Source organism: Anomaloglossus baeobatrachus, chromosome 9 (genome assembly GCF_048569485.1).
Source record: "Anomaloglossus baeobatrachus isolate aAnoBae1 chromosome 9, aAnoBae1.hap1, whole genome shotgun sequence".
Classification (NCBI taxonomy): Eukaryota; Metazoa; Chordata; class Amphibia; order Anura; family Aromobatidae; genus Anomaloglossus; species Anomaloglossus baeobatrachus.
Window position 1 is genome coordinate 94,119,428 of NC_134361.1, and position 144,179 is coordinate 94,263,606.

Consider the following 144,179-nt stretch of genomic DNA (forward strand, 5'->3'; position numbering starts at 1 on the left):
TAGATAATGGCAAGCTGGTTAAGCATTTTTTGGAACCAGCATCTGCTTTCCAGTCCTTTAACCACAAGGCTCTGCGCAAAACCACCGAATTGGCGGACGCCATAGCGGTACGGCTCGTAGATTCTAGGACAGCATTGATAGCATAGGTCGCAAACGCAGACATTTGCGAAGTTAGGGACGCCACTTGCGGCACTGCTGGATGCATGATAGCATCCACCTGTGCTAAACCAGCTGAAATAGCTTGGAGTGCCCACACGGCCGCGAATGCTGGAGCAAACGACGCGCCGATAGCTTCATAGACAGATTTCAACCAAAGGTCCATCTGTCTGTCGTTGGCATCTTTAAGTGAAGCGCCATCCTCTACTGCGACTATAGATCTAGCCGCAAGCTTGGAAATTGGGGGATCCACCTTTGGACACTGGGTCCAGCGTTTGGCCACCTCAGAGGGAAAAGGATAACGGGTATCCTTAGAACGTTTAGAGAAACGCTTGTCTGGATGAGCGTCGTGTTTCTGGATCGATTCTCTGAAGTCAGAGTGGTCCAAAAAAGCACTTAATTTACGCTTGGGATACAGGAAATGGAACTTCTCCTGCTGTGCAGCTGCCTCCTCTGCAGAAGGGGCTGGGGGAGAAATATCCAACAGTCTATTAATTGCCGATATAAGGTCATTAACCATGGCGTCACCATCAGGGGCATCCAGATTGAGAGGGGCCCCAGGATTAGAATCCTGATCACCGTCCTCAGTCTCATCACAGAGAGACTCTTCTCGCTGAGACCCTGAGCAGTGTGATGACGTGGAGGGTCTTTCCCAGCGAGCTCGCTTAGGCTGCCTGGGACTGTCATCTGAGTCAGAGACTTCAGCCTGTGATGCTTGAGACCCCCTTGAAGTACGGATTAGTTCCAACTGAGGGGGACCGGAGAGCATAGACACAGCAGTGTCCATGGTCTGAGTAACTGGCCTGGACTGCAAGGTCTCCAGGATTTTAGTCATAGTCACAGACATTTTATCAGCAAAAACTGCAAAGTCTGTCCCCGTCACCGGGGCAGGGTTCACAGGCGTCTCTGCCTGGGCCACTACCACCATAGGCTCTGGCTGACGAAGTGCCACTGGGACTGAACATTGCACACAATGTGAGTCATTGGAGCCTGCCGGTAGATTAGCCCCACATGCAGTACAAACCGTGTACACAGCCTGTGCCTTGGCACCCTTGCGTTTTGCGGATGACATGTTGCTGCCTCCTCAGAGCAGTACAGGGTGTCCAGCCAAGAAGCGACCTTACAGTGCAACTATATATATATATGGTACCAAGAAAAAAATACACTAATATAACACTGAGGCACTAGTGGGGCCAGCACTAAAGTGCAGCTTACCGCCCGCTTAGGAGCGGGTGTGTGGTCGCCGAAATCCCTTTAGTCTGGGTCTCCCAGAGCCTGCTGCCTTTCCCCAGCCAGACCGCATGTGTAATGGCTGCCGGCGTCCTTGTGGAGAGGGGGGGCGGGCCCTGGGCGTATACAGACGAAGAGCGGGAAGCCTGCTTCCCACTGTGCCTAGTGAGAGGGCTGGAGCATGTAAATAAAGCTCCAGCCCTCGGCGCTGCCCATTGAGCAGCGTCTCTCCCCTACCCTGATTGACAGGGTGGGGGCGGGAACGAAGCGGCGCTAGGCCGCAGAAGCCGGGGGCTAAAGTTAGAAGCGCCGCCGCCGTAAAAGCGCGGTCGGCGCAAAGTCCCCGGCGCACCACAAGTCGCAGCTGCGCCGCCGCTCCAGTAGCGGTCGGCGCAGTAGTTCCCAACATGTAACGTCACTCAGCAAAGCTGCAGTGACCTAACCCCAGCGCACAGCGCTACTGTCCCCGGCGCACTATAACGCTCAGCAAGCCTTGAGAGTGTCCGTGCCTGCCGGGGACACAGAGTACCTGAAAGTTGCAGGGCCTTGTCCCTGAACGGCACTCCCGCTCCAAATCCAGCAGGTTCTCTGGGTCTGTGGATGGAGCCCGGCCTCAGGGCTTGGGGGCCGGCAAGATCCCACTTCCACAGAGCCCTCCAGGGGATGTGGAAGGAAAACAGCATGTGGGCTCCAGCCTCTGTACCAGCAATAGGTACCTCAACCTTACAAGCACCACCGCGGGTGAGAAGGGAGCATGCTGGGGGCCCCATATGGGCCCTCTTTTCTTCCATCCGATATAGCCAGCAGCTACTGCTGACTACAAACAGTGGAGCTATGCGTGGATGTCTGACCTCCTTCGCACAAAGCAGAAAACTGGTGAGCCAGTGATCCCACTGGGGGTGTATAGCCAGAAGGGGAGGGGCCTTACACTTTTTAGTGTAATTGCTTTGTGTGGCCTCCGGAGGCAGTGCTATACACCCAATCGTCTGGGTCTCCCAATAGAGCGCTGAAGAAACGTTCAGTAAGTGACACATCGCTGGATTTAGGGTCTGTCTCTACATTATGCTGCTCTCAGATGTAGTAGGAAGAACCTGGTGATCCTTTAATATCGACTTAAGATTGCTACCAGTAGGTTCTAGTCCTCTTCTTGTCTGAATAGACAATTTGCATGTCTTTAGAGGGACATAAGAACGCAGTAGATAAGATTTTAGTGCCCATTTGGAAGAAAAAAAAAAAATACACTACTGCAAAGGAGCACAAAAGAAGTCCATTAAGGCTATGTGCACACGCTGCGTTTTTTTGACGCTGCTTTTTTGACCACTAAAAACGCATAAAAAACGCACCCGCGGCAAAAAAAAACGCATGCGTTTTACCGCGATTTGGTGCGTTTTTGATCTCTGCATTTTTCTGCGTTTTTCCAATGCATGGCATGACGGGAAAACGCAGAAAAACGCAGGAAATAATTGACATGTCCATTTTTTTTTTTAAGCTCAAAAACACACCTTAAAAAAAAAGTTGTGTGCAAACAGCAAAAATGAAAACTCAAACTTTGCTGGGGAAGCAAAGTCATGCAGTTTTGAGGCCAAAACCGCACCCGAAAAACGCGCAAAAATGCCACGAAAAACGCACTGTGTGCACATAGCCTAAAACTCACATTTCAATACATGGCTTCATCAGGGAGTAAGCAGGAATCAGACAAAAGCCATCAAAGCACTACTGAACTATGTGTACTAGCTTTAAAGGGGGTTTTTGTAACTCCTTAAATGGTTACAATTAAAAAGTGCTTGTAAAAACAAGCAACTTTCCAATTTAGCTCCTAATAATCCTTTGTTTTCAAGAACACAGGGATTTTTAACTTTATAATTTACCTGCCACCTCTGCAGTCTATCAGAGGTGGACAGTTTCCTAAGCAAGGAGAGTACACTTACAAGCTGTTCACTATACAGCCTGGAAGTGCTGCCTGCAGGTGACCAGATTGCTGTACCCTGCCAGATTCAGTGTCCTTGTGTTCCGCCGACCCTGCAGAGGTAAAGCGGCCTCTGCAGCATGGAACTATGCACAGCTTGGGTCAACGGCTCAGCAATTTCACTGGCCTGAACTGTCATTCAACAGGTGTAGACCCCCGCTCGGCAAGCAACAAGTTGGGAGGCAGAGGAGTGGTGCGCTCCAGAAGAGAGAACCCTTACACAACAATCAAGCTATCTGCAATTAATTTCTAAATACAGCAGAAAGCCACTAACGACATGTGTGCCGGGCATGGTGTGTGACCTGAACTTCAGGACACACAGGCGTTTATGAAGACAGTTACTTGGTCACCTGCAGGGGATTGTTGTAAAAAGGTAAGATAATTTAGACTGAGATTTAGCAAGAAATGTCCTCCATTGAGAAGATAGACTAGGTATATATTCACTATACTCAAGATTATATTGCTGGTCAGCCATGATCTGAAGGTTTATATATCCTACAAGAATCCTTACCAACAGCACTCAATAACAGATTTTTTTTTACATCCAGTTATCATACAAAAGATGAGTTTTTGAAATTAGAATTAACAAATTAATGTATCTAATAATACCAGAAATATTAACAATATAGTCATAATAGACAGGCACATCAGATAGTTGACATCTGACCAAAATTCGACTTTCAGCAATCATTTACGACCTCTCATTGCACATTTGGTTTAGCCGAGCACTCCAGTGTCCGGAATGGGGAGATGAAGGGAAGCTGTCAGCAGTCGGCTATGGTGGTGGCTTCTCCCCAGAGAGGAACCTAAATTCTAACCAGACGATCCTTCTCTCCCCGACATCGATGGAGGCCCCTATGGATGTTCGTCAGGTCGCTTGTCTGTGAAGTAATGTTTAATACTTGGATGTATCACATGAGCCAATGGTTCGGGAATACAGCTTAGACCGTGGACACCATTTTTTACTGTCAACAGCAATTAATAATGTTGCCAAACTAACAATGAGGAAAGAAAAGAAAAAAAAAAACAGGAGTAGTAATGTTCTTCTTTATTAAGCAGCAAAGCCTGCAAATATCACATTTACCACACAAATAAAAGTTACTTTCAAGTCCAAGTTACATCTTAGTGCCGATTGGTAGCGATACAGTGCTTCACTTGTAGGTTTTCATGTGCCACAGTCCGTCATTCAAATAGTGAATATTCTCTATGCCGATTCCTTTATTGACTTTCTCGCTGGAAGAACAAAAGAAATATTTATTTTGCATCATGCACGCTAGTCCTGTTCCTGGAAAGATAACAGCATGCAGAAAATCCTGTTACTTTGTGCGTAATAGGCACACACCCACTAAACACAGTGAGGGGATGACCTATTCCAATAAAATATATAGTGAAAAGTAATGCTGTGCAAGAGTTAGTCTGGTGTCACACGTCCTACATACACAGCCTGACTACAGGCAGCCTGCAAGTCTATAGACATGGATTCAGCAGCCTCGTAGGCAGGGGCATACAATGAAATTACAAATTCATAGATGTCTTCATCTATATGTGGCGCTCCTGAGGCTGCCATCGCCGCAGAGGTACTGCACCTCAGCCAGAGGTGTGGTGCCACATCCTGGGTAAGAAACAGGCCATTTGCCAGTTCACGTACCAAAAACCTGCAGACACCTAATTATTAGCTGACACATTAGATCAGGGCCAGGGCAGGTCCTATTAATGCTTAGCGACCAGTAGTCTGGTCATGGCACTTAAGCCCTGTGCACTGGTCTGATACCAGCTAGGGAGAGGAGCTTAGTGGCTGAGGTGTCTGAGGTAAGATGGGCAGAGTTGAGTTTGAAAATTGAGTTAGGAGAGTCAGTCAGGAGGAGGGAGGAGACCGACTGGGGGTGAAGACCCCAGGGGTCCTGTTCAACTCTGAGGAGATGGAGGAAAGAATCCCAGTGACTTAGGGGAAGTGTGTCAGACACCCCTATAGTCACGTTTCACAGACAGTAGCTCAAAGTGGAGGGATTTGGTCGCAAAGGGGGTTCCAGACCCTAGGCTAGGAAGATACTTCAGGACTTCCTAGTAACACCGGAGGCCAGGGTGGCTGTACGCACCTTTGGGCCACAAGCAGCACATGAATCCACTGGAAAAGGGCCACAGAGGACCAGGGAGCCAGGCAGGCAAAAATCCCTTTACAGGTCCACGGCCCCTGGTGAAAGTCAGCGCAGAGAGACGGCCAGGAAAGCCAAACAAAGGGTGTACCGGTACTGGCCTCGGACTTACTCGGGATCGGTGGTTTCCCATCACTGGGGATCCCAGCACACTCTGGATGGGCTAAAATGTCTGTCAAGCTTGAACCAATACAGTGAGTAAAAGACTGTCGCAAAGCCCTGGTGTCATCTCCATTCCTCCTGCGTCACAACCTGCCACCATAGACTTTTCATATTATCAAGTTATCTCAGGACCTCACTCCACCTGAGGGGAGTAAAACACCTCAGCTGTGCCCTCATCACCTGCCCTGGGAAACCCACAGCGCAGCGGCGGCCCACATAGCCGCAAAACCACAGGTGGCGTCACAAACTTTGTTCCACTGTAATATAATCATCATACCCCTTCCTTTATTCATAAGACACCGCCAGGGTCTCTGACCCATACCCTGCCACTGCTGACATCCCTGGATTAGTCCGGCCCGGTCCGAGTACCCCCAGCCCTAGGGCAGGCATGTCATATACGCCAGAGCAGAAAGCAGCTACAAATCGTGTGTCAGTCTGGAGGACATGATACATCCATGCCCTACGGTAACAGCTCACTAATTTCAATGACTAATACCAGATTTTTCCTGTGGAGGCACTGCAGGGAGAATGAGCACTGCTTGCTATTAGGTTCTCCCTTAGCTTCCAGCTGATTGCTAATAGTGCCAGCAGGACACCCAGTGATCCTAACTAAAAGGAATTATGCAAAGCGCATAACCAGAGACATAATCACTAGTGTCAAAGATCTACACTACCAGCCACAGACTGCCAGCGTGGTACAGATCTCCAGCAAACACCCCTTAAAAGGGAATCTGTCAGGTGACTTTCTGGTACAATACTAATGTTAACTAGACCTTTCAGGATCAGTTAGTTTTATTGCTCTAGTTATAATGTTACCTTGTTGTAAGCTCTAGAATTCAGTGTGAAGTAGTAACTAGTCAAGCATATGTAAATACAAACTACATATTCACTGCTCCCCCCTCCCACCTCTCAGTGCTGGAATCAATAAAATTAATTTTTTACTAAATGTGCACTGCTATCCTCACCCGTACTCCCTCCCACCTCTCAGAAGTGATGATAAATGTACTGGGGAATAGGTGGTGGTGGGGGGAGCAGTGAATATACAAATTGTATTTACATAAACTTGTCTAGTGTGCAGGAGACTGATTTCTACAGAGCTTACAGCAAGATAACAGGGTAGGGTAAAGCAATAAAACTTACTGATCCTGAAAGATCTCCTTAAACCATATTTAAAAGATAGGATTGGTATTGTACTACAAAATCACCTGACAGATTCTCTTTAATGGCATCAACATGACACCAAAATCCTGTGCTAAAGCCAGGAGCCAGCCATAGTCTCCCTACCCTACGACTAGCCTGCGGCCTACAAGACATCAACTTCCCACAGCAGGTGGCACAATGACGTCACTTCATGGCACTACCTGTGCCAACCAGTTCTAGCATGAAGAGGGCTCAGTAGCTGGGAATGTCTAGGATTTAGATTAGGTGCATGCCAACTATTTTTTTTGCATGGTCAGTAATGGGACATTATTTCAGGAGGGGATACTAATAAGGCATTATTACAAGAGATGACACTAATGGAGGATTTTTACTGTAGGGGGCACATACAGGGCATTATTACTGGGGAAAATACACTAATGAAAACATTAATGAGACATTATTACTGGGGGTGGAGATAAAGTAATGGGACATAATTTTTGGAGGTGACATCAATGGGGCATCATTACTGAAGGTGGCATCAACCGGCCATTATAACTGAAGGTGGAATCAATGGGCCATTATTACTGGAGATGGCAACAATGGGGCATCATTTCTGGAGGGGACAGTTAGGAGCATTATTATTTTAAGGGGGAAGTAAGAGAGCATTATTACTGGAGGGGGCACTAATTGGCATTATTACTTGATCTACAGAAATGGGAGTAGTGGCAGGCTGGAGTTTAAGTAGGTTGAGAACAGGTGGAGATGGTGCTTGAAATGTGAGAGGTACACAAGTGTGTTACAAACGCTGCAGAGAAAAGTCATCAAGAAGCTGTCATGTCAGTCTGTGCCACATGGCAAAGACAGGAAAGTGTATATTACTCAAATTAAAAAGATCATCACTTGGTAGACACCTTAAATATGTGGTCTGTAATTACTTACAGTTGCAGAACTGATATTTACCGCTATAAGGCAACACTGTAAGGCAGTTATATTGGCCTTTTTTACGGCAGTAATATTAATTTATTAAAAGGAACCTGTCAACAGATATGGCCCCCATAAGCTGTGGCCACCACCACTGAGCTCTTATATACAGCATTCCAAAATACTGTATATAAGAGCCCAGACCGTGCTGTAGAACGTAAAAAAACCCTGTTATACTCCGCTAGGTGGCGGTCCGGTTCGATGGGTGATGCTGCTCTTGGTCCAGTGCCTCCTCTCTGCAGCGATAGTTATCCTCCTACTTCTGAGGCCTGTGTGTATGACGTGTCTCATGTCATCCACAATGTCTGGCATTGAGGTCCTGCGCAGGCGCACTGATAGGCCCTATACAGGACACATCAAAGTATTGTAGTGGACTTTGACCTTTATTCGCGCCTGTGTAGTACAATACTTTTATCTACCCTCAGCCGGACAGATCAAAGTGCGCCTGAGCAGGAGCGCAATGCCGGTCAGTGTGGATGATGAAGGATAAGTCCTCCACAGTGGGCTGAGTAGAAGGACGACAGCGACCACCGCAGAGAGGAGGCGCCGGAAAGCCTAGCAGCGACACTCATCGAACCGCCCTAAAGGTGAGTGCTATAAAAGTGTTCTTCACGTTCTACACAGCGGCCTGGGCTCTTATATACAGTATTTTAGAATGCTGTATATAAGAGCTCACTGGTGGTGGCCAAATCTGGTGACAGGTTCCCTTTAAGTTTGGTTGTGCAATTAAGTCGCTTAAAGGCCCAGTTACACGCATCTTATCTAACAATATATCGCCGGGGTCACGGATTCCGTGACGCACATCCGGCATCGTTAGCGATGTCGTTGCGTGTGACACCAACGAACGAGCGTTAATGATGGAAAATACTCACCTTATCGTCCATTGTTGACACGTCGTTCATTTTGAAAACATCGTTGATTGTGGAGGACGCAGGTTGTTCATCGTTCCCGAGGCAGCACACATCGCTACGTGTGACACCTCGGGATTGACGAACTACAGCTTACCTGTGACCGCCGGCAATGAGGAAGGAAGGAGGTGGGCGGGATGTTACGTCCCGCTCATCTCCACCCCTCTGCTTCTAATGGGTGGCCGCTGAGTGATGTCGCTGTTACGCCGAACATCCCTCCCCCTTCAGGAAGAGGATGTTCGCCGCCCACAGCGAGGTCATTTGGAAGGTAAGTATGTGTGATGGCGAATACCGCCTTTGTGCGACACGGCCAACAAATTGCCCGTAACGCACAAACGATGGGGGCGGGTGCGATCGCACGATAAATCGACGCGTGTAACGGAGCCTTAAGGATGAAAATAAAAGGTGTCTAATAGTATTATTGATAATATTGGTCTTTGTACCGTGCACCTGTTGATGCATTATTTATTCACTATTTAGTGGTAATGGTATGGTGTGAGAGTATTATTTCAGCCTAATATACTGGTAATATTCATAACCATGGGCATTAAATAGTGAGTTTTGTTCAGAACGGTATGTAAGAATTATCTAGTCCTGGCATTGCATTATCAGTATGAACACACAGTATATGTAACGAGTCTTAAGGTCCAGTCACACTAAGCAACTTACCAGCGATCCCAACAACGATAGGGATCGCTGGTAAGTTGCTAGGAGGTTGCTGGTGAGATGTCACACTGCGACGCTCCAGCGATCCCACCTGCAACCTGACCTGGCAGGGATCGCTGGAGCGTGGCTACACGAGTTGCTGGTGAGCTCACCAGCAACCAGTGACCAGCCACATGTGCAGAGAGCAGGGAGCAGCGCACACTGTGCACTGCTCCCTGCTCTCCTAGTACAGCACACATCGGGTTAATTACCTGATGTGTGCTGCAGCTACATGTGCACAGAGCAGGGAGCAGCGCACAATGCTTAGCGCTGGCTCCCTGCTCTCCTGGCTACAGCACACATCGGGTTAATTAACCCGATGTGTCCTGCAGCTACACGTGCACAGAGCAGGAGCCGGCACTGACAGTGAGAGCGGCTGAGGCTGGTATCAAAGGTAAATATCGGGTAACCAAGGACAGGGCTTCTTGGTTACCCGATGTTTACATTGGTTACCAGCCTCCGCAGAAGCCGGCTCCTGCTGCCTGCACATTAGTTGTTGCTGTCTCGCTGTCACACACAGCGATCTGTGCTTCACAGCAGGACAGCAACAACTAAAAAATGGCCCAGGACATTCAGCAACAACCAACGACCTCACAGCAGGGGCCAGGTTGTTGCTGGATGTCACACACAGCAACATCGCTAGCAACGTCACAAAAGTTGTTCGTTACCAGCGATGTTGCTAGCGATGTTGCTTAGTGTGACGGGGCCTTTAGTTTACTAGTGGGGCGATTAGCACTACTGCTCCTGTAGTGTTATGGGACAAATTGATCCTGTGGTTGAGGTTGTCCTGATCGACCCAAGAACCTTGATAGGAGCAATGAGCGAAAAGTGACCCAATATGGGGGTAGACTGAAGATTTGTATGTAATTAAATGTTACATAAACCTGCCTAAATCTTTACTGAAAAACTGAGTCCTTTGAAAAGTTATAAAAATACAAACATATCACACACAAAAAAAGTTTTAAGCTCTTAGTAAAACTTACATATCATCCGCAGACATCTTCATAACACCTACACACAGGGCGTGCCGTTTTCCCTCTGCCATTATTGCCTGATGGCAAAAGTTAAGGACTCCAAAACAAAAGTTTGTAAAGATTGACACAATAAGTTTTCTAGGTGGCGCCCACTGTGAATGTACACATGTGCTGGCTCAAATACAGGTTCAAAATGTATATAAATATAGCAGAGGTCAAGTTGGTCTCTAGGGGCGGTACGGTGGCTCAGTGGTTAGCACTGCAGTCTTGCAGCGCTGGGGTTCTGGGTTCAAATCCCACCAAGGACACCATCTGCAAGGAGTTTGTATGTTCTCCCCGTGTTTGTGTGGGTTTCCTCCATGTTCTCAGATTTCCTCCCACACTCCAAAGACATACAGATAGGGACTCTAGATTGTGAGCCCCAATGGGGACAGTGTTGCCATTGTATGTAAAGCGCTGTGGAACAGTGCTATATAAATGAATAAATATAGTTATATTAATTGTATAGTAAACTAAAGGAAATAGTAAGAAATCTATGTGGGCAATACTAATGCACCTGAGGATTCATTCAGAAGTCTGTTTTATGTACAAGTTCTAGTTGTGATTTTCACACATAGAACTCGTACCTAGTGTAGTCTATGGGGCTGTTTAACAGTCCGATTTTTTATTTTTTGGCAGACCAAGTGGACAGATGAGAAACTTGATAGATCATAATCAGCGTGTGGGATCAAAATCAGCAATGCAAGTCTATAGATCCATGAAAAAAAATTTGACAGCACTCAGACCTCATCTAAGTGATGCCTAATTTTCATAGACAAAGTTAGGAGGAGGTAGATAAACGCTCCCTGCATGTGTGTATAGGGAGAGATCTATCACTCAAGGGCAGAGGGTCGGCAGAAAACCACCGGAGACACGCCTGTCCGACTAGTCTGCCGTGCAGCCCGATCCTTGGTAGCGATAGTTACAGACACAGGCGGTGAAATTGTGCAGCCAGCGTCTTATACATGCTTTCCGTAGATTAGGCAGCGTACATCAGCTGCCAAGATTCCCTTTAGTTGGGTTCTGCCGTGGCATTGGGAAAAAAAAAAAATTGCAAAAAAACCCACAAAAACACAACACCCCCCTCTAAATTTACTTAAATAATTTATCACTTCTGTACCGTTCTTTTCGACACTTCCTTTTCTGGTGCTAGAATACAAACTTCCACATTTATTGTGGCAGATATCTTGTGATGCACTTGACTAAGAGCAGAGACAATCCTACTTAATCCATCAAAGGGGTTGTATGCCCTAAGAAGAAAAGTGTGTAGAAACGATACAACTGACAAACCATGACAGTGGGCCAATTGTTTGTTCCCTGCTGCTGAGAAACCAGTGATGTGAAACTGCAGATGCCACTCTATTAATGCTTATGACAGAGGATTATCTTCTGAAGCATGCATCAACACAGCAGCAGGTGCAGTATAAAATCACTGATCTGTTGGCTGCAGGCAATAAACAGCTCTTCACTACCATTGTGGAGAAAGCAGGACAGCCGAGTTCTGCTAGAACCAGCTAATGATGTAAACCCGCACAGGCAGCTAAACTGATGTATATGGCAGAAGATTAAATCAGCAGAAGACAGTGCACAGAAGCATAAGGTGAAGTCTGAAATTAGAATATTTTGATAACTCAAAGTGGAGCTAGTCAGGAGATAAGAAGGGAGCGGTCTGTACCACTGAGGAGCAGCAAGTGCTGCTGACAAATGTTATTTTAGTAGTTAAGAATAAAACCAACCCCCTCTGTCTTTACACAGGTGAGTGGGGACCAAAAGCTCATGAATAGTCTGAAGTGTGAGTTGCTTAAATCTCCATAAGGCCATGTGCGCACTATAAACTGACTTAGGAAAAACCGGACTCTCAAAGAATCCCGCACCTGCGTAAAAAAAAACGCACCAAAAGTGGTTTTGGTGCAGATTTGCCGCGGTTTTTCCACAGGTTGGACCCTGCGGATTTTTACCAATAATAAATGGCAAAACCGCAGGTACCTGCAGAAAAGAAGTGACATGCACATTAGTTCCGCAGCGGAAATTCCGTGGGTAAATCCGCAGGTATATAAAAACACAGTGTGCGCACAACATTTTTTTATACCCATAGGTTTTGCTAGGGAATGACTGCACAAATGTTAGTAACATTTTCTGCGGTAAATCCGCAGCGTGCGCACATTGCTTAAGGATATGTGCACACTGAACTTTTTAAGAAGTTTTTGGAAATGAAGATGTCAAAATTCTTAAAAACGATGGATTTCAGCCCTGTTTCCGCTCCAAAAACATCACAAAACCTCTGTGCAGATACATCAACATTAGCACATAAGTGACGCTGCCACCAGCATGCCGGTCACTTCTTCACACTGGGTGATGACAGGGTCCCCACTGATTACACTGATCACTGTCCATGCACCTCATCCTGCCTACGTATTCTTCTTGACCAGGTAAAGGATACAACTACTGTGTCCGAGGCTGCTGGGTAAAGCTTCGCTCCAGGAGACGTTAAACCAGGGCACATGATATTTGCTCCACTCAGGACAAATTTTATTGCTCCTTTATCAACTTGCTGATGTGGAAGGATGAAAGGATCTAGAGAGAGAAAAAAAAAGGAATAATGAGGTTCTCTTAGTTAAGTGAAATGCAAATACACTGGCAAATTGGAACATCTCTGCAGCCTCAGGAGTACAGACGCCCATTATTCTTCCCACAGAAGGAACAATCTGCCCTGTATCAGCTGACATTTTTCACATCCAAGATGCTACAAGGAGGGCGGACTTGCATTTTAAATATACATTTCTAAGCTATGCGAGCTTGCACATGCATTTTTCTAGCCCACTTACAGAATAACTTTGTATCAGTGGCATTTGATCAGTAAAAACTAAGTAAAAAAGTGAAAAAAGTTCCACACGACATATAAATACAGTTATAACCAGAAGTTTACATACACTATCTAAAAGACACATTCATGTGTTTCTCACTATCTGACATGGAATCAGAATAAACCTTTCCTGTATTAGGACAATTAGGAGCCAAAATTTGTTTTAAGGTATTTTTATTACTTTTTTCAAAGTCAAAAGTTTATATACACTTAGAATACTATGCCTTTAAACAATATGGAACAGCCCACATGATGATGTCATGTCTTTGGAAGCTTCTGATAGGTTTATTGGCAACATCTGAGTTAATTAGAGACATACATGTGGATGTATTTTAATGCACACCTGAAACACACTGATTCTTTGTGTAGCATCATGGGAAAGTCTAAAGAAATCAGCCAAGATCTAAGGAAGAGAATTATGGACTTGCACAAGTCTGGTTCATCCTTGGGTGCAATTTCCTGATACTTGAAGGTGCCTTGTTCACTTGCAGAAACAATTATACGCAAGTACAAACAATATGGGAATGTCTAGCCATTATACTGCTCAGGAAGGAGACGGGTTCTGTGTACCAGAGATGAACATGCTTTGGTCAGACATGTGCATATCAACCCAAGAACAAAAAGCAAAAGACCTTGTGCAGATGCTGGCGCATGTTGGTAAGATTGTGTAATTATCAACAGTGAAACGAGTACTGTATCAACATAGGCTGAAAGGCCACTCTGCCAGGAAGAAGCCATTACTCCAAAAGAAACATAAAAAAGCCAGATTAATGTTTGCAAATGCACACAGGAACAAAGACCTTCATTTTTAGAGACATGTCCTGTGGATGAAACTAAAATAGAACTGTTTGGCCATAATGACCATCATTACTTTTAGAGGAAAAAAGGAGAAGCATTGAAGCCTAAGAACACCATCCCTACTGTGAAACATGAGGGTGGCAGCATTATGCTTTGGGTTGTTTTGCTGCAGGAGAAACTGATGCACATCACAAAATAGATGGCATCATGAAGAAAAAAAGATTATATGGCAATACTGAAGCAAGAGCTCTAGACATAGACTAGGAACTTGAAGCTTGGGCGGAGATGGGTCTTCCCAATGGACAATGACCTGAAGCAAACTGCCAAATGGATTACAAAGTGGCTTAAGGATAAAGTCAATGTTTTGGGGTGGCCATCGCAAAGCCCTGATCTCAATCCCATTGAAAATGTATGGGCTAAGCTGAAAAGGCAGGCACGAGCAAGATGACCTACAAACATGGCTCAGTTACACCAGTTCGGTCAGGAGGAATGGGCCCAAATTTCTACCAACTATTGTGAGAAGCTTGTGGAAGGATATCCAAAACATTTCCCCCAAGTCATACAGTGTAAGGGCAATGGTACCAAATACTTAGAAATGTATGAACTTTTGACTTTGCAGAACGTAATAAAAATGACTTAAAAACATTCTCTCTCATTATTCTGGCATTTGGCAAATATGAATAATTTTGGATCCTAATTAACTGAAAATGGTAAAGGTTTATTCTGATTTCATGTCAGATGGTGAGAAAAACCTGCAGATGTGTCTCTTTAGATAGTGTATGTAAAATTCTGGTTTTAACTGTACATTACTGGAACACAATATTTACCAATAATTTTAAACTTTTTGGAATGCAAAAATTATATTTGCATATGGCCAACTTCACATACAATATGAACTGAGAAAGTATTAGGTTTACATGTTCCCAATCAAACCAATGCCTATTCAAGTCTACACCTGCCTATTCCAGTCTACACCCTGAAAATACTTTATGATTCAGACACCCACAGAATGCCAATAACAATTTAACCATATAACCTAATATCTAAAACTTACATGAAGAACTCTGGCACCAATCCATGCTGTTCCAAATTAGGCGTCACCAGTGAAGTACAAATATATGGGGCATACACCCTTAAGGTGGAGCGCACACTAACCAGTGAAATCACATAGCCACTGGTTGGCAAGCAAGAGACCAAAGCACTTTTGATCTCCTAATTATGGCTGTTCCCTCATTGTTTGCTAGTTCAATTGTTCTCCAAATGCTGTGGACTAATCTGTAATCAGCATGCATTCCAAAAATTAGCATCCAAGGAGGAGCACTGGACAGTCTTACATGAAACAATGGTTCATGTCCCTAGACTTATTAAAGTAATATTATGTATGGCATAATTAAGGATAATCCACTGCTGCACAAGTGGCCAAACATTCCTCAATGATGCCGAGGCATCACAAACCCCACTAGTGTTTTTTTCGAGAAGAAAAATACTTTGATAGTGACATACAAGGTCTTTTACTTGAGATGGCTTGGGTTCTATTCAATAAAGATGGTTTACATCCCCTTGTGGTGAGGCGTTCTCTAATTACACCACTTTCATAATTAAAATCCATCTCTGTAGAACACACACGCAGCGCTTTTATGAATTCCCGTACAGCAGTGTTTATCAACTCCAGTCCTCAAGACCCACCAACAGATCATTTTTTCAGGTTTTCCTCAATTAGGTTTTCAGGATTTCCTCAATGTTGCATGATCTGTTGTTGGGTCTTGAGGACTGGAGTTGAGAAACACTGCTGTACAGGAAGATTGCGGATCACATGATGGGGATGACAACTATCCGCATGTAGTATAGAGTTTACACTGGTGGGATTTTTATTTAAAGATTTTTGTCTAACACCAAGTTCACAACTGCCTTTGAGAAAAATATCAAGTAACATTCGTAGGACTTTCTTATTTTTTACTTTAAATTGTAGAGTCATTTTATGAGTAAGGTATCTACCGAATGATATAATTTCACCAGCAAGAGAGTTATCCGAATTACTTTTCCAAACTAGCAGGAGGTCGTCTATGAACCTCGCATACCAACAAATGCATATAACGAAAGTGTTATTACTGGTGTGAATATAACTTTCCTCCTACCGTTACATGTGTAAATTAGTTAGCGAGGGTGAATAATGCAATACACTCATGTAATACACTACTATACTATAAGAATTTGTTGCGGTTAGCAGAAAGGGTGACAGAAGGAGCGCTCTCCCTGTCAAACTCTTTACTTAATGTGGTTGCTGTTGAGTTTGTGGTGTAAGGAGTTAACCTGAGTCGCTCTGATCTGTCCACACTGCTTATCTTCACGTCTTTGTCCCTGCTTGTAGCAAGGAGTGTAAAGGGTGAAAGTGGAGCCCAAAAATATCAAAGTCCTAAAGGGAAAGAAGGGAATTTTGTATACTTACCGTAAATTCCTTTTCTTCTAGCTCCAATTGGGAGACCCAGACAATTGGGGTGTATAGCTACTGCCTCCGGAGGCCACACAAAGTATTACACTCAAAAGTGTAAGGCCCCTCCCCTTCTGGCTATACACCCCCAGTGGGATCACTGGCTCACCAGTTTAGTGCAAAAGCAAGAAGGAGGAAAGCCAATAACTGGTTTAAAGACCAATTCAATCCGAAGAAACATCGGAGAACTGCAACCATTCACATGAACAACATGTGTACCGAAAAAAACCCTAAGAAAACAGGGCGGGCGCTGGGTCTCCCAATTGGAGCTAGAAGAAAAGGAATTTACGGTAAGTATACAAAATTCCCTTCTTCTTTGTCGCTCCATTGGGAGACCCAGACAATTGGGACGTCCAAAAGCAATCCCTGGGTGGGTAAAATAATACCTCGTAATAGAGCCGTAAAACGGCCCCTTTCTACAGGTGGGCAACCGCCGCCTGAAGGACTTTTCTACCTAGGCTGGCGTCTGCCGAAGCGTAGGTCTGCACCTGATGATGCTTGGTAAAAGTGTGCAGACTCGACCAGGTAGGTGCCTGGCACACCTGCTGAGCCGTAGCCTGGTGCCGTAATGCCCAGGACTCACCCACGGCTCTGGTAGAATGGGCATTCAGCCCTGAGGGAACCGGGAGCCTAGCAGAACGGTAGGTTTCAAGAATTGGTTCCTTGAGCCACCGAGTCAGGGTGGATCTGGAAGCTTGCGACCCCTTACGCTGACCAGCGACAAGGACAAAAAGTGCATCCGGGCGGCACAGGAGCGCCGTGCGGGAATGTAGATCCTGAGTGCTCTCACCAGATCCAACAGATGCAAATCCTTTTCAAATTGATGGACTGGATGAGGACACAAAGAAGGTAAGGTGATATCTTGATTGAGATGAAAGTGGGATACCACCTTAGGGAGAAAGTCCGGAATCGGATGCCGAACCCCCTTGTCCTGGTGAAGACCAGGAATGGAGATTTGCATGACAGCGCTGCTAGCTCGGACGCTCTCTGAAGAGACGTGACCGCTACTAGAAAGGCCACTTTCTGTGAAATACGGAAAGGGAAACAACTTTCAAAAGCTCGAAAGGCGGCTTCAAGAGAGTCATTAGAACCTTGTTCAGACTCCAGAGCTCAAATGGCCGCTTGTTCGGAGTGATGAGAAGACAAACTCCCTGCAGGAACGTGCATACTTGCGGAAGTCGGCTAGGCGTTTCTGAAAAAATACAGATAGCGCTGAGACTTGTCCTTTAAGGGAGCTGAGCGACCAACTATTTTCCAACCAAGATGGTAGGAAGGAAGGAAAAATAGGCGATGCAAATGGCCAGGGAGAAACTCCTTGAGCAGAGCACCAAGATAAGAATATCTTCCACGATCTGTGGTAGATCTTGGCGGACGTTGGCTTCTTGGCCTGCATCATGGTGACAACCACTCCTGAGATAATCCTGAAGACGCTAGGATCCAGGACTCAATGGCTACACCGTCATGTTCAGGGCCGCAGAGTTCAGATGGAAAAAAGGGCCCTTGAAACAGCAAGTCTGGTCGGTCTGGTAGTGGCCACGGTTGGCCTACCGTGAGGTACCACAGATCTGGGAACCCCGACCTCCTCGGCCAATCTGCGACCAATGTTGAACTGAGGCGTCTGCCGCCAGAGCTCGATGATCGTGAGACTGTGCTATGAAGCCGGAACAAAGTTGTTGTGCCGTGACGCCATTATGTCGACGTCCGGCATCCCGCAGCGGCGACAGATCTCCTGAAACCCGTCCGGGTGAAGAAACCAGTCCCCTGCGTCCATACCCTGGCGACTGAGGAAGTCTGCTTCCTAGTTTACCACGCCTGGGATGTGAACTGCGGATATGGTGGATGCCGTGTCTTCTACCCACGTTAGAATCCGCCGGACTTCCTGGAAGGCTTGCCGGCTGCGTGTTCTTCCGTGGTGGTTGATGTATGCCACCGCTGTGGAGATATCCGACTGAATTCGGATGTGCTTGCTTTTCAGCCACTGCTGGAAGGCTTGTAGGACAAGATACACTGCTCTGATTTCCAGAACATTGAGCTGAAGGGTGGACTCTTGCTGAATCCACGTACCTTGAGCCCTGTGGCGGAGAAAAAACTGCTCCCCACTCTGATAGACTCGTGCCTGTCGTAACTACCGCCCAGGATGGGGGTAGGAAGGACCTTTTTTCTGACCATGAGGTGGGAAGAAGCCACCACCGTAGAGATTCTTTGGCCGCCTGAGAAGGGGAGACGTCTCTGTCGATGGCCGTCGACTTCCCGTCTCATCGGCGGGGAATGTCCCATTGTAGTGGACGCAGATGAAACTGCGCGAAAGGGACTGCCGCCAATGCTACCATCTTACGTGAGAAGTGCATGAGGCGTCTCAATGTGTGCGACTGAGTCTAAGGAGAGATTGCAGCCTTGTCTGTAGTGAACGCTGTTTGTCTAGCGGAAGCTTCACTATCGCTGAGAGAGTAAGAAACTCCATGCCTAGATATGTTAGTGATTGGCCCGGGGTCGGATCTGACTTTGAAAAGTTGATGATCCACCCGAAACTCTGGAGAGTCTCCAGCGCAACGTTCGGCTGTGTTGGCAAGTTCCTTAAGAGGGTGCCTTGACAAGTAGATCTCCCAAACACGGGATCACAGAGTGACCTTGAGATTGCAGGACTGGTACTACTGCTGGCATGACCGTAGCGAAGACCCGTGGGGCTATCGCCAGCCAGAAGGCAGGGTTACGAACTGAAGGTGTTCGCGTCTTATAACAAAGCGTAGAAACGCTGGAGCTCTGGATCAATCGGCACGTGGGGATAAGCATCCTTGACGTCTATCGATGTTAGGAAATTTCCTAGAAACATTGAGGCGATGACGGAGCGGGGGATTACATCCGGAACCGCCTGGTGTTCACGAGCTGGTTGAGCCGTGTTAGATCCAGAACGGGACGGAAATACTCGTCCTTTCTTGGCATCGCAAATAATTCGGAGTAAAAACCGTGACCTTGTTCCTGAAAAGGAACGGGGGTCACCACTCGTTGTGCCTTTAGAGTGCCCACCGCCTGCAGAAGAGCGTCGGCTCGGTCGGAAGGTGGAGAAGTTCTGAAGAATTGAGTTGGAGGGCGAGAACTGAACTCTATCCTGTACCCGTGAGACAGAATGTCTCTCACCCAACGGTCTTTGACCTGAGACAGCTAAATATCGCCAAGGCGGGAGAGCCTGCTACCGACCGAGGATGCGGAGAGAGGAGGCCGCAAGTCATGAGGAAGCCTCTTGGAGAAGGGAATTTTGTTTACTTACCGTAAATTCCTTTTCTTCTAGCTCCAATTGGGAGACCCAGACAGTGGGTGTATAGCTACTGCCTCTGGAGGCCGCACAAAGAACTACACTTAAAAGTGTAAGGCCCCTCCCCTTCTGGCTATACACCCTCCCGTAGGAGTACGGATTCCTCAGTTTTAGTACCAAAGCAAGAAGGAGGAAAGCCAATAACAGTTTCAAAAACAAATTCAATCCGATAACTAGATCGGAGAACTTAAGAAACAACGTGAACAACATGTGCACCCGAAAAAAACGAAACCCTAAAAACAAATAGGGCGGGTGCTGGGTCTCCCAATTGGAGCTAGAAGAAAAGGAATTTACGGTAAGTAAACAAAATTCCCTTCTTCTTTTTCGCTCCTAATTGGGAGACCCAGACAGTGGGACGTCCAAAAGCAGTCCCTGGGTGGGTAAAAAGATACCACATGAACGGGCTGTCATACAGCCTCTTCCTACAGGTGGGCCACCGCCGCCTGAAGGACCCGTCTACCTAGGCTGGCGTCTGCCGAAGCGTAGGTATGCACTTGATAGTGTTTGGTAAACGTGTGCAGACTCGACCAGGTAGCCGCCTGGCACACTTGCTGAGCCGTAGCCTGATGCCTCAACGCCCAGGACGCACCAACGGCTCTGGTAGAATGGGCCTTCAGTCCAGATGGAATCTGAAGCCCAGCAGAACGGTATGTGTGAAGAATTGGTTCCTTGATCCACCGCGCCAGGGTGGATTTGGAAGCTTGCGATCCCTTATGCTGACCAGCGACTAGGACAAAGAGCGCATCCGAACGGCGTAGAGGCGCCGTGCGAGAAATGTAAATCCTGAGTGCTCTCACCAGGTCCAACAGATGTAAACCCTTTTCAAATTGGTGAACTGGATGCGGACACAAAGATGGCAAAGTGATATCCTGATTGAGATGAAAGGAAGAAACCACCTTGGGAGAAAACTCTGGAATTGGACGCAGTACTACCTTGTCTTGGTGAAACACCAGGAAGGGAGATTTGCAAGATAACGCCGCCAGCTCGGACACTCTTCGAAGAGATGTGACCGCTACAAGAAAAACTACCTTTTGTGAAAGCCGAGAAAGGGGAACCTCTTTCAAGGGCTCGAAAGGCGGCTTTTGAAGAGCAAGGAGAACCTTGTTCAGATCCCAGGGTTCCAATGGCCGTCTGTAAGGAGGAACGATATGACAAACTCCTTGGAGAAACGTGCGTACTTTAGAAAGCTGTGCCAAGCGCTTCTGAAAAAATACGGATAACGCGGAGACTTGACCCTTAAGCGAGCTAAGGGACAAACCTTTTTCCAACCCAGACTGCAGGAAGGAAAGAAAAATTGGCAATGCAAATGGCCAGGGAGAAAACCCTTGAGCCAAGCACCACGCTAAGAATATCTTCCACGTTCTGTGATAGATCTTAGCTGAGGATGGTTTTCTAGCCTGTCTCATTGTGGCAACAACTCCCTGAGATAAACCTGAGGCCGCTAGGATCCAGGACTCAATGGCCACACAGTCAGGTTCAGGGCCGCAGAATTCTGATGGAAAAACGGCCCTTGAGACAGCAGATCTGGACGGTCTGGTAGTGCCCACGGCTGGCCTACCGTGAGATGCCACAGATCCGGGTACCACGACCTTCTTGGCCAATTTGGAGCGACGAGTATGGCTCGCTGGCAGTCGGACTTGATTTTCCGGAGAACTCTGGGTAACAATGCTAGAGGTGGGAACACATAGGGGAGTCGGAATTGCGACCAATCCTGAACCAATGCGTCTGCCGCCAGCGCTCGGTGATCGTGAGACCGTGCCATGAAAACTGGGACCTTGTTGTTGTGCCGTGACGCCATCAGATCGACGTCCGGCGACCCCCAGCGGCAACAGATCTGTTGAAACACGTCCGGGTGAAGGGACCATTCTCCTGCGTCCATGCCCTGGCGACTGAGAAAGTCCGCTTCCCAGTTTTCCACGCCTGGGATGTGAACTGCAGATATGGTGGACGCTCTGCTTTCCACCCACGTCAAAATCCGCTGGACTTCTTGAAAAGCTTGGCGACTGCGTGTTCCCCCTTGGTGGTTGATGTACGCCACCGCTGTGGAGTTGTCCGACTGAATCCGAATCTGCTTGCCTTCCAGCCATTGTTGGAAGGCTCGCAGAGCAAGATAGATTGCTCTGATTTCCAGAACATTGATCTGCAAGGTGGACTCTTCCTGAGTCCACGTCCCCTGAGCCCTGTGGTGGAGAAACACCGCTCCCCACCCTGATAGGCTCGCATCTGTCGTGACCACTGCCCAGGACGGGGGAAGGAACGACTTTCCCTGTGACAATGAGTTGGGGAGAAGCCACCAACGTAGAGAGTCCTTGGCAGTCTGAGAGAGGGAGACCGTCCTGTCGAGGGACGTCGATCTCCCATCCCATTGGCGCAGAATGTCCCATTGGAGAGGGCGCAGATGAAACTGCGCGAACGGGACTGCCTCCATTGCTGCTACCATCTTTCCTAGGAAACGCATGAGGCGCCTCAGTGAGTGCGACTGGCTCTGAAGGAGAGATTGCACTCCAGTCCGTAGCGAGCACTGCTTGTCCAGTGGAAGCCTCACTATCGCTGATAGAGTATGAAACTCCATGCCAAGATAAGTCAGAGATTGGGTCGGGGTTAGATGAGACTTTGGAAAGTTGATAATCCACCCGAAAGTCTGGAGAGTGTCTAGCGCCACCTCCAGACTGTGTTGGCATGCTTCTTGAGAGGATGCCTTTATAAGCAGGTCGTCTAGATACGGGATGACCGAGTGACCCTGCGAGTGCAGAACAGCTACTACTGCTGCCATGACTTTGTTGAAGACCCGGGGGGCTGTTGCCAGACCGAAGGGTAACGCTACGAACTGTAGGTGCTCGTCGTGTATGACGAAACGTAGGAAACGCTGATGCTCTGGTGCAATCGGCACGTGGAGATACGCATCTTTGATGTCTATTGATGCTAGAAAATCTCCCTGAGACATTGAGGCTATGACGGAGCGTAGGGATTCCATCCGGAACCTCCTGACTTTTACGTGTCTGTTGAGCAACTTCAGATCCAGGACGGGACGATACGATCCGTCCTTTTTTGGGACCACAAACAGATTGGAGTAAAAACCGTGACCCTGTTCCTGAAGAGGGACGGAGGTCACCACTCCTTCCGCCTTTAGAGCGGCCACCGCCTGCCACAGAACATCGGCTCGGTCTGGTGGTGGAGAAGTTCGGAAGAAACGAGTTGGCGGACGAGAACTGAACTCTATCCTGTACCCGTGAGATAGAATATCTCTCACCCAACGGTCTTTGACGCTTGCTAGCCAAATGTCGCCAAAGTGGGACAGCCTCCCACCGACCGCGGGCGTGGGTATCGGAGACCGCAAGTCAGGAGGACGTCGTTTTGGCAACGGTTCCTCCGGCTGGTCTTTTTGGGCGTGACTGAGACCTCCAAGGATTTGAACGTCTCTGGTCCTTTTGAGTCTTTTTTGACGAGGCGAATTGGGACCTGCCCTGTCCTCGAAAGGACCGATAACCAGACTGACCCCTCCTCTGTTGGGGCTTGTTTTGTCTGTGTTGCGGTAAGGAAGAGTCCTTACCCTTGGAGTGTTTGATGATTTCATCCAAACGCTCTCCAAACAATCGGTCACGAGAAAAAGGCAAATTGGTTAAGCACTTCTTGGAATGAGAATCTGCTTTCCAATGTCTCAACCACAGAGCCCTACGCAAAACAACTGAGTTGGCTGACGCCACTGCCGTGCGGCTTGTAGCGTCCAGAACAGCATTAATCGCGTACGACGCGAATGCCGCCATTTGCGAGGTCAATGGTGCTACCTGCGGGGCAAATGCACGTGTGACTGAGTCGACTCGCGCAAGCCCGGCCGTGATAGCTTGGAGTGCCCATACGGCCGCAAAAGAAGGCGCTAATGACGCTCCAATCGCTTCATAGATGGATTTCAGCCAGAGCTCCATCTGCCTGTCAGTGGCATCTTTAAGTGCCGCTCCATCTTCAACAGCAACCAAGGATCTAGCTGCAAGCCTGGAAATTGGAGGATCCACTTTTGGACACTGGGTCCAACCCTTGACCACTTCAGAGGGAAAAGGGTAGCGTGTATCTTTAAGTCGTTTAGGAAAACGCCTTTCAGGATAAGCGTGGGGTTTCTGGATTGCGTCTCTGAAGTCAGCGTGGTCCAGAAAAGTGCTTAATGTACGCTTAGGGTATCTGAAATGGATTCTCTCGTGCTGCGAAGCTGACTCCTCTACAGGAGGAGCTGGTGGGGAAATATTCAACATCTTATTGATGTTAAATATAAGATCATTAACTATGGCGTCACCATCTGGTGTATCTATATTGAGAGCGGTCCCAGGATTAGAATCCTGATCAGTTACGTCCGCCTCATCACCCATAGATTCATCCCGCTGGGATCCAGACCATTGAGATGAATGTGAAGGCCCGTCATAACGAGCCCGCTTAGGCTGCCCGGGGCCATCGTCCGAGTCAGAGTCTTCACCCTGAGGTGTAGATGCCCGTCCCGGAGCTAGGAGCTGAGGGGGACCAGGGGGCAATGATTGCACAGTGTCCGTGGTCTGAAGTACAGGCCTAGCTCGCAATGTGTCAAGAATTTGTGACATAGTGAGAGACATTCTGTCAGCAAAAGCTGCAAACTCAGTTCCTGTCACCTGGACAGCATTCACAGGTGGTACACCCTGGGACACGTCCAGCAGAGGTCCCGACTGTGCAAGCGCCGCAGGGGCCGAGCACTGCACACAATGGGGGTCCGTGGAGCCTGCCGGCAGAAAAGTCCCACATGCGGTGCAGGAAGCATATAATGTCTGTGCTTTGGCACCCTTGCGTTTTACGGGCGACATGCTGCTGGCTCTCTGCATGTGAGAGAGTCTATAGCCAAAAGGGCGACCAGCGCTATGCAGTACAAAGTATTTGTAGCAACAAAATACTAAGAATACTACGAGCACAAGAGGGGGTGAGCCCTGAGGGCTGCTTACCGCCCGCTGAACAGCGGGTAAGAGGCTGCAGAATGCCTTGTCTGGGTCTCCCCGGCTCCCCTCTGCAGCGCAGCGTGTCTGGCAAGAATGGCTGCCGGCTTGTGTGAAGAGGGGCGGTCCGTGGGAGTTCCCAAACAAAAGTGCGGGAACAGTGTCCCCTCTGTGCTGACTGTGAGGGCTGGAGTATGTAAAAACGACTCCAGCCCTCAGCGCTGATGCACTGGCCAGCGTCCCGCCCCTCTCCTGACTGGCAGGTCTGGGGGCGGGAACGAACGAAAGCAGGCCGCAAAAGCCGGGGACTCGAGTTATCAGCGCGGCCGCCGTAAAAGCGCGGGCCGCGCTGAAGTCCCCGGCGCACTACAAGTGCCAGCCGTGCCGCTATTCCAGCGGCCGGCGCGACCGAGTCCTAGACGTGGGCAGCGTCCCGCCCCTCTCCTGACTGGCAGGTCCGGGGGCGGGAACGAACGGAAACAGGCCGCAAAAAGCCGGGGACTGTAGTTATCAGCGCGGCCGCCGTAAAAGCGCAGGCCGCGCTGAAGTCCCCGGCGCACTACAAGTGCCAGCCGTGCCGCAGCCCCAGCGGCCGGCGCGGCCGATCCCATAAGTGTGCCTGCTTCAGCTAAGCTGAATGAGGCCATGGCACAGGCGCCGCAGCGCTGACGTCCCCCGGCGCACTACAACACCCAGCATGCTGCGGTGTGAGCGCCAAATGCACGGGGACACAGAGTACCTTAAGGAAGCAGGGCCATGTCCCTGACGTACTCCGCTCCATCCAGCATCTTCTCCAGGGGCTGTAGATGGAGCCCGGTCTCAGTGCCTGGAGACCGGTAAATCCCACTTCACCCAGAGCCCTGTAAAAAGGGATGGGGAAGGAATCAGCATGTGGGCTCCTGCCGCCGTACCCGCAATGGGTACCTCAACCTTACAAACACCTCCGACATAAGTGGGGTGAGAAGGGAGCATGCTGGGGACACTGTATGTGTCCTCTTTTCTTCCATCCGACATAGTCAGCAGCTGCTGCTGACTAAAAACAATGGAGCTATGCGTGCGTGTCTGACCTCCTTGCGCACAAAGCTAAAACTGAGGAATCCGTACTCCTACGGGAGGGTGTATAGCCAGAAGGGGAGGGGCCTTACACTTTTAAGTGTAGTTCTTTGTGCGGCCTCCAGAGGCAGTAGCTATACACCCACTGTCTGGGTCTCCCAATTAGGAGCGAAAAAGAAAGAAGGTTTTCAGGCTGTCTTTTTTGGGCGTGACTGAGCCCGCCAAGAAACTGAGCTCCTCTGATCCTTTTGAGTCCTCTTTGGACGAGGAGAAATGGGACCTGCCCGAGCCTTGAAAAAAACGAAAACCCCGACTGTCCCTTGGTATGTTGGGGTTTGTTTTGTCTGGGCTGAGGTAAGGAAGAATCCTTACTCTTGAACTGTTTAATGATTACATCTCACGCACACTAAACAGTCGGTCAGCAGAACAAGGCAAACTGGTTAAGCCCTTTTTTGGAAGCAGAATCTGCCTTCCATTCAGTTAACACCCAGGCCCTGCGTAAAACCACGGAGTGAGCGGACGCCACTGCCGTACGGGTCGTAGAGTCCAGGACAGCATTAATCGCCTAAGACGCAAATGCAGACATTTGAGCGGTTAAGGATGACACTTGCGGAACAGATGTACGTGTGACCGTGTCCATCTGTGTAAGACAAGCTGAAGTAGCTTGGGGTGCCTCTACGGCTGCTGGAGCTAACAGCGCGCCGATAGCCTCATAGATGGATTTCGACCAGAGATCCCTCTGTCAGTCAGTGGCATCTTTAAGTGCAGCCCCATCTTCCACTGCAACTATGGATCTAGCTGCAAGCTGGAGATTGGAGGATGCCCCTTGGGACACTGGGTCCAGCCATTGCCCACGTCAGGGGGTAGGGATAACGTGTATCCTCAGCCGTTTGGGGAAGCGCTTAACTGGATAAGCGTGGTGTTCCTGGACTGCCTGTGTAAAGTCAGGGTGGTCAAGGAAAGTATTTAATTTACGCTTGGGATACGTGAATGGAATTTCTCCTGCTATGAAGCTGACTCTTCCACTGGAGGAGCTGGGGGAGAAATAACTAACATTCTATTGATGGACGCTATGAGATTATTGACTATGGCGTCACCATCAGGTGTATCCAGATTGAGAGCGGTCTCAGGATTAGATCTTGAGCAGCTATCTCCGCCACATCACACAGAGAGTCCGCTTGCTGGGACCCTGACTAGTGTGATGAAGTCGAGGGCCGCTCATAGTGAGCCTCTCAGACTATCTGGGACTGTCGTCCGTGTCAGAGCCGTCACTCTGGGAAGCACATGACCCCTCGGAGCTCAAAGTTGTTCCCACTGAGGGGGACCATGGATAATGTGAACAGTGGCCATGGATTTGAGAGACTTGTCTGGACTGCAAGGCTTCTAGTATCATAGCCATAGTCTCAGAAAATCTGTCAGTAAATACTGCAGGCACCGTCCCCATGTCCTGGACGGTTAGTAGAGACTCCGTAGTATACAATGGGGGTCTATGTACACTGCCGGCCATATAGCCATACATGCTGTACCGGCTGCATAGAAAACATGTGCTTCTGCACCTCTGTTTTACACAGACAATATGCTGTTATGTCCTCCGCACAATCAAGGAGGGTATATACAAAAATGCAGCTAAACAGTGCAATGCATAGTGAATAAGCATATATGTATATGTGCACTTCGGCACTAGTGGAGTCAGCCCCACAGGTGCTGCTTAACGCCTGGTCACAGCGGTTGTGTGACTATCCGAATCCCTGCCAGGGATTCCTAAACTTGTCTCTTCTGTCGCTACAGAAAACACTGACAATAATGGCTGCCGGCGTCCTGTGTAGAGGAAGAAGCCGTGGGCGTGCCTGAGAAAGTGCGGGAATCCGGCTTCACAGCGTACACAGTGAGAGGGGTGGAGTATGCAAAGCATACTCCAGCTCTCAGCGCTGCCGGTTTCACAGTGCACACAGTGAGAGGGGTGGAGTATGCAAAGCATACTCCAGCTCTCAGCGCTGCTGTGCTGTGCAGCGTTACGCCCCTACCCTGACTGGCAGGTCTGTGGGCGGAAACGAAGTGAGACTAGGCCGCGCAAGCCGGGGACTCGAGCGATAAGCGCGGCCGGCATATAAGCCTTGGTCGGCGCGGAAGTCCCCGGCGCACCACAAGTCCCAGCCGCGCCCGAAATAAAAATGGCAACGGCGGTTAGCGCGGTAGTCCCCTAATACACTAACACACCCAGCAAGCTGTAGTGTGCGATGGCACTAGTGCGGGCAGCGCCGCCGTCCCTGGCGCACTAACACACCCAGCAATGCTGCCGTGTGTCCGTGCGCGGTCCCCACAGGGACACAGAGTACCTTAACGTAGCAGGGCCATGTCCCTGAGGATACTCCGCTCCATGTCCAGCAGATTCCCAGGAGCTGTGGATGGAGCACGGCCTCAGTGCCTGGAGACCGATAAGATCCCACTTCACCCAGAGCCCTGAGGGGATGGGGAAGGAAAGCAGCATGTGGGCTCCAGCCTCCGTACCCGCAATGGGTACCTCAACCTTAACAAACACCCGACAAGAGTGGGGTGAGAAGGGAGCATGCTGGGGGCCCTTTAGTATGGGCCCTCTTTTCTTCCATCCGATATAGTCAGCAGCTACTGCTGACTAAACAGTGGAGCTATGCGTGGATGTCTGACCTCCTTCGCACAAAGCACAAAACTGGTGAGCCAGTGATCCCACTGGGGGTGTATAGCCAGAAGGGGAGGGGCCTTACACTTTTGAGTGTAATACTTTGTGTGGCCTCCGGAGGCAGTAGCTATACACCCCAATTGTCTGGGTCTCCCAATGGAGCGACAAAGAAATGGACATTTGTTGCAGGGGGCTAATTGAGTGAAATAGGGAGATCACCCTCTCTGTCAACCCCTGACAAGATATGGTCACTGTTGACCATGGCTTGCGAGGAGTACTTTGAGCTGCTCTTGACCTCACACGATCCCATGTGTAATTGAAAGTGCCACATTCCTTTACGACGTGGGTAGTTATTCCGCAGAAAGGAAGCAGTTAAAATAAAAGGACATCCTTTATTCACCACAGTATTCACATGCAGCCCCAAGAAACACGGTCCTGTGTCAAGCACAGAAGTGGACCTGCTTAAGATCCAAAAAGAGGGAGGACAATGGGGACACCACGGCTAATAAAACCACATTTGTAACGTTATCTACTTCACTATGAACAGATTAATTCATTTTCAGTTTGTTTTTTTTTTTAGAAGTTCATATAAATTTCTATGTAATTTTTGAAACATTTTTACACCTGCAGATGAGGATAAAAGGAAAAAAAAATGTTTTGCTTTTCAGGCTCTTATGGACATGTTGAATACCTAATAAGTGTTTTTGATGTGTACTACAGTTTTTTTATTTTAGGTTTACGAATATTTGTAATTCAATTTTTTTTTTATTGATTTTGCAAGTTAAAATGGGGAGACATGAGTTGGGATAGCATGGGGTAACAGTGGGGGGGGGGGGGCGAAAAAAGGGTCATGGTTACATAGGATTAACCGGGGGGGGGGAGGGGGGGGCGGGGGAACAAGGCAATTTACATACAGAGACCAGAGCTCTTTTCACACTTAACAGTTCTGACATTCTGGTGAGTTTTTTGCAATTCCAACACATACATTAAGCGAGCTTGGATATATAATGGCATACGGTCAGTTTTTAGTCCTAGTCAATGGTTTCTTCTATGTGTAGTTGTGGAATGTTTTGATCCAGAGGAGTCAATTTCGGTTGTATTTTTTGTAGTTCTCTTCCCTTAGGGCGAAGCTGTGGTCAAATGCATTGTATAGGGAAATTCTATTAGGTCTTCTATCTTGGGTGGATCCTCATTGTTCCACCTTGATGTGATCAGATGCTTTATAGTGAACAGAATATGACTTATGATGGGTTTGAAGTCATTTGGGATGTTTCCAGACCGACGGACAGTAGTATTAGCTGGGGGGTTAGAGGGATGTTTAGATTAGTGGATTTTGAGATGAAGTCTTCTGTGTCCGCCCAGAGGCTGTCAAAGGAAGGACAGCTCCAGAATGTGAGCCAAGTTTCCAATTTTCCGGTAATTTTTCCAGCAGAGATGATTTTTCTGGGTAGATCTTATTTAATTTATGTGGTGTGTAATACCACCTGGAGAATACTTTAGAATATGTTCCTACAAGGTCACGCATGGGGAGTTTGTGTAAATAATGTCCACGGTTTTTAGCGATTGCTCTTCTATTTTTATTGCTAATTCTTTCTCCCATGCTGCTATGTTTGGCCCAATGCATACGCTTGAGTCCTCATTAAATACCTTGTAGATGTTGTTGGTTTTCGATGTTAGGGTGTTTAGGGGGTTAGATAATTCTCTATAATGGACGGTTGTTTAAGTTTAACTTCTTTTGTTAAGACGTGTTGGTTTATACGGAACCAGTTACTGTATCCTTTGTCTGGGAGGTTGAATTTGATTTTGATCTCACCAAAGGTTATTGAGATGTAGACTATTATGATATCCAACAAGTTCACAATACCCCGCTTTTTCCACATTGATAGATTTATCTTGGGAATGATAAGTTCAAAGGCTTCTAAGGGGATACGTTTGGGGGTGAGGTTTATCTTGCACTTCTGAGAGTTAAGGTACTGTCACACATAAGGAGATCGCTAGCGAGATCGCAGCTGAGTCACCGTTTTGGTGACGCAGTAGCGATCCCGTTAGCGATCTCGTTATGTGTGACACTTACCAGTGATCAGGCCCCTGCTGTGAGGTCACCGGTCGTTGCAGAATGGTCCAGGTCATTTTCTTCAAAGGCGACGTCCTGCTTGGCAGGACACATCGCTGTGTTTGACACTGTGTGACAGGGTCACAGTGACTGCTGAGATCGTTATACAGGTCGCTACTGCGACCTGTATTGTTCCTGCATCGCTGGTAAGATCTAACTGTGTCATCTCACCAGCGATCTCCCAGCGACTTACCTGCGATCCCTATCAGGTCGCATCGTTTTCGGGATCGCTGGTAAGTCGTTGTGTGGGACTGGGCCTTAAAGGAGAAGGCATTTCCATAAGCTTACTATGGACTTGTGTAGCAGATTTTTGTTACGAATATTTGTTGCATAGTACAGCTTAGGCTACTTTCACACTTATGTTGTTTGCCATCAGTCACAATGCGTTGTGTGACGCATGTGACTGATGCGTTGTACATATTGTGATAATAAAGTCAACGGATTCCTGTGAAATAACGTTTTGCGTTTTTTTTTTTTTGTTTCCTTTAGTGAGAGAAGCACGCGCGAGAGAGAGAGAGAAGCGCGCGCGAGAGAGAGAAGCGCGAGAGAGAGAGAGAAGCGCGAGAGAGAGAGAAGCGCGCGCGAGAGAGAGAAGCGCGCGCGAGAGAGAGAGAAGCGCGCGCGAGAGAGAGAGAAGCGCGCGCGCGAGAGAGAGAAGCGCGCGCGCGAGAGAGAGAAGCGCGCGCGCGAGAGAGAGGAGCGCGCGCGCGAGAGAGAAGCGCGCGCGCGAGAGAGAAGCGCGCGCGAGAGAGAGAAGCGCGCGAGAGAGAGAGAAGCGCGCGCGCGAGAGAGAAGCGCGCGCGCGAGAGAGAGAAGCGCGCGCGCGAGAGAGAGAAGCGCGCGCGCGAGAGAGAAGCGCGCGCGAGAGAGAGAGAAGCGCGCGCGAGAGAGAGAGAAGCGCGCGAGAGAGAGAAGCACGCGCGAGAGAGAGAAGCGCGCGCGAGAGAGAGAGAAGCGCGCGAGAGAGAAGCGCGCGAGAGAGAGAAGCGCGCGAGAGAGAGAGACGCGCGCGAGAGAGAGAAGCGCGCGCGAGAGAGAAGCGCGCGCGAGAGAGAAGCGCGCGCGAGAGAGAGAAGCGCGCGCGAGAGAGAGAAGCGCGCGCGAGAGAGAGAGAAGCGCGCGCGCGAGAGAGAAGCGCGCGAGAGAGAGAGAGAAGCGCGCGAGAGAGAGAGAGAAGCGCGCGAGAGAGAGAGAGAAGCGCGAGAGAGAGCATTTACAACGTTCTGCTGGACATGCTCAGAACAACGTCATGGAATCCCGGACTGGAATCCGGCGCCAGTCGCATGAAGACGGAAATCAGCACCATACACATTCATTAAGCCTCTTAAGCCTCTTTTACACCATCAAAAAACACTACATTGCGCGTACCTCCCGCCCGACGGTCAGTCACTAAACGACTGATGCGCCGCGGATGCAATGCAAGACCATCAGTTGCAATCCGCCCTTAATAGACGTCTATGAGGAATAAATGGATTCCAGCAACGGTTACCGTAATTCCTCAAGGCGGCGGATTGCAACGTATGGAAAACAACGCAAGTGTGAAAGCAGCCTTAAAGGGGTTGTCCACTATTTTGACATTGATGACCTATCCTAAAGGATAGGCCATCCATGTCTGATCGGCCAGGGTCCGACACCCCACACCCCCGCCAATCAGCTAACCTCAGTCCTGGTGGCAACAGCAGGCAGCCGGAAATGCCCAGTTCCGTAGCTGCTTCGTCTTCTGATAGTGGTCAGGTACTGCACATCTGCCTCCTATTTATTAGAATGGGAGGTGAGTGGGCAGTACCCGGCTGCTAACATGAGATGGAGCAGTGCCGCTCCGGAATTGAGCATTTCCAGCTGCCGCCAGCGGGACTGTTAACAGCTGATCGGCGGGGCTGCCGGGTGTTGGACCAGGGCTGATCAAACATTAATGACCTATCCTAAGGATAGGCCGTCAATGTCAAACTAGTGCACAAACTCTTTAAAAGAAAAAGAAACAAACAAAAAACTTTGTGGTGCCTAGCATTTTAATTTATTGAGCAGTTTTTACTGGAGATACATCCCCTCGCATTGTGCCTTAGGTCACTGGCAGTGCTGATCTGGGTTTGCTAGGTTTCAGCAGGTCCGCTATGCTGGGTGTACACCTGGAAATATGTAATCGGTTCTAATTTAACAATGATTCCATTCACTATTTGTAATTCATCGAGTAACCTGAAAGGGAGACACCAGGCACCGCCAGTGATAAATCTGTGTTTTCGCCTGGGTCATCTGCTGTCTCCGTTGGTGGTGGAATAACTTAGTTCAGAGGAACAATGTGAAGAAATGTCGTTTGATGACCATTTTGTAAAATAATTCCCTAATGGTCATTTTCTGAAATGTAATGTTACAGTGTAAAGGCTGAGCACAGAGAGGTGGGGAATAAAACCTTACATTTGTGAAGCAGCCTCAGCGTTGGATAGAATGGACCTTCCCTTTGTCTGAAGAACAGCAGCTCGCCGTTTACAGTTAATATTTCAATGTGTTCATGGCTGGGAAGAAAAAAATAAATTGTCATGTGAATGAGAATGTCATACTAAAACAAAGGAGCTAACACCAGGTTCACACAGGAGTGCACCCTGTTTTTTTTTATTTTTATATATACTAAAACAAAGAACCACAATGGTATTTACTGGCAGCCACAGTGGTGATCTACAGGTAAATAATATGCAACTCTAACTGGCAGTGAGGCTGCAAGGAGACAATCAAATTATATCCTCCCTGCAGCTGCACGCTTACAGTCCGGCTGTGAGGATGTGATCAGTCAGAGCTCAAGTAATCACACTCATTGACTGACATCCTGCTCATCAAAGGCAGAGACACGACTTAACGTACATATGTCAAAAGTCGTGAAGGGGTTAAAAAAGCACTCCCACCAAGTTTTTATCCTCTTAAACTATTGCAATTATATCTCACTCATTTCTCCTATCTACCCAGTTAATGCTTCTCTCTTCTAGATGTAGAAACAGGAAGTATCTTTTCCCTACACGAGTCATCCCAGCCTTCAACTCCAGCTGCTCCACTTGCCAGGAACTTTTACAGAGATGACTCATGCAGTGTAAACAGACCTCCTGATTCTCCTTAGCGCTAGAAGGATTGAGCTAGTCAGTTTTTAATCACGTGATCTCATAGCTATAATGGAAAACAGAAGAATTAACTGGTTAGAAAGGCAAAATGAGCAATTGTAAGTACACAGTGCTGTATAATATGACAGCAATATATTAAGAGGATAAAAATTCTGATGAGTGGTTCTTTAAAGGGAAGGTGCCTGGATTGTAATTTTAATAAGTAATGATAATCAATTATTTTTAATACAAAATTAAATTTAGTTTTTATTTAACTCTCTTTTAATCTATTTTATTCTATTTCCCGTACTGAAAATTTAAAATTTGGACCTAAAACAACATTTTAGTGATAAACGTAATTAGTTTTTCTTCATGACCCAATGGTATAACATTTGTGAAACATGTGGTGTAAATATTCTCACTGCACAGCTAGACGATTTCATTAAGAGGTGTAGTTTGTAAAATTGGGTCACTTAGGACCAGCTGTGTTGACACCTCAGGGGCTCTGCCAATGTGACATGTCACCCGCCAACCATTCCAATCATATTTACACACAGATATGACGCTCCTTCATTTCTGAGCCTTGCACTGTGCCTGAAAATTAGTTTCCAATCACATATGGGGTATTGCCGTACCCAGGAGAAATGGAAGAATAAATTCTGTGGTCCATTTTTTGTTACTCTTGTAATAATTAATATTTTTTTCCTTCAGCATCATTTTTTCTGTAAAAAACACCAAGACTTAAAAATTCATTTTCATGGCCCAATATTATAAAATTATGCAAAGTACCAATGGGTTCAAGATGCTCACCACACCCCTAGATAAATTCCTTCAGAGGTGTAGTTATTAAAATGGTGTCACATTTGGGGGGAGGGGGGTGTTTCTACTGTTTTGGAACCTCGGCGGCTCTGCAAATGCGCCATTGCGTCAGCTATCGATTCCAGACAATTTTTCACTCCAAAAATCAAATAGCACTCCGCCCCTTCCAAGCCCTGCCGTGCACCCAAACAATAGTTTCTGATCACATATGGGGTATACCTGTACTTATGAGAAATTGCACAACAAATTATGTGGTCAATTTTCTCGTTACCCTTGTAAATCTGAAAAAGTTTGGTCTAAATTAATATTTTTGGTGAAGAAAATTAATTTTACATTTTTTTTGGGCCAATGTTTTAAAATTTTATGAAGCACCAGCGGGTTGAAAGTGCTTACCACACCCCTACAAAAATTCCTTGAGGGGTCTAGTTTTCAACAATGGGTCACTTCTGGGGAATTTCCACTGTTTAGGCACTTCAGGGACTCTATAAACGCGACATGATGTACACTAGCCAATATTGCCTTCCAAAAGTTAAATGGCGCTCCTTCCCTACCGGGACCTACTGTGCGTACAAACAGTAGTTCACCACATATTTGTGCTCTCAAGGGAAATTGCACAAGAAATTTTGGGGTACATTTTCTCCTGTTACCCTTGTGAAAATGAAAAATTTGGGGTTAATGCAAACATTTTTTTATGGGAAAAATTAGAATGTTCCTTTTTTCCTTCCACATTTTTTAATTCTTGTGAAGCACTTGAAGGGGTTATTATACTTCTTGGATGTGGTTTTGAGCAGCTTGCGGGGTGCAGTTTTTAAAATGGTGTCGCTTTTGGGTATTTTCTGGCACATAGTCCCTAAACAACTTGATGGCATTATATGCACATTATTATTATTATTATTATTATTTATTATTATTTGCACATGCCCACATTAAATAAAAATGCTAGTGGGAAGCCTCTTTAAAGCTGTCAGGATGGAACTGCTATAATACCTGCCTATTTGTTATCATTAAAGGGGTAGTCTGAAGGTCAAAATAATTTTAATTCTAAATCTTTATCCATTTAGTGCCATAATCTAAACTATTTTCTGATATACTTGCATTAAAAATTCCCTGGCGTTTTCTAACTGCTATTCTATTTTTTTTCCCTACTTCTGTTTTGATGACGTTTTGTATGAAACTCCCAGAGTGCATGCTGGGACACTCAAGAATCATCAGGGTGCAGAGGCTGCAGTCATTCTTAAAGCACCCTGACCCCTCCCTGAAACAAAGCATCATCAGGGGCACTCCTTTCAGGGGCTGGAATAGTCCCTGCTCTATCCCTGTGCACTGAGCTATGTGTGATGTGCACAATGACACTGCACTCAGTTATCGGCTCAGATCAGCAAAAACAAGCCAGCATTAGAACAGTGTCAGTATACCTGATGTACAGAGATTAGCGTCGCCCCCACCACAACACACAGTGCGCTTTGCTATGGTGACGGCTCGTTCCTGCTCATCTGAGCCAAACAGAGCGCACTGTCATTGTGCACATCACACAGTGCCCAGCCCCTGAAACTATCTTCACTGACAACAGTGACCGCAGCCCCTGTCCACTGATGACACTTCATTTGAGTATCCCATCATGCACCGGAATTCTCAAACAAAGCGTCATCAAAAAGGAAGTAGGGAAAAAAATACAATAGCAGTTACTGTAGTTAGGGAGTGGTAGGAATTTTTATTGCAAGTATTTTAGGAAATACGGTAGTTAAAATTATGGCATTAAATAGAGATTTAGAATGAAAATTACTTCGCCTTTGGACCACCCCTTTAATTATCAATTACTGGAGAAAAAGGGGAATAGGAAATTCAGCACGCAGCATATATTACTCACCAGCGGACTATTTTCACAGGGTCTTTTTTTGGCATTATCTGATTAAGCCATTGATCAATCCCAGGGAACTGGTCATTCAGCTGATTTTTGATGCCTTTTATTACCGATGTCTTTAATTGAATACAATTGGATACATTTTCTTTTTCATCAAATCTGCAAGAAAAATAGAAATATTACTAGTGAAGTGGAGTTGCTGAGCAGGTCTAAACCGATCAGAAAACGCAGTGTGACACTATGGATCCTAGTCATTGTTTCCACGTATTTCTAGAAATATTCTGAGCAACTGTAAAAACTCAGTTCTGTGGATACTGTGCACGCTCCCTGCTCTGCTGTAGACCCCCCAGTTGTCTGAATGCTGACCTGTGTAGTCCTGCACACACCACTGACTGGCAGCTTTCTATGTAGGCTGCGCATAGGCAGAAAACTGCCAATCAGTGGTAGTGAGGGGGGGGGTGTTATGAAGCGGTCATGAATATGGAAGACTACTTTGCAGCAGGTTTACTAGTTCTCTAGTCAATCTACTGCTGATAAGTGATTTTATCAAAACAAGAGCGAGCAGCCCAGTAAGTGACACACCGCTGGAATCAGGGCCTTGGCACATACATCATAAATTCTGTAAGAGGAAGTGGAAAAACCTGGAGACAGATTCCCTTTAATCTAAACAGAAATTCCTACCACATACAGGGTAGAACATGAATGGATTTGGTAGGAAAACTCATCATGGTAAAATCTGTCATTTCCTAAACAGGTTTCTGGGCAGTCATACGAGCAGTCCGCCAAAAGACCTCCTCTAAACTCCGGATCAGTGGGATCACTAAGTTGCAGCATCAGGACAACATCCAGTTCCTGGCAGCCTACAACAAGCCAGGTGGTGGCCGCAGCTTATAGTCGCTAAATCTAGTGACAGGTTCCCTTTAACAGCTTCTGTCCCGGCGGTCTCTTGCTGGACAGACTTAACCTTTCACTTAAACATTCTAATGACTTTGCCATACATTACATATCATCTTATTCTTACTATGCATCATACCTTATTGCATATCACTATACATGTAAACAGTACACATCCTCACAATAACACAATACACTACACATTAACGCATGATTTAATTCACATTACCACGAGTGGTGTCTTTAGGGGAGGGGGGGGGCGCGATGATTAATCTACCTTCATTAAACAGAAGCAGAGGCCGGGTACTGCAAATCTCCACTATGTAAACCAATAGGGGATGAATGTACAGTACCCGGCCACTTTTCTGCCAATGCAGCTGCGCTGTGAAGATCCACAACTGAGTATTTTCAGTGCCGGCAGCAGTACTGAGAACAGCTGATATCAGCGGGGTTGTCGGGTATCGCACCCCCACCGATCAGACATTGATGATCTATCATAAGGCCATTGATGCTTAAGTCCCGGGCAACTCCTCTAATCAGTAGGAAATCTGGGTGTAAAGACCCCACTGATCATTAAAACGGAGGGGCAGAAAGGTTTGGCTCAGCCCCTTTATACAGTGTCAGGTATATGGGTATATGCTCTAGTAGCTGTCAGTGAATGGAAATATTCTTTTCACAGCTAAAGGCTACAAAACCACAAGACCCAATACTTCCACTGCCACCTGCTGGGAGGTCGCTACAATCATATTCAATTCTGGAAATCCTGCATGCAGCACAATCTTCAACCTGCCCCGATCAGATCGCCGGCCACAGCGTGCAGGTTAAGTCACATCCAGCGGGCACCCCCCATGCACGGCTGGGCGAGGAGCCCCTGCAGAAGGAGGAGCCGGACCGCCAGGGAAGACGAGCCCCCGCGGAGGGAGGAGCCGGACCGCCGCGAGATGAGCCACTGTGGAGGGAGGAGCCGGACCGCCACGAGAGGAGCCCCCGCGGAAGGAGGACACTAACTTCCGCAAGAGGAGCCCGAGCGGACCTCTGCAAGAGGAGCCCCAGCGGAAAGAGGAAACGGACTGCCGTGAGATGAACCCCTGCGGAAGGAAGAGAGAAGCCCCAGCGGGAGGAGGAGTGGACGGCCGCAAGAGGAGCCCCGGTGTATAGAGAAGCAGACGGCCGGGAGAAGAGCACCCGTGTATAGAGGAGCAGACGGCCGGGATTGGAGCCCCCGTGTATAGAGGAGCGGACGGCCGGGAGAGGAGCCCCCTTGTATAGAGGAGCGGACGGCCGGGAGAGGAGCCCCCTTGTATAGAGGAGCGGATGGCCGGGAGAGGAGCCCCCTTGTATAGAGGAGCGGATGGCCGGGAGAGGAGCCCCCTTGTATAGAGGAGCGGATGGCCGGGAGAGGAGCCCCCATGTATAGAGAAGCGGATGGCCGGGAGAGGAGCCCCCATGTATAGAGGAGCGGACGGCCGGGAGAGGAGCCCCCTTGTATAGAGGAGCGGACGGCCGGGAGAGGAGCCCCCATGTATAGAGGAGCGGACGGCCGGGAGAGGAGCCCCCTTGTATAGAGGAGCGGACGGCCGGGAGAGGAGCCCCCATGTATAGAGAAGCGGATGGCCGGGAGAGGAGCCCCCATGTATAGAGGAGCGGACGGCCGGGAGAGGAGCCCCCTTGTATAGAGGAGCGGACGGCCGGGAGAGGAGCCCCCATGTATAGAGGAGCGGACGGCCGGGAGAGGAGCCCCCTGGTATAGAGGAGCGGACGGCCGGGAGAGGAGCCCCCATGTATAGAGGAGCGGACGGCCGGGAGAGGAGCCCCCATGTATAGAGGAGCGGACGGCCGGGAGAGGAGCCCCCTTGTATAGAGGAGCGGACGGCCGGGAGAGGAGCCCCCATGTATAGAGAAGCGGATGGCCGGGAGAGGAGCCCCCATGTATAGAGGAGCGGACGGCCGGGAGAGGAGCCCCCTTGTATAGAGGAGCGGACGGCCGGGAGAGGAGCCCCCATGTATAGAGAAGCGGATGGCCGGGAGAGGAGCCCCCATGTATAGAGGAGCGGACGGCCAGGAGAGGAGCCCCCTTGTATAGAGGAGCGGACGGCCGGGAGAGGAGCCCCCATGTATAGAGGAGCGGACGGCCGGGAGAGGAGCCCCCATGTATAGAGGAGCGGACGGCCGGGAGAGGAGCCCCCTTGTATAGAGGAGCGGACGGCCGGGAGAGGAGCCCCCATGTATAGAGAAGCGGATGGCCGGGAGAGGAGCCCACTTGTATAGAGAAGCGGACGGCCGGGAGAGGAGCCCTCGTGTATAGAGGAGCGGACGGCCGGGAGAGGAGCCCACTTGTATAGAGGAGCCCAGTTGTATAGAGGAGCGGACGGCCGGGAGAGGAGCCCCCATGTATAGAGGAGCGGACGGCCGGGAGAGGAGCCCCCTTGTATAGAGGAGCGGACGGCCGGGAGAGGAGCCCCCTTGTATAGAGGAGCGGATGGCCGGGAGAGGAGCCCCCATGTATAGAGGAGCGGACGGCCGGGAGAGGAGCCCCCTTGTATAGAGGAGCGGACGGCCGGGAGAGGAGCCCCCTTGTATAGAGGAGCGGACGGCCGGGAGAGGAGCCCCCATGTATAGAGAAGCGGATGGCCGGGAGAGGAGCCCACTTGTATAGAGAAGCGGATGGCCGGGAGAGGAGCCCACTTGTATAGAGAAGCGGATGGCCGGGAGAGGAGCCCCCATGTATAGAGGAGCGGACGGCCGGGAGAGGAGCCCCCATGTATAGAGGAGCGGACGGCCGGGAGAGGAGCCCCCTTGTATAGAGGAGCGGACGGCCGGGAGAGGAGCCCCCATGTATAGAGAAGCGGATGGCCGGGAGAGGAGCCCACTTGTATAGAGAAGCGGATGGCCGAGAGAGGAGCCCTCGTGTATAGAGGAGCGGACGGCCGGGAGAGGAGCCCACTTGTATAGAGGAGCGGACGGCCGGGAGAGGAGCCCACTTGTATAGAGGAGCGGATGGCCGGGAGAGGAGCCCCCATGTATAGAGGAGCGGACGGCCGGGAGAGGAGCCCCCTTTTATAGAGGAGCGGACGGCCGGGAGAGGAGCCCCCATGTATAGCGAAGCGGATGGCCGGGAGAGGAGCCCACTTGTATAGAGGAGCGGACGGCCGGGAGAGGAGCCCCCTTGTATAGAGGAGCGGACGGCCGGGAGAGGAGCCCCCATGTATAGAGGAGCGGACGGCCGGGAGAGGAGCCCCCTTGTATAGAGAAGCGGATGGCCGGGAGAGGAGCCCCCATGTATAGCGAAGCGGATGGCCGGGAGAGGAGCCCACTTGTATAGAGGAGCGGACGGCCGGGAGAGGAGCCCCCTTGTATAGAGGAGCGGACGGCCGGGAGAGGAGCCCCCATGTATAGAGGAGCGGACGGCCGGGAGAGGAGCCCCCTTGTATAGAGGAGCGGACGGCCGGGAGAGGAGCCCCCGTGTATAGAGAAGCGGATGGCCGGGAGAGGAGCCCACTTGTATAGAGAAGCGGACGGCCGGGAGAGGAGCCCCCATGTATAGAGGAGCGGATGGCCGGGAGAGGAGCCCCTTGTATAGAGAAGCGGATGGCCGGGAGAGGAGCCCACTTGTATAGAGAAGCGGATGGCCGGGAGAGGAGCCCACTTGTATAGAGGAGCGGACGGCCGGGAGAGGAGCCCCCGTGTATAGAGAAGCCTCTGTATACGGAGGAGCGGACGGCAGAGCACTCACTTCTTAAACATGCTGAAGCCTTGAAGGGCCCGACGGCTGATGGGTATGTTGGGGTCACGGGGTGAAAGGTGAGATGATTACATCCGGGTGCAGAGCACAGAAGCCCGCAGACCACGCCGGCTCCGGAGCACTGTCACCCGCAACTACAAAGGCTGGGGAAGTGACGAAACCGGGCGGAAGCTGAGAACTGCGGGCGGAAGTGACGAGAACAGGGCGGAAACAGAGCATTTTACGGGAGGAAGTGACGAGCACAGAGCGGAAGCTGAGAGATACGGGCGGAAGGGATGTTTCCGGGGAGTACTAGACTAGAGTCATCGAGAGCAGAACACACTGTTGCTATGGAGACGTTATGCCTGCATGACAGCGAGTTCTGCTGTTACACAAAACATGCACTATTCTGGAAGACCGGCAGAGGGCAGTATCTCTAATGAAAGTCATACAATGGGCTGTGGTGTGCGACCCTGAGCTCTGCAGGGTATATACACCCGTATTTTCAGATACAGCTAGATTCGGTGACATCTGTTGATAACCTGCAGCCTGTGGTGGCCATGCACTGACCTGCTCCTGGACAGTTGATAACCTGCAGCCTGTGGTGGCCATGCACTGACCTGCTCCTGGACAGTTGATAACCTGCAGCCTGTGGTGGCCATGCACTGACCTGCTCCTGCACAGTTGATAACCTGCAGCCTGTGGTGGCCATGCACTGACCTGCTCCTGCACAGTTGATAACCTGCAGCTTGTGGTGGCCATGCACTGACCTGCTGAGCTGACCCTGCACAGTTGATAACCTGCAGCTTGTGGTAGCCATGCACTGACCTGACCCTGCACAGTTGATAACCTGCAGCCTGTGGTAGCCATGCACTGACCTGCTCCTGCACAGTTGATAACCTGCAGCCTGTGGTGGCCATGCACTGACCTGCTGAGCTGACCCTGCACAGTTGATAACCTGCAGCCTGTGGTGGCCATGCACTGACCTGCTGAGCTGACCCTGCACAGTTGATAACCTGCAGCTTGTGGTGGCCATGCACTGACCTGACCCTGCACAGTTGATAACCTGCAGCCTGTGGTAGCCATGCACTGACCTGCTCCTGCACAGTTGATAACCTGCAGCTTGTGGTGGCCATGCACTGACCTGCTGAGCTGACCCTGCACAGTTGATAACCTGCAGCCTGTGGTGGCCATGCACTGACCTGCTGAGCTGACCCTGCACAGTTGATAACCTGCAGCCTGTGGTGGCCATGCACTGACCTGCTGAGCTGACCCTGCACAGTTGATAACCTGCAGCCTGTGGTGGCCATGCACTGACCTGCTGAGCTGACCCTGCACAGTTGATAACCTGCAGCCTGTGGTGGCCATGCACTGACCTGCTGAGCTGACCCTACACAGTTGATAACCTGCAGCCTGTGGTGACCATGCACTGACCTGCTGAGCTGACCCTGCACAGTTGATAACCTGCAGCCTGTGGTGGCCATGCACTGACCTGCTGAGCTGACCCTGCACAGTTGATAACCTGCAGCCTGTGGTGACCATGCACTGACCTGCTGAGCTGACCCTGCACAGTTGATAACCTGCAGCCTGTGGTGGCCATGCACTGACCTGCTGAGCTGACCCTGCACAGTTGATAACCTGCAGCCTGTGGTGGCCATGCACTGACCTGCTGAGCTGACCCTGCACAGTTGATAACCTGCAGCCTGTGGTGGCCATGCACTGACCTGCTGAGCTGACCCTGCACAGTTGATAACCTGCAGCCTGTGGTGGCCATGCACTGATCTGCTGAGCTGACCCTGCACAGTTGATAACCTGCAGCCTGTGGTGGCCATGCACTGACCTGCTGAGCTGACCCTGCACAGTTGATAACCTGCAGCCTGTGGTGACCATGCACTGACCTGCTGAGCTGACCCTGCACAGTTGATAACCTGCAGCCTGTGGTGGCCATGCACTGACCTGCTGAGCTGACCCTGCACAGTTGATAACCTGCAGCCTGTGGTGGCCATGCACTGACCTGCTGAGCTGACCCTGCACAGCTCTGAGTGTCCCCAAATAAGACAGAAGCAGTTATTGACGCTTTCTGTCTTCTCTGCTGTAGGCACATAGAGCTCAATGACCTGAGGAGAACCTTGGGTTCATCTGGATGCTTGGACGCAGCAGTCACAGAATGGCAGGGTCTCAGCCTGACACAGAGCTGGGGTCTTAGCTCTCTCAGAGACGTCACTGGATGTTTCCCTGCAGCCTGGACTTATAGAGATGCCTCAGATACAGAGGGAAATATGTACAGTAAAGTATTCGCCCAGAGATCTGCTATCAGCTCTAGGGGGGCAGGTTCTGTAACATATCTGTCAGTGTACAGTGCCTTGAAAAAGTATTCATACCCGTGAACTTTTACACATTTTATTCATGTTACAGATATCACTGCAGTTACTGCTGCTGGTCTTATGGGGTCTGTCTCTAGCAGCTTGGCACATCTAGAGGATGACACTTTTGCTCATTCTTCTGTGCAGACTCGCTCTACCTCAGGCCTAAAACACACTTCCGCAAAAAAAACGTCCGTGTCTTACGGTCTGTTTTTCGGGTCCGTGTTCCTTTTTTTTGGGGCGTTTCTGCGGTACGTATGGCATCCGTGTGATAGCGTATGCGAGCCGTGTGTACGTGTAAAATGCCCGTGTATGTGTACGTGGAATGTCCGTGTGGAATGTCCGTGTGTGTGTTGCACAATGTCGTTGATACATGTCGGCTGACAGCAGACAGAGTTGCGAGATGAGAATGAACTCGGGTGAACTTCACCCGACTTCATTGTCATGCCGCGGCTCTGTCTGTGTGCCGCGTTACTGATTAGCGATCACCTGTGAAGGATTCACCAGTGACCGCTAATCCCCCGAGTGACTGAAGTGAGCATCCCTCTCTCATACTTACCGCTCCCCGATCACCAGCGCGGCAAGGAACAGCTGTGCAGAGAATACGCGGCAATAATTACTTTGAATATGTATTCAGCGTTGGCCGCGAGTAACCTTAGTGACAGCACAGCTGATCGCGCTATTGCCTTCAATAGCTGCGTGGAGCTGACAGGAGCGGCGGTGTCTTCTGCAGCTCTGGTCACCTTCATGCAGCAGAGCTGGATGCGACGCTGGAGGTCCGTGGATTACGCCGGACATGCAGGGCTTTTCGGGCTTATTAAAGTGGTGAACCAGGCAATTTGTTAGTGTTTTTTTTCTAATAAAGGATTGTTCGGGTGTGTGTGTTTATTTACTGTAATTTACTGATTAATCATGGAAGGTGTCTCATAGACGCCTGACATGATTAATCTAGGACTTATTGGCAGCTATGGGCTGCCATTAACTCCTTATTACCCCGATTTGCCAACGCACCAGGGCAAATCGGGAAGAGCCGGGTACAGTCTCAGAACTGTCGCATATAATGTATGCGGCAATTCTGGGCGGCTGCTGACTGATATTGTTAGGCTGGGGGGCTCCCCATAACGTGGGGCTCCCCATCCTGAGAATACCAGCCTTCAGCCGTATGGCTTTATCTGGCTGATATTAAAATGGGGGGGGACCGCATGCCAGTTTTTTTTAATTAATTATTTATTTATTTATTTTACTGCACAGTATAGACACGCCCACCGGCTGCTGTGATTGGGTGCAGTGAGACAGCTGTCACTCAGCGTGGGGGGCATGTCTGACTGCAACCAATCATAGGCGTCTGTGGGTGGGGAAAGCAGGGAATACGAGATTGATTAATGAGCGGCCGGCATATTCAAAGTAATTGTTGCCGCGTATTCTCTGCACAGCTGTTCCTCTCCGCGCTGGTGATCGGGGAGCGGTATGAGCCGGGGGAAGAAAAAAACGAGCGCCAATGTAAGTATGACTGAGAACAGCAGAAAAAAAGGTAAGTATACTGAATTTAATTAAAAAAAAATAAAAATAAGATCGCTAGTGTAAAAACACACACGCACGAAACGTGCTGAACACGGACATACTCCGTGTGCGGTACGTGCAGGCACGGACCCATAGACTAAAGCGGGTCCGTGCCTGCGTGCTGCCGGCCAAAAACGGACATGTTGTCCGTGTAGAAAAGCGCACAGACGTACTTACCACAAGGTCACACGTTCCGTGCGATTTTACGTGTGTGTGCCATCTACCATTGAATAACATGGGTCTACGTGTCTACGGTACGTGCAAATACGTACCGCACACGTACAAATTACACGGATGTGTGTTGCGGGTCTCAGTGAGATTTGATGAAGCCGTCTGTGAACCGCAATTTTCAAGTCTTGTCACATATTATCAATGGTAATTTGGTCTGAACTGTGACTGAGCCATCCATACACATGAATATGCTTTGATATAAACCTTCCATTGTAGCTCTGGCAGAATGTTTAGGGTTGTTTTCCTGCTGGAAGCTGAACCTACACCCCAGGCTCAAGTCTTTTGCGGCCTCTAACAGGTGTTCCTCCAGGATTGCTCTGTGTTTAGCTGCATCCATATTCCCATGAATTCTCAACAGGCTTCCCTGTTCCTGCTGAAGAAAAGCCTCCCCACAGCATGATGCTGCCTCCACCATGTGTGACGGTGGGGATGGTGTTTTAAGGGTGATGTGCAATCTTAGTTTTCCGCCACACATAGCATTTTGCATTTAGCCCAAAAGGTCTACTTTGATCTTATCTTACCAGAGTACCTTCTTGCACATGTAGTTATGTACCCCCTCTTAGCGTGTGGAAGAAGGAGCTCTTGGAGATATAATCAAAGTAGATATTTTGGGCTAAATGCAAAACACTGTGGCAGAAAATTATTACTGCACATCACCCTGAGAACACCATCTTCATCGTCACACATCTAAGATTGTGGGTTGGATTAATCATCTAGGCAGGTTAACGTTGCAACAAAATTTATTTACAATAGTCCTTATGCCCCTCCAGACAACGGATATTAACAATAGTCCTTATGACAGTTCCTCAAATTCAGAAGATGGATATCACGACCGTAGGGCATGTATCTAGCGCCAGCTTGCAACAACCTCCCATATCCTCGTCAGGGTCCTAAGTCTCCCTCTGGGAAACAACCCCCCCACAAAGCTAACTGTGCGTTTGTGGAGATAGTTCCTGAGGCTGAGCCCCTCACCTGGGGCTGCATGTGAGACCCCCTGACAGCTCCACTGGGGCTACAATCCCCATCCCCACAATGGAACTAGTGACTTGGAACACAATGGCCTAATTGAGGCCCATGAGACACTAAGGGGTACATACTACGACATCGCAGCTGCGATGTCGGTGGGGTCAAATCGAAAGTGATGCACATCCGGCGTCGCTGTCGATATCGTGGTGTGTAAAGCGTTTTTGATACGATTAACGAGCGCAAAAGCGTCGTAATCGTATCATCGGTGTAGTGTCCGACATTTTCATAATTGCGCGGCAGCGACGGTACGATGTTGTTCCTCGCTCCTGCGGCAGCACACATCGCTGTGTGAGAAGCCACAGGAGCGAGGAACATCAGCGTCCCTGCGTCACCGCGGCTCACACCGGCTGTGCGGAAGGAAGGAGGGGGCGGGATGTTTACGTCCTGCTCATCTCCGCCCCTCCGCTTCTATTGGCCGCCTGCCGTGTGACGTCGCTGTGACGCCGCACGACCCGCCCCCTTAGGAAGGAGGCGGGTCGCCGGCCAAAGAGACGTCGCAGGGCGGGTGAGTGCATGTGAAGCTGCCGTAGCGATAATGTTCGCTACGGCAGCGATCACAAGATATCGCTGCTGCGATGGGGGCGGGTACTATCACGCTCGGCATCGCAAGCTTCGGCTAGCGATGTCGTAGTGTGCAAAGTACCCCTAACAAGAGCATGTGCACATACTATGAACACTTCCAGAAGACCTGTGCAATGTGCGCAGGCCCCGGGGGACAGAAGCAGGGTCTGGGGATGGGACAGAGCAGCCGGAAAGGTGAGAGTGCCGGCGTCCCCACTGGGCGGAAGGGGCAGCGACATTGATATGGACCTTATAGTTTTACTGTAATAATCAATCTTATTCCTGGCCTTCTGCGCACCTTAAACTGACAACCAAGAATATATCTCATAAAACAGATCAATGAGATCAGCGCTCTGAGCTGGAAAAAGTCTGCAGCCCTCAGAGACGTGGATTGCGCTCTACGTCCATTGCTTATCTTTAATCCGCAGCAGGCTCCTCACAAGCATCATACTAAAGCGGGCTTTACACGCTACGACATCGCTAATGCAAAGTCGTTGGGGTCATGGAATTTGTGACGCACATCTGGCCGCATTAGCGATGCCGTTGCGTGTGACACCTATGAGCGATTTTGCATCGTCGCAAAAACGTGCAAAATCGCTCATCGGTGACATGGGGGTCCATTCTCAAATATCGTTACTGCAGCAGTAACGAAGTTGTTCCTCGTTCCTGCGGCAGCACACATCGGTACGTGTGACACCGCAGGAACGAGGAAGCTCTCCTTACCTGCCTCCCGGCACAATGAGGAAGGAAGAAGGTGGGCGGGATGTTACGTCCCGCTCATCTCCGCCCCTCCGCTTCTATTGGGCGGCGGTTCAGTGACGCTGCTGTGACGTCGCTGTGACGCCGAACGAACCGCCCCCTTAGAAAGGAGGCGGTTCGCCGGTCACAGCGACATCGCAGGGCAGGTAAGTAGTGTGACGGGTCCGCGCGATGTGCGCCACGGGCAGCGATTTGCACGTGTCGCACAACCGATGGGGGCAGGAACGCACGCTAGCAACATCGCTACTGATATCGCAGCGTGTAAAGCGGCCTTTAGTTGTACTTGTCTTAGGGGCTGTGTAACACCTTGCAGTGTTGCTCCAGTCACTTGATGTGGAGGTATAGCACAAATCAGAGATAGCACAAATCATTTAGCGTACACCATTCTGATATAAAATAGCTTGAAACGTTGAAAAAGCCTTTGTGCGACTAGAAGTTGTACAAACATTTTGCGACTTTTAGTGTTGATTACAGAAATGTATATCAGCTCCGCTAACTTTTTAAAACGGTTAAGGCTCAGACAGAATTGGGTGCAGTCAAGAACAACTGAAAAAATTAATTAGAATTTACGCCATAAGAGTGCTTTAAATTATGACAAAAATGTAAAGTGTCCACCTGCCCCTGTCTGGAGAACATTTTGTTACGATGGCGCGCAGCAGTTGTAAGATGTAACAAAATCATTAAAGGGAACCTGTCACCAGATTGTGAGTTGTAAACCAAGCACCATAAGCAGCACCTGTGTTGCATTCTATAAAGCTTCATGTTTTCCCCTGACTCCCCCTGTAGACCCCATAAATACCTTTATAAAATCTTCTGCTACGTTTGCTAATCCTTGGGTCTGGTCCTATGAGAGTCCTATTTAGTTGCTCCTGTCTCTCCTTTTGACACTGATCGCGGTCCACGTTTGATGATTATTGAACATTATTGATTTTTGTTCCTGAAGAAGGGGTTATACAGCTCCGAAACGCGTAGAACAATAAAATCTGATTTCTTAATCCGCATTGATCTTCAGTGATCTTATTTTGGCAGTGCGGATTAACCATTTTCTTCCATCTCCTCCAACGCTATCTTCCTGGGTTCTGCAGCAGCCTTTCTCAACAAGTGGTTATAGTGGTTGTGTCTATAACACAACCGCACAAGTCAGTGCACCTAATTAAATTCTTTCTGGTACCACTGGATAAGACACCATTTGCACCCCCCTTCTGTGTCATTTCAGTTTCACGATACCTTTGATGACTGGCGTGGATGACGCCTCCGGCGCTATCCACATAGCAGGGCAAAATCTCACACCTGTGCAGACACATTGCCGGCTCGCGCATGCGGCCTTCGCTCTGCCCTATTGTGGCTAGAGCCAAAAACATCAGTGCACCTGCATAAGCTGGCTAGTTCTCTGTGCAGGCGCGAGATGTTGCCCAACTATGTGGATGACGCCATTGTGTTGCCCAGGGAAGGGGGTACTCGGTCCCGGGCAGTTGCAGTGGGGAATGTCAGAGTCCCTTGTGTTGTCCGTGGTGACTGGTGCAGGGACCAGATACTGCTGGCTCACTCCTGTGGAACGCACAACTGGTGCAGCTATTTTCAGACAATAACACAAGTTTCTGTTGGCTGCTGCCAGTCCTGCTGCCATGGTCCATTTTTATCAAACATTATTAAGCAATTTTGCAGACAGTCACCATCCTGCTTGCCACCTCCCACCAGGCTCTGGTGCTCGAGTCCCTGATGGTCCTTTTTAGCCATAATGTAACATGAAAGGAAAAAGGTTCAACAGGGTGGCAAGTCAGGGTTAAACCTTCAAGGAATTATTCATTCATCATTTTTTTTCAAACATTACTTATCATTTTCAAAGCATTAAATAACATTATCCAACTTTTGCAGCAGACTTTCAAACAAGCATAAAACATAACAACGGCAGCTGCTGGGGTAGCCTGGTTCCGCTACCACAGCTGCATCTGGGAACCAATCCCGGCTCCCTGACGTCGGGCGTTACCCGAACACACCCGGGCAAAGTATCCTGGCAGGCCGCAGCGGCGACAGATCGGTAGCCGTTCCCTCCGAAGCGCGGAACCCAGGCTGCCTCCGGTATGCTGGAGCCGGAGTCTGTCTCCTCCGGGTCTGAGGCGGCGGGGGCTGGGACGACCTGGTCGACGTCCGCGGCCACCACAGCCAGTTCATCACAGCTGGCCATCTCCTCTTTCAGTGGCAGTGTGGCTGGCATAATCGGGGCCACCACGCCAAAAGCTGCAGCTCCCGGGCCGTCTCCGTCTCTCTGCGCCTCCATCTTGCCAGTCCCCCTCGGTTATCTCTTTGGACTCTCGCGGGGACTGGGACACACTGGGAGCTTCCGGGTCCGGTTACTGCCAACTTCCGCCCGCGCTCTCACGGTTCGTGGGCGGGGCTTACGTTCGCATGCTTTTGCAGTTTCGCGCTCTTTTGGCCACAGTGATGGCGCAGGAAATTTTTCAGCATTCAAAGATGGCGACAGTTTTTACACAAACAGTCCATATAATACAGTTCTTAAGGCACACGTCACTCGTGTTAACGGGCCTTGTCCGTATCCTGTTCGTGATGCCAAATTTAAGCTGTGTCGCCCAGGGAAGTGGGTACTTGGTCCTGGGTAGTTGCAGTGGGCAATGTCACTCTGGTGGCCGTTGCCCGGTCCCGTGCTTTGGGGACGCTTAATAAAAAGGGAGTATTTACAGGGGATAATAGAGTTAATGTTCATGACACCACCTGCGGGTTGTGGTTAAGAATGGAGAACCACCGCTGCTCAACGTGGGTACTCCCAGGGATGGTGGTAGTGGCAGCTAGGGTAGTAGGCCCTCCGCAGGTAGGGCTGTGCCTGGGAGATGTATGGTGTATAATGATGGAGACCACACCAGGTTAACTTTAACAGTCTCTAATCACTGTGGACCCTTGACAGCTGGTTCCGGTCCCTGTATTGCCAGTGCCAGATAAGGACTCAGATTGCTCTTTCCCCGACACTCTCAGTGTAGTTGAGACCCCAAAGCTTGGAACTTTGGGGGTCCCCCGGCTGTGATAAAGCGGTCTGTCCGTTCGGCTAGCAGTGCAGACCCTGCGGGGAGGTAAGTGTCCAAACCCCGATCCTAGTTTACTGCTGATGCCCCCGGATCTGTAGGTCAGTGAGGCCCATGGAGAGCCCTCACTGTGCAGGTATTTGTTAAACAGTCTGAAACTTGTGCTTGACCAAGGGCCCTGTGCCCCGTACGTGCCCAGATTCCAGTGGGGGCTCCCTCGTACCGTCCCTGGGGTCTTGACCCCAGCCGAGAGGTACTCGCTTGCCCTAGCTGGCAACCTGACTCCCGTGCCCCTGAGTCACCGTTCCACAGACCCAGCTAGAGGCACGTCTGCTCTCCTGACTACATTCTGACAGACTTTTTCCTGTTCTCCCACAGATTGGCCTGCCCCCTCCCACCAGGTGGTCTAGTCCCTGGGTTCGCTCTGCCCACTGGGTGGCCCTCCACTAGCCCTCGTGTGAGTGGCAACTGGGATTTTTAGGTGTGTGTTTCTGGCACTGGTGTTACAGGTCCCAGGGGGTAGGTCCTGCATCCCCAAGAGGATGCAGTTCCCTGTAGTGCCCTGAGGGTCTCAGGGGGTCTACACCATCAATCATCAAAGTAGGACAGCAATTAGCGCCGAAAAGGTGCAATTGATTAATTAATTTGGTGCATCTTAGCCCACCTCCCTTTTATTAAAGGAGTTGTCACAACTTTCCAATCACTTAGGACCTAACCACCAGGACCCCCCTGATCCCAGGAACAGGGCTCTGAAGAGTCCAGTCTCAATAGAAAAGAGGTCAAGCATGCTCACATTCACTCCATTCACTTGTCAATGAAACCGCCAGTGATTGCCTTGCTGGTCTTCGGCGCTATCATTAAGAATAAGTGAGAGGGGACCTGCACGTGCTTGACCACTCTCCATATCCTCGTTCTTTGGATCGGAGGGGCTCCCACCAATTGGACCCCCACAATTGGGAAGTTATGGATAGCAGGTAACTTCAGCACACAGTATAACCCCTTAAAGACTGATGTCTGAATCCTTTGTGATCAGACTAATAAAAGTTGCATGTAACCATTACCTAAGCATTCTGCATTATATAACTGTGATGCACATCTAGTCTATACTCGTTTGGTAAGTGACTGACTCCACCTTGTGTCCAACTATAAAATGCAGACATGGATTTATGCTCACCAGTCACATGAGAAAAAAAGAGAACACTGGCACTGATAGAATGAAAGGAGCTTCATTTCTTCTCACTTGTGTTACTGTAGACAGCAAATTTTACTCTAGTTTCAAACACATTTTTGTATTGGTAAAATATCTTCTGCTTCTCTGCCTCCCGATGTTTGATTGACAGTTCGGGCTAGGGGCATCGTCATATTGTTGGCCCACGTTTGTGTGATCTCCAATGATGCAGAAGAAGCTTTACCTCTGTGGCATCGCAAGAGCACAGTTGGACTAAAGCAGGCCGGATCCAGGAATCTGGTCAGCCTCAGAGCAGCGCTCACAAGCTCTATAGCAAACAGCTTGTGTGTGCTGTGCTCATTGTCTAGGAGACGCACCACCGCTGTTATGCTGCAGCGGTGGCTGGTAACCTAGCAAATGAGCAGTAAACAATAAAAATCCCCCTATTCTTAAGCATGGTGTGGATTTTTAACTCCTTCACGACATGGCCATTTCCATTTTTTCCTTTCCTTCTTCCCAAAGCCATAACATTTTTCTACTTTTGTCCACAGACATATGAGGACTTGTTTTTATATGGGACAAGTTGTACTTTTAAATGGCACCATTCAATTTACCACAGTGTATTGAAAAACAAGAAAAGAATTCCCAGTGCGGTGAAATTCTGGAATAAAGAAATTAAATTCTGACATTGTTTTTTGGGAATTGTTTTTACGTCCTACACTATGTTTGTTTTTTGGGAATTGTTTTTACGTCCTACACTATGTGGTAAAAATGACCTCATAGTATGATTTTCCGCATCAGTATGATTACAGCGATACCAAACATGTCCATTTTCTAATTATTATTTTAGTAGTGAAAATCAAATCAGACAATTGTAAAAGAAAATTTTGAAGGTTGTGTCGCCATTTTTCAAGATCTGTAACATTTTAACTTTTTTCATCAATAGACCCGCTTGATGGCTTATTTTTTGCAAGACAAGATAACATTTTTATTGATACCAGTTTTGGATAGATATAAAATTTGTATCACTCGTTTCAGCATTTTTTGTTGTATTGCAGTGACCACAAAACCCTTAGGGGTACTTTGCACACTACAACATCGCAGCTGTGATGTCGGTGGGGTCAAATCGAAAGTGACGCACATCCAGCGTCGTTGTCGACATCGGAGTATGTGAATCCTTTTTAATACGATTAACGAGCGCAAAAGTGTCGAAATTGTATGATCGGTGTAGTGTCGGGCATTTCCATATTGTCGCTGCAGCGACAGGTACGACGTTGTTCCTCGTTCCTGCGGCAGCACACATCGCTGTGTATGAAGCCGCAGCAGCGAGCAACATCGTCTTACCTGCGTCCCGGCTGCAATGAGGAAGGAAGGAGGTGGGCGGGATCATTTTTCAGAACCCAGCCTAAGGGGTACTTTGCACACTACGACATCGCAGCTGCGATGTCGGTGGGGTCAAATAGAAAGTGACGCACATCCGGCGTCGCTGTCGACATCGGAGTATGTGAATCCTTTTTACTACGATAAACGAGCGCAAGAGTGTCGAAATCGTATGATCGGTGTAGTGTCGGTCATTTCCATAATTTCGGAAGGACCGATGTTACGATGTTGTTCGTCGTTCCTGCGGCAGCACACATCGCTGTGTGTGAAGCCGCAGGAGCGAGAAACATCTCCTTACCTGCGTCCCGGCTGCAATGAGGAAGGAAGGAGGTGGGCGGGATGTTTACGTCCCGCTCATCTCCGCCCCTCCCCTTCTATTTCCCGCCTGCCGTGTGACGTTGCTGTAACGCTGCATGACCCGCCCCCTTAGGAAGGAGGTGGGTCGCTGGCCAGAGCGACGTCGCAGGGCAGGTGAGTACATGTGAAGCTGCCGTAGTGATAATGTTCGCTACGGCAGCTATCACAAGATATCGCAGCTGCGACGGGGGTGGGGACTATCGCGCTCGGCATCGCTACCATCGGCTTGCGATGTCGTAGTGTGCAAAGTGCCCCTTAATGTTGGCGTTCTTGATTTTTTTCCATTTACAGTGTTTACCCATGTGTTTATTTTTAGATCCTGATAGGCTTTTCTGAATGCGGCGATACCACACTTGTATTTTTTTTTTATTATCTTTATTTTTAACTAACTAGAAAATGCTCCAAGAAATATTCCTGTTCATTTACATGTAAAAATTACTTCTTGCTGTTCCTATGTTTAGGTTTTTGAGTGTCTTTTAACCACTTAATGTTTTAAAAAATGGCAGGCAGTTAAAAGAAATGCCAGACAATTTTTAAAACATCTCTCCAGTGTTTTCTTTTTCAGTGTTGGAGTGGTGATTTAAACGTAAGCCCCCTGTCATATACTCACCTTTCGGGGGCTTCAGCTTTTAGCGATGCTGCTCTGGTTCTCCAGCACCATCTTGTGCCCGTACCTTTTTACTGGCCAGAGTAAGCTCCCAATGTATCTCTATGAAAGCCAGATCGAGGCTTCCATAGACTTGAATTGTGTTGTTCAAAAATAGCAGTTGAACTCAAGTAAAGGGAAGGAGAAAAAAAACCCCAAGAATGTAGATGGTGAATATTGTAATGTGAATACATATTACTGCTAAGAAAACATGAAAACATTTCTTTGAAAAATATGAGTTACTTCGCAAATAAAGGTGGCCAAATTTACTTGTGCCCAGATACCAACATCAAGGTGTAACTCTGCTTGGCTTGATTGGACTGGTGGAGATATCGGGTGAACCCAGTGCATTCCTGTCTCTTGATGCTGAAAAAGCCTTTGACAGGGTGCACTGGGGATACCTGGAGAGAGTTCTAACAAAATTCGGGTTCTTGGGGAACATCAAGTCATCCATTCTAGCCCTCTACTCTTACCCAAATGCGTCAGTGTTGGCATCGGGGTTTCTGTCATCTAAATTTCAAATAAGTAATGGCACCCGCCAGGGGTGTCCATTGTCTCCCGCTATTTTTGCTTTAGTGGTAGAACCTCTGGCGGAAGCTATACGAAAAAACATAGCCATTTCTGGTATAAGAGTTGGGGAATTTGAACATAAACTTGGTTTATACGCAGACAATGTGATAATTTCCTGTTCTAACCTTGCAGTGTCGATTCCAGCAGTGGTGAACACATTATCAAACTTTTCTAAAGTGTCGTATTATACGCTTAATGCGGCAAAGTCTTTGATACTGCCGTTTAATGTACCGGCGGAGGCCAGGAGTGCGCTGGAGGGGGCCTTTCAATTCAAATGGTGCGACAGGGGGATACCTTATTTGGGTATTAAGCTGACACCATCGCAGATGTTAATTAAAGAAAATTTGGAACCTCTGATCCAAAATTTAGAAAAGGAATTGGGAAGATATGAAAAAATATCATTGTCCTGGATGGCCAGGATACAGTCCTTTAAAATGGTTTTCTTACCCAAAATATTGTATGTGCTCAGATGCCTTCCCATCAAAATTTCTCACAAAACCCTGATGAAACTTCAATCGTTGACTAACAAATTTGTCTGGGGTAATAAAAGGGCTAGGGTCGCAGGTAAAGTGTTATACCCCCCATATGACTTAGGGGGATTGGGCACCCCAAACATAACGGCATATTATAAAGCCTTACTAATTGAATCACTAAAGGAATGGTGGCGTCCAGGTAATTCACATAGATGGGCTCAGATTGAAAATTTCCTGTCCCGCCAGGGCTCGGTCAGAAGAATGATGGAAGCAGAATATTTGAGCCGTTCACGGTTCTCCCCGTGTGTTCCCACCATGTCAGCCTCCCTGGAGGTCTGGCGAAATGACTTGATTCATAAGATTCAGATTCCTCTTTCAGAGATTTCCCTCAAGTCGTTGGAATCTCAAATCCCCTTTTTGAATCTGGCCAGGTGGGAGGGATCGGGCATTACAGTGCTGGCGGATCTATACTCTGATTTGGGTGTTAACCCCTTTAATGAAATAGTACGGGAACACCCCTCTTTAAAGGGCTGTTTCTATCAACACATCCAAATTAGTCATTTTCTGGCCTCTAAATTTCCTCCAAAGTCAAAGCCTCTGTTACCTACAACAAAAGCTTTGGTATTTAAAAAGATAATTAAATCCAAAGGTATCTCCTCGACATACAAATGGCTCAATAACCCCCCCGAAGAGCAAAAATCTCCTTATATGAATAAATGGGACGTGGAGTTGAGTGTCTCTACCTCACCTTCAAACTGGCACTCGGCATCAGCAAATATCCAAAAATATTCCAAGTGTATAAATCATCTGGAGCAACTGAAAAAAGTACACCTGCGATGGTATCGGTCCCCAGCCAACTTAGCACAGTTCCTCCCAAATTATTCGCCACATTGTTGGAAGGGCTGCCTCCAAAGGGGTACTCTTGGTCACTGCTGGTGGGCTTGTCCCAAGGTTTTCTCATTCTGGTTGGAGGTGTTTGGCCTGATGGGTGAGCTGACAGGCAATCGTATTAATCCGAATCCGGCTCTGGCAGTGCTAAACGTGGGTATAGAGGAGTTCTCTTGGGAATCCAGGGGTTTATTAGTTCACATTCTAGTAGCTGCCAGATATTGCATAAGTTTGCACTGGAAATCCCCAAAGACGCCTACATTAGTTGAACTATATAACCGAATTAATCTCCAATGCCAATACGAGTTCTGTCTGGCTCACTCCATCCGCGCCAAAAACAAAATACTTCAGATTTGGCACACGTGGTTAAACTCTGTATATGCATCCCCTGTCAGGCATCTGTTTCCAGGGCAAACTGTTGATAATTAAAAACGGGTCAAATAGGCTCAAAGTGTGTGTTACGCAGGGTGTTCACCCATACCACATGTCAATAGTCAAGGTGTTTAAATCTCTGTTGTTGTTACTGCTCGGGCTACCCCATAACGCCATCCAATTCCCTCCCTCCCCCCTCCCCCTCCCTGGTTGCCTCCTTGCAACCATCCATGGTTCTCCCCCTCTCCCCCACCTCTCTCTCCCCTCCCTTTTCTTATCTTCCTTTCTTACTCTCTGGTTCTGGTTGTTTGGATCCCTCATTTTGAGGATTAAAGAGTAAATTGGTAGGTTGATTCTATACGTATTGGGTATTGATTAACCTAAAAAAGTTGCAACTTGCATCAGACATGATTGGTGGTGGTGTGACAGGAAATGTGAATCATAATCAAAGGTGACACTACCACATGTTACAGCGTTGTTTTCTTTGTGTATTATTGCCAATGATACCTGAATTTCTCCTTTTTTTTGTAATGTAACTTCCTACAATAAAAATTGATTGGATTAAAAAAAAAAAAACAAAGGAGGGAAGGTGTAACTCTCATCTGGGTCCTACTCTAAATGCTATGCCTCTCTTGTCCAAACTGATCTATTATTTGGGCTAGAATAGAACCTGCAAAATTAAAATGAAAAAACCCTGAAATAACTGGGAGGAGTGCGCAAAGGACATGACTCCATAATACAAACTAGAAAAAATTACCTGCACTTCCTAATCTTATAGTCCTGAACGGTGTGATCTCATTGAATAGGGTGTTTTCCCTTGAACAACAGCACTATTTGGGTCTGCAGTGTGCTATTTATAAACAGGATCCCCTCTTTGAATCAGCCATTAGGCTACAAAGGGTTTTCCTGAACCACCATTGTAGTTTACTATTGGCCTCCTGAGGAACCCACTTCTGGGAGAAACGCGTTGAGGCTTGAAATGACTATTTTATTCATATCAATGAGATAAGTTTTTGAATCTTCCTCCCTACTGTCCACCTGCCACACCAATTTATTTGTTGCACTTATCTTAGGCACTGCACCTTTTTTCCGGCAGGGACTTCAGGGGCAGCAGGGAAAGTCGTTGCGGAGTGGGGGCGCCACATCGCGTTTTTAGGGTGCCAACCCCCGCTGTAAGGCAGTACACAGATAGGTGCAGCTATTGAGGGCTAGTAATCTATCCTGTGCACTTTTAGTAATCACGGTGTGGTCTTAAGTGATTTAATAAAGTATTTACGTTCTATAGGGACAGTCTATGTGCATGTGTCGCGGGCGGAGGAGGGGACGCTGCGCTCACCCACTGCTCGGGTCCGGCTGCCGCTGCTCGGTGGTGGCTCGAGCGGTGGGCCGGATCCCGGGGTCTCGAGCGGCGTTCCTCGCCCGTGAGTGAAAGGGGGGGATTGGTGTGTGGTTTGGGGATATTGTCCGTGACGCCACCTACGGTTGTGGTGAAGTTGTGACACCACCGCTGCTCTGGACGGGGATCCCGGGAGCGATGACAGGGAGCAGCTTGGATGTTGGTTCTCCCCTCCGTGGGTAGGGGGGTTGGTTGTACCGGGGCCCGGTGAGAGTTTGGGGATGCAGGCGGGTACTAGGCCTGGTGAGGTGCAGGGTCGCGGGGGCAGCGCTGTGCCACACGGCACGGTGGTACTCACTCAGCCAGTAATTCACACAGAGTCTCTGGTCAAACAAACGGCTGGATGGACGGGTCCCACAGGCGGCTGCGGTTGTTCTCCTCCCGGCAGGTTGATGGTGACTGCCTTTCCCTGCACCTGTGTTGTGTTATGGTTCCAATGGCTTCCCACCGGTAACCCGCTCCCCAGCTTGGATGGATGCTGAGGGAGCCCCTTTTGCCCGCAGGCTCTGGCCCTGGGAACTGTAGCCTTGGTGGTGACTGTGTTTCCCTCTATGGTGTGAGCTGTTGCCTTCAGTCGGGTCTTGGCTGCTGGGAAACCCCGGAGGTTCCCTTCGCTAACGGATTTGACCGGTTTTACGGCGACTCCTAGCCTGGTCGGGGTCCGTAGGCCCTGCCGGATGGTGCTGGCTTCTCTTTACTCCCCGATCCGGTACCGCCGGGCCACCGCCCGTCCACGGTCCATACAGTTTGCTCCAATTAGCCTCTCCTGCAGACGGTCACCACCATCTGCCAACCTTGCTGAGTGCCCGGGCCACACACCCGGACACGGTCAGTCTCCTCTGCTACCACTTTCCTCTCCAAAACTAATCTGCCAACTCTTCCCACCTCCAGGACTGTGAACTCCTCGGTGGGCGGGACCAACCGCCTGGCCCACCCCCTGGTGTGGACATCAGCCCCTGGAGGAAGGCAACAAGGATTTTGTGTTTGGCTTCGGTGTGCCTAGCCGGGGTGTAGGGTGTGTTGGTGTAGTACCTGTGACGACCTGGCTTGTCCAGGGCGCCACACATGTATTATGTTATTCCCTAGTTGTTACCACATATATGAGTCTGGTGCATGCTGAACTTGACATATATTATATGATATACAATATACAATATTCAAAAGAGAGGAGACAAGGACAAGAAAGGCATAGCATTTAGAGTAGGACCCAGATGAGAGTTACATCTTGACGTGGTTTCTGGGCACAAGTAAATTTGGCCACCTTTATTTGCTAAGTAACTCATATTTTTCAAAAAAAAAATTTCATGTTTTCTTAGTAGTAATGTGTATTCCCATTCCTATATTCATCATCTACATTCTTGTTTTTTCCCCTTCCCTTTACTTGAGTGCAACTGCTATTTTTGAATATTGCATGTCATGTTTAGTATCCACCAGTTCAGACTATGAGATTAGGAAGTGCCGGCAATTTTTTCTAGTTTGAATTGTGTTATGACCTACGACATGCTCCATGAAAGACTGGAGCTGCCAGCAGATCGCAAACTGCCAGATATCGACAGGAGAAACCGCGATAGAAGATTAAGCTACTGGAAGGTGAGTATAAGGCCCCTTTCACATTGCGTTTTGAAAGTAGCCTAAGACCGGGGGTAGGGGACTAATGCCTGCTTTACATGAGTCGACCGATCGTGCGATTTCACGATTGATCGCACCCGCCCCCGTCGTTTGTGCGTCACGGGCAAATCGCTGCCGTGTCGCACAAAGTTGTGAAACCCCCGTCACACGTACTTACCTGCTAAGCGACCTCGCTGTGGGCGGCGAATATCCACTTCCTGAAGGGGGAGGGACGTTCGGCGTCACAGCGACGTCACACTGTGGCTGGCCAATAGAAGCGGAGGGGCGGAGATGAGCAGGACGTAAACATCCCGCCCACCTCCTTCCTTCCGCATAGCCGCCGGGAGCCGCGGGACGCAGGTAAGCTGTGTTCATCGTTCCCGGGGTGTCACACGGAGCGATGTGTGCTGCCCCGGGTATGATGAACAACCGGCGCCATTTTAATTAAACAATTTTTTAAAACTGAGCGACGAGTACACGACTCATGATTTGTGAGCGATACTGCGTCACTCGGAGGTGTCACACGAGACGACGTCGTGAACGATGCCGGATGTGTATCACGAAAACCGTGACCCCGACGATGCATCGCACGATAGCTCGTCTCGTGTAAAGCCCGCATTAGATTTATAGCACCACTCTAGTAGTGCAATGAAAAAAATGCTGAAGTAGAGCTTTGGGGCATTTGCCGTTTGGAAAAGGGACATTTTTTTTACTGCTGGAAAAAAATGCGGTGTGAAAATATCCTAAAGGGTTGTCTAAGGTAGTCAACTTGACCCTTCTTGAGGCCCCTATATCAGCCAGAGTGGTACCGCTGAGCAAGGAGAATATTGATGGACTCCTCCTAACTAGAGATGAGCGAACCGGTCCCGGTTCGGCTCGAGGTCGGTTCGCCGAACGGAGGTCCCGTTCGAGTTCGGCTCGTCGAACGTTCGACGAACCGAACTCGAACTGCATAGGAAACAATGGCAGGCAATCACAAACACATAAAAACACCTAGAAAACACCCTCAAAGGTGTCCAAAAGGTGACAAACAACTCACAACACAACACAAACACATGGGAAAGTGACAAGGACATATACTCATGCGAAAACAAAAGAGCAGGACAAGGAAAAAGAGGAGACACAGATATAGATATGGCACGCCCTTCTAAAATTATGTAAAACACCGCAAGGTGACTCCAAACGTAGTCTCCCTTTTTTTCCAAAAATTGTGCCCCACACACACCCACCCCTTCAGTGGCAGCAGTTGTGCCCTAGTTGTGCACTTCACAGCTAGATTTGCATCAAGCACATTCAAAAATACGCCATAATTAACCGTCCCCAGGATGACACCAGGGTAGGTAGCAAAGTCTTTCCTGATCCCAGCTCTGTTCATCTTGGCTTCTTTTAAAAACACAGCAAGCAAGGGTTACTCCAAGCGGAGTCTCCCTTTTTTCCAAAAATTGGGCCCCACACACACCCACCCATTCAGTGGCAGCACTTGTGCCCTAGTTGTGCACTTCACAGCTAGATTTGCATCAAGCACATTCAAAAATACGGCCTAATTAACCGTCCACAGGATGACACCAGGGTAGGTAGCAAAGTCTTTCCTGATCCCAGCTCTGTTCATCTTGGCTTCTTTTAAAAACACAGCAAGCAAGGGTTACTCCAAGCGGAGTCTCCCTTTTTTCCAAAAATTGGGCCCCACACACACCCACCCCTTCAGTGGCAGCAGTTGTGCCCCAGTTGTACACTTCACAGCTAGATTTGCATCAAGCACATTCAAAAATACGCCATTCTTATCCGTCCCCAGGATGACACCAGGGTAGGTAGCAAAGTCTTTCCTGATCCCAGCTCTGTTCATCTTGGCTTCTTTTAAAAACACAGCAAGCAAGGGTTACTCCAAGCGGAGTCTCCCTTTTTTCCAAAAATTAGGCCACACAGACACCCCATCAGTGGCAGCACTTGTGCCCTAGTTGCAAACATGATGTTTTGATTTGCATCAAGCACATTCCAAATCCACAAGCATTTACTCTCCCCAGGATGACACAGGGGTAGTAAATTGCTTCTGGATCCATGACTTGTTCATTTTGATGAACGTCAGTCTGTCCACATTGTCACTGGAAAGACGCGTGCGCTTATCTGTCAGCACACACCCAGCAGCGCTGAAGACACGTTCAGAGACAACGCTGGCAGCTGGACACGACAAAATCTCCAAGGCGTAACTGGAGAGCTCTGGCCATTTTTCTAGATTTGAAGCCCAAAAGGAGCAAGGCTCCATTTGCAAAGTCATGGCATCGATGTTCATTTGGAGATACTCCTGTATCATCCTCTCCAGCCGTTGACTATGTGTCAGACTTGTTGTCTCTGGTGGCCTTGCAAAAGAGGGTCTAAAAAAATTATGAAAAGATTCCATAAAATTGCTGTTACCAGCACCAGATACGGTCCTACTGGTACGGGTAGACTGTTGTAGATGACGAGACCGTCCCATGTTTGGCAAGTTACAACTAGGAGATTCACTCCCTGCACCTGCACGGTTGTTTGGTGGAAAAGCCGAGCTAAGATCGAGTAACAGCTTCTGCTGATACTCCTGCATACGTGCGTCCCTTTCTATGGCTGGAATTATGTCACAAAATTTGGACTTGTACCGGGGATCTAATAGTGTGGCAATCCAGTAGTCATCATCACTTCTAATTTTGACAATACGAGAGTCATGTTGGAGGTAGTGCAACAAGAAGGCACTCATGTGTCTTGCGCAGCCATGCGGACCAAGTCCACGCTGTGTTTGTGGCATAGAGGTGCTACCCGTTCTTTCTTCCTCTGACATCTCCCCCCAACCTCTTTCAACTGAAATTTGACCAAGGTCTCCCTCATCCGCTGAGTCTTCCATGTCCATGGACAGTTCGTCCTCCATTTCTTCATGTTCTCCTGCACCTTCCTCAACATTTCGCCTGCTACTATGCGCCCTTGTTGATCCCTGTCCCCCATGGTCCCATGCCTGCTGCGTTGGTGATGATGAACGTCTGGACCTTGGTGATGTTGTTGTGTCTTGCGCATATGAATCCTCCTGTAGTTCCTCCCCTTCCTGTTGTCCCACCCCCTGACTCCGAATAGTGTTTAGCGTGTGCTCCAGCATGTAAATGACTGGAATCGTCATGCTGATAATGGCATTGTCAGCGCTAAACATATTCGTCGCCATGTCGAAACTGTGCAGAAGGGTGCATAGGTCCTTGATCTGAGACCACTCCATCAGGGTGATCTGCCCCACCTCTGCATCTCGTTGGCCCAGGCTATACGTCATGACGTATTGCACCAGGGCTCGGCGGTGCTGCCACAGTCGCTGTAACATGTGGAGAGTTGAATTCCAGCGTGTCGCCACATCGCATTTCAGGCGATGAACCGGCAGGCCGAAAGACTTCTGGAGCGATGCAAGTCGCTCAGCTGCGGCGCTTGAACGGCGGAAGTGAGCAGACAGTTTTCGTGCCCTGTTCAGAAGGCCATCTAGGCCGGGATAGTGTGTTAAAAATTGCTGGACGACAAGGTTCAACACGTGAGCCATACAATGTACATGTGTCACCTTGCCCAGGCGAAGGGCCGCACCCAGGTTTGCAGCATTGTCGCACACGGCCTTACCAGGCTGCAGGTTGAGTGGAGACAACCATTTATTAAACTCGGACCGCAGAGCTGACCACAACTCCTCAGCTGTGTGACTCTTATTCCCAAGACATGTCAAGCTAAAGACCGCCTGATGCCGTTGCGCTCTGCTGCCAGCATAGTAATGAGGGGTGCGTGATTCCTTCTGCGCAGTGAGAACGCTGGTGGCCTGACCAGGCAGGCTTGGGGCGGAGGTGGAGGACCCAGATGAGGTGGAGGATGCAGAAGCAGTGGCGGAACTTGGACAGACAGAGGATTGACACACAAGTCGTGGGGACGGCAAGACTTGTGCAGCAGACCCTTCACCATCTATCACCATAGTTACCCAGTGCCCAGTGAGCGACATGTAACGTCCCTGTCCATGCTTACTGGTCCAAGTATCGGTGGTGAAATGCACCCGTTCACACACAGAGTTTCTCAAGGAAGCGGTGATGTTGTGTGCGACATGCTGGTGTAGCGCGGGCACACCTTTCTTAGAGAAGTAGTGGCGACTAGGCATCTGGTACTGGGGCACAGCGACAGACATAAGGTCTCTAAAATCCTGTGTGTCCACTAGGCGGAAAGGCAGCATTTCGGTAGCCAAGAGCTTACAGAGGGATAGAGTCAACCTCTTAGCTTTGTCATGGGTCGCAGGAAGTGGCCTTTTATTTGACCACATCTGAGGGACAGAGATCTGGCTGCTGTGTGTAGACGGTGTTGAGTAGGGTGTCCCTGGAAAAATGCAGGTTTGTGAGGAAAGTGCAGGCGGAGACATGATGTTGCCTTCATCCAACGTTGGTGCTATCGATGTCTGAGAGAGCTGTACACACTCACTTGTTTCCCCTTCCAAACCAACTGATGACCTACCAAGCAAACTGCCTGTTGCGGTTACAGTGGTGGAAGTTGTGCATGGAAAAACAGGTGTGACAGCTGTCCCCACAGTCCTAGAAGATGAAGAGCGCGCGGATGCACTGGAAGGGGCAGGCGGTGGATGGTTTGCTCCGCTAGGCCGCATTGCAGCACAGTGAGCTTCCCACCGGGACGTATGATATTTATTCATGTGACGATTCATGGAAGAAGTTGTCAAACTGCTGAGGTTTTGACCTCTACTAAGAGAATCATGACAAAGTTTACAGATCACATAATTTGGGCGATCTTTTTCTATGTCAAAAAAGGACCAGGCTAGGCAAGGCTTAGAGGCCATGCGACCTGATGATCCACCCCGAATAATGCTCATAGGCAGAGTGGTGGCTGAGGATGCAGTTGTAGACGTGCTACCAGTGCTCCGACTCTGTCCAGGAAGGCGCAAGGTAACTTCGTCGTCGGTTGCATCCTCCTCCACCGCCTCTGTTGACCTCCTCGAGTGCCTGACTGGGGGTTGACAGTAGGTGGGATCTAGAACTTCATCATCAATTGTTGTGTTTGCACTCCCCTTCCCCTCAGACCGAGCCTCTTCTTGCCCTGACCGAATATTTAAGTTGTCATCCCAATCGGGTATCTGCGTCTCATCTTCATCAGTATGTTCCTCATTGTCTATAACCACAGGTGTTACAGTTTGTGACAAGGGGTCAACATTATGCTCAGAAACTTGGTCCTCACGGCCTGAATCAGAGTCACAAAGGTTCTGGGCATCACTGCAGACCATTTCCTGTTCTGTACTCACTGTAGCTTGGGAGCAGACCTCTGATTCCCAGGCTATAGTGTGACTGAACAGCTCTGCAGACTCAGCCATCTCAGTTCCACCATACTGTGCAGGGCTGATGGGGAGACTTCAGAGCTGGGAGAAAGCAAGTTTGATTGGGATGACAACTCAGAGGACTGGTGTTTTTTGGATGCGGTACTTGAAGTGGCTGAGAGGGCACTTGTTGGACCACTTGAGATCCATTCAAGCATTTTTCTTTTTTGGCCATCATCTACCTTTGTTCCTGTTGTTCGTGTCCGTAAAAAAGGGAGCACATCGGATTGTCCACGGTAAGTAGTAGACATCTTACTTTTGCTGGTAGATGGTCTATCTTCAGCAGATGATAATGGAGCTTTGCCACCTTCCCCACGGACAAAACCTTTTTTTCCTTTTCCACCACGCCTCTTCCCCTTTCCACCAGCATCTGTCATTTTGCCACTCATGTTGATTGCGACAAGATTGTGCACTTAAAATGTGGTAGTAAAAATTGAGAGGTGGTGTAGATTGCAGCGGTGGTCTAGCTTTATTAACAGCAGAATAATAAAGAATAATTATCTCTAACAATGCAACTACGGCCCTTAAACTGGCAGCAGTGTTTGCTAGTATAATGGCTTAGTTATAATGAGTTGGAGTGTGCAATGCAGGTAGAGGTGCTGCAAATGTCTTTGCACTAGTGGGACTATAGCAAAGTCCAATAGCCACGTTTAGGATGCCACTAGGTACACTGAGTGTTTGCTAGTATAATGGCTTAGTTATAATGAGTTGGAGTGTGCAATGCAGGTAGAGGTGCTGCAAATGTCTTTGCACTAGTGGGACTATAGCAAAAGTCCAATAGCCACGTTTAGGATGCCACTAGGTACACTGAGTGTTTGCTAGTATAATGGCTTAGTTATAATGAGTTGGAGTGTGCAATGCAGGTAGAGGTGCTGCAAATGTCTTTGCACTAGTGGGACTATAGCAAAAGTCCAATAGCCACGTTTAGGATGCCACTAGGTACACTGAGTGTTTGCTAGTATAATGGCTTAGTTATAATGAGTTGGAGTGTGCAATGCAGGTAGAGGTGCTGCAAATGTCTTTGCACTAGTGGGACTATAGCAAAAGTCCAATAGCCACATTTAGGATGCCACTAGGTACACTGAGTGTTTGCTAGTATAATGGCTTAGTTATAATGAGTTGGAGTGTGCAATGCAGGTAGAGGTGCTGCAAATGTCTTTGCACTAGTGTGACTATAGCAAAGTCCAATAGCCACGTTTAGGATGCCACTAGGTACACTGAGTGTTTGCTAGTATAATGGCTTAGTTATAATGAGTTGGAGTGTGCAATGCAGGTAGAGGTGCTGCAAATGTCTTTGCACTAGTGGGACTATAGCAAAAGTCCAATAGCCACGTTTAGGATGCCACTAGGTACACTGAGTGTTTGCTAGTATAATGGCTTAGTTATAATGAGTTGGAGTGTGCAATGCAGGTAGAGGTGCTGCAAATGTCTTTGCACTAGTGGGACTATAGCAAAGTCCAATAGCCACGTTTAGGATGCCACTAGGTACACTGAGTGTTTGCTAGTATAATGGCTTAGTTATAATGAGTTGGAGTGTGCAGAGGACAGGAGGGTACAGTGCCAGGATTGTGGGGCTCTGGGTAGAGGAAAGGAAGCCTGCCTTTCTATTCCCTCCTAATAGGGAAATGCAGGGAGGAAATCCCTGACCTTTGCTACACAGACGCTGTCGCTGTTTTCAGGACCTGTCACCTATGGCTCTGACCCTGCCGGTACGAGCCCTTAAAAGGACTGATGGAAAGTGCTATCCCTAAGCTGTCCAGCGCTGTGTATGGAGCGCATACAGCTGTATCAGCGATAGGACTCAGGACGGAGCTGCGCCAGTGATGTCTGACACCAAGGACGCAGAAGAGATAATGGCGTCCTGGAGGAAAATGTCCGGTTTTATAATGCAGGGACATGTGACGTGCAGATCCTATCACACATGCCGTTGCTTCTCTGGCTAAAAGTCCACTTAGCTGTGTGTGTGTCTGGGATTGTCTGACATGCTGGCCCGCCCCACAAGACGCGCGCGCTTAGGGAAGCAAGACAAGGAAAAAAAAAAAAAATGGCGATCGCCATTATACAAACAGGAGTGATCTGAAGGCGCTGTTCACGCACACTATACACTGAAATGTCATAATAGTGCGAGTCACAGAGTGACTTACACTATTACAGCGGAAAGCCAGCTAGGAATTAGCTGTTTTTTTGCTGCTAGAACCGTTCTCGAACGTTTCTAGAACTATCGAGCTTTTGCAAAAAGCTCGAGTTCTAGTTCGATCTAGAACAGGCCCCAAAATCACTCGAGCCTAGAACTGGAGAACCACGAACCACGAACCGCGCTCAACTCTACTCCTAACCACACAATATGGTCTTTTCTCCTGTATTGGTGTGACATTGAAGATGGGTAAATGAATGAAATGTAATACGGGCTGTCCATGTGCTGGACCTCATGTCTCATATTAAATTGGGCAATCCTGGTGGTAAACAAGGTACACAATGTGGTCACCACTGCCTTCTCTATGAACCCTGCTATCACATTACTGCTCCACACTGTGCTACAGTAGTTCACCAGGGCTCTATATATAACCTACAGTGTCTCCCAGCAGCTGTCCCCTCCTGACCAGGCAGCCATGGCTGCTCATCCCCCATCTCTTACACCCATAGAGTGTAAGCTTATATGTTCAAGACTTTTCGGCCTCATATCAAATCTGTCTCACTCAAGGATTCATGTTGCCCTTGGTAAAATATCAACGTTCAGAGTTCTCTAAACTATATCAGGCACTAAGACAAAACCTTTCATTTTACATTAACAATGGATGCTAACTATAAATGGGGATTGGTTACGATGCATCAACAAATGTGGAGATTGTGATCCGGTGTTTTCTCTGAAATTATTTTTTATTACTGTAGCTCATCCTCTTGATCGTTAGCACAAGTGAGAAAATATACATTACTCTGCCTGAGAGCTGCCTGCTTTCAGTCATACAGATGCAGCCGGCACACCTTCAGTTACCGCTCTGGGAACAGTGAGCATCGGCTGTAACCGCACCCCAGCACTGACCAACATCCGTCTCATCAGCAGTGCATCAGTGCAGAGCAAGCAGTCAGTCAGTGCTTACAGTCGTAACTCAGGGGGACTAAAGTACACCTGTATGAGTGAAAGCCGGTGGCTACTGGTAGGATGAAAGTTAATTTTCTCCCAGTAGCTGGGTTTGCAGTACTGTGGCCGGACACCTTCATAATGCTATTAACCCTATATCTGCAGGTTAATATCATTACCCGACAAAACAGGATCAGTTTGAATACTATTTTCCCCAGTATAAAATAAAAATAACTGATACTCATCTTCTGCAACCAGGTGCCAGTCCAACAATGTCGATGTCTCCTGAGGTTTGTGTGACATTATTATGATACATGAGCGCTGCAGCCAATCAGTAGTCGCTAATGCGCTGTCTCACTAACATTTCACTCAGACGTCTGAGGAAAGTTAAAAAACTGCAGCCCAATGGAAGCCACTGATTGGACGCAATGCTCACGTGACATAATAATGACACAGAAGCCTCAGGAGACCCAGTACAGCTGGAATGGCACTGGTTCGGGAGGTGAGTTTAAGATATTTTTATTTATTTTTGAAACACCAAATTTTATTCCAAATTTTCATGTGTATTACATCTTATTAAACAATATAGCAAGTATGGATTCACCATGTCCATTAACAGGTTATTGGCAATTAACTATTCCTCCTGTTTCCCTTGTTTTCCCCCCCTTAACTATGTTTCGTCTCCCTTCTATTCTAAAATAACCCCCCCAACAACTTAGCACACTTTTCCTCCTGTCTAGCCCACACGAAGAATACCCAACAACGCCACATTTTGTCATTTTTTTTTTTCACCCCATGCCTCTAGATGAATCATTTGCCTTCTTATCACACCTTCACATTATGGCTGTTTTAATTTCCCCAATGTTCCCTTAATGTCTTCTAGTAGATACCACTCTGTGTACGTGAAGGGGGTAACTATTGGTTGTATTTCTGTAGCTTCACATTGTTTTTCAATTAATTTTCTCCATTTTTTAAAGAATATGTCGGTCAAACCGTCTTTGTTTTTTTTCTGCTGTCCTCTGTTCAATTCTAAGTAGCATTTTAATCTGCCTCATTACCTCGTCTTCTGACGGAACCTTGCCTTCGAGCCATTTGCCCAGTAAAGCCCTTTTTCCAATTATGGCTATACTATGGAACAGCTTTGATATTCTATCTCTTTTTTCACTCACTCTTGCCATTTGTTCAACATGGTCATCATGAAAAATCCATATCAATGGGTCCATCGCCACCTCTACCCCCCATATATTAGTTATTAGCGCCTGCATTTTTTTCCAGAATTTTTGACTCTCTGGGCATTGCCAAATCCCATGTAACAGATCCGTGTTTAGCATCCTACATTTGGGACAATGTACTATCTTATTAACCTTCTGTTTGTTTGGTATGTTGAAGCCATAGATCGCCCTGTGCATCAGTCTAAAATGTGTGTCCCTCCAGCTCTCATTAACTACCTCTTTTCTGATTCTCATCCATCCTCTTAGTATCCTGTCCCCTGCTGCTCATCTCCCAATTGTCTTGCCCATTTTCCCAGGATCTCGTCCGTGCTTAAGGGAACTAACACCTCTCGTAAAGCTTTGTATATGTATAGATCTGAAAATAAGGAGCGCTGATAGTGTAACACCAAAGTGATCAGTGGGGTATACCTAGAAAATATACACTCACCTGGATCAGTTGTGACAGTCACAACCACTAGTGCGCATGAGATAATGGCGTCTGCTGCAGCCCCACGTGGATGAGCATACAAGACAGGGTAGAGAAGGGGTTTATGCTGCGCATCAGCCGAATGAAGACGTATAATGTTGATGAAGATGAGTATTCTTTTATTTCATAGGTCTACGCGTTTCGAGACGAACCTCTTCCTCAGGACCAATGTATCAACAACAAGTACAACATACATGAAGATGACAGATAAATATACACCCAACTGATGAAAAGAACCGCCTACTGAAAGAAAAAAATCAGCGAGAGGATCCTCCAACTGCATGACATGGCAAATTCATAATAGTACATCAAATTCACATATATTTAAGGATAACATATTATTGTGCAAAAAGTAGATCTATAAAAGTTAATAAAGAAAATTATAAACATAATAAAGAAAGAAAAAAAGACAAAAGTGTATATGTGTGTGTGTTTATAAAAGGATTAGAACCCTTATGTGGGTGGTAGCCCTACAATTAAAATCCAAGTCACCATTTTAGTGGTGCTCACCATCAATAGTTCCACAAAAAAGAACAAGAAAAGAAGAACCAAGAGAGAGCAGAAAACAAAAAAGAAGTGTGAATCGGAGGAACCTCTTTATTAGGGTCTCCAAATGGTGATTAGAACATTTGAAGTGAACAGAACAAGGAATTCACCAGTGCCACAAGGATAAACCTATACTGAAAAAAGCATGTTCGTGTGTATAAAGGGGTGTTCACAAAAAACAATATATTTTTATAAAAAAAGTAATAATATGTTAATTTATATGTACATGTGTATACACCTAAAATTAAATGTGTAAAAACGTGAAAAATATATGTATCATAAAAAATATATATGTGTGTCATAAAAAATATATATATATATGTATTTATATAAAAAAGGTCCTGATAGATCATTAAAAGTGGAGACCAGAAAAAATTAATTTAAACATTTTTAACTATAAAAAATATATATTAAAACATACACCATTAAAAATTCTTTATTAGAAACAAACTTCCTGCAACAAGAAGATTTATATTAAAAAAGTATTAGATCCACGCAGGAGGAAGAGAGACAGACAAATAATATTGAGTCTGTGTTATACTTAAAAAAAATGGGTGAACCACCCCTTTATTTTCCCAATGAGTGTCACTTACCATTGTATGCATCTTCTCCATTGGCTTCTGTTTCCAGTTCTGGCACTGAGCGGCGCTATCCTGCACGCTCAGTGCCTGTCACATGACCCCCTGGAGCTGTGCCCGCCAGCATCCTCTGACGTCCCGGCATTTCCGGGCTCTCAAACTAGACGGGTACGTCAGAGGATGCCGGCGCCACTCACACTGAGTGAATGGGCTGTGGGCGGTGACTACCGCTCGTCACAGCCCAGCATCGAGGGGAGGATCCGGAGAGCTTTAGTGTGGAGCGGTGAAGGCAGAGCGCGCCGCTTACCATCCGTCAGCTGTGGGAGGTATGGGCTCCAGTGTGGAGTACAGGGGGGGTTTCCTCCACTGAAATCCCCCCTGTCACGCAAGTATGTGATCACACTGTCCACCCGCCCGGTGTGCTCAGCTGTCAGGAGAGCGGGCGGTGTCGGCAGTGTGATCATATAATCCTACCAGCAGCACAGGTGACCGGACGCTGCATGGGACCAATCTGCTCCACTCTGTCACCTGCACAACAAGTCGCAGAGTGGAGACAGTGACATGCTCTGCTCTGACACATAATGTGCTGCATGTCACTATCTGTCTCCACTCTGGGACTTGTGCAGGTGACCGGATGATACATGTCACTAACTGCCCCACTTTGTGACTTCTGCTGCATAGTACCAACTGTATACACTCTCACCTGCACAACAAGTCCCAGAGTGGAGACAGATAGTGACATGCAGCACACTATGTGTCAGAGCAGAGCATGTCACTGTCTCCACTCTGGGACTTGTTGTGCAGGTGACCGGATGCTACATGTCACTGTCTCCACTCTGGGACTTGTTGTGCAGGTGACTGGATGATACATGTCACTAACTTGCTCCACTCTGTGACTTCTGCTGCATAGTACCAACTGTATACACTCTCACCTGCACAACAAGTCCCAGAGTGGAGACAGTTAGTGACATGTAGCATCCGGTCACCTGCACAACAAGTCCCAGAGTGGAGACAGTGACATGCTCTGCTCTGACACATAGTGTGCTATATGTCACTATCTGTCTCCACTCTGGGACTTGTTGTGCAGGTGACCGGATGCTACATGTCACTAACTGTCTCCACTCTGGGACTTGTTGTGCAGGTGACCGGATGATACATGTCAATAACTGCCCCACTCTGAGACTTGTTCAGGTGAGAGTGTATACAGTTGGAACAATGCAGCAGAAGTCACAGAGTGGGGCAGTTAGTGACATGTATCATCCGGTCACCTGCACAACAAGTCCCAGAGTGGATACAGTGACATGCAGCACACTATGTGTCAGAGCAAAGCATGTCACCAACTTGCTCTGCTCTGTCACCTGCAGTGCTGCATGTCACCAACTAAGGGTAAGTTCACACAGTGCGTTTTTCGTGGCGTTTTTGCGCGTTTTTCGGGTGCGTTTTTGCTCAGAAAACTGCATGACTTTGCTTCCCCAGCAAAGTCTTAGTTTTCATTTTTGCTGTCTGCACACAGCATTTTTTCAGCTGCGTTTTTGTGGTGCCCACAAAAACGCAGCATGTCAATTATTTTTGTGTTTTTTCACTGCGTTTTACACCCATTGAGTTGAATGAGATGTTCAAAAACGCAATGAAAAACACAATTTGCAAATATAGCTGCGTTTTAGTGCGTTTCTATGACTAAAAACGCAGCTCTAAACGCAAGGGGTGGGTAGTAAAGTGACGTGTACAGGAAGAGGATTCCTTTTGTCATTAAACACAGAAGCGTGAATCCTCCCAGTACCGTCACCACCGCTTCCATCTCCCGTCCGGTGCCATGTCAGCTCCCGTGCGGCGCAATGTACGGGCGGGAGATGGAGGCAGCTGCTAAATCAAAAGTGAACAATAGAAAAAAAATGTCATACTCACCTGTCTGCAGACTCCCGGTGCCATGTCCGCTCCCAGCTCCTCTCCCAGGACCGCCACTCCGGCTGTGTGCAGACTCTCCGGGCATGTCTGATGCCTGCAGGACCTGGCGCTGATCACCTGATGCGGTCACCTGACGCATCAGCTGATCGTAGTCTCGCGGTGACGCCAGCCATCTTTTTAGCGCCCGGCTGGCTATCAGCTGATGCCGTCAGGAGACTTCATCAGCTGATTACCGGCAGCGATCTGACGGGATCAGAATCCCGTCCGATCGCTCCAGGAGCTGTCGGTAATCAGCACATAAGTGAGTATTTTTTTTTTTTCACTGATGCATCAGCTGATTGTATAACCGGCTTTTATACAATCAGCTGCTGTGTCGTGTGATTCATGTCCTTTAACCTGACATCATCTGATCGCTTTGCCTTCCAGCAAACCGATCAGATGATATTGGATCCGGATTGGACGGCGCGGGACCCTTGACCCAGGATTACTGCGGAGGGGGGTTCTTTATTTCAATAAAGATGGAGTCACTAATTGTGTTGTGTTTTATTTCTAATAAAAATATTTTTCTGTGTTTTGTGTTTTTTTAATCTTTACTAGAAATTCATGGTGGCCATGTCTAATATTGGCGTGACCCCATGAATTTTGGGCTTAGGGCCAGCTTATAATTTACAGCTAGCCCTAACCCCATTATTACCCAGCAAGCCACCAGTCACCAGGGCAGCTGGAAGAGTTGGATACAGTGCCAGAAGATGGCGCTTCTATGAAAGCGCCATTTTCTGGGGTGGCTGCGGACTGCAATTCGCAGAGGGGGTGCCCAGAAAGCTTGGGCACCCTGCACTGCAGATTCCAATCCCCAGCTGCCTAGTTGTACCTGGCTGGACTCAAAAATTCTGCGAAGCCCATGTCTTTTTTTTTTTTTTAATTATTTCATGAAATTCATGAAATAAAAAAAAAAAAAGGGCTTCTCTATATTTTTGGTTCCCAGCTGGGTACAATTAAGCAGCTGGGGGTTGGGGGCAGCCCGTAGCTGCCTGCTGTACCTGGCTAGCATACAAAAATATGGCGAAGCCCACGTCATTTTTTTAAAAAAGTTTTCAGGCAAAAACCTTTCTAATAATAAAAAAAAAAATGCTTCCCTGGATTTCTATTGCCAGTGAAAGTAACACCAAGCAGCAGAGGTTAGCAGCCAGTAGCTGCTTGGGTTACCCTTAGCAATAGAAAATGCAGCGGGTGCCCACAAACAATGTGATTTTTTGTTTTTTTTTATTTTTAATGAATTTTTAAAAAAAAATCGACATGGGCTTCGCCCATCGAGCACCAGAGCATTTTACTGCTCAATTCATTCCAAGTAATCAGATGACTCCAGTGTCGGCCGATTACTTGTTCTGTGTCCCCCTGCATTCATTGTAGCGTGTACGGGCTGTGAGGTCAGCGGAGTTCAGTCCAGCACTGGAGTCAGCTGATCTGAACTCAGCTGAACTCCAGCCTGCACATGCTGCGATGGATGCAGGGGGACATAGAACAAGTAAGGTCTAAGCCACACGGCGAGAAACACAGTGCGAGTGGAGTGCGATAAAACATCGCATTCCACTCGGACCAATATTAGCCTGTGTGTTAGCGCACATGAGCGATTATTTTCTCCGCCCTAATTGGACCGAGAAAACAATCGCAGCATGCTACAACTGTAATGCAAGACTCTCTCTTTTACCCATTCAAGTGTATGTAGTGAGAGAAAAATCGCACTGCACTTGCGGTACATCGGTGGACTACGAAGGAGAGAGGGAGAGAAATCCCTCCCACCCCTCAGTGCTGGCCCACCCCTCGAGTGCTGGACCGCCCCCCGCAGCTGAGGTCTGCTCGCACAGTCGGACCTCAGTCGCAGGGACACACTCATGACACTCAGCTCTGCTGTACTGAGCGTGAGCCGAGTGTAATGCGAGGGGATCGCAGTAATCCCCGTGTGGCCCCAGCCTGATCGGCCGACACTTGAGTCAGCTGATCTGAACTCAGCTGAACTTCTGTACACACAGCCCGCACACGGTCACATGTGATCGGCAGCAGGCAGCGACTGCTGTTAAGGCTACATTCACATGACTGTTCCGTTTTTGCGGGCCACAAAAAACGGTCCTTTTTTTCACGGATGCATCCTAGTGGCATCCGTGTGACATCTGCGTGCCTTCCGGGTTTTTTTTGCGGACCGCAAAAAACAGAAGCAGCAAGAAAGATAAATAGATGAGTAGATATAGAGATGGATAGATAGATATAGAGACAGAGGGATGAATGAATGAATGAATGAATGAATAGAGGGCTGGATAGATAGATAGATAAGAAAGACATATATAATGTCCTACCCCCCTGCATATTCTAAGCTGGCACCCTTTTGTGACTGTCATGTGGCACTAAGGTGCTTAGTCTTGTATTTAGCCAAAAAATAAATAAATTAAAAAAAATGACATGCGGTCCCCCTATCTTTTGTAGCCAGCTAGGGTAAAGCAAACAGCTGCCTGCAAACCACAGCTGGCAGCTTCACCTTGGCTGGTAATCCAAAACAGAGGCCCCCCCACACTGTTATTTTAAATTAACTAAATAATTTAAAACAAAAAACACGGGGTCCCCCGAAATTGGATCACCAGCCAAGGTAAAGCGGACAGCTGTGGTCTGGTATTCTCAGACTAGGGAGGTTCACCATTATTGGATACTCCCCAGCCTAAAAATAGCAGGCTGCAGCCGCCCCAGAAGTAGCGCATCCATTAGATGTGCCAGTCCTGGTGCTTCGCGCCAGCTCATCCCGTTGCCCTTGTGCGGTGGCAAACGGGTTAATATATGGGGTTAATACCAGATGTGTAATGTCACCTGGCATCAAGCCCTGGAGTTAGTGATGTCAGGCGTGTATCAGATACCCGACATCACCAACCCAGGCAGTAATAAAAAAAAAAAAATAGACAACAAACACATTTTTATTTGAAAAAACACTCCCCAACACATTCCCTCTTTCACCAATTTATTAGAAAGAAAAACAAATCCAGGTCTGGTGTAATACAAGGGGGTCCCACGATGATCCATACCATAGTCAATGTCCCAGTCAATGAGGAACGGAATGTTCCCTATTTGCTGGGAGAGCCGTGCAGTGACCTGAGCTAACATCAATAGGTCAGCCCAGGTCACTGCAGGGCATGACGAGTGCTGCTATCAGGACGTTAGCGAGGTATATTACCTGCGATGATCGCTGAACTCCTGACAGCAGCGCTGTCACCAAGTTCAATGACCGCCGCCTTCACAAACAAAGTATCGCGAGCGGCCCGTGACGTTACCACTAGTTACAGTCTCGGGTCGACAGCGAGAGGTGATGTGACAAGCGGCGGGCATAGAAGGCAGTGACGACCGCTGACGTCAGGAGGGCAGGACTTCATCACCGTATGTAATGAACTTACTAACCTCCTGACGGTAGTGCTTGTCATCCCCGCGGCTGCTGACACTGCAGTGCGGGCAGCTGCTGACACTGCTGTGCGGGCAGCCGCGGGGCTGGGGCTGGAGCGGGACACTGACTGCACGGGCACCCAACGGAAGGCACATGGAAGTGCTTCCGTGTTGCTTCCGGGAATTTTGCGGACCCATTGACTTGTATTGAGTCACGGTTCGTTATTACGGAACAGAATAGGACATGTTCCATGTGACGACATGGACTCTCATGGGTTAAAGTTTCTTAACATTCAGCCAGACTATTGTTCTTATGTGTGCTAAGTCATGTTTGCTTAGCTATTGTATCTCCAGTCTCTTCCAGTAATCATTGTATTATAGTTGTGTATTGATAATGTAATTACCTTAGTAGCCATTGTCTAGTCGGTGACTTGCCGACTCCATGTAGATATACTGAGTCTTTCTATGCACATCATTTAAATGAACATTATCCATGCAGCTTGAAATTCATCCAATGGGAGAAGCAATCTTGTCCAACCAATCGATGAGGATGCAGTGTATCCTAAGGGAAAGTTATGGCTATAAAAGGGACTTCTTTAAGCCACCAGGGTTATTGAAGGTTGATGGATGCTGATGGATCCAGTCTAAGCTCTTTGGAGCTGACTAGAGGATCAGGATATCATATGGCTTCAATCTAGGGACTCCGGATCCAGTTGGAGACCATATCCACAGCCTAGGGATTTCGACTCCGGCTGCCAGGATTGTAACATCATACCAGGACTACCTAAGGAGGACACTCAGGTTGGGACAGTTCAGTCACCTGTTACAGACTTTGCAGACCTCACACAGCTTCCTAAATCTGGCGTTATTCCTTTCTCGGTGGGTGCCCGCCAAAAGCGGGGTGCTGCTGGACTGGAGTAAGCGGCCCTGGAACCTCTGAGGCATGGACATTCTAAATCCCTGGTGAGCCAGCGGAAGGGTGAGACTCTGTTGCCTGTTACATTTGTGTGTTTTGCTGGTTATGTGTTATGTGCCGTTAATTGTTTGGGGATCCAATAAAGTCTAATTATTGTGGTTCCCTCACCCTGTGTTGTCTGAGTAGTGTTACGCCCACGGTTAAGGAGGCCGGCGTTCATTTGGGATGAGCCCTGAGCCACGCTGTCTTTCTAAAGGCGGCGGGTTTTAGTGGACGAGAGCACCCACTGAGCCCCGTGTCTCCACAATTGGTGGCAGCAGTGGGATACTACTCAGCCTGGTTTACCCAGGGGAGCTGCAGCGGACTGGTGTTTTCGGACACCCTCCAGGGCTCAACAACCAGGGAGGCACATAAGCATACCCAGCAGGCCATAGGGGAGGCATTCAGGTTTCGGACGCTGCCATGTCCAACCCCACCAGCTCAGCCATGGGACAAGGACAAGAGAGGAGTTACGACCGCTGCAGTAAATGGATGCTACAGGATCTGTGCCAGAGGCGAAAGATTATCTACTGGAACGCTGAGACTCGGTCAGCCTTGATCCAGAAATTAGTCCGTTGGGATGCCCAGAATGATGCAGAGGACGATGAGGATCCCGCCGATATTGACCCAGAGGATTTAAACTATGTGCCACATCATGGATCTAGTGACAATCGGGAATCAACTTTGTCCAAAATGGCCCAAGCCACAGCATTGTTGGATGCATTGGGGCCTAGATCCTCAAGAGAAGAGAGGGCTTATGTTCTGGAATATGTTTATGGGATTCCAGCTGCAGTACTGCTAACACCAGCCGGTCGAGAAGGATGGTCCCGCTACCCAGCAGAAGTTGCGCCAAAACAAAAGACTACAAACAGGGCCTGTGACTCGCCCAATCTATGGCGCTGTTATACATGTGGGCACAATGGACATATAGATAAAGATTGTCTCCAAAACCGAGGCCGCATGCTTGGAGCCCGTCTGACACTCCAACCAGTCAACATATGCCGAGATGAACCGAGACCTGAGGAATGCTACTCCCAAGAAACACCAATAGCTGAGGAAGTGGTTTATCCAGTCCATACCCTACGGCAGGCCGGACACCGTACACCAGCCAACCTCCATCCTCACATCCAGACGGTCAAGGTCGGTGATATACAGGCTCAGGGACTTCGAGACATTGGATCTTCCATCACTCTGGTAAGCCCAGTTATTGTTTCCCCAGAAGACCCTGTACCAGATTCCCAATTATCCATCTCCCTGGCTGAGGGCCAGCGCTCAGACATTCCTCTGGCATGTGTGCAGTTGGACCTAAGGACCGACCAGGGAGAGGTCGAGGTGGAGCTTGTGGACAACCTCCCCACACCTGGTATTTTGGGGACCAACCAGGAAGTGATCGATGTGGGGATTGTGAACAGCCTCCCCATACCTGAGATTGTGGAGACTGACCAGAGCAAGGCTGATGTGGAGCTTATGGACAACGTCCCCACACCAGTTATTTCAGGAAAGGACCAGGGAGAGGTTGATGTGAGACTTGTGAACAGCCTCCCCACACCTGTCATTGTGGAGACTGACCAGAGCAAGGCTGATGTGGAGCTTATGGACACCGTCCCCACACCAGTTACTTTGGGGTCTGGCCAGGAAGAGGTCCATATGGAGTTTATGGACAGCCTCCCCACACCTGTTGTTTCGGGGACTAGCCAGGAGGAAGTTGAAGTGGGGTTCATAGATGGCCCCACCAAGCCTTTTGTTTCGGATACCACTCAAAGGGAAGTGAAAGTGGGGCTTGTGAATTACCTGCTGACACCAGTCATTTTGGAGAATGACCTAGGACAAGGACTATCCAGTCAGTTTGAAGCAGCCATCACCCACCTCCAAGCCAAGCAGGACCCTGATGTGGATCTTTCTAACATCTTTTCCAGGGATGGTTTGCATTCCCGGTCTCCATCATCCACTTCTGAGCCAAGAACCGTGAGTAAGCCTAACCACACTGTGGCTATTGACTGGGGGAAGATTGATAGTGGGAGATTTGTGCAGGCCCAACTCATGGACCCCACCTTAGTGCTTGTCCACAATATGGCTGCTCAACTTGGGGGAGGTAATCAGGGGGAGGTGTATAGATGCAAGCCTCTGTTGCTGACCTCACCATTAAAAAGGACAATGCCGTCAAGAGGAGAAGGATGATCGGAAGCCTATCATGTCTGGCTAATATTAAGAAGGGGGAGGAATGTGACGACATGGACTCTCATGGGTTAAAGTTTCTTAACATTCAGCCAGACTATTGTTCTTATGTGTGCTAAGTCATGTTTGCTTAGCTATTGTATCTCCAGTCTCTTCCAGTAATCATTGTATTGTAGTTGTGTATTGATAATGTAATTACCTTAGTAGCCATTGTCTAGTCGGTGACTTGCCGACTCCATGTAGATATACTGAGTCTTTCTATGCACATCATTTAAATGAACATTATCCATGCAGCTTGAAATTCGTCCAATGGGAGAAGCAATCTTGTCCAACCAATCGATGAGGACGCAGTGTATCCTAAGGGAAAGTTATGGCTATAAAAGGGACTTCTTTAAGCCACCAGGGCTGTTGAAGGTTGATGGATGCTGATGGATCCAGTCTAAGCTCTTTGGAGCTGACTAGAGGATCAGGATATCTTATGGCTTCAATCTAGGGACTCCGGATCCGGTTGAAGACCATATCCACAGCCTAGGGATTTCGACTCCGGCTGCCAGGATTGTAACATCATACCAGGACTACCTAAGGAGGACACTCAGGTTGGGACAGTTCAGTCACCTGTTACAGACTTTGCAGACCTCACACAGCTTCCTAAATCTGGCGTTATTCCTTTCTCGGTGGGTGCCCGCCAAAAGCGGGGTGCTGCTGGACTGGAGTAAGCGGCCCTGGAACCTCTGAGGCATGGACATTCTAAATCCCTGGTGAGCCAGCGGACGGGTGAGACTCTGTTGCCTGTTACATTTGTGTGTTTTGCTGGTTGTGTTATGTGCCGTTAATTGTTTGGGGATCCAATAAAGTCTAATTATTGTGGTTCCCTCACCCTGTGTTGTCTGAGTAGTGTTACGCCCACGGTTAAGGAGGCCGGCGTTCAGTTGGGATGAGCCCTGAGCCATGCTGTCTTTCTAAAGGCGGTGGGTTTTAGTGGACGAGAGCACCCACTGAGCCCCGTGTCTCCACATTCCATAATAACGGAGCGGACATACGGCATCCGATGTGTTTTTTTTTGTAGGATCGGATGCACATGGAAGTGCTACCGTGTACCATCCGATCCTACACAAAAGACATTGAAAAGATGGTCCTGTCTGTGGGGCCGCAAAAAAACAGGAACTGACCAGGACAAACGGAACGGTCATGTGAATGAGCCCACCTGCAGCCATTGCAGCGTGTGCGGGCTGTGAGATCAGGAGTCAGCTGACTCCAGCGCCGGCCGATAAATTCTGTGTCCCGCTGCAGAAGGATCCGGTAAAATAACGGTTGCATGCGCTGCACATTTAATCCACAGGATCCGGTCATATGCGGTTTGCGGATGATACGGACGACACACAGACTAGGCAAGAGGGAAAAAAGCAATCTCATCACCCCGTCACTTTTTTTCCCCAATTATTTTTTTTACATGTTGCGCCGGCTAATAATCATAATTTCTGTACAGACACACACACACTCACACTCACACACACACTCACACACACTCACAAAAACACACACACACTCACACACACACACACACACACACACACACACACTTTCTTCCCCTGGTTGTGTGCAAAGCTGGCAGCTTCGGATGTCTCTGTGTGATTTCTCTCATCCACACAGAGAAGAGGCAGGGAGGAGGCTTTGGGTGGAGAGCTGAGGTGGGTGTGTTAGATAAGCTAGACACCGCCCTAGAGCCACAAAGAATTCTGGTACTTGTAGGAACTGAACACAGGAAGTCAGAGGAGAGATTAACCCCATCAGAGCTGGAGCCAGCAATGAGCATGTGCTGCTAGTGCACAATAAAACCTAATTTTGCTGAAAAAACATAATAGATGTGTTGAGGGGCACATATTAGCAAGATTTATCAGAAAAAAAAAATCAGTTTTGGTAACTGGACAACTTCTTTAAAGCTCCGGAGCGAGCGCTTATGATAGAGCGTTGATCAGATCAGGTCACATAAGTTCAGACCGTGGGAAAAAAGTTACTGCGCATGCCCTGCCAAGTAACTGGGTCAACTAAGTTCAGACCGTGAGAAAAAGATTAGTGCGCATGCCCTGCCCGGAAATAAGAGTGCAGGTTTCCACCATATAGAGACCAAGTGACTGAAAACCAGAAAACAAAAAATCCTGAGATGAAAACAGTGCAGGCATATCATCAAATGCATCAAAAGTGTATACATTGTACAGGAGAAGAAGAGGGTCACAATTAGATAGTCTATAAATCATGCTACGAGACGCAAAAAAAGCAACTCGAAAAAAAAAACCAAAGGAGGACAATCATGTATGTGAAAGAGCAGATGACTGGTCAATCAAATGGCAAACCCAAAAGGAACGGAACACAAAAACAAAAAAGTATATAAATAAAAGGATCACTCATATATACCAAGGATCACACCACACTAAAATTTCCATTAAAAAGAATAAAAGTGCTTATAAAATATGTTAGAATATAAACCTATGAGTATGGGTATAAATAAATAAAAAGATAGATTCAATCGAATAAAAACAATAAATATATAATTCAATAAAATAAATCCGTTACTTCATTAAGACCCATGGGACTAAGGGTATTCAACTTATAAATCCAAAAAGTTTCTTTTCTACTCAACATTTCAAACCTGTTGGGAATGTTCGTAGGGATCTGTTCAATGGGAGTAATGGTGAACACGACCTTTTTATCATGTACCATTGTGCAATGACAGGAAAGTCCATGAAGAAGGAAGCCTTTTTTAACATTGTGTCTGTGAGAATTTAGACGGTTATGTAGTGCCTGTATCGTCCTCCCCACATATTGTTTCCCACATACACAGTCAATCAGATATACCACAAAATCAGATTGACAGGTCATGTGTCCCTTTATAGAAAAAAGTTCTGGCTCCCCATTGGGGCCAAAACTCCTTCTCCGGTGTCTAATAATGTCACAGCATAAACATTTATTTGAAAAACATTTGAAAACACCCATGGGAAGGTCAATCGCTTTATTAGTAGTGGTAGTTTTGAGTCTACTCGGTGCCACCACATTTCGGATAGTGGGCGCCCTTCTAAAGGTAATGCCAGGGTGATCAGGGATATTGTTTCTCAAGACCGGATCATTTGTGAGAATATAAAGCTTTGTATAGTGAAGTTATGTTAATCTCCCGCTGCTCCTGCATAATAAGTCGATCCATGTCATTTATCTCTTGTTCCTTCCCGACATCTCTCAGTAGCTGCATTATACCTTTATCTGTTTATATTGTATAACTTGGAGATATTTTTATTTTACACTCTGGAACATGTTATTTAAAGGCAACCTGTCAGGTGTAATATGCACCCAGAACCACGAGCACTTCTGGGTGCATATTGCTAATCCCTGTCTATCCTTCCCAGGCTATTACAGTATCATACATAAAGAGATCTTTAGAAAAAGTATTTCTAAAGATCTTTTATGATATGCTAATGATCACAGGGACTAGTCACAAGGGCGTTAGTTCCTGTGCTCATTCCGCCCTCTTAGCATGTCCACAGAGGTGTGCTAACATGCTATTCAATTCCCACTGCCCAGCGTCATCAACAGCAGTGATGCATACCTGTTTCCATTGCACTGCCGCAGAACACCGGGTCAGTGGGCATAATCAGAAGTCACCGCCACGTCCAGTCATGCGCACTACACCAGTTTGAAGCCGGGACGTATACACTCGGCTTCATAGTGCAAATGACCGGAATTGCGGAGATCCTGCGCACTGAGACGGAATCCAGCGTTGGGCGTGGTGGCAGAAGAGGTGAGATCGACCATGCCTCTGACCCTGCGTATTCATTAGCATGTTAGCACACCCACAGGGGCATGCTTACATGCTAAGGGGGCCGACTAGCCAAGGGAAGTAACACCCTTCCAACTAGTCGCTGGCCTCATTAGCATATAATGAAGGATTTTTGGAAATACTTTTTCTAAAGATCTCTTTATCAATGCTACTACATGCTGGGACTTTTAGGCAGGGATTAGCAATATGCACCCAGTACTGCTCGTGATTCTGGGTGCATATTGCACTGGACAGGTTCCCTTTAAGAAGGGGTGGACCGAGTACTGGACACCCCATTGTGAAAAACCGACAAAGCCAGAAATGAGGCCAAGCGGAGTCCAAGGGTGTAGACTTTGAACTCAGTTTTTCTCATTATACTGAATGGTTTAGATGGAACCACTGACAGCGTCATTAATGTAGAGGACAAACCTTATGTGCACTAGTCTAAAACACAGAATATACTACCAATAGACAAAAATATTGTACTACCTTTACAGTGAATCATGGCATACACATACAGTGCTTTGTGAAAGTATTCACATCTCTTGGCAGTTTTCATATTTTGATACCTCACAACCTGGAGTTTCACCATTTGTTTTTTAGGGTTTGCATCAGTTCATGTAAAGAACATGCCCACAACTGTGAACATTTATTTTTATTGTGACCCAAACAACAAATAGGACAATATAACTTAAAAATTCAGTGTGCATAACTATTCACCCCCCCCCTCCTTAAAGTCAGTACTTTGTACAGCCTCTTTATGCTGCAATTACAGCTACAAGTCGCTTTGAAAAATATTATGAGCTTTCCAAATCTTGCCATTGGGATTTTTGCCCATCCCTCAAGGCAAAACTGCTTAAGCTCTGTCAAGTTTGATGGTTTCCTCTGGGGAACAGCAATATTCAAGTCTGACCACAGATTCTCAATTGGATTAAGGTCTGGGGTTTGACGAGGCCTCTCCAATACATTTACATGTTTCCCCTTAAACCACTCGAGTGTTGCTTTAGCAGTATGCTTTGGGTCATTGTCTTGTTGGAAGCTGAACCTCCGTCCTGGTCTCAGATCACTGACACAGGTTTTGCTCAAGGATATCCCTGTATTTTGCACTTTCCATTTTCCCCTTGTCTCAGACCACTTTCCTTGTCCCAGATGCCGAAAAATATTCCCACAGCATTATGCTGCCACCACGATATTTCACTGTGGGGATGCTGTTGTTGGGGTGATGAGCTGTGCTGGTTTGGCTCCAGACATAGCGTTTACCTTGGTGGCCAAAAAGTTCAATTTTGGTCTCATTTAACCACAGCAGCTTCCTCCTTACATTTGGGAAGTCTCCCTTTTGTTTTTTAGCAAGATGAAAACAAGCCTTTCAATTTCTGGCTGTAAGTAAATGCTTTTGTTAGCTACTTTTTCATAAAGGCCAGCTCTATGGATTGAACGACTTATTGTGGGCATATGGTCAGATACTCCAGTTTTTGCTTGGGAACTCTGCAGCTCCTTCAGGGTTACCTTTGGTCTCTGTGCTACCTCTCTGATTGATTCATGACCACCTTGTATTGATGAGCCGCCCTCACTTGGCAGGTTTGTTGTGGTACCATGTTCTTTCCATTTGGTGATAATGGATTTGATGATTAGAGATTGGAATATTTTTTTTATAATCCACCCCTGACATGTACTTCTCAACAACTTTGTCTCTGACTTGTTTGGAGATCTCCTTGGTCTTCATGGTGTTGTTTGGTTAGTGCTGCCTCTTGCTTAGTAGTATTGCAGCCTCTGTTGCCTTTCAGAAAAGGTGTGTATATACTGACAGACCCCGGGACACTTAGATTGCACACAGGTGGACTTCCTTTCACTAAGCATGTGACTTATGAATGTAATTGCTTACACTAGAAATTTTTAAGGGCTTTATAGCAACAGGGGTGAATACATATGTGTGACGCCCTGGGCAAGCCAGGGGTCACAGGTCATCACACCACCACACCCTACACCCCAGTTAGGAACATCACAGCTAACCAAAATCCTTGTTGCCTTCCTCCAGGGGCTGATGTTCACACCAGGGGGTGGGCCAGGCGGTTGGCTCCACCCACCGAGGAGTACACAGCCCTGGAGGCGTGAGGAACCAGGCAGTTGAGTGGAGGAGTCTAGCTCAGGAAGAGCTTGAGTGAGGAAGGAGTAAACAGTGAAGTGAAAGTGAAGTAGTAGTGGAGCAAAGAAGAAAAGAGTAAAAGAGAGAGTAGAAAAGCCTGAAGTAGGTCCAGCGGTGTGCAGGACAGAGTCAGCAAGGTCAGCAACTGCGGTGATTGTCCGGAGGGATGACCGTTTGGAAGTTCCTGGAAGGACTGCGGACGGGTGGTGGCCCGGCGGTCTGGAGCAGTGTACAAAAGACAGTCAGCACCAGGGCAGGGGCCTCTCGGACCCCGGCAAGGCTAGGAGTCGCCATAATTTGCCAAATCCGTCAGTGAAGGGGACGTCTGTCTCCCAACAACCAAGTCCCGATTGAAGGCAACAGCCCAACAATTACAGTAGAGACACCGCCACCGCCAGGGCACCAGTTTCTAAGGGCCAGCGCCTGCGGGCAAAGAGTAGAGCTCCTCCGGTCCAGCTTGAAGCCGGGGAGCGGGTTACCGGTGGGAACCCATCGAGACCATCAACAACATTAGGTGCAGGAAAAGGGACATCACCGTCACCTACTGGGGAAAGCAAGTGCAGCCGTCCGTGGGAACCGTCTTTCCAGCCGTGTGTTTTACCGAGAACTGTGTCAACGTCTCAGGCTGAGTGAGTACCACAGTGCCGCAAGGCACAGCGCTGCCCCCGCGTCCCTGCGCCCACCAAGCCCTGCATCTACCCACCTCAACACTGGGCCCCGGGATCACCAACCCCTACCCACGGAGGGGCAACACAACAACTTGCTGCTTCACACCATCATTCCCGGGATCCCCACACCGAGCAGCGGTGGTGCTAACAGATCACCACAACCGTGGGTGGCGTCACGGACAATAGACTATATCCCAAAACCCAATCCCCTTTCGCTCACGGGCGAGGAGCGCCGCTCGAGAACCCCCGGGATCCAGCCCACCGCTCGAGCCACCACTGAGCAGCAGCAGCCGGACCCGAGCAGAGGGGTGACCGCAGTGCTGACACCCTCCTCCCCGCCCGCGACAACTTGGCGTCACGAACAGGATCTTACCGCTCTGCCGTCTGGTGGAGGTGCGCCTTGTTACCGCCGGAGGTATCCGGCTGAAAAATTTCGGAAGTCACCATCTTTGGCGCGAAAAGTTCCCGCTCGAGCGTCTTCTCGAGTAGTGGAGGCGCGAAGGCCAAAACTCCGCCCCAAGAGAGGAGGGGCCGGAAAGAGCTAAGGGGGACGGAAACAAGATGTCTGCGCCCGACGGAGCCGCTGGAGGAGCGGCGGTCGCAGCCGCAGTGGCACCCGCGGATGGGAATGGGCCTGCCCAGGCCCCGGTTGCGCTAGCGGGAGGTGCCGCGGCCCCTGCGCTCGCTCAGGTGATGCCGTTCTCTTTGCCCTATGCGCCCGGAGCTACCTGGCTACCGCAGTATGACGGGAAACCTGATGCTTTACAGGTCTTCCGGAAAAAGCTTAACCCGTTGCTAGAACTGTACCCCCTGACCGATAAGCAACGTGCGGCGGTGGTGCTGGGCCAGTTAACCGGCGCGGCTGAGCAGGAGGCGGAGACCTGGGCCAAGGGGGACCGGCTCTCTGTAGCCACCATCTTTGAGAAGCTACAGACTGCCTTTGAGACCCAGACTGAAGCTGAGCTGAGGATGATGACCTCGAGGAGATTGAGTTGCCTGCATTTCACCAGCCACCAACTGAGAAGGTACAAATCCACCAGCAACGGGTGGAGCTGGACCCACTGCCCAGTCAAGAGTGGCAGGAAGCTCAAAACCAGGCGCCGGCTGTCCGCCTCGTCAAGACCCTGGTGGAACAAGGTGCTGTTGGAATGGACCCTGCCGCTCCGGCTGAAGCCCAGCGCTTGTGGAAGGAACGGAAACGGCTTTATCTACATCAAGGGAAGCTGTACCGTGAGCTGATCAACCCGAAGACTCATGAGAAAGTCTGCCAGTTGGTTATTCCCCAAGCTGATGTGGCTACTGTTTTGCGGGCATACCATGATGGTGCCGGACACTTCGGGTGGAAGAAGCTGGAGATGCTGTTGAGAGAGCGGTTCTACTGGAGTGGGATGTGGGAGTCGGTAGAGGCCTGGTGCCGAGAGTGTGGTCCTTGCACGCTGAGAAGGAAGGACGAGACCAGCCAGAGGGCGCCCCTACACCCAATCATCACACATCAACCGCTGGAACTGGTCGCCCTAGACCATGTCAAGCTCACCCTCAGCAGAAGTGGGTACGCCTACGCGTTGACCATCGTAGACCACTATTCAAGATTTATGGTGGTTGTCCCCGTCAAGGACCTAACTGGTCGAACTGCTGCTCGGGCGTTCCAGGCTTATTTCTGCCGCCCACATGGATATCCAGAAAAGGTGCTTACTGACCAAGGCCCGGCTTTTGAAGCAGAGGTGTTCCACGAGGTCTGCCAGTTGTACGGTTGTAAGAAGATTCGGACCACCCCTTACCATGCCCAGACCAACGGCATGTGTGAGAAGATGAATCACTTGGTCCTGGGACTCCTCAAGACGCTACCGCTGGAAGAGCGGAGCCTGTGGCCGGAGAAGCTACCCGACTTGGTCGATATGTACAACAATATCCCGTCCAGCTCGACAAAGTGCACCCCAGCATATCTGATGAGGGCTCGCCCCGGCCGCCTGCCGGTGGACCTGGAAATGGGGTTGGAGGCCCCAGAAGCTCTCCCTTCAACAGCTGAATGGGAAACTCGGCGGAGAGCACAATACCGGCAGATTCAGGAGTATGTGGAGAAGAACCTAAGTCGAAGTCGAGAACAGCAGGAGCAGCAATTCAACCAGAAAGCGTCTGCGGGCCCTTTCCAGCCAGGAGATGTGGTGTTAAAGCGGAAGAGGAAGACCCACAAGCTGGATGATCAATGGGAACCAATCCCATACGTCATACAACCCACAGGATGGGAGGATGGGAAGGCCTACCAGATCAGTCAGGATCAAGGGGGCACTTTGGCCACGGTTTCCCGGGACCATCTGAAAAGGTGCCCACCAGCATTGAGGGCAATGGTTGACGTCCCAGTTCCTCCACCGGCAGAGAAGGCAAAAGAGGTGATCCACACTGTGATGGGTGACTTCCCAGCAGACTGGCCTACGCAGAACGGCGCAGTGATTCTTCCAGTGATACTGTTCCCACAACCAGTGGATGAAGAAGTGGTGGAAGCGGTCAACCATGAGCCAGAACCAGTGCCAGTGCCCAGGGATGAATCTGTGCCCAGCTCCCCTACACCTCCGCCTGCCCCACATGATAGCCGGGAGGAGGAACTGATTGTTCCCTCTGCCCCACTGCCTAGCCACACTGACACCGGACCCCGGAGGTCCACCCGTCCCAACCTAGGTAGACCCCCACTTAGGTACAGGGAGACCGTCCTTTATAAGGGGGGGAAAAAAGATGTTTGTCTGAAGTTATGTTTGAAAGTTTGAAAATGATGATAACTGAAAATAATACCGAAAAAGTCATCTGATTGTCTACCAGTGATTGAACCGGCCGGAGCCGGCACCGTTGTCCCCGTGAGGACCGTTTAAAAAGTTTGCATGAGGAACTGCTCATGGACAAGCCCGAGAACTTGCAGGGCAACCACAAACGTTAGTGGCTTGTAAATAAGTTGTTTACCGTTGCCGTTTCCGCATTGCCGCCTCCGGAGAGGCAGGTTGGAGGGAGGGCCCTCAGCAGAGCAGGCTGGGGCCCAGCCACCAAAGGAACCGGTGGCTACCCTCTGGAGGGGAAGGACAGATCCCGCTCGGGTAACTTGTGCTGGACTTGGGTCAAGGGGTGCTGCCTGAGTTTTAGGGGCAGCATCAGGGTCAGGTTGCTTGGGTGGGAGAGAGCGGAAACCGTAACCGTAAACCGTTTGCAACGTTTAAGTAAAAGTGCCTCCCATTATGGGAAGAATTAATAAAAATGTATATATGTTACCATTTATAATGTTATATATTTTCCAGAAAAATAAAACCGGTGTTGGACGGGCAGCCCGCGGACGGTCTGCATTTTGCTAAGGGGGAATGTGACGCCCTGGGCAAGCCAGGGGTCACAGGTCATCACACCACCACACCCTACACCCCAGTTAGGAACATCACAGCTAACCAAAATCCTTGTTGCCTTCCTCCAGGGGCTGATGTTCACACCAGGGGGTGGGCCAGGCGGTTGGCTCCGCCCACCGAGGAGTACACAGCCCTGGAGGCGGGAGGAACCAGGCAGTTGAGTGGAGGAGTCTAGCTCAGGAAGAGCTTGAGTGAGGAAGGAGTAAACAGTGAAGTGAAAGTGAAGTAGTAGTGGAGCAAAGAAGAAAAGAGTAAAAGAGAGAGTAGAAAAGCCTGAAGTAGGTCCAGCAGTGTGCAGGACAGAGTCAGCAAGGTCAGCAACGGCGGTGATTGTCCGGAGGGGTGACCGTTTGGAAGTTCCTGGAAGGACCGCGGACGGGTGGTGGCCCGGCGGTCTGGAGCAGTGTACAAAGGACAGTCAGCACCAGGGCAGGGGCCTCTCGGACCCCGGCAAGGCTAGGAGTCGCCATAATTTTCCAAATCCGTCAGTGAAGGGGACGTCTGTCTCCCAACAACCAAGTCCCGATTGAAGGCAACAGCCCAACCATTATAGTAGAGACACCGCCACCGCCAGGGCATCAGTTTCTAAGGGCCAGCGCCTGCGGGCAAAGAGTAGAGCTCCTCCGGTCCAGCTTGAAGCCGGGGAGCGGGTTACCGGTGGGAACCCATCGAGACCATCAACAAAATTAGGTGCAGGAAAAGGGATATCACCGTCACCTACTGGGGAAAGCAAGTGCAGCCGTCCGTGGGAACCGTCTTTCCAGCCGTGTGTTTTACCGAGAACTGTGTCAACGTCTCAGGCCAAGTGAGTATCACAGTGCCGCAAGGCACAGCGCTGCCCCCGCGTCCCTGCGCCCACCAAGCCCTGCATCTACCCACCTCAACACTGGGCCCCGGGATCACCAACCCCTACCCACGGAGGGGCAACACAACAACTTGCTGCTTCACACCATCATTCCCGGGATCCCCACACTGAGCAGCGGTGGTGCTAACAGATCACCACAACCGTGGGTGGCGTCACGGACAATAGACTATATCCCAAAACCCAATCCCCTTTCGCTCACGGGCGAGGAGCGCCGCTCGAGAACCCCCGGGATCCGGCCCACCGCTCGAGCCACCACTGAGCAGCAGCAGCCGGACCTGAGCAGAGGGGTGAGCGCAGTGCTGACACCCTCCTCCCCGCCCGCGACATATGCACATGGCAATTTTTATTTATTTTATCCAATAAATTGAATTTTTGCCTATATGTTTCTCACTTCACTTCCTCAACTTAGACTATTTAGTGTTGATGCATCACACAAAAATCGGTTTACAAAAATATTTAAACACAGGTTATAATGTAATTAAATAGGTAAAAAGCCTTAGGGGTGAATACTTTCTGAAGCTACTGTATAAAGGTCTATGTTCATACCTTGTTTAAAGTACTCCGCTAAAGTATATGAGAAAAAAAGCTCATACATTTTTTTTTACTGGATCTTGAGGGATGGAAAAATGAGATCCGCTATGGTATTCCATACTTTTTTGTGTGTGATGTATATGGGCCATTGTGGAAATAGAGCCCTGTAGACACATTTATTGTTAAGTCAGGAACTTTCCCATGGCAAAAACAGGGTATGAACAAAGCTTAATACTACACAGAGTAGATCACATCATATGTACTAATAATATAATAATTAAAGGGAACCTGTCAGGTCAAAAAAGCGTTCTAACCTACAAGCAGGAGCCTGTGTGATCTATTAACTCCTTCCTACCCATCCCTTTCTTGTAATATTGTGTAATATGAAAGTAATAAATTACGTTTTATTACTTACATATTCCCTATGTAAATAGCATAGGTCTCTAGCCCCATGGGCGTTGCATCTCCCTGTGGGTGTTTGCATGCTTTCCATGGTATCACGCCCCTGTGGGCGTGATACCATGGATTTACATGAAGTCTGCTCCTTCAGAATCTCACGTGCGCGCTTACCATTCTTGCTGCCGCCTCATCCTGGTGATTGCTGGTCAGCTTCTGACGCGCACTGCGCATGCTCAGAAGACTCCTGCGTTTCCTGTCATGCGCAGTGCGCTTCAGAAGCTGACCAGCAATCACCAGGATGAGGCGGCAGCAAGAATGGTAAGTGCACACACGTGAGATTCTGAAGGAGCAGACGTGACGTCGCTCATGTAAATCCATGGTATCACACCCACAGGGGCGTGATACCATGGAAAGCATGCAAAGGCCCCAGGGCGATGCAACACCCATGGGGCTAGAGATCTATGCTATTTACATAGGGTATATGTAAGTAATAAAACGTATTTTCTTACTTTCATATTACACAATATTACAAGAAAGGGATGGGTAGGAAGGGGTTAATAGCTCACACAGGCTCCTGCTTGTAGGTTATAACTGTCACGCTGTACAAACGCTAGTAAGACGCAGTACAGCGTAATCCCCACTAGGTAGCAGCAGAGTAGTGAAGGAGAGACAAAGAAACACTGTAACGGAAAAGCAGCTGAAGTACAGCAGAGTAACTTCAGCAATGTTAACAGGCTAATCACCAAAAGAGTACACAAACAGTCAGAGTCTAGCCAAGAAAGTCGAGTCACTGCAAAAGGAGGATCAATATCAAAGTTGGAAAGCAGAACCGAGTCAGAAGTGGGGAGATCAGGTATGCAGAGGGAAACACAAACAACAGACAGGAGATGGAAGTCAGGGGCTGGGACAGGCAAACAAATGGTGGAGGGTCAAAGACAGGACACAGTAGAAGGGAGGCAGAATAGATCGGGAACACTCACCGGAGCCAGTATACACGCTGCAAGGCAGAAATATCACTGGCACTGAGCCATAGGTAGAGAAGCAATATAAAGCGTCCTGGGATCCAGAACGAGGCAAGGGAAATTAACTCATGACATGACCAGGCCAGAGCTGGGTGTAACCAGCAACAGGGAAAAGCCGGCCTGGATTATGACAATAATGCTTTTTTGACCTGACAGGTTCCCTTTAATAATAATATGTATATAGTGCCAACATATTCTGCAGCACAGCATGTTGGGATATGCATATGGTTACAGGCTGCAGCCCCAGCCATGTGCTTATCTTGGCTGTGAATCAAAATAAAAGGGACCCTATGCACCTTTTTTTTAAATTATTTAAATTAATATTTTTAAGAACTGGTGTGCTGTCTGCCCCCAATTTTGGTACCCAGCCATGATAAAGCCATCAGCTGGGGGGCTGGTATTCTCAGGCTGGGAAGGTCCATGGTTGGGCCCCCCCAGCCTAAAAATAGCAGCCGGCCAGAATTGTCACATCCATTAGATGTGACAATTCTGGCACTTTACCTGGCTCATCCTGATTGCTCTGGTGTGGTGGCAATTGGGGTAATATAAGGCGTTAAGGACAGCTCACAGCTGCCACTAAGCCCTAGATTGGTAATGGGAGGCATCTATGAGACCCTCCCATTACTAATCCTGTAAGGCTGTAAGTGAAGAAAAATGTACACAAAAAAATCCTTTATTTGAAAATACAAAAAAACACCCGCTTTCTCTAATTTATTAACCCCAAACACTCAGGTCCGACGTAATCCACAAGAGATCGCATGACGATCCCGGCTCTACTATATACTGAAGTCACAGTGAGAGGGAACATTACAGAACCTCACCGCACACTGTGGCTTCAGGCAGAGTTTTCGCTGAGTATCACAATATTTTTTTATTTATTTTTATACCACTATAGGAACACAGACAGTGTGTGTGATTCATACTAATCACAGACGCTGTCAGACAGGGTGGGGCAGCAGGCTGACTGCAACCAATCACAGACGCCAGGACTGACAGTCGTCAGATGAAGCAGTGAATATGTATTAGGGTTAATGAGAGAACAAAAAAATTCAAAAGGAAACCGATTAGGTCAAAAAGTATAACAACTTTATTATTAAAAATGATTGCCAACTGGCAGAAAACCTAAAAACAGTGGCATCACATGTATAAATATTGTGTGCAGTAAGGGCAGGTATCAAAGTACAGGTATTACAATGTAAATGTTGGGGCCGATTAAAGGCATACAAAAATGTAAAATCAATTCACAATACTAAAGCTGATAGTTGCTAGAAAAATTCAAAAAGGTTGGAATATCATATCCATTTGACATCAATAGTGTAACCATAAAGCGAAAAGCCAAAAAACACACAGTTATCAGCCTGCACATGTACAGTGGTATTAACAGTGGTATGTAAAGTAAAAGTTTACATGTAAAAGTATATGAAATACCAAAAAGGGGGGGGTTTCAAGGTGTATGTACACATATACAAGTGAAAGTTGAAAGGGTGTACAAGTGAGGCATATATAGATACCAGTTTTATGGAGCATGCATAATAGTTAGAAATCTATAGTGCAAGGAGTAACTGTGGCAGAAATTCAGCCAAGATTGGATGTAAAGGATATATATAGAGAGGTTTTTTTACCTGGACACGGGGATACCAGTGCTCACATGTGATGCCAGCCCCGACGCGCACGTTTCGGCGTCACCTTCGTCAGGGGCTGGCATCACATGTGAGCACTGGTATCCCCGTGTCCAGGTTCGTCAGTCCACCCCCTGACGAAGGTGACGCCGAAACGTGCGCGTCGGGGCTGGCATCACATGTGAGCACTGGTATCCCCGTGTCCAGGTAAAAAAAACCTCTCTATATGTTTCCTTTACATCCAATCTTGGCTGAATTTCTGCCACAGTTACTCCTTGCACTATAGATTTCTAACTATTATGCATGCTCCATAAAACTGGTATCTATATATGCCTCACTTGTACACCCTTTCAACTTTCACTTATATATGTGTACATACACCTTGAAACCCCCCCCCCCTTTTTGGTATTTCATATACTTTTACATGTAAACCTTTACTTTACATACCACTGTTAATACCACTGTACACGTGCAGGCTGATAACTGTGTGTTTTTTGGCTTTTCTCTTTATGGTTCACACTATTGATGTCAAATGGATATGATATTCCAACCTTTTTGAATTTTTCTAGCAACTATCAGCTTTAGTATTGTGAATTGATTTTACATTTTTGTATGCCTTTAATCGGCCCCAACATTTACATTGTAATACCTGTACTTTGATACCTGCCCTTACTGCACACAATATTTGTACATGTGATGCCACTGTTTTTAGGTTTTCTGCCAGTTGGCAATCATTTTTAATAATAAAGTTGTTATACTTTTTGACCTAATCGGTTTCCTTTTGAATTTTTTTGTTCTGTTTTCGGTGCCTAGTTATGTTACCGTAGGTCAATCACATCCATATGACCCACACACTATCATTTTGAATATGTACCAATTTCTTTACACCTTAATTTTTTAGTGTGGTGCACGGTCATTTTCATTGATCAAACTTCTGTGATTAGGGTTAATGAGCAGACCCAGAAGTAATAAGAAAAAAACTAATACAGGTACTAGGGATCCATCCGCGCAAACATATTTATACTTTGGGAAAAATGTATTCAAGAAAAAAATGGTTTTCTACCTTATAAAATAAAACTGCACTTATTAATAGGATTAAAAAAACATTGATATTGTCAATTACAGATTAATACATGTGTATACAGATTATTTAAAAAATAATTGTGTTACTTATAGAAATAAAATAGAATGATTGCACACTAGAAATTGCCCCGGCCGGTGGCTAACTGGTTAAAAAATGTTTAAAAATTATATTTAAAAATATATGAGATCAATTGATAGTCCACCATAAATTAGAAGTAACTTCAATGGATTGTCAATATCCTTCTTGCTCCTTATATGATGGAGCGCACGTTCTGAGTCAAATTCAATGGATAAGGTGTATATAAGCGCTTACTCTGGACAATGCGATGATTTCCATGTCCCTGTTGCTGTTATCCCGTATGCCCCATACTCTACGGTGTAAAGAACTCCAGGATCTCACCGGAGTGTTCCTGGGGTAAAAGGAATTAAAACAAGCAGCTCTCCGGTATTGAAATAGTGGCAGGGAATCTGACGCTTCACACTGCCTGATCTTCGGTTTGAATTTAACGCACATGCCCTGGATCGTAGCTGCAGACTGAACTGCTTGTCCGCAGGTTAATAATGAAGTTCATCCTCCTGGAGCAGGATTTTAATAGATTCTGTTACCACCTAGTCCTAGGGCGTGGATGAATTTCAGCAGAGTAACTGCTAGATTATTTCGCTGGATTTAAATGTGCATAACTGCATCAAATAGACAATTGTCTTACAGAATAAACCACAGGGAAATCTCCGACGCGCGTTTCGGGGACTTTATCCGTCCCCTTCCTCAAGGATAGCCGAGCTTTAAAATTTGGCCCCTTATATAGGTTCCTCCCTTATTTAATAAATTATCCAGAAGCTTGCTACATCTTTCTCCGGATCAGAAGTTTGGGGAAAGAGATTGGAGGGGGGGGGGGGTTATTAAAAAAAATGTCCAAAATAGAAAGTGAACGGATATTTGAACTGAATTCATTAAAACCCAACGGATTAAATAATGAAATCGAATTATTTGCTTTTAATTAATCAAATATTATATATCTTGAATATGCTAGTGTTCTATCGCCACCCATCCGAACTGCAATCACCTTGCATGAACAAAACTTCAATTTAGAGGAGAAATGGCGAGAACTTTGGGTCAATGTAGTAGAAGGTGATCCCCAAATGTTCCCTAATTTACAAAACCCTCCACCAGGCTTCAATCTACCAAGGAAAACATGGGTTACTCTAAATCGTATCAGAACAAACTTTGGCGTCTGTGCAGATTTTATGTATAAGTGGGGAAAATATGACTCTCCGACCTGTGACTGTGGAGCAGATCGTCAAACTATCCAGCACATTGTTGAGGAGTGCCCACTGAGATCCTACCATGGTGACATGAAGGATTTCCATATTGTAAATGATAACGCTATTGCATATATAGAAAATCTTGATATTCAAATTTGATTTTTATCCTTTTGATATTTTTCAATCACTGTCTATTGTCTAGTGTTTATTTTTATATGATGGTAAGATATACGTTCATACGATTAAATAAATTCTATACGGGACGTTGTTTTAAATATATGCATGTGGTTTTTACTGCATATGTATACATATGTATTTGTATATATGTATACAGTATATGTGCATGCATTAATTATATATTCCCCCTGTTCTATAAAATTTTATTATATATTTTTATTATTATATACATTCATTTTTTATAGGGCGGCACGGTGGCTCTGTGGTTAGCACTACAGTCTTGCAGTGCTGGGGTCCTGGGTTCAAATCCCACCAAGGACACCATCTGCAAGGAGTTTGTATGTTCTCCCCGTGTTTGCGTGGGTTTCCTCCCACACTCCAAAGACATACAGATAGGGACTCTAGATTGTAAGCCCCAATGGGGACAGTGTTGCCAATGTATGTAAAGCGCTGTGGAATTAATAGCGCAATATAAATGAATAAAATTATTATTATTATATTAATCTCCCTCCCCGCCTCCCTTCTTTCTGAAGAAAGTTTTTTCTGAAGTAGGTCCTTGTGAGTATATCATGAAGATGTAATTTAAATCTCTCATTTTGTATATTATATACATATATATATATTTTTTTTTGTGAAATGTATATAAAGAATGCCTTTAGGGACTTTGATTAACAATGGTTCTACATTGACATGCTCAAAACTCAGTTTTTAGTGGATTATATGTATTTTTTATATATAGATGTAGCAAGCTTCTGGATAATTTATTAAATAAGGGAGGACCCTATATAAGTGGCCAAATTTTAAAGCTGGGCTATCCTTGAGGAAGGGGACCGATAAAGTCCCCGAAACACGCGTCGGAGATTTCCCTGTGCTTTATTCTGGAAGACAATTGTCTATTTGATGCAGTTATGGACATTTAAATCCAGCAAAATAATCTAGCCGTTACTTTGCCGAAATTCATCCACGCCCTAGGTGGTCACGGAATCTATTAAAATCCTGCTCCAGGAGGATGAACTTCATTATTAACCTGCGGACAAGCAATTCAGTCTGCAGCTAGGATCCAGGACGTGAGCAGTAAATTCAAACCGGAGATCAAGCGGTGTGAAGTGGCAGATTCCCTGCGACTATTTCAATACCGGAGAGCTGCTTGTTTTAATTCCTTTTACCCCAGGAACACTCCGGTGAGGTCCTGGAGTTCTTTACACCGTAGATGGTGGGGCATACGGGATAACAGCAGCAAGAACATGGAAATCATCGCATTGTCCAGGGTAAGCGCTTATATACACCTTATCCATTGAATTTGACTCAGAACGTGCGCTCCATCATATAAGGAGCAAGAAGGATATTGACAATCCATTGAAGGTACTTCTAATTTATGATGGACTATCAATTGATCTCATATATTTTTAAATATAATTTTTAAACATGTTTTAACCAGTTAGCCACCAGCCGCGGCAACTTCTAGTGTGCAATAATTCTATTTTATTGGTACAAGTAACACAATTGTTTTTTAAATAATCTGTATACACATGTATTAATCTGTAATCAACAATATCACTGGTTTTTTAATCTTATTAATAAGTGCAGTTTTATTTTATATGGTAGAAAACCACTTTTTCTTGAATAAATTTTTCCCAAAGTATAAATCTGTTTGCACAGATGGATCACTAATACTTGTATTAGTTTTTTTCTTATTGTTTAATTTTCGGGCAATAGAGGAGTTTTGCCCTCATTCCAGCAGCAACAGATAATTAGGGACTCTAGCGCTGGTTGCATCTGTATATCTTAGGCCTGAAACACACATCCGTGAAACACGTGCGTGTTTGGTCCGTTTCCGTGTATACTGGAGACACGGCCAAACGTGCACCAATGTTATTGTATGATAAAAGCTCCACGTGCGTTTTTGATGCATGTCCGTTTGTCCGTGTCCGTGATCCATACCTGTGTCCGTTTTGCACGGCAGCATGTCCGTTTTCTTCACGCAACACGCAGCACGGACCCATGAAAGTCAATGGGTCTGTGCGCACGTCCGAGTGACACGGACGCATCTCTGTTTGCTCCCTGTACGTTTTGTGCTTTTTTCATGTGATGTCGGTCTTTTTTCTTTTTCTGTTTCGTTCTCTCCCTCAGTCCGTCGGTCTCTCTCTATGTCTGTCGGTCGGTCTCTCTGTCTTATCTGTCCCTCTAGCTGTCTGTCGGTCAGTCCCCCCCTCTCTCTCATACTCACCATTCCCCGATCCCCGGCGCGGCGCTGCACGGCTGTTATAAAAACTTCGGCGGCTTTTACTATTTTGAAAAAGCCGGCCGCCCATTAATCAATCTCGTATTCCGGCTTTACCCGCCCACCGGCGCCTGTGATTGGTTGCAGTCACACACGCCCACCACGCTGAGTGACAGCTGTCTCACTGCACCCAATCACAGCAGCCGGTGGGCGTGTCTATACTGTGCAGTAAAATAAATAAATAATTAAAAAAAACGGCGTGCGGTCCCCCCCATTTTAATACCAGCCAGATAAAGCCATACGGCTGAAGGCTGGTATTCTCAGGATGGGGAGCCCCACGTTATGGGGAGCCCCCCAGCCTAACAATATCAGTCAGCAGCCGCCCAGAATTGCCGCATACATTATATGCGACAGTTCTGGGACTGTACCCGGCTCTTCCCGATTTGCCCTGGTGCGTTGGCAAATCGGGGTAATAAGGAGTTATTGGCAGCCCATAGCTGCCAATAAGTCCTAGATTAATCATGTCAGGCGTCTATGAGTTACCTTCCATGATTAATCTGTAAGTGACATTTAAAAAACACACACACACACGAAAAAATAATTTATTAGAAATAAAAAACACTAACAAAGTCCCTCATCACCAATTTATTAACCCCGACAAAGCCCTCCATATCCGGCGTAATCCATGGACCTCCAGCGTCGCTTCCAGCTCTGCTACATGCAGGTGACAGGAGCTGCAGAATACACCGCCGCTCCTGTCACCTCCACGCAGCTAATGAAGGCAATAGCGCTATCAGCTGGGCTGTAACTGAGGTTACCTGGATCCAGCGGTGGATGCAGCGGTGGCCGCGGGTAACCTCAGTGTCAGCTCAGCTGATCGCGCTACTCACCTGATTTGTTGCGTGGAGCTGACAGGAGCGGCGGTGTATTCTGCAGCTCCTGTCACCTGCATGTAGCAGAGCTGGAAGCGACGCTGGAGGTCCGTGGATTACGCCGGACATGGAGGGCTTTGTCGGGGTTAATAAATTGGTGATGAGGGACTTTGTTAGTGTTTTTTATTTCTAATAAATTATTTTTTCGGGTGTGTGTGTTTTTTAAATGTCACTTACAGATTAATCATGGAAGGTATCTCATACACGCCTGACATGATTAATCTAGGACTTATTGGCAGTTATGGGCTGCCAATAACTCCTTATTACCCCGATTTGCCAACGCACCAGGGCAAATCGGGAAGAGCCGGGTACAGTGCCACAACTGTCGCATATAATGTATGCGGCAATTCTGGGCGGCTGCTGACTGATATTGTTAGGCTGGGGGGCTCCCCATAACGTGGGGCTGCCCATCCTGAGAATACCAGCCTTCAGCCGTATGGCTTTATCTGGCTGGTATTAAAATGGGGGGGGACCGCACGCCGTTTTTTTAAATTATTTATTTATTTATTTTACTGCACAGTATAGACACGCCCACCGGCTGCTGTGATTGGGTGCAGTGAGACAGCTGTCACTCAGCGTGGTGGGCGTGTGTGACTGCAACCAATCACAGGCGCCGGTGGGCGGGTAAAGCAGGGAATACGAGATTGATTAATGAGCGGCCGGCTTTTTCAAAATAGTAAAAGCCGCCGAAGTTTTTATAACAGCCGTGCAGCGCCGCGCCGGAGATCGGGGAACGGTAAGTATGAGAGACGGCTGCTCAATTCAGTCAGGGGATTAGCGGTCACCGGTGAGTCCTTCACGGGTGACCGCTAATCAGTACGCGGCACACAGACAGAGCCGCAGCATGACAATGAAGTCGAGTGAAGTTCACCTGAGTTCATTCTCATCGCGCAACTCTGTCTGCTGTCAGCCGACATGTATCAACGACATTGTGCATCACACACACAAAGGAACATTTTACACGGACAACACACACACATGTCAGTTATTTCACTCACGCACACACGGACATTCCACACGCACATACGGTTAGCATACGGGATACACACGCTGGCCACACATACCATAAAAACGGACCTAAAAAACGGAAAACGGACCCGAAAAACGGCCCGTATCACACGTGCGTGGTTTTAACGGATGTGTGTTGGAGCCCTTATGCAGATTTTTTAATCCGCAGACCCAGAAGTAGTGTTACAGCTGTGGGGAAAGTCATTAAGCATAACGGTCCTGCTTTTTTCCTTATTTTTTGTACTTTTTAAATGACTTAAATAATTTAAAAACACGGTGTGTGATCCCACCCAATTTTAATACCCAGCCTTGATATACCCCCAAAACACTTCTGACATATTCCACACAAAGTCCCACAATGATCCTGGCTCTGCTAGATCTGAGGTTGCAGTGAGTGGTCACATTAGAAAACGTGACCGCTCACTGCAGCTGTCAGGGACACACTGACCAAGCCACAGTTGTGAACGGTTGTTACATCACCACTGGAGTCCGCTCCATCGACTTCTACTCCGATCGCCAGGCGATGCCGTGTTCCTGCCGTGGATAGTGCTGGCGATGGGAGAGGAATCGATGCCAGCGGCGCTGGTGGCCGCAGGCTCTGCTCACCCACTTATCTGGATTTCCTGGGAATCTGCAGTGCCACTGGCTGACTGTAGGTGGCGGGTGTCCCCCAGCTGAAATACTATCATTCAGCTACAGCCTATGGGAAGACACCACACCCTTTTTAATGCCCCTTCTGTCTGATGACCTCTGCCAAAGATAGTTCTGAAAATTCTGGTTCCTGTTCCGTCCTGTGATTTCGTGTGCTGACCGCTTGTTTCCTGACTACCCTCCTGCCTGCTGTTTTTGTACCTCGCTGCCCGATCCAGTTTTGACCTCTGCTTGTTTCTGATTGCGTCCTTGCCTGCCGATTCTGTCCCTGTTCCGCAATTCCTGGTTTGACCCTGCCTGACGACTACTTTCTCAGACTGCAGCCTTCCACAAGTAGTGATCTCCAGGGCCCTGTGTAATTCCAAATCCCTGTATAGGGGTTAAAGGGTTTCAGGTTTCTGGGAGTCCTGCTTGGTGAGTGGCTTCCCTCTAGCCTGTCCATTACAGCCTGTCTGAGTCTGTGGATACAGGCAAGCGTTACAACGGTGCTGTCACTGAAATCACCTGAGGTCACAGCTGGAGGTTTCCACGGTACCTCAGCTGTGACCTCAGGTGAACTGACCTGAGGTGAACTCATTGAACTCAGTGACCTCACCTCAGGTGAAGTAATTGATCTCAGTGCTGGATTAACGGATTAGGAAATGTGTGCGCACATTGAGTATTTGGTTGCAGACATTCCTGAACCAAATCTGCATCTCCTGGCAAAAAAAAACCCGCTTCAAAATCACATCAAAACCACATTGTGTTTAAATGAGATTTTTGCCAGAAAATTTAGATTTGGTACAGGAATTTGGTGTATAAATTTCAGCACAAATTCTGCATCTCCTGGCAGAAAACTGCACTGAATCAGCATCAAAACCTTGGTTTTTGTTCGATTTTTTTTTGCCAGATGTAGATTTGATACTGGAATTCATTCTCCAAATTTCTGCACCAAATCTGCATCTCCAGGCAAAAAACTGCATCAGTATTGCATCAAAACCGTATCTCAATTTTTTTGCCAGAAGATGTAAATTTGGTGCAGGAATTTGATGTATAAATTCCAGCACCAAATCTGCATCTCTTGGCAAACAAAACATGGTTTTCTGCCATAAGATGCAGATCTTATTGAACTCACTTAGATCACCTGAGGTGAGGTCTCTGAGTTTACCTGAGGTGCGTTTACCTGCGGTCACAGATTGGGGACCGTAGGATGCTACAACTGTGACTGCAGGTCAACTCATTGACGTCACCACTTACATCTGCGGCTCGGTCAGTGTCTGCATGAAGCTACAGTGGCCGGTCACGTTTTCTAGTGTTCCCGCATGCTGCGACTTCAGTATGTATCAGAGTCAGGATTGTCGTGGGACTTCGGACTACATCGGATTCGCAAGGGTGTTTTGGTGGGTAATAAAAGGGTGAAAGAACATATGTGTATTTTATTTCAAATAAAGGATTTTCTCTGTTTGTGTTTTATTTCTTTTCACTTACAAGATTAGTAATGGGGGTTCTCAAAGATCCCTCCCCATTACTAATCCCGGGCTTGATTGCAGCTGACAAACCATACCTGTCGTGAACCCCTAATATTACCCCGATTGCCACTACATCAAAGCAAGCAGGATGAGACACAATTCTGGGCAGCTTCAGGCTGGTATTTTTAGGCTGGGGTGCCAATAACTATGTCTCGTCCCATCCTGATAATACCAGCCCCCACCTGTCTGCTTTACCTTTGCTGGATGTGAAAAATGGGGGGGACTCTAGGTCTTTTTCCCCCTCTATTTTTATATCCAGCCACAGTAAAGCTCACATATGGGGGTTGCAGCCTGCAGCTGTTGTTTTACCCAAGCTGGCTATAAAAATATGGCAGAAGCCTACATAATTTTTATTTTATTTCTTTCTTTTTACACTACTATACAGCAAACTAAAAGCAACCAATCAAAGAAGAAAGAAGCGGACACATGGTGGGGGGCATGTATAACAGTCTGCAACCAATCACATACACTGGCACAGAGGCTGGGGGGGTGAAGCAGTGAATATAGGAGAATCTTAATAAGCGGGCCCGAAAAAGGGTCTGACTGCAGTGTGGTCATGCGGGAAAAATGGTATGTATAACGATCCTGCTCTTACTACCATTTAACATCCATTTGTAGCTCCCTAGAGCTTACTATGGCCATTTTACAGACCCGTTGCCATTGACTTGTATGGAGTTCGTTATTTGGGGTCAGGTTCGGTGTCAAGTTCGTTTGCCGACCCAAATTTTTTTTTTCTTTGCTGGTAATAGACACGGTTTTGCTCATCACTATTTGTGAACCCTTCAAAATTTTACAAAGTGCAAAAAGTAGATAGATAACCAAATTCAACAAATGAGTAAGAAATGTTAGACTTTCTCATTTTTATTTTTTTTTAGGAAACTGTTCTAAAATCAAGTCTGTGATTAACAAAAGAGTATGTACACCTTTGCTTCCAGTATCTGATGTGACCCCTTGTGCAGCAATAACTGCATCTAAACGTTTCCAGTAATTTTTTATTAGTCCTGCACATTGGCTTGGAGAAACTTTAGCTCATTCCTCCCTACAAAACAACTTTAAAGGGAAGGTGCCATAAAAAAAATTCAATAACTGAAAAAATGTAAAGTATTAGGGGCACTTTGCACACTACGACATCGCAGGTGCGATGTCGGTGGGGTCAAATCGAAAGTGACGCACATCCGGCATCGCTGTCAACATCGTAGTGTGTAAAGCATTTTTGATACGATTAACGAGCACAAAAGCGTCGTAATCGTATCATCGGAGTAGCATCGGACATTCCCATGATTTGGGAAAGACCAATGTTACGATGTTGTTCCTCGTTCCTGCGGCAGCACACATCGCTGTGTATGAAGCCGCAGGAGCGAGGAACATCTCCTACCGGCGTCCCGGCCGGCTATGCGGAAGGAGGTGGGCGGGATGTTTACGTCCCGCTCATCTCCGCCCCTCCGCTTCTATTGGCCACCTGCCGTGTGACGTCGCTGTGACGCCGCACGACCCGCCCCCTTAGGAAGGAGGCGGTTTGCCGGCCACAGCGATGTCGCAGGGCAGGTGAATGCATGTGAAGCTGCCGTAGCGATAATGTTCGCTACGCCAGCTATCATCATGATATCGCAGCTGTGACGGGTGCAGGGACTATCGCGCTCGGCATCGCAGCATCGGCTTGCGATGTCGTAGTGTGCAAAGTACCCCTAAGTGTTTTGTTTCAATATTATCATTTGTTTTCAATTGAGCAAAATATAAAAAATAATTTAAAAAGTTTGATATTTTCCACTCTTAAATATTAGGGGTGGCAGCTGCTGGAAACCTAGTGTACAACCAGCTCCCATTATAACTGCAGTTAAACTGGGAGGAATCTGCTCTCCTGTGTGTGATGTGACACCCCTGCCTCCCCATCTGGGTATTTTCAGAAGAATAAGAGAGCATGACGTTTGGATCTCAGTGCTGAGCTGTAAAGTGATCCTGAACTGTGGAAAGTGTCACTGAGGACCGCTGGCATAGTGCTCCACTGTATACTGTGCTCCATATGCTCTGCCACCATATTACTGTGCCCCCATAATACTGTGTCACCGTATTACTGTGCCCCATATTACTGTTCCCTCATATTACTGTGCTCCATATTACTGTGCCACCATATACTGTGCCACCATATTACTGTGCCATCATATTACTGTACCCCCATATACCGTGCTCCATATTACTGTGTCCTATATACTGTGCCCCCATATTACTGTGCCCCATATTACTGTGCTCTATATTACTGTGCCCCATATACTGTGCCCCTATATTACTGTGCCACCATATTACTGTGACCCATATTCCTGTGCCATCATATTACTGTACCCCCATATACCGTGCTCCATATTACTGTGTCCTATATACTGTGCCCCCATATTACTGTGCTCCATATTACTGTGCTCCATATTACTGTGCCCCATATACTGCGCCCCTATATTACTGTGCCACCATATACTGTGTCACCATATTGCTGTGCCCCATATTACTGTGTCCCATATACTGTGCCCATATATTACTGTGCCACCATATACTGTGTCACCATATTACTGTGCTCCATATTACTGTGATCCCATATTACTGTGCCCCCATATTACAGTGCCACCATATTACAGTGCCACCACATACTGTTCCCTCATATTACTGTGCTCCATATTACTGTGCCACCATATACTGTGCCACCATATTACTGTGACCCATATTACTGTGCCATCATATTACTGTGCCCCCATATACCGTGCTCCATATTACTGTGTCCTACATACTGTGCCCCCATATTACTGTGCTCCATATTACTGTGCCCCAAATACTGTGCCCATATATTACTGTGCCCCCATATTACAGTGCCACCATATTACAGTGCCACCACATACTGTTCCCTCATATTACTGTGCTCCATATTACTGTGCCACCATATACTGTGCCACCATATTACTGTGACCCATATTACTGTGCCATCATATTACTGTGCCCCCATATACCGTGCTCCATATTACTGTGTCCTACATACTGTGCCCCCATATTACTGTGCTCCATATTACTGTGCCCCATATACTGTGCCCATATATTACTGTGCCACCATATACTGTGTCACCATATTACTGTGCTCCATATTACTGTGATACCATAATACTGTGCCCCCATATTACAGTGCCACCATATTACTGTGCCCCATATTACTGTGCTCCATATTACTGTGCTCCATATACTGTGCCCCATATTACTGTGCTCCATATTACTGTGCCACCATATACTGTGCCACCATATTACTGTGACCCATATTACTGTGCCATCATATTACTGTGCCCCCATATACCGTGCTCCATATTACTGTGTCCTACATACTGTGCCCCCATATTACTGTGCTCCATATTACTGTGCCCCATATACTGTGCCCATATATTACTGTGCCACCATATACTGTGTCACCATATTACTGTGCTCCATATTACTGTGATACCATATTACTGTGCCCCCATATTACCGTGCCACCATATTACAGTGCCACCACATACTGTGCCCTATAATACTGTGCACCATATTACTGTGTCACATATACTGTTCCATCATATTACTGTGCCTCCATATTAATGTGCCCCCCCATAATACTGTGCCACCTCAGATCTCAGCAGCTCCTCCTGTCAACGCTCTGCTTGAGCTGTGCAGAGAGCACTGACATGAGGAGCTGCCAGGAGTGGAGGTCTGAGGTGAGTACATGCGGCATGGAGGGGTGATCTGCAGCCTGAGCCAGGTATTGTACTATATATGTCACGCTGCGATCACCGCCCCAACACATGTACTTACATTGGACCTCCGCACCCGGAAGCTTTTCCTGTCACCCTGGTGTCTCAGCAGTTCCTTCTGTCAGCACTCAGAGCACAGAGCGGTGACAGAAGGCGCTGCCGGGACTGAAGATCCGAGGTGAGTACATGCGGTGGGGAGCGGTGATCGCAGCGTGACATCTATAATACAATACCAGGCTTCAGATCACCACTTGCCACTGTACTCAGGGGAAAGTAGAGCACACAGCATACGCTGTGGGCTCCAAAGAGATGGCGGTGGTCTCCCCCCAGAGCTGTTATAGGACAGTCCAGGGGGTGTGGCCAGGTCACAGCAGGGAGTAGCCACAGTGCAGGAGATAGGGTCTGATGCCGACTATTAGCCCTTATGCACAGGGGCTGCCGTATTTGAGGTGAGTAACTGTCGTTACACACTGCAAATCCAAGATAGCAGCCCCTAGAGTTTCAGTAGTGTGCCGCCCCCGTGCCAGCAGCCGCTGCTGCTCGGATCTGGACCTTCTAAGGGGGTGGCTCGAGGGTCTCCAGACCCGGGGGTCTTGCGGACACGCCGAATAAAAGGGGGGACGTATATGTATGGGCTAGGCCGTATTACGTTTGTGACGCCACCCACGGTGTGTGGTGAGGTGGGACACCACCGCTGCTGTTGTGGGACACCCGGGGGAGATGTAGTGGCAGCTGGATGTTAACCCCTCTGTGGGTAGGGATGGTTGCCCCAGGACCCAGTGTCTCTGTGCAGGGTATGGCGATGGCAAGGGCCGCCGCGCCTGAGCAAGCAGGGGGACGTTTGGTTACTCACAGTAAATGAATCACACGAGTCTTTCGGTAAACCAAGGGTGCTGGTGGCTGGCCGCCACGGCCGGTTGCATTCAGGTCCCCCACCCAGGCTGGTGGTCACTGTCCTTTTCCTCTGCACTGACTTTGTGTAAGATGACTTCCTAGTCTGAAACTCAGGAGTTTGCTCCCGGCTGGATGTGGCCTAAGGAGCCGTGCCCGCAGACGCTGGCCCGTGGTATCTATGGGCCCTGGCGGTGACCTCCTATCCCTATCGGTGGGCTGTTGTCTTCTATGAGGGACTTTGGGTGGGACAGGATCTTTAGTCCTGGCCTCAATCGGTTAATTATCCAGGCCGCTGGTTTCCGGTCCTAGCTTCAGGGTCCGAGTACCCCCTTTTGTGCTCCGGTTTCCGGGTCGGTTCCCCGTGTCTGTACCAGCGGGCTACAACCCTGTCCCGGTCCACCTCGGTTCTGCCGAGCCATCTTCCCATCTCCTGCTGATGGAGACCACAGTCTGCCACCTAGCCAAAGGCACCAGGGCTCCTACCCTGGCACCGTTCAACTTGAACCTCCTCTGCTGCAGCTACACCTAGCTCTAGCCCACACTCCTCTCAACTTGAACTACTAAACTTCACTGCTTGTGTGGAGCCCCGCATTACCTTCAGATCGCCTCAGGGTCTCCAGGGACTCCACGTGCTGGGATTCTTCTGACAACAGGCAGGTCAGGTTAACTTCAATGGGAATCGTGATGCCACTCACGGTAATTGCGGTCAGGGGGTGACCGCCACTGCAGTTTAGGGAACGCCTGGGGCTGATGGTAGATGAAGTCAGTTGTTGTGGCCTCCCGAGAGTGAGGCTGGCCCCAGGGCCCAGTGTAAGTGTGTAGTACCACAGGTCGCAGAAGAACTCACACACAAGCAGTAATGTCTTTCAGGGTTTTTACTCACTTTCAGATGGTAGCTGTGAGTCAACCCGGGCGATGCTATGATGAACCAGGTGGAACCAGGTATCGCTTCGGCTGATCCAGGGGTGACTGCTGACTCGCCTTCCTAGCCCTTCTTGTTTGGGGTGACTCCTTACTTGTAGTGTTGCGGGGATCACCCAGGGAAGTCGCAACTGCCGTTCTCCCCTTTCTGACCCGTTTGCTGGCAGCGTGGGCCAAGGTTAAGATGGCTCCAGGCTCAATCCTCCTTATGGGTCCCCTCATTGCTGCTGATGCTGCGGGCTTGGTCTACCGGTAGTCTCCTTACTCAGCCACCTCTGCATTAGGTGGATTTCAGGCAGCACCACTGGGTAGCCTCTCTCCCCCGCCAGCAGCCACTACAGGTGCAGGGTCTGAGTGTGTCCTGATCTTCTACTCCACACCTCAGACGCGGCTCCTCCACTCCTACTGCTCTGTTTGCCACTGCACACTCCCTGTCTCCAGTCTCACTACCCACCACTAGCTGGGATGCGAGGGCCACGCCCCCTCCCTGGGTCTGCCCAGGGGTCCCCTCTAAGCTGTGTGTGTCCTGGTTACCAAGTGTCTGTGTGTCCACACCCTAGTCAGCCTTTGGGATTACCTGTTTTGTAATCACTCAGCATGAGTGCAGTACTCAGTGGTGCCTGACCAGGTCAGGGGCGCCACACTTGTTTTCCCGCCCCGGGCTGTCTAGACCCCTGGGTGGGCGTGTCCAACCACCTGGTCCCGCCCACTGGTGTGTCTGTCTGTCCCTAAGGGGGGGTGACTAGGGTTTCAGGTCGGCTGTGTGTTTCCTAAGTGAGGGAAGGTGTTATGCAGGGGCCTATCTGTGACTACCTGGTTTTGCCAGGGTGCCACAGTAGAATTAAATGAAAACTAAATAAACAATGAATTTAATTTTGTATTAAAAATAATTGATTCCATAATCAGTAATTATTAATACAAAATTACAATCGCAGCACCTCCCTTTAACTCTGTTATGTGGGTTTTTTTTTATGGCATGAACTTCTCAGTTCAGGTTGTTCCACAACATTTTTGTAGGATTAAGGTCAGGACTTTAATTTGGCTATTCCATAACTTTAATAATCTTTAAGCTTTCTGTTGTAGAACAGATGGGTTCTTTGGTTCGATGTCTTGCTTCTGTTTGGAAGCTGCTCACTAGTTTATGCATACAGTGGGAAAAAAACAATATTCCAGCTGCAAACACTGCAATAACAACCAGAAAGACGCCAAAGATGCTTCAGGAAAAACACTACTGGTGTTTTACTGAAGCATCTTCTACTCCAAAAATGCGTTTGGTATAATGTCGTCTAATGGACACCATGAGCACATCCTCTAATGCAGTGGATTTCCATATCCAAACAGAACGCTTCTAATTGGCTCATCTGTCGACAAAACAGTGTTTCAATATTTTTCTGCCATGTGTGCATGATCTTTAGCAAATTGTAGATGAGTAGCAATGTTCTTTTTGGAGATCAGTGGCTCTCCCCTTGTAATCCTGCTATGCCTACTGTTATTTTTCAGTGTCCTTTGATGGTGGAATCATCTATATAAACATATGTGAGAGAAACCTTAACCTGATAACGACGGCTGTACGACTTTAGACGTCGGAAAAACAGGGTACTTATTCTGTTCCAACGCTTTTAGACGTCATGCCGAAAAAGGGCTGTAGCGCCCCGGGCGATGGAAAATTTCCGGGATTTCAGCTACCGGGGGTAGCTGAGACCCTGGAGATCACGATTCAGGCCGGTTTTTCCGGTCCCCAGTCACGTGATCACCGGTATACACCGTATACCAATGATCACGTTAAAGTAAATGACAGTGCCGGAAAACAATGATTTATCTCCAACCTGGCATGATCAAACATGTTAGATGGGAGATAAATCTCCCCCCCAGTCCCCTCCGGTCCCCCAATGTCGCCGATGTGCCCCCCCGACCCCCTTCACGCTCCCAGACATCGAAGATGGCGGCACGCACACTAATGCGCCGCCCGCATTCACCTTTCTGCTCTGATTTCTGTTACATGTGCCATGACACATGTAACAGAAAACTCCTCCCCGGGTCCAGCTAAGTCACCCCCCATAACCCTCCGGTGTTACCCCGGTATTTTTACCTTTTTGCAGCGTTGATTCGCCGCGTCCCTCCTACTTCATCCTTCACAGCAGACGCTGGTCGCATGCGCAGAGCGCGGCTGTCAGCCGAGCTCAGCTTCCTGTGTTCAGTGAGAGCTGCGCTCGCTGGCTGTACGCACACTGCTGCTGTGACCCGGGGAGGGTAGGTGCAAATTCTTTGCACCCACGCTCCTCACATGGTGGGTCTGCACTCCTAGAAAATGGGGGATACGTTCCCTGAGCGTGCCCCCCATATTCTAGAAGGTCCAGAGTCGTCGTGGGACTTCCAAAATGGATTACTGCAGACCGGATTTTTTTTTTTTTTTTTTTTACAATAAATTGGTGAAAGAGGGAATGTTTTGGGGAGTGTTTTTTCAAATAAATATTTTTTTTTTGTCGTCTATTTTATTTTTTTATTACTGACAGTTGATGATGTCGGGTATCTGATAGACGCCATGTCATCACCAACTGTTGGGCTTGATGTCAGGTGACATTACACATCTGGTATCAACCCCATTTATTACCCCATTTGCCACCGCACCAGGGCAACAGGATGAGCCGGAGAGAAGCACCAAGATTGGCGCATCTAATGAATGCGCCATTTATGGGGTGGCTGCGGCCTGCTATTTTTAAGCTGGGAAGGTCCAATAACTATGGACGTTTCCACCCTGAGAATACCAGACCACAGCTGTCCGCTTTACCTTGGCTGGTGAACAAATTTGGGGGGGACCCCATTTTTTTTTAAAAGAGCCTGGGCTGCCCTCCAAATTGGATCCCCAACCAAGGTAAAGCGGACAGCTGGGGTTTGCAAGTTGCAGCCATCTGCTTTACCCCAGCTGGCTATCAAAAATGGGGGGGACCCCACGTCGTTTTTTTTTATTAATTTTTTTTTTGCTAAATACAAGGCTAGGCACCCTTTAGGGCCACATGAAAGTCACTAAAGGGTGCCAACTTAGAATATGTAGGGGGGGTGGGATATTATATATGTGTTTGACATCTGTCTGTCTATCTATCCATCTATCCTTCCAAGCTTTTTAGGCTGTGTGCCCGCGATTAGGGATTCAAGCATTTTTGACGCTGTGTTTTTGCTGTGTCCATAACGCTGCGTTGTACAGTAGAAGGAAGTGGAAGGATTTTTCGAAATCTCCTGTCCACTGTGTTATTTTCTCCACAGCATAAACTGACATCTGGCGCTCCAGCAGGTCAAGTTATGCTGCAGAGACGAGTGTTCTCTGCGGAGAGAATAGAGCTAAAGTCAGCAGCAGCATGAATCTGGATCATGGTCACAGGCAGCTGGGTTCTCCTGTGGACAACACACATCTCCGCAGACTCAATGTCGCCGGATCGTGGGCACATAGCCTAAAAGTGAGAAATTTGCTGCTAGAGCAACATTTTTGTGATGCCCCTGGGGGTTCAAAATGCTCACTATACCCCTGAATAAAATACTTGAGGGATTTAGTTTCCAAATTGGGGTCACTTGTGGGGGGTTTCTACTGTATATGTACCCCAGGGGCCCTGCAAGTGTGACATGGTGCCCGCAATTTATTTCAGCTTTTCCAAAATTCAAATGGTGCTCCTTCCATTCCAAGCTCTACCGTTTGTCTAAACAGAGGTTTTTGGCCACATGTGAGGTATCCCTGTGCTCATAAGAAATTGGATAACAAACTGTGGGGTCTACTTTTTGGTGTTTACTCTTGAAAAAGTGAGAAATTTGGTGCTAAAGCAACATTTTTGTGAAAAAAAGAAAAATATTCAATATGATGACCTAAGGTTATCAAATTCTGTGAAGTAACTGTGGGTTCAAACTGCTCACTATACCACTGGATAAAATCCTTGAGAGGACTAGTTTCCAGAATGGGGTCTCTTGGGGGGGGGCTCCACTGTTTAGGCACCTCAGGAGCTCTCCAAATTCGACATGGTGTTCGCTAATGATTCCAGCCAATTTTGCAGTCAAATGGCGCTCCTTCCCTTCCGAGCCCCACCGTGCACCTAAACAGTTGATTTCCACCACTTATGATGTATCAGCGAACTCAGGAGAAATTGCTCAATACATTTTAGGGTGCATTTTTCCTGATACCCTTATGGAAAAAAAATCTACCTGGTTGAAATAACAACAATTTTGTGCTAAAAAAATTTTTTTTTATTTTCACGGCTCAACATTATAAAATTCTGTGAAGCCCCCGGGGGTTCAAAGTTCTCAACAAACATCTATATAGATTCCTTGAGGGGTCAAGTTTCCAAAATGGGGTCAGTTATGGGGGGTTTCTGCTGTTTAGGTACCTTAGGGGCCCTGCAAATGGAACATGGTACCCGCAATCTATTTCAGCCAAATTTGTTTTCCAAAATTCAAATATTGCTCCTTCTGTTCCGAGCCCTCCCATTTGTCCAAACAGAGGTTTCTGATCACATGTGGGGTATTAGCACACTGAGGAGAAACTGGGGGACAAATTTTGGGTTCCGTTCAGTTGTGTTACTTGTTCTAAAAGTGAATAAATTGGCGCGAGAGCAACATTTTTTAGGTAACATATATTTGTTTTTCATTCCACATGGCTTTAGTTCCTGTGAAGCACCTGAAGAGTTAATAAACTTCTTGGGTATGATTTTGAGTACCTTGAAGGGTGCAGTTTTTAGAATGGTCACTTCAAATGTGATGTGGTCCCTAAAAAAAAGATTTTGTAAATTTTGTTGAAAAAATGGGAAATTGCTGATGAACTTTGAATCCTTATAACTTCCTAACCCCAAAAAATTTTGTTTCAAAAATTGCACTGATGTAAAGTAGACATGTGGGAAATATTATTTATTAACTATTTTATGACATAACTCTCTGGTTTAACCCCAAGAAAAGAGAAAAAGTCCAGCTCACCAACCGTCCTGCTGATAATATCCAATTCCTGCGCACGGAACATGTGTTTAGGATTATCAATGGTGGAGAGATCCGACAAAAGGAAGATGGTCGCATTCAATGTCAGAACATGATTAAGACCTGAGCGTCGAAACGCGTTGTTCTGTAAGCCATCCGACATATGCTGTACCTGCTGTTTTTTATTTTATTTTTCATAATAAAGTGGATTTTTAATTAAGCTTCTCCTGGCGCTGGAAATTTGCTGCTTTTTTCTCTGGTTTAACGGTGTAAAAAATCAAAAGTTGAAAATTGCATAATTTTCAAAATTTTCGCCAAATTTCCGTTTTTTTCACAAAGAAACACAAAAAATATTCTCCAAAATTCAGTACTGACATGAAGTCCAATATGCTGCGAAAAAACAATCTCAGAATCACCGGGAGCCGTTGAAGCGTTCCAGAGTTATAACCTCATAAAGTGACACTGGTCAGAATTACAAACTTTGGTCTGTTCATTAAGGTAAAAATTAGCTCCGTCACTAAGGGGCTAAAAGGAACTCTGTGAACACAGAATAACTGTTCAAATCAGGCACTCATCATGGTGAGGCCAAACATTTTAATGCACCTTCCCACCTGCTTGTTTTCCATGTATCTCTAAAGTGGGCTTTACATGCTGCGATCTCGCTAGCGAGATCGCAAGCGATTGTACCCGCCCCCGTCGGTTGTGCGACACGTGCATATCGCTGCCCGTCGCGCACAACCTCGCTTACCCCCGTCACACGGACTTAACTGTCCGGCGACGTCACTCTGGCCGGCGATCCGCCTCCTTTCTAAGGGGGCAGGTCGTTCGGCGTCATAGTGACGTCACACGGCAGCCGTCCTATAGAAGCGGAGGGGCGGAGATGAGCGGGACGTAACATCCCGCCCACCTCCTTCCTTCCGCATTGGCGGTGGAGGCAGGTAAGGAGATGTTCCTCGCTCCTGTGGTGTCACACATAGCAATGTGTGCTGCCGCAGGAACGAGGAACAACATCGCTAATGAGAGGTAAACGATTTTTTGTTTTAAGACGAGCTCTCCGCGGCAAACGATTTCTGCCGCTTTTGAGATCGTTTTAGGTCGCACATAACTGTTACATGCTACAATATCGTTAATGACGCCGGATGTGCGTCACAAACAACGTGACCCCGACGATAATTAGCGATATCGTAGCGTGTAAAGCCCACTTTACACCCCTTCCTTTGATTGACACTTCTGGCTTCGTAGAGCCAGAGAAGGGCAGAGATTAAGGGAACACAAACAGGTGGGAAGGTGTACACTGAGAAGCAAAAGGGTAACAATGTTTTTAACTTTTGACTTTCAGACTCCATATCTCACCATCCACTACAGTTTTGAGTGTGAGACTACCTTCATTTTATAGGCAATAATCTTGGCTATCTTGTTCATAAATATGACTCGCAGATATTTAGCACATGATTAGTTGTTACTGATTTGCTCCTAAAAATCTAAATTTACATTTTTTTTATTTTGTTAGTATTTTGTAAATCTACCTTTGGTTTTCAACAATGCCAGAATGCATCGTGGCATGTTCTCTATTAGATTCAAGCACGTCTCGATCAAAATCTGATCCCATGTCTCTTCTCCACATTCCCAATGTTGGTGCATACTGGTTGACTCACTTGGGTATGTATACAGCTTTTCTTCAACTCTACCCACAAGTGTTCGATTAGATTTGCCAATCTCAATGTATGCTTCGGTTTGTTGTCATGCTGGGACATTATGTTGTCCTTTTTATACTGTTATGCTCGCCAGGCGAGCAGAGATTTTAGCGTACCCACTGGGCCACAGCACACAGAAAAACCAGAGGGGTGTGACTACAAAGCCACACCTGGTTTTCACCAAAGCCTCTAATGGTGAGGGTGTTATGCTGCAGGTGTGAGTCTGGGTGCCACTCGGGAAGACTAAAGGCCACTTTACACGCTGCAATATCGTTACCGATATTGCTAGCGTGCGTACCCGCCCCCATCGGTTGTGCGATACTGGCAAATCGCTGCCCGTGGCGCACAACATCGCTCAGACCCGTCACACTACTTACCTGCCTAGCGACGTCGTTGTGACCGGCGAACCGCCTCCTTTCTAAGGGGGCGGTTCGATCGGCGTCACAGTAACGTCACTAAGCGGCCGCCCAATAGAAGCGGAGGGGCGGAGATGAGCGGGGCGTAACATCCCACCCACCTTCTTCCTTCCTCATTGCCGGCGGCCGCAGGTAAGGTGAGGTTCCTCGTTCCTGCGGTGTCACACATAGCGATGTGTGCTGCCGCAGGAACGGCGAACTACATCGTACACAGAGCAGCGAGAATTGGGAATAGGGGGGCATGTCACCGCTTAGCGATTTTGAACGTTTTTGCAATGATTCAAAATCGCTCATAGGTGTCACACGCAACGACATCGCTAAAGCGTCCGGATGTGCGTCACAAATTCCGTGACCCCAACGACATCGCTTGAGCGATGTCATAGCGTGTAAAGCGGCCTTTATACTTCAACGGCTGACCCCAGTGTTACGGGAGCAACAGTCCCTGACATAGGTAACGGCGGCAGCAGGTGTCGAGGTTCTATTTGGGATAGGTGGATGGACGGATGGATGAATGCGGCAGCAGTAGCTGGTGTGCATACTTCACAGTAGTGGGTATCGTGGTTAGCGGCTGAGGTGGCGGCTTGTAGCAGCAGCGACAGGTTAGAGATCTCAGCAGCAGTATTCTGAGACATAAACATATGTCAGCAGCAAAACAAGCACAAAGTAACAGTGGCAGGAACACAGTGCTAGGGGACATGAGAACTAGCAATGTATTAGACTCGTTGCCCAGGCACCTCCCATAGGGCAGAGGTGCCTTCAGTACCTGCAGCCTTTCAGATGACTGAAAGGTACTTCCAGGTTAAGGGTATATTGGTACTTTAAGAAAGAGGACGTGGCCACGCGCGATCCCCTAAAGCAGAAGCAGGAAGTCTGCCAAGAGAATGCAGCCTCCAGGAGACGGCAGCACGGGAACGGAGTGGCCACCGCAGGAGGGACAGATGGGTGAGCCAGCTAACGTCCCCACCGAGGAAGAGAGACAGGACAACATGGGGACACCAGTGTGGGCGTTACACATGCCCACAGTACGACGTAACCCATCTTCTAGGATACTTACATATCGCTCAGCATTGAGGCTACCATCGATCCTGATTAAGTATCCAATGTCTTTTCCTGTGAAACATCCCCATATCATCCGGCTTCCTCAAATGAACTTGACAGTTCCTTCAATTTCTCAATCTCTTAGCCCCTTTTTCTCTTGTTTCTTCCAGACTTATTTGTACCCATCAAAGCCTAGAAGACTGAATTTCTTCTAATCACTCCAAATCATGTTTCCAATCTTCTGCTGTCCACTTTTCATACTTTTTTGAAAACTAGACACTTCTTGTGACAATGTTGAAGTCAAGGCTTCTTCAACTTTTTTCGAGCCACCATTCAAAACTTATGTAACATGCATCGTACAATGCTTGCATGGACATCTGTGATCTCACCATTACAATGCATATAAGCCGCCTCCACTGCCGTGTTTTTCATGCCATAACTGATAGACCTTGTGAGCCGACTTGTTGACTCCAATATTTTGCCTGATGTCCACCTCTTGGCTTTTGAATGGACGGATGGACTTCATTTCACATTCTACCAACTGTCATGGCACACACATGATGCAGTTTGGCAATTTTCGCTGCCAAAAGACCGCTATCGATTAGCTGGATGACGGTGTTTCTCTTTTCTTGGGAAATCTTCTTCATGGCTGTTCCTCGATTCGAAGCAGTGACCTTTCGCTTGGGCATCAATCTAATAATACACTGAGCTATTAGGGAATGTAAAAACAAGTTGCAATTTGTAGTATACAGGAAGAAAAAAGATTTTTCCACCACCAGGAGCAAAATGGTAACAATGCAGTTACATGACAAGAATCTACATAACTAATCATATGCTTAATAGTTGCAAGTCAAATTTTTGTATAAGATAGCCCAAATAATTGGCATTATTGTCTATACAAAATTAAGGTAGTCTCAGTCTCAAAGCTGTAATGGATGGTGAGATATGGAGCATGAAATTCAAAAGTTCAAGACATTGTTACCCTTTAGCTCATCAGTGTATTTTGAGGTCACTGGCACATGATAAGTGTTTGAGTTTTTTCCATCAGTATTGATCAGCTAAAACCAGGAGTGGAACTATCAGATGAAAAGTATAATACACACACGGGCACTTCTGCATTTTTTCCCCAATTCCTGGTTTTGCCTTACAAAGACTCAGGTAAAATACTTAACAAATGCTCAACATGTGCACGTGACCTATAACTGTTTGGACCCGGCCTGATGCGTTGAGCGCCTATACTTGGTTTGACCAGTCCCTTTAAGTAGATGACAGTCTGTTAAGTACCTTAAAAGATATTTTGGGTTCTTTTCTAACCCCGCGATCACCTTGCTCTTGGAGTGATCTTTGTTGGTCGAGTGCTTATTGCAAGGGTAATAAGTGTCTTGCATTCCCATGGTACATAATCTGAGTGTGGATTGGTGGAGGCCACACTCTTTAGAGACAATTTTTAACTTTTTCCAGCCTAATGGGCATCAGCAGATCTTTTCAGAGGTCCTGAGACCTCTCCTGTATTTGTGCCACGATACACTACTACAAAAATATTGTAAAGATGGGACGTTGATGGTTCCTTGTTCTATAAATAAAACAGGTCACCTACTCTCACCGGATTGTCATTGTCAGACTTAAGGGTGCTTTACACGCTGTGACATCGCTAGTGATTGCTAGCGATGTCGAGCGCGATAGCACCCACCCCCGTCATTCGTGCGACATTTGGTGCTCGCTGCCGTAGCAAACATTATCGCTACAGCAGCGTCACACGCACATACCTTGTCAGCGACATCGCTGTGACCGCCGAACAATCCCTCCCTCAAGGGGGAGGTGCATTTGGCGTCATAGCGACGTCACTGAGGCGTCACTAAGCGGCCGGCCAATAGAAGCGGAGGGGCGGAGATAAGCGGGACGTAACATCCCGCCCACCTCCTTCCTTCCACATTGCCGGTGGACGCAGATAAGGAGATGTTCGTCGTTCCTGCGGTGTCACACATAGCGATGTGTGCTGCCGCAGGAACGACGAACAACATCGTACCTATGGCAGCAGTGATATTAAGGAAAGGAGCGACGTATCAACTATCACAGTTTTTGAACGATTTTGCGATCGTAGCTCCTTGGTGTCACAAGCTGCGATGTCGCTAGCGGCGCCGGATGTGCATCACTAATGACGTGACCCCTGAAGTGCACCCCAATATCTCCTAGACGCATATATAGGAAGTGCCATTCTCTTCTTGCTATTATGACGTGACCCCGACGATATATCGGTAGCGATGTCGCAGCGTTTAAAGCACCCTTTAATTTCACCTTATTATCTGCTAATCCTAAAACGCTCAAGTACTTTTGTCTCTCACATACATGTGATATTGGATAACTTTCCACATTATAGAATGATCAAGCTGAATATTTCTTAGGTTTATTTCCCTTTATCTACTTTTATTACTTGGGTGAAAATCTGATGTCAAATTAAAATAGAAATATGGAACCTTCTGAAGGGTTCAAAAACTTTCAAGCTCCACTATGTATATAAAAATAAGTAATTAATAGTGATGGGCAAGCACAAAAATGCTAGGGTGCTTGTTACTTGGGCCAAACAATTTGTAATGCTCGAGTGCTCATGTTGAGTAACAAGCATAATAGAAGTCAATGGGAAACTCAAGCATTTTCCCAGCCCCTTGGGTTAGCTGGAACGTCTGCCAGGACGCAGTAGAAATTGCTCTGGAGAGAGAGAGATATGTTATGAAATACAAGCATAATACTGTCATATAGTAAAGAAACTGCATTGTATAGACCCAGCATAATACCGCCATATAGTAACCACATTACATTGAATAGACCCAACATAATAGTACCATTACCTACAGTATATCTGTCTCTGCTCTGCTACAGCTGACCATCTCACTCAGATGTAGCAGAGCTAAGATGGTCAGATGTAGCAGAGACGGTCAGAGATGCTACATCTGTCTGTGCTCTGCTACACTGAGAAGCAAAAGGGTAACAATGTTTTGAACTTTTGACTTTCAGGCTTCATATCTCACCAACAACTACAGCTTTTTTTTAACTTCGTTTTATTAATCCTAAAAAGATATTGTACAGAATAAATCACAAATAGCATTACACAAGTACTTTACAGGAATATCTGTCAATAGCATGGACAAACAGTAACATTAACAGATAAGATAATAAAATTTTCATAGCACTATCTGCACCTCTGTCAACCTTGTCAACTACATGCTATAGCACTGAACAACTACAGCCTTAAGCATGAGACGACCTTCATTTTATAGACAAACATCTTGGCTATCTCATACATAACTTTGACTTTCAACAATTTAGCATGTGGCTAGTCATTCAGATTTTTGTCATATAACTGCATTGTTACTGTTTTCTCCTAAAAATCTAAATTTGTATTATTTTGTTAGCATTTTGTAAATCCACTGTCACACAGTGTTCGGCTCTAAACTCACCAGGTGTCATGGCACCTTTTGACACTGATCACACTGCAGATTCTGACACGCCACCTGGTGCTTTTGAGTTGCTTGCTTAAGGTACCGTCACACTAAGCGACGCTCCAGCGATCCCACCAGCAACCTGACCTGGCAGGGATCGCTGGAGCGTCGCTACATGGTCACTGGTGAGCTGTCAAACAGGTAGTTCTCACCAGCAACCAGTGACCAGCCCCCAGCCAGCAGCACTCGTGGAAGCGATGCTGCGCCTGGTAACTAAGGTAAATATCGGGTAACCAAGGAAAGCCTTCGCTGGTTACCCGATATTTACCCAGGTTACCAGCGCACACAGCTTAGCGCTGGCTCCCTGCACTCCTAGCCAGAGTACACATCGGGTTAATAAGCAAACCGCTGTGCTTATTTACCCGATCTGTAGTCTGGCTACTCGTGCAGGGAGCAGGGACCCGGCACTGGCAGCGTGAGAGCGGCGGACGCTGGTAACTAAGTAAATATCGGGTAACCAGCGAAGCACTTCGTTGTTACCCGATGTTTACCGTGGTTACCAGCGTCCGCAGAAGCCGGCTCCCTGCTCCCTGCACATTCAGTTGTTGCTATGTCGCTGTCACACACAGCGATCTGTGCTTCACAGCGGGACAGCAACAACTAAAAAATGGTCCAGGACATTCAGCAACAACCAATGACCTCACAGCAGGGGCCAGGTTGTTGCTGGATGTCACACACAGTAACATCGCTAGCAAGTTGTGCCTCAGCAGCGATGTTACTAGCGATGTTGCTTAGTGAGACGTGGCCTTTAGAGTCGGGCGTGAACCTGTTGTGTGTTTACTAATTAGCGGTCTAGCAAGAGTTAATTTCTGCTGGCCTGTGAATTGCTGCTAATGGTCATGAGTTTCTGGAGACCTATCACAGCCACCTCCACCCTTTAAGGCTATGTGCACACTTTGCGTCATCCTAGTTGCAGTTCAAAACGCATCCTCTGACAGAAATTGCTTTTGCCAAAGTTGCTTTTGACCGCATGCGTTTTTACCGCGTTTTAAACGCTTTTTACATGCTTTTCCATTGCGTTTAGACACATGCGTTTTGAACATAAAGACACTGCTAAATAAAGTTTTAACAGTCAAACACAATGAAAAAAAGGGGAAAAAAAGGAACACATAATTACTGAAATCATAACGAAAATAGTTATATTTCATATAATTATAGCGGTTTTTATACTATTTATTGCTAAAATAGCAATAAATTAATATTTTTCATTAATTTAATTGCCGGACTATGTGTGTGTGTAAAGAGACATATCATTTCATTATTTTGATGTCAGAAAAGCATGCGTTTATGTAGTCCAAAACGCATGCTTTCTGCAGCTAAAAAGCTCGAATTTTGATGTTGCTTGCTTTTTACAACTTCTCATTGACTTCAATGTTATCAAAACGCAGCCCAAATGGCAAAAACAATTGACATGCTGCTTCTTTAAACACAGAGTTTTTGCCCAAAATTATGCAAATTAAACGCAGCGTTTGAAAACGCAAAGTGCGGACAGGAAATCCCCATTTCCCATAGACTTTGCTGGAAAATCAAAACGCATGCATTTTAGCATGAAAACGCTGTAGTTCAAAACGGACCTAAAAAGCACCTGAAATGCAGGTGGAAACGGAAAGTGCGCACATAGCCTAAAAGACGGTGGAATCTTCTCCTCCATGCCGATAATAGCTTTTGCGATTCCGCTCTTTGTGCATGGTTATCCTGGTTCTGGTGAACAGTATGCTGTTCTGGTGTGTTGTGGAAATACTCTTATCGTTTGATTATTTCGTTCCTTTTCTTTATTTCTTCCTGAGCATGTCTTGTCTATACCTCTGTGAGTTTGTTTCCTCCGGTCTGTCTTTCTGTGTGGGTGAGGGGGTATTAGACCTAGGGCTGATGTTACGTCACCACCGGAGTCCGCTCCAGCGACTTCTACTCCGATCGCCAGGCGACGCCGTGTTCCTGCCGTGGATGGTGCTGGTGGTGAGAGAGGAGACGATGCCAGCGGCGCCGGTGGGTGCAGGCTCCGCTCATCCACTGGGCTGGGTTTCCTTGGGATCTGCATTACCACTGGCTGACTGTAGGTGGCGTGTGTCTTCCAGCTGAAGTTACCATCATTCAGCTACAGCCAATGGGAAGACACGACATCCTTCTTATTTCCCCTCCTGTCTGCTGACCACTGCCAGAGATAGTTCTGATATTCTGGTTCTTGTCCTGCCCTGTTCTGTTTTGTGATTTTGGTGTTCTGACTTCTGCTTGTTTCCTGACTACCCTCCTGCCTGATGTTTATGTACCTCGCTGCCCGATCCGGATTTAACCTCTGCTACGTTTTCTGATTACGTCCTTTCCTACTGATTCTGTCCCTGTTCTGCAATTCCTGATTTGATCCTGCCTGACTACTCTCTCGGACTGCAGCCTTACACAGGTTGTGATCTCCAGGGCCCTGTGTAATTCCAAATCCCTGTATAAGGGTTAAAGGATTTCAGGGTACTGGGGGTCCTGCTTGGTGAAGTGGTTTCCCTCCAGCCTGTCCATTACAGCCCGTCTGAGTCTGTGGATCCAGGCAGGCATTACAGCTGATCAGGAGTCACGGCTATGGTGGCGGTCCAGACCTCTTCACCTTCAAAAGTACCTCTGGAATAAGGGACAGTTAGGGTCCCCTAGCCTGAAGGCCAGTTTAGAAGCCCCTACTCACAGTTACCACGTTACTCTTGTGACATCCACCTTTGCCTTTAACACTACTTGAATCCTTCTGGGCATGCTGTTGATCAGATTCAAGCATGTCTCAACCAAAATCTGATCCCAGATCTCTTCTACATAGTCCTGTCGCGGGCGGGGAGGGCGCTGTGCTCACCCACTGCTCGGGTCCGGCCGCTGCTGCTGCTCGCTCGGTGGCTCGAGCGGTGGGCCGGATCCCGGGGACTCGAGTGGCGCTCCTTGCCCATGAGTGAAAGGGGTGGTTTGGTTTAGGGATATTGTCCGTGACGCCACCCACGGTTTGTGGTGAAGTTGGGACACCACCGCTGCTCTGTACGGGGATCCCGGGAGCGTTGACAGGGAGCAGCTGAGATGTTTTCTCCCCTCCGTGGGTAGGGGGGTTTGGTGGTCCCGGGGCCCAGTGATGGAGGTCGGAAGGTGGGTTGCGGGGCCTGGCCGGGTGCAGGGTCGCGGGGCAGCGCAGTGCCAGACGTCACGGTGGTACTTACTCAGCCAGTAACGCACACGGAGTCTCTGGTAAAACAAACGGCTGGATGGACGAGTCCTACAGACGGCTGCGGCGGTCACTCCCAGTAGGTTGGCGGTAACTGTCTCTCCCTGCACCGGTGTTCTGTTCTCGGCCCCAATGGCTTCCCACTGATAGCCAACATACCACTGGGGAGCGGGCTAAGGGAGCCCTTCCTTTGCCTGCAGGCTCTGGCCCTGGGAGCTCTAGCTCTGGCGGTAGCTTTATCTCCCTCACGGTTTGGACGGTTGCCTTCAGTCGGGTCTTTTACTGCTGGGAAACCCCGGAGGTCCCCGTCGCTGACGGATTTGACCGGTTTTACGACGACTCCTAGCCTGGTCGGGGTCCGTAGGCCCTGCCGGATGGTGCTGGCTTCTCTTCGCTCCCCGGTTCGGTACCGGCGGGCCACCCGTCCCCGGTCCTCACGGTTGTGCGTCAATCGGCCTCTCCTGCAGACGGTCACCACCGTCTGCCAACCTTGCTGTCAGGTGCCCGGGCCACGTACCCGGACACGGCCAGTCAGTTCCTCCACTACTACTTCCTCACTCTACAACTCCTAAACTCAACTGTCTTCCTTTTCCCGCCTCCAGGACTGTGAACTCCTCGGTGGGTGGAGCCAACCGCCTGGCTCCGCCCCACCTGGTGTAGACATCAGCCCCTGGAGGAAGGCAACAAGGATTTGTGTCTGACCTTGATGTTCCTAACCGGGGTGTAGGGTGTGTTGTTGCAGTACCTGTGACGTCCTGGCTTGTCCAGGGCGCCACATTCCCCCTTGGTTAAACGCAGACCGTCCGCGGGCTGCTCGTCCATCACCGGTTTTATTTTCACAACTAGAAAAATAGAAAACGGTAAAACACATATAAAGCATAAGCATTCTTTATAAACTTCCCTTTACGGAAGGCACTTTCTTTTAACGTTACTAAACGGTAGTCAATTTTTATTAAACGGTAACGGCTTCCGCTCTCCCCCCCGCCCAAACAACCTGGCCCTGATGCTGCCCCTAAGAAGTGGGCAGCACCCCTTGCCCCAATCCAGAACCAAATTGCCCGAGCGGGTACGGTCTCCCTCAGGGGACCCACATCCATGGGGGACCCCTGACCCCCGGAGGATCGCCACCGGTTACGGTAGTGTCGGGCCTGGGCCATCCATTTCCTCCAGGCCCATCCTCCCAAATCAGCCTCTCTGGAGGCGGCAACGGTATAAGCCAACAAAGATATTTACATGCCACTAAGTTTGTGGTTGCCCTGCAAGTTCTCGGGCTTGTCCGTAAGAAGTTCCTTACGCAACGGTTGCAGAAAGTCCCTACGGGGACTAGTTGCCAGCAACGGCGGGTTCAATCACGGTGTCAATTTGGTTACAGTTCAGTTGATTCAGTCTTATCATTCAACAACATTTAACAACATACAAGTACATCACACGGTGCTGGTGGTCCCAACGGGAACTCTTGCAGCGGGGCCGCTGCCATCACTGATCGCTTTCATCTTCTTCACCCGGTCCCGGGTGGAAAAACACGGGCACTAGCCCCTCCAGCGCATAGCAGGCGCGACGAGGAAGGGCCGCCCGGTATCCATTATTCCCATTCTTTGGGATGTAAGTGGCCTCCATGCCACACACGGCGACGACCCTCTCGTCCTCTGAGACAGGTTCGGTGTCAGGCCCAGAGTCGCTATCATCCGTGCCTGCGCCAGGCGGGTTGCCGCCAGCTGCCGCAGTCTCCAGGCTCACCGCTCCTTCTGCTGCCGTTACAAAGGGCCGTAAGCGAGATGGACCAGCGGGGTCGGTGTGTGCAAGCAGGGAAGACGGAGGCAGTATGGGGACCAGGGGCAACCGGGCCCCCCAGCCGCAGTGGCCGGTCCCTCCGGGACGTAGGGGCGTGGGTTATTCACCTGCTCTTCCATCGCAGCCTCGATTCCGTACACCTGAGCGACCGCGGCGAGTTCCTCCACCTCCACGGTCCACTGCTCCATCAACCGACATATCTGGTCCTGGTAATGTCGGGAGACCCCAGCCACGCGGGCTCTGATCCATGCCGCTGTTCCGGGCACCAACTCCGGGGCCTCTGCGTGGTCAGGCGGGAAGGACATGCCTGCAGCAGTTCCTTCCAGGAGCCAGGGTCTACATGCAGCCAGACGCCATCCGTCCCCTCTTGGTGTCTTTTTGGCACCTCCTCTTCAGGGGCGGAGATCCGGCTTTCGCGCCTCCACTGCTCGGGAAGACGCTCGAGCGGGGACACTTCGTGCCCAATATGGCGGCTTCCGTAAATTTTCGGCCGGACATCTCCAGCGGGACACAAGGCGCACTTCTACCAGGTGGTAGAACGGTAAGATCCTGTTCATGACGCCAAGTTGTCGTGGGCGGGGAGGGCGCTGCGCTCACCCACTGCTCGGGTCCAGCTGCTGCTGCTGCTCGCTCGGTGGCTCGAGCGGTGGGCCGGATCCCGGGGACTCAAGCGGCGCTCCTTGCCCGTGAGTGAAAGGGGTGGTTTGGTTTAGGGATATTGTCCGTGACGCCACCCACGGTTTGTGGTGAGGTTGGGACACCACCGTTGCTCTGTACGGGGATCCCGGGAGCGTTGACAGGGAGCAGCTGAGATGTTTTCTCCCCTCCGTGGGTAGGGGGGTTTGGTGGTCCCGGGGCCCAGTGGTGGAGGTCGGAAGGTGGGTTGCGGGGCCTGGCCGGGTGTAGGGTCGCAGGGCAGTGCAGTGCCAGATGGCACGGTGGTACTCAGCCAGTAACGCACACGGAGTCTCTGGTAAAACAAACGGCTGGATGGACGAGTCCCACAGACGGCTGCGGCGGTCACTCCCGGTAGGTTGGCGGTAACTGTCTCTCCCTGCACCGGTGTTCTGTTGTCGGCCCCAATGGCTTCCCACTGATAGCCAACATACCGCTGGGGAGCGGGCTAAGGGAGCCCTTCCTTTGCCTGCAGGCTCTGGCCCTGGGACCTCTAGCTCTGGCGGTAGCTTTATCTCCCTCACGGTTTGGACGGTTGCCTTCAGTCGGGTCTTTTACTGCTGGGAAACCCCGGAGGTCCCCGTCGCTGACGGATTTGACCGGTTTTACGGCCACTCCTAGCCTGGTCGGGGTCCGTAGGCCCTGCCGGATGGTGCTTGCTTCTCTTCGCTCCCCGATTCGGTACCGGCGGGCCACCGCCCGTCCCCGGTCCTCACGGTAGTGCGTCAATCAGCCTCTCCTGCAGACGGTCACCACCGTCTGCCAACCTTGCTGTCAGGTGCCCGGGCCATGTACCCGGACACGGCCAGTCAGTTCCTCCACTACTACTTCCTCACTCTACAACTCCTAAACTCAACTGTCTTCCTTTTCCCGCCTCCAGGACTGTGAACTCCTCGGTGGGTGGAGCCAACCGCCTGGCTCTGCCCCACCTGGTGTGGACATCAGCCCCTGGACGAAGGCAACAAGGATTTGTGTCTGACCTTGATGTTCCTAACCGGGGTGTAGGGTGTGTTGTTGCAGTACCTGTGACGTCATGGCTTGTCCAGGGCGCCACAGTCCCAATACTAATAAGTGCAAAACCCAAGAGAACCATGATTTTGGTTAGAACTGTAAGTTACATAAATACAGGTGCATCTCAATAAATTAGAATATCATCAAAAAGTTAATTTAATTCAGTAATTCAATACAAAAAGGGAAACACATATTATATAGAGTCATTACACACAGAGTGATCTATTTCTATATATTATATACAGTCATTACACACAGAGGGATCTATTTCAAGTGTTTATTACTGTTAATGTTGATTATGGCTTACAGCCAATGAAAACCCAAAAGTCATTATCTCAGAAAATTAGAATATTATATAAGACCAAATGAAAAAATGATTTTTAACTCAGAAATGTTGGTGCTTACTGAAAAGTCTGTACAGTAAATGCCTCAATACTTGGTCAGGGCTCCTTTTGCAGGAATTACTGCATCAATGCGGCATGGCAACGAGGCGATCAGCCTGTGGCACTGCTGAGGTGTTATGGAAGCCCAGGTTACTTTGATAGCAGCTTTCAGCTTGTCTGCATTGTTGGGTCTGGTATCTCTCATCTTCCTCTTGACAATTTCCAAAAGATTCTCTATGAGGTTTAGGTCAAGCGAGTTTGCTGGCCAATCAAGCACAGTGATACTGTGGTTATTAAACCAGGTATTGGTAGTTTTAGCAGTGTGGACAGGTGCCAAGTCCTGCCGGAAAATGAAATTTCCATCTCCAAAAAACTTGTCGGCGGAGTAATACACCCATGTGGTATCATACATCCACATACACCGTGTGCAGAATTATTAGGCAAGTTCTATTTTAGAGGATTACTATGTTCTCAATCAACCCAAAAGACTCATAAATATCTAAGCTTAATATTTTTGGAAGTTGGAGTGTTTTTTTTTTAGATTTGGCTATCTTAAGAGGATATCTGTTTGTGCAGGTAACTATTGCTGTGCAGTATTATTAGGCAACTTAATAAAAACCAAATATATTCCCATCTCACTTGTTTATTTTCCCCAGGTAAACCAATATAACAGCACAAAATTTAGAAATAAAAATTTCTGACATGCAAAAACAACCCTCCAAAAAATTAGTGACCAACATAGCCACCTTTCTTTATGATGACACTCAACAGCCTACCATCCATAAATTCTGTCAGTTGCTTGATCTGTTTACCATCAACATTGCGTGCAGTAGCCACCACAGCCTCCCAGACACTGTTCCGAGAGGTGTACTGTTTACCCTCCCTGTAGACCTCACATTTTATAAGGAACCACAGGTTCTCTATGGGGTTCAGATCAGGTGAACAAGGGGGCAATGTAATTATTTTTTCATCTTTTAGACCTTTATTGGCCAGCCACACTGTGGAGTAGTTGGATGCATGTGATGGAGCATTGTCCTGCATGAAAATCATGTTTTTCTTGAACGATACCGACTTCTTCCTGTACCACTGCTTGAGGAAATTGTCTTCTAGAAACTGGCAGTAGGTCTGGGAGTTGAGCTTTACTCCATCCTCAACCCAAAAAGGTCCCACAAGTTCATCTTTGATGATACCAGACCATACCAGTACCCCACCTCCACCTTGATGGCGTCTGAGTCGGAGTGGAGCTCTCTGCCCTTTATTGATCCAGCCTCCGGCCCATCCATCTGGCCCATCAAGAGTCACTCTCATTTCATCCGTCCATAAAACCTTTGAAAAATCAGTCTTAAGATATTTTTTGGGCCAGTCTTGACGTTTTATTTTATGTTTCTTGTTCAAAGGTGGTCGTTTTTCAGCCTTCCTTACCTTGGCCATGTCCCTGAGTATGGCACACCTTGTGCTTTTTGATACTCCAGTAACGTTGCAGATCTGAAATATGGCCAAACTGGTGGCAAATGGCATCTTGGCAGCTTCATGCTTGATTTTCCTCAATTCATGGGCAGTTATTTTGCGGCTTTTTTGCCCAACACGCTTCTTGCGACCCTGTTGGCTATTTGCCATGAAACGCTTGATTGTTCAGTGATCACGCTTCAAAACTTTAGCAATTTCAAGACTGCTGCATCCCTCTGCAAGACATCTCACAATTTTGGACCTTTCAGAGCCCGTCAAATCTCTTTTCTGACCCATTTTGACAAAGGAAAGGAAGTTGCCTAATAATTAAGCACACCTTATATAGAGTGTTGATGTCATTACACCACACCCCTCCTTATTACAGAGATGCACATCACCTGATTTACTTAATTGGTAGTTGGCTCTCAGCCTATACAGCTCGGAGTAGGACAACATACAGTCATATGAAAAAGTTTGGGCACCCCTATTAATGTTAACCTTTTTTATTTATAACAATTTGGGTTTTTGCAACAGCTATTTCAGTTTCATATATCTAATAACTGATGGACTGAGTAATATTTCTGGATTGAAATGAGGTTTATTGTAATAACAGAAAATGTGCAATCTGCATTTAAACAAAATTTGACCGATGCAAAAGTATGGGCACCCTTATCAATTTCTTGATTTGAACACTCCTAACTACTTTTTACTGACTTACTAAAGCACTAAATTGGTTTTGCAACCTCATTGAGCTTTGAACTTCATAGCCAGGTGTATCCAATCATGAGAAAAGGTATTTAAGGTGGCCACTTGCAAGTTTTTCTCCTATTTAAATCTCCTATGAAGAGTGGCATCATGGGCTCCTCAAAACAACTCTCAAATGATCAGAAAACAAAGATTATTCAACATAGTTGTTCAATGGAAGGATACAAAAAATTGTCTCAGAGATTTAAACTGTCAGTTTCCACTGTGAGGAACATAGTAAGGAAATGGAAGAACACAGGTACAGTTCTTGTTAAGCCCAGAAGTGGCAGGCCAAGAAAAATATCAGAAAGGCAAAGAAGAAGAATGGTGAGAACAGTCAAGGACAATCCACAGACCACCTCCAAAGACCTGCGGCATCATCTTGCTGCAGATGGTGTCAATGTGCATCGGTCAACAATACAGCGCACGTTGCACAAGGAGAAGCTGTATGGGAGAGTGATGCGAAAGAAGCCATTTTTGCAAGCACGCCACAGTCGCCTGAGGTATGCAAAAGCACATATGGACAAGCCAGTTACATTTTGGAAGAAGGTCCTGTGGACTGATGAAACAAAGATTGAGTTGTTTGGTCATACAAAACGGCGTTATGCATGGAGGCAAAAAAACACGGCATTCCAAGAAAAGCACTTGCTACCCACAGTAAAATTTGGTGGAGGTTCCATCATGCTTTGGGGCTGTGTGGCCAATGCCGGCACCGGGAATCTTGTTAAACTTGAGGGTCGCATGGATTGAACGCAGTATCAGCATATTCTTGAGAATAATGTGCAAGAATCAGTGACGAAGTTGAAGTTACGCAGGGGATGGATATTTCAGCAAGACAATGATCCAAAACACCGGCCCAAATCTACTCAGCCATTCATGCAGCGGAACAATTACAATGTTCTGGAATGGCCATCCCAGTCCCCAGACCTGAATATCATTGAACATCTGTGGGATGATTTGAAGCGTGCTGTCCATGCTTGGCGACCATCAAACTTAACTGAACTGGAATTGTTTTGTAAACAGGAATGGTCAAATATACCTTCATCCAGGATCCAGGAACTCATTAAAAGCTACAGGAAGCGACTAGAGGCTGTTATTTTTGCAAAAGGAGGATCTACAAAATATTAATGTCACTTTTATGTTGAGGTGCCCATACTATTGCACCGGTCACATTTTGTTTAAATGCGGATTGCACATTTTCTCTTAGTACAATAAACCTCATTTCAATCCAGAAATATTACTCAGTCCATCAGTTATTAGATATATGAAACTGAAATAGCTGTTGCAAAAACCTAAATTGTTATAAAGAAAAAAAGGTTAACATTAATAGGGGCGCCCAAACTTTTTCATATGACTGTATATAAAAAGTATCATGTGATCAAAATACTCATTTGCCTAATAATTCTGCACACAGTGTAGTATAATACGGCGGCACAGTATAATACGCCCGCACGGTATCATACAGCGGCACAGTATAGTACGCCCTCATGGTACAATACAACGGCATGGCATCATGCACTAGTGCGGCACTAAATATCCCATACACCTGCACGGTATTATATGCCCACACGATATCATATGCTCGCACAACAGCACGGTGTCATAGGCCTGCACTGTATCATACACCCACACAATAGCACAGACCCATACACCCGCACAATACCACGGTGTCATACACCCGCACAATAGCACGGTATAATATACCAGCACAATATACTACACCAGCACGGTATCATATGCCCATACAATAGCATGGCATAATACACCCACATGGTATTATACACCCGCACAATAGCACAGTATAATACACCCCCACAGTACCGGATTGGCCATAGCGCAACACCATGTCCCCCACTTTAAACCGGGGACCAACAGTCCGACGCCGGTTGGCAAACGTTTCGGCAGTTTCTTGGGACTGAAACAATTTATCCACTACCTGCCCCCAAATCTGCTGCATTCTGTGTACCACCGAATCCACCCCTCGACAGTCAGATGCCTCAAGCTGCCCCGAGAGGAACCTGGGGTGATACCCAAAATTGCAGACAAAGGGGGACACCAATGTGGTAGAGCTAGCTCTATTGTTAAGGGCAAATTCAGCCAAAGGCAAAAACAAAACCCGGTCATCCTGATCCGCAGAAACAAAACACCGTAAATAGGTCTCCAGGGTCTGGTTAGCCCTTTCAGTCTGACCGTTAGTCTGAGGATGAAACGCCGAGGAGAAGACAGCTGAACACCCAATTTGGAACAAAAAATCCTCCAAAACCTGGATACAAACTGCCCCCCTGTGTCAGAAACAATGTTTTTGGGAATACCATGCAAACGAACAACATGTTGGAAAAACAAAGGCACCAACTCTGATGAAGATGGCAACTTAGATAGGGGAACCAAGTGGACCATCTTGGAGAATCTATCACAGACCACCCAAATCACAGTCATTTTCTGAGAGACGGGAAGCTCTGAAATAAAATCCAGAGATGTGCGTCCAAGGTTTCTTAGGTACCGGCAAAGGCAATAAAAGCCCACTAGAACGTGAACAACAGGGCTTGGACCTAGAACAAACTCCACACGACTACACAAAACGACGAACATCCCGGGACAGGGAAGGCCACCAAAAAGAGAAAGAACGTCTCACAAGATCCCGAGTACCAAAAATGCCAGGATGACCAGGCAAAACAGAGCAATGAACCTCAGAGACAACTCGGTTTCTTCATTGGTCCGGGACAAACAGGTTCCCCGTAGGACATCTCTCAAGTTTATCCCCCTATCTTCTGCCAGTGCCAACCATAGATCAGGCGAAATGGCCAAGAAAACTACACCATCATTCAGGATAGTAGACGGCTCGACAACCTCCAAGGAGTCAGCACAGAAACTCCTGGAAAGGGCATCGGCCTTAACATTTTTGGTGCCTGGCAAAAAAGAGACCACAAAATTAAACCAGGTAAAAAACAAAGCCCACCTGGCCTGCCGAGGATTCAACCTCTTTTCAGATTCCAGATAGGTAAGATTCTTGTGGTCCGTAAGCACCACAACTTGATGTCTAGCCCCCTCCAACCAATGTCTCCACTCTTCAAATGCCCACTTCATAGCCAATAATTCCCGGTTCCCCACATCATAATTCTGTTCAGAAGGAGCAAACTTCCGAGAGAAAAAGGTACAGGGCTTAAGTTTACCCGAAGCAGTGTCTCGTTGAGACAGAACAGCACCTGCTCCGATCTCTGAGGCATCGATCTCAACCTGAAATGGGCGAGACACATCAGGTTGCTGCAGGACTGGGGCAGAAGTGAATCGCCTTTTACGCTCCTGGAAGGCCACAATCGCCTCTGAGGTCCAATGCTCAGCATCAGCTCCCTTCTTGGTCAAATCTGTCAGAGGTTTGACAATGGCAGAAAAATTGGCTATAAATTTCCGGTAAAAATTATCAAACCCCAAAAACTACTGCAGGGATTTTAGAGAAGTCGGTTGCACTCAGTCGTAAATAGCCTGAAACTTAACCGGGCCCATTTCGATAGCGGAGGAAGACAAGATGAAGCCCAAAAAGGAAATCCTTTGCACCCCAAAGAGGCACTTTGACCCCTTAACGTACAGTGCATTATCCTTAAGTATCTGAAAAACAGCCCGTACTTGCCCAACATGAGAGTCCCAATCATCAGAAAAAATCAAGATGTCATCCAAATAGACAATCAAAAATTTACCAATAAGGTCCCGAAAAATATCATTCATGAAGGCCTGGAAGACAGAGGGTGCATTAGTGAGCCCAAAAGGCATCACTAGGTACTCAAAATGCCCCTCAGGAGTATTAAAAGCCGTCTTCCATTCATCACCCTCCTTAATACGGATGAGATTATACGCACCCTTGAGATCCAGTTTCGTAAACCATTTGGCACTCTTCACTCTAGAGAAAAGATCAGACATCAGAGGCAAAGGGTACTGATATCTGATCGTAATTTTATTAAGAATACGGTAATTAATACAAGGCCTCAACGATCCATCTTTCTTAGCAACAAAGAAAAAGCCAGCACCCAAAGGAGAAGAAGAGGGCCGAATGTGCCCCTTCTCCAATGATTCCCTGATGTATGACTGCATGGCATCATGTTCGGGCACAGACAAGTTGAAAATCCGCCCCTTGGGAAATTTACAACCCGGCACCAGCTCAATGGCACAGTCACAGTCCCGGTGTGGGGGCAGAGAATCAGATTCCTGGTCATTAAATACATCACGGAAATCAGACAAGAAAGCCGGAACATCAACTGCCTGAGCAGACGTGGACGACATGGAAAGGTCCTGATGCAAACCTTGACAACCCCAACTAGCTACTGACAAGGATCTCCAGTCAAGAACTGGATTATGGGTCTGCAACCACGGAAATCCCAGTACCAAGGTATCCTGTAGATTATGCAATACTAAAAATGTACAAGTTTCCTGATGCGCTGGTGCAACTCTCATAGGCACCTGGGTCCAAAATTGGGGTTTATTTTCTGCCAAAGGGGTAGCATCAATGCCCCTTAAAGGAATAGGACTTTGCAAAGGAACCATGGGGAAACCACAATCCCTAACAAACCCAAAATCCATCAAATTGAACGCTGCCCGAGTCCACAAAGGCAAATGCAGAAAAGGAAGACAATGAGCAAATCAATGTGACAGACAAAAGAAACTTTGGTTGCAAAGAACCAACAGAAACAGAAGTAGCCAATCTCCTTTCACATTTAGGGCAGACAGAGATGTTATGAGAAGCGTCTCCACAATAGAAGCACAGTCTATTCTTCTGTCTGAACCCCTGCCGACTAGCATTAGAAAGGACCCTATCACACTCCATAGGCTCCAAAGGCTGTTCCATAGGCACAAAACCAGCATGTATCTTCCTGCGCTCACGTAACCGCCTATCAATCTGAATGGCCAAGGTCATAGAGGCATCAAGACCAGAAGGGACGGGGAATCCCACCATTACATCCTTGACTGTATCAGCAATACCCTTCCGAAAAAGAGCCGCAAGCGCATCATCATTCCATTTGGTAAGGACCGCCCACTTCTGAAACTTCTGACAAAAAGATTCTGCAGAATCCAAACCCTGAGTTAAGGACAACAAGGCCTTTTCTGCTTGGTCCACAATATTGGGATCGTCATATAATAAACCCAAGGCCTGAAAAAAGGAGTCCACATCACTGAGAATCATATCATCAGATGCTAAAGAGAAGGCCCAGTCCTGAGGGTCACCACGCAGCAAGGAGATGACAATCTTAACCTGCTGTACGGGATTCCCTGAGGACTTAGGGCACAGGTCAAAAAATAATTTATAATTATTTTTGAAGCTCAAAAATCTCGACCTATCTCCCGAAAAAAATTCAGGAACGGGAATCTTAGGCTCTGCAAGGGGAGTCTGTGCAAGATAAGACTCTATACGACGAACCTTAGCATCAAGATGAGCAACACGCTCACCCAATTCATCCATGCTAGAAAAAAGAAATCTTCCACAGAACCCAAAGAAAAAGAGAAAAAACACCCAAAAAAAGAAGGGAATTTTGTTTACTTACCGTAAATTCCTTTTCTTCTAGCTCCAATTGGGAGACCCAGACAATTGGTGTATAGCTATGCCTCCGGAGGCCACACAAAGTATTACACTAAAAGTGTAAAGCCCCTCCCCTTCAGCCTATACACCCCCCGTACTGCTACGGGCTCATCAGTTTTGGTGCAAAAGCCAGAAGGAGGAAAAAATTATAAACTGGTTTAAAGTAAATTCAATCCGAAGGAATATCGGAGAACTGAAACCATTTAACATGAACAACATGTGTATACAAAAAACAGGGGCGGGTGCTGGGTCTCCCAATTGGAGCTAGAAGAAAAGGAATTTACGGTAAGTAAACAAAATTCCCTTCTTCTTTGTCGCTCCTAATTGGGAGACCCAGACAATTGGGACGTCCAAAAGCAGTCCCTGGGTGGGTAAATAATACCTCATAATAGAGCCGTAACGGCTCCGTCCTACAGGTGGGCAACTGCCGCCTGAAGGACTCGCCTACCTAGGCTGGCATCTGCCGAAGCATAGGTATGCATCTGATAGTGTTTCGTGAAAGTGTGCAGGCTCGACCAGGTAGTTGCCTGACACATCTGCTGAGCCGTAGCCTGGTGTCGCAAGGCCCAGGACGCTCCCACGGCCCTGGTAGAATGGGCCTTCAGTCCTGAGGGAACCGGAAGCCCCGAGGAACGGTAAGCTTCGAGAATTGGTTCCTTGATCCACCGAGCCAGGGTTGATTTGGAAGCTTGTGTCCCTTTACGCTGGCCAGCGACAAGGACAAAGAGAGCATCGGAGCGGCGCAGGGGCGCCGTACGAGAAATGTAGAGTCTGAGTGCTCTCACCAGATCTAACAAGTGCAAATCCTTTTCACATTGGTGAACTGGATGAGGACAAAACGAGGGTAAGGAGATGTCCTGATTGAGATGAAAAGTGGGCAAGGCAAATGGCCAGGGAGAAATCGCCTGAGCAGAGCACCACGACAGGAATATTTTCCACGTCCTGTGGTAGATTTTGGCGGACGTTGGTTTCCTAGCCTGTCTCATAGTGGCAATGACCTCTTGAGATAATCCTGAAGACGCTAGGATCCAGGACTCAATGGCCACACAGTCAGGTTGAGGGCCGCAGAATTCAGATGGAAAAACGGCCCTTGAGACAGCAAATCTGGTCGGTCTGGCAGTGCCCACGGTTGGCCGACCGTGAGATGCCACAGATCCGGGTACCACGACCTCCTCGGCCAGTCTGGAGCGACGAGGATGGCGCGGCGGCAGTCGGCCCTTATCTTGCGTAACACTCTGGGCAACAGAGCCAGAGGAAGAAACACATAAGGAAGCTGAAACTGCGACCAATCCTGAACTAAGGCGTCTGCCGCCAGAGCTCTGTGATCTTGAGATCGAGCCATGAATGTTGGGACCTTGTTGTTGTGCCGTGACACCATTAGGTCGACGTCCGGCATCCCCCAGCGGCAACAGATCTCCTGAAACACGTCCGGGTGGAGGGACCATTCCCCTGCGTCCATGCCCTGGCGACTGAGAAAGTCTGCTTCCCAGTTTTCTACGCCCGGGATGTGAACTGCTGATATGGTGGATGCTGTGGCTTCCACCCACAGCAGAATCCTCCGGACTTCCTGGAAGGCTTGCCGACTGCGTGTCCCACCTTGGTGGTTGATGTAAGCCACCGCTGTGGAGTTGTCCGACTGAATTCGGATCTGCTTGCCTTCCAGCCACTGCTGGAACGCTTTTAGGGCAAGATACACTGCCCTGATCTCCAGAACATTGATCTGAAGTGAGGACTCTTGCTGAGTCCACGTACCCTGAGCCCTGTGGTGGAGAAAAACTGCTCCCCACCCTGACAGGCTCGCGTCCGTCGTGACCACCGCCCAGGATGGGGGTAGGAAGGATTTCCCTTTCGATAATGAGGTGGGAAGAAGCCACCACCGAAGGGAAGCTTTGGTTGCTTGAGAGAGGGAGACGTTCCTGTCTAGGGACGTCAGCCTCCTGTCCCACTTGCGTAGGATGTCCCATTGAAGAGGACGCAGGTGAAACTGCGCGAAAGGGACTGCTTCCATTGCTGCCACCATCTTCCCCAGGAAGTGCATGAGGTGCGTCAAGGGGTGTGACCGACCTTGAAGGAGAGATTGTACCCCTGTGTGTAGTGAACGCTGTTTGTCCAGCGGAAGCTTCACTATCGCTGGAAGAGTATGAAACTCCATGCCAAGATATGTCAGTGATTGGACCGGTGTCAGATTTGACTTTGGAAAATTGATGATCCACCCGAAACTCTGGAGAATCTCCAGAGTAACGTTGAGGCTGTGTTGGCATGCCTCTTGAGAGGGTGCCTTGACCAGCAGATCGTCTAAGTAAGGTATCACTGAGTGACCCTGAGAGTGGAGGACCGCAACTACTGTAGCCATGACCTTGGTGACAACCCTTGGGGCTGTCGCCAGGCCGAACGGCAGTGCCGCGAACTGAAGGTGTTCGTCTCCTATGGCGAAGCGCAAGAAGCGCTGATGCTCTGGAGCAATTGGTACGTGGAGATAAGCATCCTTGATATCGATCGATGCTAGGAAATCTCCTTGCGACATTGAGGCGATGACGGAGCGGAGGGATTCCATCCGGAACCGCCTGGTCCTTACGTGTTTGTTGAGCAGTTTTAGGTCCAAAACAGGACGGAAGGACCCGTCCTTCTTTGGAACCACAAACAGGTTGGAGTAGAAACCGTGACCCTGTTGCTGAAGAGGAACCGGGACCACCACTCCTTCTGCCTTCAGAATGCCCACCGCCTGCAGAAGAGCCTCGGCTCGCTCGGGAGGCGGAGATGTTCTGAAGAATCGAGTCGGAGGACGAGAGCTGAACTCTATCCTGTAACCGTGAGACAAAATGTCTCTCACCCAACGGTCTTTTACTTGTGGCAGCTAGGTGTCGCAAAAGCGGGAGAGCCTGCCACCGACCGAGGATGCGGTGTGAGGAGGCCGTAAGTCATGAGGAAGCCGCCTTGGTAGCAGCACCTCCGGCGGTCTTTTTAGGGCGTGATTTAGACCGCCATGCGTCGGCGTTCCTCTGATCCTTCTGAGGCCTTTTGGACGAGGAGAATTGTGACCTGCCCGCACCCCGAAAGGACCGAAACCTCGACTGTCCCCTCCTCTGTTGGGGTGTTTTTGGTTTGGCTTGGGGTAAGGATGTTTCCTTTCCCTTGGATTGTTTGATGATTTCATCCAATCTCTCACCAAACAAACGGTCGCCAGAAAATGGCAATCCAGTTAAGCACTTGTTGGAAGCCGAATCTGCCTTCCATTCCCGCAGCCACAAGGCCCTGCGTATTACCACCGAATTGGCGGCTGCAACCGCCGTACGGGTCGCAGAGTCCAGGACAGCATTAATAGCGTAGGACGCAAATGCCGACGTTTGAGAGGTTATGGACGCCACCTGCGGCGCAGACGTACGTGAGTGCGTCAATTTGCGCCTGACCAGCTGAGATAGCTTGGAGTGCCCATACGGCTGCGAATGCTGGAGCAAAAGACGCGCCGATAGCTTCATAGATGGATTTCAACCAGAGCTCCATCTGTCTGTCAGTGGCATCCTTGAGTGAAGCTCCATCTTCCACTGCAACTATGGATCTAGCCGCCAGTCTGGAGATTGGAGGATCCACCTTGGGACACTGAGTCCAGCCCTTGACCACGTCAGGGGGGAAAGGGTAACGTGTATCCTTAAGGCGCTTGGAAAAACGCTTATCTGGATAAGCTCGGTGTTTCTGGACTGCGTCTCTGAAGTCAGAGTGGTCCAGAAACATACTCTTTGTACGCTTGGGAAACCTGAAACGGAATTGCTCCTGCTGAGAAGCTGACTCCTCCACTGGAGGAGCTGAGGGAGAAATATCCAACATTTCATTGATGGACGCAATAAGATCATTCACTATGGCGTCCCCATCAGGAGTATCAAGGTTGAGAGCGGCTTCAGGATCAGAATCCTGATCAGCTAGCTCCGCTTCATCATACAGAGAGTCCTCTCGCTGAGACCCTGAACATTGTGATGATGTCGAGGGAATTTCATAGCGAGCTCGCTTAGTCGGTCTGGGGCTGCGGTCCGTGTCAGAGACCTCACCCTGGGATCTATGAGACACCCCGGGAGAACATTGCTGTTCCAACTGAGGGGAACCAGGGGACAATGATAACACAGTGCCCCTGGCTTGAGATGCCGGCCTGGACTGCAAGGCTTCTAATATCTTAGCCATAGTCTCAGAAAGTCTTTCAGTAAAAACTGCAAACTCCGTCCCTGTCACCTGGACAGTGTTAACAGGTGGTTCTCCCTGGGCCACCCCTAGCAGAGGCTCCGGCTGAGAAAGTGCCACAGGGGCCGAGCATTGCACACAATGAGGGTCAGTGGAACCTGCCGGCAGTATAGCCGTACATGCTGCACAGGCAGCATAGTAAGTCTGTGCCATGGCACCCTTGCTGTTTGTGGACGACATGCTGTTGTCTCCTCTGAGCAATACAGGAGGGTAAATAGCCACAAATCAACAGTGCACCCTACAGTCTAAAGTATAGACTATAATCATATAAACTATAAATACACTTCTGCACCAGTGGGGCCAGCACCACAGGTGCTGCTTACCGCCTGCGCAAAGCGTTTGTGTGGGCACCAGAATTCCTGCCTGGGTCTCTTTGAGCTTGTCTCTCCTCTCCAGCGTTAGCAGAGCTGAGAGGAATGGCTGCAAGCGTCCTGGGGAGAGGAGGGAGCCGTGGGCGTGACCCAGAAAAGTGCGGGAACTGGTGCCCCACTGTGCAGAGTGAGGGGGGTGGAGTATGCAAAGCATGCTCCAGCCCTCAGTGCTGCCGACCTGTACAGCGTCCCGCCCTTCCCCTGACTGGCAGGGCTGGGGGCGGGAAAAGAATGAGACTAGGCCGCAGAAGCCGGGGACTATAGTTATAAGCGCGGCCGCCGTATAAGCGCGGTCGCCGCGGAAGTCCCCGGCGCACTAACAGTCCCAGCCGCGCCGCAGGCATAACCATGGCAGCGGCGGTCAGCGCGGCAGTCCCCCTACACAAATACACTCAGCGACGCTGAGTGTATAGTGGCACACATGCAGCCAGCGCTGCTGTCCCCGGTGCACTAGCACACCCAGCAATGCTGGAGTGTTGCTGTGCGCAGTCCCCACGGGGACACAGAGTACCTCCAAGTAGCAGGGCCATGTCCCTGAACGATACTCGGCTCCTATCCAGCAGGGTCCTCAGGAGCTGTGGATGGAGCACGGTCTCCTGTGCCTGGAGACCGATGGGATCCCACTTCACCCAGAGCCCTAATTGAGGGATGGGGAAGGAAAGCAGCATGTGGGCTCCAGCCTGCGTACCTGCAATGGATACCTCAACCTTAACAACACTGCCGACAAAAGTGGGGTGAGAAGGGAGCATGCTGGGGGCCCTGTTATGGGCCCTCTTTTCTTCCATCCGACATAGTCAGCAGCTGCTGCTGACTAAGCTGTGGAGCTATGCGTGCATGTCTGACCTCCTTCGCACAAAGCATAAAAACTGATGAGCCCGTAGCAGTACGGGGGGTGTATAGGCTGAAGGGGAGGGGCTTTACACTTTTAGTGTAATACTTTGTGTGGCCTCCGGAGGCATAGCTATACACCAATTGTCTGGGTCTCCCAATTAGGAGCGACAAAGAAAAAAAAATTTCTCAGCAGACTTCTTTCCCTTTTTTTTCTTCTTTAGAGTACCCTTTAACCCCTTCACGACCGCGGGCAGTAAAATTACGTCCTATTTTAACGTCACTTAACGACCAGGGACGTAACTTTACTGCCTAAAGTTCATTTGATTGCCGTGGCCATAGCAACGGCTTTCAAATGATGTCCCCTGCTGTTCCTTACAGCAGGGGACCTTTGCTTGACCCCAGGGGGGTGGCATCGCCACCCCTCATCAACGATCAATGTGATTGGCTGTTCAAATCTGAACCGCCAACCACATCGTTCGCACTAATTTCGGCAAAAATAATACCTGAATTAGTGCGATACTGTGAGATCCAGCTATGAGATGCCGTAGCAGCTACAGCAGATCATAGGTGGACCTCAAACATGGCGCCCCCAGCCCCTGCAGCACTGATTGGAGCGATCATGCTATGAGGCGCAATCGCTCCAATGAGTGTGCAGTGGGGCGGTCTGATCTGCAGGTGGCTGCACTCCCCAGGCCTGTGCTGGTCTGGGAAGCCCTCCCCCAACTTGTCTGCAGCGTGGACTGGCTGGTACTTGTGGTACCACACCACCGCTGCTGCTGCCGCCGCCACCGCCGCTGATGTCACTGCTCCTGCTCCACGTGAGTACTGTGCTCACCTTGCAGCCCGTGCGCGCTCCCGTGACGCCCCCTGCGCACTCCTGTGATGGCCCCTGCCCGTGCCCCCTGCGATCTGCCCCCCGACATCCCGATCTGCTCCCCCCGCGATCTGCCTGCCTCCCCCATGATCTCTATTCTGCTTCTGCAGCTCCTTCTCCGGTATCCCAGTCCCCACTCCCCCTCCCCCTCTGCTCTCCCCCCGACGTCATCTTATCTGTCTTCACCGGGTCGTCCGAGGTCTTCACTGGCCCGATCACATCTGCCTCCATCGCTGGGTCCTTCCTGAGTATTCTGCAGAGCTGTCCAACGTCCTGCCTGCTGCTCCTGTAAAGCTGTCCATCTGGCTGCCTTCTGTTCCTCCTGCAGTTCTTCTGGTCAATGATCCTCCTGCTAATCCTCTGGGTACTGTGAGTATAACTTTTTTTTTTTCTTTGTTTTCTTTTTGTATTCCATGTCTATTTTTACACCTCATCCGTCCGTGCATCCCGGGACTTTTTTTTTCTCGTATCCCCGATGCTTTTTGTATCGCATCCGTCCGTGCGTCCTGCCGAGCGCTGATCAGGGATGCACATAACGTATCTGCATCCCTGCTCAATTTTTGGCGTGACTTTTTTCGTATCCCCGACGCTTTTTGTATCGCATCTGTCCGTGCGTCCTGCCGAGCGCTGATCAGGGATGCACATAACGTATCTGCATCCCTGCTCAATTTTTGGCGTGACTTTTTTCGTATCCCCGACGCTTTTTGTATCGCATCCGTCCATGCGTCCCACCGAGCGCTGATCAGGGATGCACATAATGTATCTGCATCCCTGCTCAATTTTTGGCGTGACTTTTTTTCCGTATCCCTGACGCTTTTTGTATCGCATCTGTCCGTGCGTCCCGCCGAGCGCTGATCAGGGATGCACATAACGGATCGGCATCCCTGCTCAATTTTTGGCGTGACTGTTTTTTTTTTCCGTATCCCCGACGCTTTTTGTATTTCATCTGACCGTGCGTCCTGCAGTGGCCGATCAGTACACCGCGTCTGTGCGTTTGAAAAGTCAAATGGCGTTCCTTCTCTTCTAAACCCCGCCATGCGCCCAAACAATTGATTTCCACCACATATGAGGTATCTGCGTACTCAGGAAAAATTGCACAATATGTTTTATGGTGCATTTTGTCCCAATACTGTTGTAAAAAAAAAAAGCTACCTGATTGATGCAAAAATTTTGTGGTAAAAAAAAAAATTTTCACGGTTCAACGTCATCAACTTCTGTGGCGCCCCTGGGGGTAGAAGGGGCTCACCAAACATCTAGATAAATTCCTTGAGGGGTCTAGTTCCAAAATGGGGTTATTTGTGGGGGAGCTCCACTGTTTAGGCACCATAGGGGGTCTCCAAACGTGACATGGCGTCCGCTAATGATTCCAACCAATTTTGCTGTCAGATGGTGCTCCTTCTCTTCTGAGCCCCGCCATGCACCCAAACAATTACTTTCCACCACATGTGAGGTATCTGCGTACTCAGGAGAAATTGCACAATACGTTTTATGGTGCATTTTTTCCTGATACCCTTGTGAAAAAAAAGCTACATGGTTCAAGTAACAGGTTTGTGGTGAAAAAAAAAAAAGTGTATTCATGGCTCAACATTATGAACTTCTGTGGAGCCTCTTGGGGCTCGCTAAACATCTAGATAAATTCCTTGAGGGGTCTAGTTTCCAAAATGGGGTCACTTGTGGGGGAGCTCCACTGTTTAGGCACCATAGGGGGTCTCCAAACGTGACATGGCGTCCGCTAATGATTCCAACCAATTTTGCTGTCAAATGGTACTCCTTCTCTTCTGAGCCCCGCCATGCGCCCAAACAATTACTTTCCACCACATATGAGGTATCGTCGTACTCAGGAAAAAATGCACTATAAATTTCATGGTGCATTTTTTCCTGATACCCTTGTGAAAAAAAAGCTACATAGTTGAAGCAACAGTTTTGTGGTAAAAATTTTTTATTTTTCTTTTCACGGCTCAACATTATAAACTTCTGTGAAGCCCCCAGGGGTTCAAAGTGCTCACCAAACATCTAGAAAAATTATTTGAGGGCTCTAGTTTCCAAAATGAGGTCACTTGTGGGGGAGCTCCATTGTTTAGGCACCTCAGGGGGTCTCCAAATGCAACATTACGTCAGCTAATGATTCCAACCAATTTTGCTGTCAAATGGTGCTCCTTCTCTTCTGAGCCCCGCCGTATGCCCAAACATTTGATTTCCACCACATATGAGGTAGCTGCGTACTCAGGAGAAAATGCACAATACATTTTCTGGTGCACTTTTTCAAGATACCCTTGTGAAAAAAAAGCTACCTAGTTGAAGCAACAGTTTTGTGGTAAAAACATTTGTTTTTCTTTTCACGGCTCAACGTTATAAACTTCTGTGAAGCCCCCAGGGGTTCAAAGTGCTCACCAAACATCTAGAAAAATTATTTAAGGGCTCTAGTTTCCAAAATGGTGTCACTTGTGGGGGAGCTCCATTGTTTAGGCACCTCAGAGGGTCTTCAAACCCGACACGGCGTCCGCTAATGAGTCCAGCTAATTTTGCGTTCAAAAATTCAAATGGCGCTCCTTCCCTTTCGACCTCTGCCGTGCACCCAAACAATTGATTTTTACCACATATGGGGTATCAGCGTACTCAGGAGAAAATGCACAATAAATTGTAGGGTGCACTTTCTCTTTTCTCCCTTGTGAAAATGAAAATTTTATGGCTAAAGTAACATTTTTGTGTTAAAAAGTAAAATTTTAATTTTTTCCTTCCACATTGCTTTGGTTCCTGTGAAGCACCTAAAGGGTTAATAAACTTCTTGGATGTGGTTTTGAGCAGTGTGAGGGGTGCAGTTTTTAGAATGGGATCACTTTTGGGTATTTTATGTCACATTGGCATCTCAAAGTCACTTCAAATGTGATGTGGTCCCTAATAAAATTATTTTGTAAATTTTGTTGGAAAAATGAGAAATTGCTGATGAACTTTGACCCCTTCTAACTTCCTAACAAAAAAAAAAAAATTTGTTTCAAAAATTGCGCTGATGTAAAATAGACATGTGGGAAATTTTATTTAGTAACTATTTTGTGTGACATATCTCTCAGATTTATGGGCATAAATTTTCAAAGTTTGAAAATTGCGAAAATTTCAAAATTTTCGCAAAATTTCCTAAATTTGCACAAATAAACGCAAAAAATATCGGCCTAAATTTACCACTTACATGAACTACAATATGTCACGAAAAAACAATCTCAGAATCGCCAGGATCCGTTGAAGCGTTCCAGAGTTATAACCTGTCAAAGTGACACTGGTCAGAATTGCAAAAAATGGCCCGGTCATTAGGATGTTTTAGTGGCGGGGGTGAAGGGGTTAAAACTGTTGGCTGGATGTACTGTTATGATCCGGAACCATGGAAGACAACTATAAATCATTGGTAAAAGGTGACAAGGTGAAAAGGTGACAACTAATCTGGCCGCCATCCCCTTACTAACCATCACAACTAGAAGTAGCCGAGGGGTGAACTAACATCCTGTGCACCGCGAACCCAGCCGGAGAACTAGCTATCCTAAAGG

General features: G+C 48.0%; 1 protein-coding gene across 1 annotated transcript; it reads right to left on the reverse strand.

The window, feature by feature from the left end:
• Window positions 1–4,385: 4,385 nt before the first annotated feature.
• Window positions 4,386–41,217, reverse strand: MCTS1 (MCTS1 re-initiation and release factor). Its single transcript, XM_075322702.1, has 6 exons — window positions 41,032–41,217; window positions 36,411–36,563; window positions 33,054–33,151; window positions 12,855–12,988; window positions 10,385–10,452; window positions 4,386–4,585 (listed from the first exon to the last, which is right to left on the reverse strand). Exons 1-6 carry the CDS (start codon window positions 41,040–41,042, stop codon window positions 4,504–4,506), a joined length of 546 nt encoding a protein of 181 aa, XP_075178817.1. The 5' UTR covers window positions 41,043–41,217; the 3' UTR covers window positions 4,386–4,503.
• Window positions 41,218–144,179: the final 102,962 nt, after the last annotated feature.

What these genes read in the sequence shown, in the direction of transcription:
- MCTS1 (XM_075322702.1), bottom strand. An exon ending in CAGCCTCGGACACAGTAGTT is followed by an intron (nt 10,453 to 12,854) that starts GTATCCTTTACC and finishes TTTTGCCATCAG; the next exon opens with GCAATAATGGCAGAGGGAAA. An exon ending in AAGATGTCTGCGGATGATAT is followed by an intron (nt 4,586 to 10,384) that starts GTAAGTTTTACT and finishes TTGTTCTTCCAG; the next exon opens with CGAGAAAGTCAATAAAGGAA.